This window comes from Theobroma cacao, chromosome 3 (genome assembly GCF_053813885.1).
Source record: "Theobroma cacao isolate CCN51 chromosome 3, ASM5381388v1, whole genome shotgun sequence".
Classification (NCBI taxonomy): domain Eukaryota; kingdom Viridiplantae; phylum Streptophyta; class Magnoliopsida; order Malvales; family Malvaceae; genus Theobroma; species Theobroma cacao.
The window spans coordinates 37,753,173-37,893,114 of record NC_142641.1 but is presented as its reverse complement, the minus strand read 5'-3'; the positions used below and the strand labels follow the sequence as shown (position 1 = coordinate 37,893,114).

The window sequence follows — 139,942 nt, the reverse complement described above, 5'->3', positions numbered from 1 at the left end:
TTGACGTGGAGGTACATAAGCTAACACACAAATGTTATTGTGATCTAATTACAATAACTTGGAGGCAAAGCAAACATTTTTCAAAACAATATATAATCCTGGTAAGTCGTGAAAGCATATTCTTCCAATTTATTTTTTTTTTCAGTTTATTTAATGTATCTGGTATTTCTTGATGAATACAGATTTTAGTTATCAAAAGACACTCTGTTTGGACAAAAGAAATCTTGACAATGGCACATGCACCCATCAAACGTACTAAGTCGGGTGTTGAGGAATCGCATGAGCAGATTCATAGGATAAAGATCACCCTTACTACGAAGAATGTGAAAAGTCTGGAAAGGTATTGCCATATCTGTTTACAAACATTATATATATATTGATTTTTTTATAATTAGTAACTGTCTAATTTTTGTTATCATTATAATTTATGTGAAATTATAGTTTGTAATGATCTGATCCGAGGAGCTAAAAGTCGAGAACTTAGGATTAAGGGACTGATGAGCATGAAAACCAAAGTTCTTCACGTACACAGCTAGGAAGTCTCCTTGTGGTGACGGTATTGTCGTAACGTGCGGGTCCGGGAACCCGACCGCCAGACGTGAATGTGAAAACTCACTAAAAAAAAATTTAACTAGGAGTCGCCACCAATCTTTTTTTTACTACTAGGTGCGATTGGCCACCTATTGGCTCGATTCTAATCGACGCAAACTTAAATTAATTTTAAGCCCACCGAAATGAACCTTAAACCGGTCTACAATTTTCTGGATCTAGGTTCGGGAGTACGGTTACGCCCGGGGAAGGATTAGCACCCCTCGGACACCCGTTCCATGAACGGTACCATTTTTAGATTATCCTATTGGGCTTTAATTTTTAATTTCACTATATTCCCTTAATTATTATTTTTATTTTTATCTCCTATTTAACCTAAAATGGAATGCAAATGAGTGGCGAGATGGAATGCATGGCGTGAGATAAACAATGCCGGACAAATAACCTTTTATCGAGGATATTTTCCGACTCCGCCCATCATACTGGTGGGACTCGGAATATTCTCTCACCTAGGGAATTATCCGAGAAACTCGCCTTCGCAAATTCGACGAATAATTCCCGTCTTCGGGGTCATCGTACGTTCTCTTTTTAAAATAATATTTTGTGCATAATGAACCTAATTCGAGCAAAAGCCTTTTATTAAAGATGATTCTCGAGCCCTCCCATCACACTGGTGGGACCCGAGGACATCTTTTCACCTAAGGAACTTTTCGAGAAATACCCGCCTTCGCAGGATCCCCGAAAGGTCCCATCATCGGGGCTTAAGCTCGAAAACCAAAAATATTGATATGCAATGATATGTATGATGCAATATGTATATGTTATGCTGATACAATTATTTATTTTTTTATCATTTATTATTTTTATTTTTATTATATATTTTATTTTCCTATTTCCTATTCTTATTTCTTATTATTATTATTATTATTTTTATACTTTACATTTTTTTGTCCTAAGTTCTTTGTTTTTCATTTATATTTAGACAAATTGTTTATAATTCTATGTTATTTTAATGAATAAAAATTATATATTTTTTTATCGTACTATTTTATATATATTTTTATATTTTTATTATTATTATATTTTTCATAAGCGATTTTTATTCAAACCTAATGCCTAAGGTCTTTATTTATTATTTTCGCATTTCTTTATGCCATTTAATATTCGATGCTTACTTTTAAATTAGTTATTATTTTTTTTATTATTATTATTAATTTATTTACTTATTTAATGTCATATATATTGTATTTTCACGAATTAATTATTATATATATTTGGATCGTTATCATTTTATCATTATTTTATTACTTATTATTTATTTTTTTTTATCAATTAATTTCATCAAGTAATAATTTTCGTTGTCTAATCAAGCTCTTTATTTATTAAGGATTTCGAAATCTTAAAAACGAGACCCTCCCATCGTACTGGTGGGGCCTTGATTTGGATTCCGAGCCTAGGGAACATAAGCTCGGGATTGCGACTTCTCGCATCCCGATCGATTATCCCATCATCGGCATGTTATACTTATAGCTAACATTATAGTCTTTTGTATTTATCTTATTATTCGTTATCTTTTTTTTTTATTTGAAGAGTTAATTATTTTTTTAGATTGATTCCCATATCTATTTTATCATAATTATTTTGATACTTAACATAATATATTTATTTATATTTATTTACATTTATTCATCTATCTCTATTCACTATATATATATATATATTTTAATGTACATAAATATTTCACATGCTCTTTTATATATTATATTTAAGAATACCTCACTAATAGCCTAATAATTTTCAATTTCACTTACTTATTCTATATGTAGCTCTTTAACTTACTATTTATTTCATTCACTTATATATATTTATTTAGCAATCTATTTTTATGTTTTGCATATTTACTTCTCTCACCCTTGCTAAACATTCTCCTACCTTTAAAATTTTTTATTAGCTATATGTATATATTTTTATTTTTATATTGTATTTTTATATATAGATTTATATCTCTCTATGTATATTATCTTCTTTGTCCTAAAAATAGTATCTAAAAGATTTTTGAACCTTATGCTAAAGTAAACCAATCCTAATCTTGAAAGACATTCTTCAAAAATTTCTAGGGGATTGTATTAAAATATTTTCAGATTAATCATATGAAGCTTAAATTGAATTTTATAGATTAAATCCAAACAAATCAAACCATAATACCCTAAGCTATTAAATCATTATGAATCAATTAGGCAAAGGAGTGAAGCTTTCCTTACCTGATCCCACTAAATTAGTTCAATCTGGAGCACCAAACGACGTCGTACGGCTTAGGGGAGACGGACTCCCTTTTCTTATTTTTCTGCTCCTTGCTTTTCAACTTTCTTTCTTCTCTCTATGCCGGCGGTACCTTCTCTTTTTCTTTAAAGATGCTGTCTTTCTCTTCTCTTCTCAAATCATTACCCACCGGCGGCTAACACTCCAGCTACTACTCCTCTCACCGGCGGCAAACCTCCAAGCTGTTGCTCCTCCTACCGGCGGCAAACCAGCCCAGATTTCTCTCCTCCTACCGGCAGCAAAACTCCAAGCTGTTGCTCCTCCTACCGGCGGCAAAACAGCCCAGATTTCTCTCCTCCTACCGGCAGCAAACACTCCTCCCTTCTTTCTCTATTTTTTCTTCTGCCCAGCTCTCCTTGCCGGCAGCAGAACGACTCTCCCTCCTTCTCTATTTTTCTGCTCCTTGGTTGCTCTCCATTGCTTAGAAAAGCTCTTTCTTTGCTGCAGGTTCTCCCCCTCCCATTTATACCCGATTTCTGGGCTTTGGAGGGGGCGCTCCACTACTGCCTTGTCCCTGGGCACCCAGGGGCAAGTTCCACTAACCTGCCAGACGCGAATTTTTCGCGTCTGGCAGGTGAGAGAGGTGCCTGGCAGGGTGCGTCCGCACCCTGCCAGTCGTACCTCTCTCCCTTTCTTTCCATCATTTTTTGTTCATTGTATTTTTAGTCTAGTGTCTACAGCTGCCCCTCTTTGAGCTTTTCGAAAATTCGAAATAGTGCAAAGACGTAGACACTGTATTTGACTAAATTCTTTAATTCTCTTATCAAATTTTATTATATATATATTTATTATTATCATTATTATATTTATATTCATATATATATATATTTTTAATAAATTCCTTAAAACTGAGGTCACAAGACTTTTAAGATGAACTCCTCAAAACTGAGGCAATGAAAATTTTTTTAAAAGTGAACTCCTCAAAACTGAGGCATCGAAACTTTAAAATGAACTCCTCAAAACTGAGGTAATGAGACTTTTAAAGTGAACCCCTCAAAATTGAGGCACTAAAACTTCAAAATGAACTCCTCAAAACTGAGGCAACGAGATTTTAAAAATGAGCTCCTCAAAACTGAGGCAACGAGAACTTTTAAAAGTGAGCTCCTCAAAGCTGAGGCAACGTACCTTTAAAAAATAAATTCTTCAAACTTAAGGCAACGAAACCTTTTTCCTTTTTGAAAATGGTGAAAAATAATCAATTCCTCATCTGAAATTCATATAATTTTAAAGATGAATTTCCCTCTTTTTCAATTACTTTAAAATTTTGAACATGTCAATTCATCTTCATCAGTTTCCCTTTTTCTTTTTTTTTTCTTCTTTTTTTTTAGTGTTTTTAGAGCCTTTTCTTTGATCAATGGGGGATGAATCGATCACATTTCCGATCTCTCGTCTTCCTCAATTTATTGCTCATAACTGTTTTCTTCTTCTATCATATGCATGGTCCAATCACTCTTCACATTTTTACTGTGCTCCATTCTATTGCTAATCCCATTCCTTTCTTTCCCTTCTTAGACCCCATTTCATTCCCTGTCGATTACGATCCTTTTTCAAAATATTGCAAACATTTCTTACTTTATCATGCTCTTTATTAAGTATCATTCCAATTTTATGACAAATGTAATGCAATGTACTCATATCTCCTCTTTTGGCATAATGGAAATGAGGGCATTGTTGGGAGCAAAAGGCTGCTTTTCATTAGAAAAAAGTGAAGTTTCTACAATCAAGTATAATGACAAGGAACAGGGGAAAATTGATTAATACAAAGGGGATACAGTCCTTTCTTAATGACTGTTTCGATAGATATTAACAGTAGTCTCAAAATTTTATCCCGAAATAGGCACATTTGTCAGCTCCCTTGTCTTTTGTATGAACATCTCGAATCATGATCTTTACCCTTTCTGTGTTAAGCTTTTGTAGTACTTGGACCTCTTTCGTGTCTAGACCGCCCTTTCGGGTTTTCGCCCTAAACACATCTCCCAGATTCAAGCCGCCTTTTTAGGTTTTCAACTTGAAAATTTTCTTTTTCTTCTTTCTTCTCTTTTTTTTTTTTTTTATGTAAAATATTTCTTGACAGCATCGGCATTTACCGGGTTGGAAAACTCCCTTCCATCCATCTCCGCCAAAATTAGTGCTCCTCCTGAAAAAGCTTTCTTCACCACGAATGGTCCTTCCCAATTCGGTGTCCATTTCCCGCGAGGATCATGCTGGTTCGGGAGAATTCTTTTCAATACTAATTCTCCTTCTCGGAACTGTCGAGAGTGTGCCTTCTTGTCATATGCCCTCATCATTCTCTTTTGATATAACTGCCCATGGCAAAGTGCTGTCAACCTTTTTTCTTCTATGAGATTCAATTGCTCATAACGAGCATTAACCCATTCGGCTTCTTCCAACTGTACTTCTTTAAGGACCCGAAGGGAAGGGATTTCCACTTCAATTGGCAAAACTGCTTCTATCCCATATACCAAAGAGAACGGTGTAGCTCCCGTGGAAGTTCGGACTGTTGTGCGATAAGCATGCAAAGCAAAAGGTAACTTCTCATGCCAATCTTTGTATATATCTGTCATCTTTTCAATTATCCTTTTGATGTTCTTGTTGGCTGCTTCCACTGCTCCATTCATCTTTGGGCGATAAGGTGTTGAATTGTGATGCTTGATCTTGAACTTGGCACAAACCTCTTTCATCATCGAACCATTAAGGTTACTAGCGTTATCCGTGATGATCCTTTCTGGGAGACCATAGCGGCATATTATTTCTTTTTGGACGAACTTACATACCACTTTCTGGGTCACATTGGCATAAGATGATGCTTCTACCCACTTAGTGAAGTAGTCAATTGCCACCAGAATAAATCGATGCCCATTTGATGCCTTCGGAGTTATCAACCCAATCACATCCATGCCCCACATTGAGAATGGCCATGGTGATGTCAATACATGCAGTGAATTAGCAGGGGTGTGGATTCTGTCCGCATATATCTGACACTTGTGACACTTTCGAGCGAAGTCTATACAATCCTTTTCCAACGTGAGCCAGTAATACCCTGCCCTCATGACCTGTCTCGCCAACTTATGTCCACTTGCATGTGCTCCACAAACTCCTTCGTGAACTTCTTCGACTATTCTCCGAGCTTCGGTTGAATCCACGCATCTCAAAAGCGTTTGATCCCTACTTCTTTTGTATAAGATGTTCCCATCCAAGAAGAAATTCATTGCCAACCTTCTAATGGTTTTCTTATCATTTTCTGAGCTTTGATCCGGGTACTGCTGAAATTTGAGATAATGCACAATATCGTGGTACCACGGTTTCCCGTCTATTTCTTCTTCTACACTAGAGCAGTGCGCGGGACACTCTCGAAGATTAATCATGATGGGTTGGATCTTGACATTGGTACCAACTTTGAACATTGCCGCCAGCGTGGCTAATGCATCGGCCATTTGGTTCTCCTCTCGGGGCAAATGATTGAAGCAAATTTCATCAAAATTTTCAATCAGCTTTGATACATACTTGTGATACCGAACTAACTTTGAGTCACGTGTCTCCCATTCTCCTCGCAACTGATAAATAACCAAAGCAGAGTCCCCATACACTTCCAAAATGTGAATTTTCCTCTCGATTGCTGCTTGAATGCTCATGACACAAGCTTCATATTCAGCTACATTATTGGTGCAATAGAAGTTGAGTTTAGCTATAACGGGATAATGATCTCCTTCTGGTGATACTAACACGACCCCTATGCCATGCCCCAAGGCATTCGAAGCTCCGTCGAAAAACATCTTCCAATTCTCTTTCTCTGATTCCTCCCCACTTGTTTGACATATTGACATCAAGTCTTCATCTGGAAACTCAAACTCCATTGGTTCATAATCTTCTTCCACCCTTTCTGCAAGAAAATCTGCGATTGCACCTCCTTTGATAGCTTTCTGGGACACATATACAATATCATATTCAGACAATAACACTTGCCATCTTGCCACTCTACCTGATAAGGAAGGTTTCTCAAAGATGTATTTAATCGGGTCCAACTTTGCAATGAGCCAAGTGGTATGATATAGCATGTACTGCCTGAGTCGATGCGCCGTCCATGCTAAAGCACAACACATCTTTTCCAACGAGGAATACTTGGACTCGTATTCAGTGAACTTCTTGCTCAAGTAGTAAACTGCCCTTTCTTTCTTACCAGTTTCATCATGTTGCCCTAACACACATCCCATGGATCCTTCATTTACTGTTAAGTATAAGAGGAGGGGTCTCCCGACCACAGGTGGTGCCAATACTGGCGGACTCAACAAATATTCTTTAACTTTGTTAAAAGCAACTTGGCACTCCTCATTCCACGCCCCCGGATTGTGTTTGCGAAGGAGTTTGAAGATCGGGTCACATTTGAGTGTGAGTTGTGATATGAACCGGGCTATATAATTTAATCTCCCCAAAAATCCTCTAACTTCTTTTTGCGTCTTGGGAGGGGGCAAATCACGGATTGCTTGAACCTTATCTGGGTCAACTTCTATTCCTCTTTCACTGACGATGAAACCTAGTAGCTTTCCTGAAGTGACTCCAAAAGTGCACTTTGCCGGGTTTAATCTGAGCTGAAATTTTCGTAACCTCCTAAATAATCTTTCAAGATTAGTCGCATGGTCCTCTGTTTTGCGAGCTTTTACAATCATATCATCCACATACACATCGACCTCTTTGTGCATCATATCATGGAAGAGAGTCACCATAGCTCGCTGATAAGTTGCCCCGGCATTCTTCAAACCAAATGGCATTACCTTATAACAAAAGGTCCCCCACATAGTTATGAAGGTAGTTTTCTCTCTATCCTCTGGTGCCATCTTAATTTGGTTATACCCTGAAAAGCCATCCATAAAGGAAAACATGGAGTGGCGGGCAGTATTGTCAACAAGGGTGTCAATGTGGGGAAGAGGAAAATTATCTTTTGGGCTAGCTCTATTCAAATCTCGATAATCCACACACATTCTCACCTTCCCGTCTTTCTTAGGAACTGGGACAATATTTGCAACCCATTCAGGGTACTTAGCTACTTCCAAGAATCCTGCATCGAACTGTTTTTTTACTTCTTCTTTAATTTTCAACAACATTTCAGGTTTCATTCTTCTCAACTTTTGCTTAATCGGTTTGCATTCAGGTTTCAAAGGCAGTTTATGGGCTACAATGTCTGTGTTGAGTCCTGGCATATCTTGGTAAGACCATGCGAACACATCTATATATTCATGAAGTAGCTTTATCAGTTTTTCTTTTTCCATTGACACCAACGTCACACCGATTCTAACTTCTTTCTTATTTCCTTCATCTCCCAAATTAATTGTTTCGAGTGTCTCTTGATGTGGGACAATTTGTCTCCCCTCCTATTCTACTAGTCTTAACAAGTCTGGAGTTAAATCATAATCCTTCACGTTTTCTGTATTGTCAAGTTCACTGACACTTGTTCCTTTTTCAAAATCAACTTCAAAACCACTGTCATTATCATCTCTGCATTCATTATTTGGAATCCTGGAAGGTAAAGGGAATTGAAATATGTAGAGCTATTGTATAGGTAAATAGTTAAAATAAAGGGATGAAATGATACTAATGGAAATGAGTAATTATGAGAAAAGATATGAGAAATGCACTACGCATGTCAATTTATTAAAATGGTAAATGATAAAAAGCCCGATACATAAAATTCCAATGCTTTTGGGCATAAGCATGGATGTTTAGTTTGCATTACTTTGAAATTGAATCACAAGTGACTGGTAAACTCATGGTGGTCCAGTGGCTCAGCTTTAGATTCGGTGGCCCAAGGTATGTAGTAGGAATCTCATCCACGTTTCCTGACTGTTCTTCACCTTCCTCCGTTGCACATATTGATAAATCAGAAAAAGTCCCTCCTAAAGCTGACACTGATTCTTGGTTCCCAACGGTGAGTGATTCAGGAAAGATGCAACCTCCAGATCGGAATGTCTTGTAAAGATGAGGGTATGTCGTTCCTTGGATTTCCAACTCATGCCCCTTAAAGCGAGCCAACCTTTCTTTTCTTCTTTCGGCTATCATTTCTTCTCTTTCCTTCTTAGTTGGCTTGTACCCCAGGCCAAACCTTTCTTCATTTTTGGTAGTGCGTATGGGACTTCTATTACCTTGCAGTTCTTTTCCCAATCCTGCCCCCGCTCGGTATCCTTTTCCTAATATCTGACTGACAATCATCTTGGTGGTTTTGGAAAGCCTCGGAATAGGCGGTGTGGTTCCTTCTCCCACATACGTGGTGTTAACAAACTCGAAGGATCGAAAGGAACATTCAGGCACTTCTTCCGCCGCTTCCACGTAAGGCGTATCTGCTGGCTTGCTTATGAGTAAGTCCTCTTCCCCGTTAACACAGACAATCTTCCCTTCCACGATGAACTTGACATTCTGATGAAGAGATGAAGGTATGGCCCCAGCCATGTGTATCCAAGGTCTTCCCAACAAATAATTGTATGAAGGAGCAATATCCATAACCTGGAATTCAATGGTAAAGGTACATGGGCCAATTTCTACTGGTATCTCAATGTCCCATACTACTTCTCTCCTTGTTCCATCGAAAGCTCTTACGATCATCTGACTCTTTCGCATGTAGGACATGTTGATGGGTAAACGGGCCAAGGTCCTCATGGGCATCACATTTAAGGACGATCCGTTGTCAAGCAGTACCTTTGCGACGGTACAACCTTTACACTTGGTGGTGATGTGCAAGGCTTTGTAATTTCCTCTACCTCCAGAAGGGATTTCTTCATCGCTAAAGGATATTATGTTACCCACTGAAATGTTCCCAACAATGTAGTCCAAATTTTCAACTGAGATATCATGATCCACATATGCTTGGTTCAGAATCTTCATCAGAGAGTTCCTATGTGGTTCTGAGCTGAGGAGCAAAGATAGTAGTGAAATACGAGCGGGCATCCGGTTCAATTGCTCGACTACATTGTACTCACTATGTTTGATGAACTTGAGGAACTCTGCAGCTTCTTTTTCTGTCACCGATCTTTTTGAGCCATCTGTCGATTCCGGAGGTTGTACCTCTTCTCCTCTAGGATTTTGCTCTTTTTCCTTTCCCTTTTCATTCTTGAGATTCTCGAATGCTTCCGGTGAATAGCAGCGTCCGCTGCGGGTAATCCCTCCAACGCCAGTTATATTGGCAGCATCATCTTGAGATTTAGCTATCCATTTCTTCGATTCTGACACTTGTACATTGCAGTTGTAGTTCCATGGGACAGCTTTGTTGTCTTTGTAAGGGAAGGGTTTAGGGACTTCGATGATCATCTTGGCACGGTTTTTGTCCTCCACAAATTCTCCTTTTGGTTCGTAGAAAATGGTCAAAGGTTTTATCTTCATTGGGTGAGTGGACTCCTTGGATATCATGTTTACTGCTGATTCTGAAGCTTCCGTATAAAACTCGATCTTTGATTCGTCCATCATTCTTTGCACTTCCTTCTGGAAAGAACTACAATCCTGGATTGAATGTCCCACACATCCTTTGTGATACAAGCAACATAGCCTTTGGATATCTCGTGAGTCATTCACATTAGGACATTTAGGCCACACCTCGAGCATATCGGCTTTTACCAAGGCTTCAAATATTTTCTCCATGGAGGTTTCCACTTCCCGAATGTTCCTTTTGACATACACCTCCCTTTCGATCGCATTTACCCCCGCCCCAGCATGATTTGGCAGTGGGTTGTTGTTAACATTCTGTTCTGGCTTTTTTTCAAAGTTCAGGATTCCTGCCTTGATCAACCCTTGCACCTTATGCTTAAATGCCGTGCAATTCTCAATCGAGTGACCTTCGATTCCGTAATGATAATCACAATGGGCGGACGTGTCATACCATCTTGGGAATGGAGGTTTTAATGGCTCTATGTATAAGGGAGCTACTAGATGGTTTGCAACCAACTGAGTGAAGAGTTCAGCATAAGGGATTGGGATAGGGTCAAACTGCACTTTCTCTTGCTTGTTTCGCCATCCTCTTGATTCACCGGTAGTATGGTTGTTTGAAGGTGTTGCTTGTTGTGTGGTTGAAGCTGTAACAGGTGTGGAAGCAGGTGGGTAAGGTGTCCGTTGGATGGGATTATATGGGTACGGGTTAGGGAAGGCATTTGGCATAGGCGGGTATGGGTATGGGCTTTGTGAAGTGTTGTGCACAGCTGGGTAATAGGGGTATGGTAGGTATGGCTGGTAAGGGTTGTATGTTCCTCCTTGGTGTTGTCCTGAAGTAATGGCTTGGGCTTCTCCTTCTTTCCTCTTGAAAGTTCCCCCTTTCTTTGTGTTTGCCATATCACCTCCTTCTATCTTCCCTTGCTTAATGGCAGTTTCTATCATTTCTCCCGAAATCACCATATCAGCAAAGTTCTTTGTGGCACTACCAACCAATCGTTCATAGTAAGGGGCTCGCAAGGTGTTAACAAACATTACAGTGGTTTCTTTCTCAGTCAATGGTGGCTGAACTTGAGAGGCCACATTCCTCCATCTTTGAGCGTATTCTTTGAAGCTTTCAGTGGTTTTCTTCTCCATGTTTTGTAAAGAAAGGCGATCCGGAGCCATATCTGTAACGTGTTTATACTGAGCTACAAACGCCCGAGCAAGGTCTTTCCACGTGTGGATTCGATTGCGGTCCAGTTGGACGTACCATTTTGCTGCAGCACCAGTAAGGCTATCTTGGAAGCAATGTATTAAGAGTTTGTCATCATGAGCATATGCGGCCATTCTTCTACAATACATGGTGACATGTGTGACCGGGCACTTGGTTCCATCATACTTCTCAAAGTCTGGAACTTTGAACTTTGGGGGTATAACCACATCTGGAACCAGACAAAGCTCAATTGCATCCATAGAACAATACATTCCCATTCCTTCTACCATGCGCAGTCTTTCCTCAAAAAGGTCAAATTTTTGATGAGTATCGGGATTATCTTTCGATTCAACGGATCCACATTTGAGCTTCTCTTGTTCCTTTGGATCATCCAAATCAGGCACAGAGATGGGATCTGAAGGACTTGCCCCTCCAATTGGCCTTTGTTGAGCATAAGTCGGTGGTGGTCCTATTGGCATCCCAAAAAATGGATATTGACCCATGGATGGCATGGGAATAGAAGCATTCCTTGCAGGTGGAGGTGTAAATCCTGGTGGATACACGGGGTCTGTATTGGTTTCTGTCTGTTGAACGGCTTCTGGTGTACCAGAACTCCCTGCCACTTTCTTTCCTTTATCTGTAGATATTAACTCCAAAATTTTTGATAACTGACCCATGATTTCTTCTTGCTTCTTCTCAATCTTATCCATCCTCTCTGAATGCTCGTCCCCCATGATCTTAGAACGGGCTCTTGTATTGTATCTGTGGAGAATTTGTTTTTCTGGAATTTTGTTCTATTAGTTCAAGGAATAAGTTAGAATTTTATATTGAGTGCATTATTATTTATTATTTTTATCTGAATCATGCATTATGATGCAAATGAAATGTATTTGAATAGGAAAAATATTGGCCATCCAACATTTACCATAAGAAAATCCGCATCCATAAAACTTAAATATCCAATTACATCATTGTCTAAAACCATATATAACTATCAAAAAGAAAAACCAACTTTGTCATATTGGTCCCTAACCATCTTGAGGTGACTGATCAACCGCTCACTCAATTCATCCTTGGGAAGGATCTCTCGCCTGAGCTCTTCAGTCTTGTCTGCCATTACTCGAGCTCTAAATGCCACTTCTCTCATCTGCCTCAGTATCCATTGCATTTCAGCTTCTTTCCTTTGAAGGCTTTGTGCGCATGAATTGTTTCTTTCCCTCATTTGGAAATATTCTTGCCTTACTGCTTCATACTGTGCCTTATAGCCCTCCATGGCAGTTTCCAACATGTCGCAGTCATTTTTCAACTCTTGGATGGTTTGTTCTTTCCTTTGTACCTCGTGCTGCAAAGCGTTGTTGGCACTTTGGAGTTCTTGTATTCGGGCTAACAGAGAAGAATTTGCCACGCTCACTTCCTCAAACTTGCTTTGCCACTCATCCCGCTCTTTCAAAGCCACCCGTACCTTTCTTGCAGTTTCTTTCTTCACTTCTTCTAGCTCATCCTCATGCCTACGCTTCATATTCATCATCTCCTTTTCAAGTCTTTTCCTCGTTAACTCACTCTCCAACAGGACGTCTTGAGGTTCTGGGTTTACGGGATGTTTGGATGGGTTCTTCGGGGGATGTATGACATTTTTCACCCTTTGGTCATGCCAAGTATGATATCCTGTGGTGACTTCATCAGTAACCCTTCCCTGATCTACTCGGCAAGTTTTCTTCCAGTCTTGAGCAATTTCCTCAATTCTCTTTAGCGTTTCTGGCTCTCCATATGTAAACTCTAACTGGTCGAGCTGGTGAGTCATGGGCACGAATTGCTCAGATCCGAACTGTCTCCGCACCATTATTGGGGCATAGCTGATGGCTCCCCAAGGTCCCATCAGTGGTACCCACGGCTTATCCCCACATTTATACATTACTTGCATTCGTGGCATCCATGGAGCTCTCCAAGTCACTTCAATACTCATTAACCTCCGGAGCCTTGTGACCCACTCTTCTTTCCTTTTGTAGTCGGGCCATTCACTTTCGCAGAACTCAAGGATAGGACAACTCGCAGACAGATAAAGCTTTCGAAATTTGCTCTCTTTGCATTCAAAATGGCTTTTGATCCATATGGTTAGGAGTTGAGCACATCCGATGAATCGTCCCTCACCTTTGCGTCGACAAAAATTCAAGGATCTGAAGGTTTCAGCTAAGATGGACGGGGCCGGGTTGATGCTCCTTGTCACCTGATCAAAGAAGTCTATGACTGACACCTCCACATGACCTAGAACCTTCGGGAAGACCACTAAGCCGTAAATCGCCATCGCAAAAGCCAAGAGACCTTGTTCATCCTCCATGTGTTTTTTAATATATCCGTTCAAGAAACTCCACGGAAGGCATTCTGTGTCTCCTTTCTTCTTCAAATGCTGATCCACTTCCACCGTAGTCATTCCTAATAACTTGGCCAACTTTCGTCGGTGTCCCGTCTTCTGGGCCCTCCAATAGATCTTGTCAGGCTGCATATGGTCTATCTGGAGCAGAGAGGAGTATTCTTCTATGGTAGGGGTCATGTCCACCTTGTTAAAGACAAAGCAACGATATGAGGGATCCCAAAACTGGACAATGGCTCGGAGCATCTGGTCATCGACTGGTACATATAGGAGCCATGCAATGTGTCCATACTTGTTCTGAAAATTATCTCGATGAGCACGTCTCCATTGTTCCCAAATCCCTACCATCTCTGTAAGGTCATTCTGCTGAAGATCCAAGTGAACTCTCTCGGGTAAATTTGAGATATGTCCTTGGGTCAAACAGTCTCCTTTTTCCTGTTGAATCTGCCTCATCTGTAACTTTATCTCATAGTCATTTCTGTATATGTTGAGCGGGCCGGCTGATGATGATGCCATGGATATAACTGGGATCTCTTAGGTTGAATGTTGTGTAGCCAATATTCCTCCTATATGCAATTACGATGTATGCAAATGAACATGTAACATGCGCATGACAAGAAAAATAAACTTAAGTTAGTATGGTAAAAAGAAATAATGGAATGTTAAAAATAATGAGAGAATAACAAACAATATCATGGGTATTATTGTCTACTCCACGATACTTTATTATCTCGGGGCATAATTTAGAATAGAGGGAGTGGAAGAAATTCCTTCATGTGTACCTACTTATAAGGTATATTCTCACGGGTATGGCCCTTTCTAAGGTTACGCTGCTCTCGGTACTCTATATGCTGAGCGGGGTTTATGAACAGAGCTAAGGTTCCCAAATCGTTCCTCACTGTCGTCCACGCGGACTAGTAAGGCACCCCGGTCCTCACCCATTACAGGCTTCAAACGGACTAGGTTCGATTTGAGTGGGAGTCTTCACTAGCCCGTGCGGAGGTTATCACCTCACGAGAGCGTAGCTACTAAACTCCCTCCTAAAAAGGACATAACCCGGGTGGAGGGTTTATGCATGAATGTAAAATGTGCTGTGTGTGTGAAGGAAATCATGAGTTCAAAGTAACAATCTCACACCCCTTTACCCTAAATCCCCACAAGTATTAGAAACAATAAAGTAATAAATGCGAAATAAACTAATGTACCAAACAAAATATGCAGTACAAATCATTAATATTAAGGAAACAGTGGATTATTTAAAGCCTTGGATAACCTATTATTATTTTTTAATGTCTCGACTCTCGGCAGGTCCCCAGTGGAGTCGCCAGCTGTCGTAACGTGCGGGTCCGGGAACCCGACCGCCAGACGTGAATGTGAAAACTCACTAAAAAAAAATTTAACTAGGAGTCGCCACCAATCTTTTTTTTACTACTAGGTGCGATTGGCCACCTATTGACTCGATTCTAATCGACGCAAACTTAAATTAATTTTAAGCCCACCGAAAAGAACCTTAAACCGGTCTACAATTTTCTGGATCTAGGTTCGGGAGTACGGTTACGCCCGGGGAAGGATTAGCACCCCTCGGACGCCCGTTCCATGAACGGTACCATTTTTAGATTATCCTATTAGGCTTTAATTTTTAATTTCACTATATTCCCTTAATTATTATTTTTATTTTTATCTCCTATTTAACCTAAAATGGAATGCAAATGAGTGGCGAGATGGAATGCATGGCGTGAGATAAACAATGCCGGACAAATAACCTTTTATCGAGGATATTTTTCGACTCCGCCCATCATACTGGTGGGACTCGGAATATTCTCTCACCTAGGGAATTATCCGAGAAACTCGCCTTCGCAAATTCGACGAATAATTCCCGTCTTCGGGGTCATCGTACGTTCTCTTTTTAAAATAATATTTTGTGCATAATGAACCTAATTCGAGCAAAAGCCTTTTATTAAAGATGATTCTCGAGCCCTCCCATCACACTGGTGGGACCCGAGGACATCTTTTCACCTAAGGAACTTTTCGAGAAATACCCGCCTTCGCAGGATCCCCGAAAGGTCCCATCATCGGGGCTTAAGCTCGAAAACCAAAAATATTGATATGCAATGATATGTATGATGCAATATGTATATGTTATGCTGATACAATTATTTATTTTTTTATCATTTATTATTTTTATTTTTATTATATATTTTATTTTCCTATTTCCTATTCTTATTTCTTATTATTATTATTATTATTTTTATACTTTACATTTTTTTGTCCTAAGTTCTTTGTTTTTCATTTATATTTAGACAAATTGTTTATAATTCTATGTTATTTTAATGAATAAAAATTATATATTTTTTTATCGTACTATTTTATATATATTTTTATATTTTTATTATTATTATATTTTTCATAAGCGATTTTTATTCAAACCTAATGCCTAAGGTCTTTATTTATTATTTTCGCATTTCTTTATGCCATTTAATATTCGATGCTTACTTTTAAATTAGTTATTATTATTTTTTTATTATTATTAATTTATTTACTTATTTAATGTCATATATATTGTATTTTCACGAATTAATTATTATATATATTTGGATCGTTATCATTTTATCATTATTTTATTACTTATTATTTTTTTTTTATCAATTAATTTCATCAAGTAATAATTTTCGTTGTATAATCAAGCTCTTTATTTATTAAGGATTTCGAAATCTTAAAAACGAGACCCTCCCATCGTACTGGTGGGGCCTTGATTTGGATTCCGAGCCTAGGGAACATAAGCTCGGGATTGCGACTTCTCGCATCCCGATCGATTATCCCATCATCGGCATGTTATACTTATAGCTAACATTATAGTATTTTGTATTTATCTTATTATTCGTTATCTTTTTTTTTTTATTTGAAGAGTTAATTATTTTTTTAGATTGATTCCCATATCTATTTTATCATAATTATTTTGATACTTAACATAATATATTTATTTATATTTATTTACATTTATTCATCTATCTCTATTCACTATATATATATATATATTTTAATGTACATAAATATTTCACATGCTCTTTTATATATTATATTTAAGAATACCTCACTAATAGCCTAATAATTTTCAATTTCACTTACTTATTCTATATGTAGCTCTTTAACTTACTATTTATTTCATTCACTTATATATATTTATTTAGCAATCTATTTTTATGTTTTGCATATTTACTTCTCTCACCCTTGCTAAACATTCTCCTACCTTTAAAATTTTTTATTAGCTATATGTATATATTTTTATTTTTATATTGTATTTTTATATATAGATTTATATCTCTCTATGTATATTATCTTCTTTGTCCTAAAAATAGTATCTAAAAGATTTTTGAACCTTATGCTAAAGTAAACCAATCCTAATCTTGAAAGACATTCTTCAAAAATTTCTAGGGGATTGTATTAAAATATTTTCAGATTAATCATATGAAGCTTAAATTGAATTTTATAGATTAAATCCAAACAAATCAAACCATAATACCCTAAGCTATTAAATCATTATGAATCAATTAGGCAAAGGAGTGAAGCTTTCCTTACCTGATCCCACTAAATTAGTTCAATCTGGAGCACCAAACGACGTCGTACGGCTTAGGGGAGACGGACTCCCTTTTCTTATTTTTCTGCTCCTTGCTTTTCAACTTTCTTTCTTCTCTCTATGCCGGCGGTACCTTCTCTTTTTCTTTAAAGATGCTGTCTTTCTCTTCTCTTCTCAAATCATTACCCACCGGCGGCTAACACTCCAGCTACTACTCCTCTCACCGGCGGCAAACCTCCAAGCTGTTGCTCCTCCTACCGGCGGCAAACCAGCCCAGATTTCTCTCCTCCTACCGGCAGCAAAACTCCAAGCTGTTGCTCCTCCTACCGGCGGCAAAACAGCCCAGATTTCTCTCCTCCTACCGGCAGCAAACACTCCTCCCTTCTTTCTCTATTTTTTCTTCTGCCCAGCTCTCCTTGCCGGCAGCAGAACGACTCTCCCTCCTTCTCTATTTTTCTGCTCCTTGGTTGCTCTCCATTGCTTAGAAAAGCTCTTTCTTTGCTGCAGGTTCTCCCCCTCCCATTTATACCCGATTTCTGGGCTTTGGAGGGGGCGCTCCACTACTGCCTTGTCCCTGGGCACCCAGGGGCAAGTTCCACTAACCTGCCAGACGCGAATTTTTCGCGTCTGGCAGGTGAGAGAGGTGCCTGGCAGGGTGCGTCCGCACCCTGCCAGTCGTACCTCTCTCCCTTTCTTTCCATCATTTTTTGTTCATTGTATTTTTAGTCTAGTGTCTACAGGTATCCCATATGACAACTCGATTTTATCATATCTCCTTTTATGGTTTGTTGGTTTTGCTTTTGTTTTTCTATCTAATAGGAACCAACACATGGGACAGATTTGAGTTGCGCATACACAAACGACTAATTGATTTGTATAGCAATTACAGTGGAGCCCGGTGTGGAAGTTGGAAGTCACTATTGCAGATATTTGATTACTGCACTTGTCAGGACTTTCAGATTAGTGAATTTCTATATATCTTTGAACTCAACAATGCTGTTTTTTATGGAGGCAAGTAGTAACCTGGCTTTATATAAGAATTTAGAACAGTCAGTATTGTGGAAATTCTGAATGCATCTTCATAAATCATGGTTCTCAACCCAAACATAACTAGCAGGTTTTAGAGCCGCTGGCCCAAGCCTAAGTCTTCAGAATGTTAAAAACTGTCGATATTCTTTCACCCTCCCATCCAGCTCGAAAGCTAAAGCCGATTGACAAACAACTCTGACGTAAAACCGAAGGTGTAAGACCTGGCCCATACCATCGCCATTTTTCGGGATGATACAAATCTACTTCTCATAAAAGAATTAGACTCGCTCGTCCTGGGCCCAACACACAAAACCACAAGTTGTTTGGGCTTGAGCTAGGTTTAACATACGAATATTATTTTGATAAAATAATTTTTCTTTTTAAAAGATATACTTGCAAAGGGATGTTGAAAGAAAACAGAAAACTCATGACAGTTAGTGAAGACATTAAAAGCCGGGCCATGCCTGGAGGAGCAACAAATGGTATTTGATTTAACAACAGAGTACTATTCAGCATTTATGTGATTGATCTAGCTTTGAGGGCATGAGCCAGCATGGGCATTGGGTAAGGTAAGAGTTAGGATCCCCATTGAAAATGAATGCCCTCTGCCAGTGCCAGGAAAGGATTAAATTTCTGTTATGTTTAGAGGATCCGTTCCCCTGTCATTCACCAACCCTTCATCCATCCATCCATCCATCCTCAGCTCCTGTCTGCGGATTTAAACATGGTAACTTGAAAGACTGAGTTTGGATACCTCGTCACAATTTTGCATTTAATGAAAAAAAAAACAGTAAAAGTGAATACATTCAATTTCTGAACGTTGCAGTCATGTATTATTAGCAAATTTGCCGTTTGGCAAATTGATTTAAACCTACATTTACAAGGGAAACAAAAAGAGAAGAGAATTGAAGCTCTAAATTAAATGAGAAATTGACCAAAGTAGGCAAAGCTTAAAGTATTACATAAAGTAAAGTGAAATGAATAGTGCAAAACCTAACTGGGACCACCTTATGCACTTAAATATATAGCCTTATGCCTGAACGATCGTAGGCTCGACAAGCCTATATTCTGCTTTTACCTTGTAGAAATTTTCAATGTTTCCAATAATGTATCTGATTACCGCCCTGGGGCCCGAATTCTGATTGACCAAATGTTGTAGAAATAAACAAAAAAAAAAAAAAAAAAATTGACCGAAGGGAAATACTGTGCTGTGTCACATCCTGCTGCCTCTGTTTTCCTTGGCTATCCTGCTGATTATTTACGTCCATATCGATTGATGAAGTTCATCAATATTTTCTCTTGACCAATTGTTTTTAAGGATCAAATTTTCAGTTATTTGTCAGCATTTGTAGTTGGTTACACGCAGAGAAGAACGTAGTTCATTATATAATAGCGAATTTTTGTATGTATATGGTGCATCTTACTCCAAAGAAAGATTAGGTATATATGCACTATTCAGTTTATTAGATCATTTCCATAATTTCAGATACACAAATATGTATGAAATTCTTGGACTTCTTGCAGAGCCAATGAATTGTATATAATTTGGAAGGCAGAGCTAGTAAACAAATCAATTTCCATGTGTGAATTACATGAATTCCGGTTAAGTATCTTAGCTAAAAATCCCATGATGGAAAAATAAGGCCAAATATGATCGACAAGTCTAGTCAAATGCCCATGAATCAAACAAAGAAAACAGTTTCCTGATGAGCATCATTTCCAATCCACATTTACAACATCATTTTCACAAAGTAGTGTTGATTTTATTTCTTGTAATCAATTCGTGTCAAGTTAATAATGTCACTCCCCCCAAAACTTTTGTTCTTTTTCTATATGTAAAATCTTGATTTGTGGATTCTTTCGGTTCTTTTTCATTCACAATGATTATTTCCTCCATTTCGCGTCAACAAGCATCATTTTTCGGGGAAGCTTTTTGTTAAATCATGGTACAACCAATTAAGCTTTTTCTTTTTTTTTCCCCTCAACGTGATTTCCAAAAAAGAAAACTAGATACACAATTGTCGTGACAAAATATCTCATGAAGCATTATTTGGCTTCAAAAGGAAGCAAAAGGTTAAAAAGGCGTGAAAAACAGCGAAATTGCTTAGCTGAATTATCCATACACTTTTAACTCTTTGTGAAAGCGAGGAATTCCCATAATCAGTGGGTTTCATCAATAGGAAATCAGCTGAAAATCACTGAGCTATGAACGTGGTTGTGCATAAGCTATGGACATGGCTAGAATTGACTAATTCACCCGCTATGAAAATTCAACCCCTTTTTCCCCTCTACTCCTTGCCTTGTTCAATTATTTGTCTGCCTTACCTAGTGAAGCTGTACACAATGAATTCCCAAGTGCAACTTCATAATTCATAGCACTTCATAATTACAAAAATTTTCAACTCCCAATTTAAAGCTTACATTTATAAATGGACTGACTTATTCATAAAACTTAAAGGTTTCCATAATTTCATTGTAATTTGTTTTCCCTGGAAAATGTTGTGAGTGAGATCTAGCTATAATAATTTTTACCGATAAATTTCTGTCTAATTACAAACTTTTCATAGCAATGTCAAACATTACATGCATATGAGTAAAACCAAATAGCAGCAGACACTAAAATCTAGAGATAATGTATTGTTAATTAAATATCAGGAGATATGTATACTGTATATTCACGGCCTTACAAAATAATTAAATACATGGATAAAACGTCTTTCGTTTGAAATATTGAAGTTTAGGCTACCATCACCATCACACTGCCTTCTCCCAAAAAAAACTCTTGGAAATGACTTTCCATCAATTTAGAACATTGAACCAGAACCTGATAAAGACATAATTTAACAATGGTCAAATTTCCCCCATGTCAATAGACAAGCAATTTATGCTGCAAGAGTCAACCAAGTTGATGGGTTTTTTCTTTTTTCTCTGAAATTTTAATATGGGAATAGAAGACCAACCAATTTCCACCAGAAAGCTCATGGAAATAAAGCTGAAAACTACAGCCAACAAATCAGCATGTACATACTGGAGTTTTTAATCTTCACACTGGACCAGTTTCAAAGTTACATATAGCTGTAAAAAAAAATAGAAATATATATATTCGAACTCTCTCTCGGGTCTCTCTCAGAACCCTTCAACTCTTTTATGTAGATGACAGCTTAAAGGGAAACCTCCATAGATTTCTCCCACCTACTACATAGACATTTCCCTCTCTGCCAACAGTACTTCGCTTGTTGATTTAAAGATTCTCTACGTGAAAAAAGAAATGGAGCCTCCGAGGATACTGGTCATGTCTATAATTCTCATTTAATGTGGTTTGATGAATACCGTGGTGGAGACGAGTCAATTCCCATAATCATTTATGAATACAGTAATAAAAGTTTTTGTTGATGGAGCCATTCTCGGAGGCATGCAGCTCATGAAAACAATTGTTCTTGATTTCAAACCAGCTGGAATTGGCTACAATTCATTTTCCTTTTTTTCACTCGAATTTTTCTCTTATAACTAGTTAGTTATATTCAAAAATCATGATTAAGATTTGGGATTTGTTATATAAGTCTAAACAAGCCCTTTTTTACCTAAACTTGCAAAATGTATCCTTATGAACGACTATTAATAGCATGTACTTCCATTATAGGGACATGCATGCTTGAAGAAATTGAAATTTGATTAATCTTTGATTTAAGTAGCCTATTTGTCCTAAACGACTAATGATATAATCAAACTAGAACCATGAAATTTAGAAACTTCGTCTACAAATTGAAATACTTGTACAAAGTACTTTTTGTGGCTAGCCAGAAAATGACTGAAAAAGTGATAGCTGGCAGATAGGAATAGCTTAACAAGTTCTCACAAAAGGGTTTTTGTATATCATTATCTCCATTAAAATGCGACAGAGTTATAGAGGAGTTAACATCAAAATATGAACTGTCCATGAAAATGAAGCAAGCAGCAGCAACTTATATGTATCAAATAAAACACACAATTGAGCCTCACAATCCTCACAAGAAATGAAGATATGAAACTTTGGGCGTGCTTCACACGCTCTACACCCCAACGTATGACAGTCACCATTGCAGAGCATGTAGCCCCAAGCACCCGCATACACCCCAAAGTTTCCGCGGCGCTGCCTCGGTCGCAGCCGATGCGTTATACACGCGCGTGAGAGATGTCAGTCGAGTGCACGCGTGGAAAGGGCAAAGGTGACATCACATTCAAGGAAGCGGGGTCCACACAGTATTTTGATTGGATCAGTTGTTAAAATTGTGGGGTCCAGACCAGAAAAAAGAACGTCGCTCTCAATCTGAGCTGGGCGATTGCTACTGGCTGCTCTTCTTGTCCATCTGTCATGATTAGTAGCCGCGCAAATTACTCCGTGATTAAGCAGCATGCAGCATCAGGCATCCATCCCCTATCCTCCTCCGCTTGCTGCCAGTGCCACTGCCACTTGTCTCTTGACACCATCATTTCTACCCCCTTTCGGAGGCAAATCCCATTGTCTTTGCGCTGCACTACACTCCACCAAAGAGTTTCAGTTCATTGACAATGTGGGTACAAAGAAAATAGTACAGTATATCAAAATTAAGCTAAAAGAACTCTTGTCCAGTTTCATATTGCAAGCTCACTTAAACTTGAAGTTTAGGCAATTGTTTGTACTTAGTTAAAAGCTTAAAAAGCCATTGAGAAATCCACTCCTTTTAACTCTTGAACATAACCTTCTCAATAGTGTAATCCAACCGTGCAAATCTAATAAAAGAAAAAAAAACACCACTCAAATTTTGCGAAACCCATCATCTCCATCGATGGGTTTAGATTGTAAAACCTTAACCAGTTTGCATTGACATCATTTGGTCTTTGATTACTTTCTCATATTTTTTTCTTGTAGAACAAGACATAGAGGGGTCCGGATTGTAAAAAAGCTGCAGCCATGAGACAACATAGACTTGATAGGCTGATAGCGATGTAGAAAATATTATAGTAATAAGGTGTCCATGGCGCTTCTTTCTTTTTTTTTTCCCCATGGTTTTTTTTTTTATTTAAGCCGTGAAAATTCAAGAATACCCTTCGTGTTAAGGATTGTCCTGCAATATGAAGACACAAGAAAGGGGTCCCAGTCGTCACAATTTGTACAGCGCAAAAGCCGAAAGAGGGGACAGTATCGTAAATTAGAACGAAGAGTGTTGAAGGACTGATATGGACTGAAATGTCAGGGTGCTACGCTCTGCTACGCTGGCCGCTTGGAGCCATCGAGTTCACATTTTGCCTTTTAAGTATAAAAGGATAATGCCCTTGCTTTCTTTGCGTGGCACAAAACTTTTTTAAAAAGGAAAAAATTGGTTTCCTTCGTAATTAATAGTAGTTGTTAGAGTATATGGTAGATGATGAAATTAACAAATGCTTGAACATTTGAAAGCTTGAGGGAGAAGGGTTGTATTATCTCATCAACTAATAATTACAAATGAAAAAAATAAAAGAAAGCAATGAAATAAGACGTGATGTATGCTCTGAAAGCATACAAAAAACCCCTCATACGCATGGAGTTAAATGAGACTGTTTGGTCATAAATTGCATTCCCAACAAACTACAAGTAGTCAGTCATGAAGATTTATGGTTAACACATATTAGCTGTTGGAAGGATATCAGCTTCGAATACAGAAATAGATCCCTTTCCTTGTTTTCTTCTTTCTTATTGACGAAAAGGATGATATAGTTTTATAGGGCTTCCCAATTTACTTCTTTCAATTTTATTTTCAAAAGTAACGGCATCACAGGTATAGATCAATGTAGGCAGTAAGCATTTTCATGTACTCAACTGAATTTAATATCGTGAAGAGTGAAGACGAATTGGAATTACAAAATTAAAAATTCATCAAAAGAGTCAATAATGCAAATAACAATGTCTCTGCTTTTGATACGGGGAACAAGTATGTTTGTTTGGTCTTGGGAAAATATACTCTTTTGTTTTAATCTTTTCAAGTTATGTTCATTTTTCTTTAATACCCAATCGATAAAATTTCATATAAATGATCCGTACAACTCGACGATTTAAAAAGAAATTAAGAAAGCAAAATACCATCATGAATATGAGATAAAACAGTGAATAATATAAACATAAGCCTAAAGAAAGATAATCTAAAGGAAGGTAGATTTCACTCATCAAGTTACTGGAACAATATCATAAATGTAATAATGATTGTCATGCAATGTTAACATGTGTATGGTAGTAGCCAAATACCATTAAATTTCCGATACAAAAATAATTTTAAACTAAAGATGTAATAATGATTATAATGCCGTTTTTTTCTTAATTTCTTTTTCTATAGGCTCAACTTTGGCAGTGGCACATAGGCAACAGGAAAATATATATGGCTTTATGGGACTGTGACTTGAAGGTCCCTCGTGGACAGAGCTGCACAGAGACGAGCAGCAGCTGCCGATAAACTGAATTTGTAAACACCACACCACCTGACTCTGGTCTGATCCATTTTAACCAGGTGGCCAATGTATAGACGAAGATACATTTGTGGTTGGTAGGTCGATAAAACACAGTGTCCATCCCCAGAGGAAACCCCTCGTGGTCCCTCGGATATCCAAACAAGCCATAAAAACTACATGTTAGTCCCCAGACTACCCTCCTCCGCCATATTTTCCCGCGTATTAGTAACATAAAGTTAATCAGATCAGATCAGATGACGACGACCACGACCACCGGCATGATGAACATCATACCCCACTCTGACCTGGTAGGCCCCACTTTTGCCTCCCCACCCCTTCCCTTAGCGCCTCCTCTCTTCAGTCTTCGGTCTTCACTTTAAAGAATCTATCTGTCCTCCATTACCCGCAAATCAATGCCCATAAAAATTCTAAAAAACTTTTATATTTCTCCTTTTTTCGATATACCCTCAAGCCCCAAAGAGTAAAATTCAAAATATTATATTGTATTAACTTTTTCAAAATTAAATTTCTAAATTCCCTCTCTCTATATATATACACCCCTAACCACCATCGCAAACACTGGAGTACTAAGCCTTCCAAATATTTTCCGCTCTCTGCAAATACACTCGCCAAAAATGCACCGAGTTCCGGTGCTTCTCAGCCTCATTGCAGCTGCTACACTGCTGATAGTAACTCCGGTCATCGGATATCGTCCATGGCCCCACCTAAAACCCAACAGCTCTGATTTAATGTTCGGAGGTTCCAAGAAATTTGAGGGCTCATCAGAGTTCGTCCACATGAGATACCACATGGGCCCAGTCCTCACCGCCAACATCACCATCCACACAATCTGGTACGGCCGGTGGCAAAAATCTCAAAAGAAAATCATCCGCGAGTTCATCAACTCTATCTCGGCGGTTAATGCCAAGCACCCTTCGGTTACCGGGTGGTGGAAGACCGTACAGCTTTACACGGACCAAACGGGAGCCAACATCTCCCGTACGGTGCATTTAGGGAAAGAGAAAAACGATCGGTTTTACTCGCACGGCAAGTCGCTCACGCGCTTATCGATACAGTCCGTGATAAAAAGCGCGGTAACAGCGAGGACGAAGCCATTGCCGATAAATCCCAAGAGTGGGCTCTACCTCTTGCTCACATCCGATGACGTGAACGTCCAGGATTTTTGCGGCCAAGTTTGTGGGTTCCACTACTTCACTTTCCCATCCATCGTGGGGTACACGCTCCCATACGCATGGGTGGGGAACTCCGCGAAGCTTTGCCCGGGAATATGCGCGTACCCCTTCGCCGTTCCGGAGTACATGCCCGGGTTGAAGCCGTTAAAGTCACCCAACAATGACGTGGGAGTAGACGGGATGATAAGCGTGATCGGGCACGAGGTTGCTGAGCTGGCAACCAACCCGTTGGTAAACGCATGGTACGCCGGACAAGACCCCGTGGCTCCGGTGGAAATAGCGGATTTATGCGAGGGTATTTACGGAACTGGAGGTGGAGGGTCCTACACAGGGCAGCTATTAAACGATAAAGACGGTGCCACGTATAACATGAATGGGATCAGACGGAGGTACTTGGTTCAGTGGGTTTGGAACCACATTGTGAGTTACTGTACTGGGCCTAATGCGCTTGATCAGTGATTTTTATTTTTATATTTTTTGTCAAAAAAAATTTTGGGTTTCTGTTTTTGGTTTTTGGCACTTTGTTTTGTCTTTGTTCATCTTTTTTATGTTCTTTGGGGCTCTGGGTGTTGTGGTGGCTGTTGATGCGTAATTAGTTAAGGTAGTTAAGTTTGTTAAATATGTACTTTTTTTGTAATAATTATTCCTAATACTGTTTTTGTATACCACTTCAATTCCCGTCTTCTTTTCAAATTGCCCCCTTGGATCAATGTTTCCTACATTTCTCCGAGAAAAGCTCAGTTATACCAATTAGAACCCAGCATTTTTTATTGTTCCAACAACAACAATATCAAACTTTTTATTCTTTTTACCTTCGTTTTTGTCCAGCATTACATGCACTGCCCGATGATTATATGTCTGTTTAATTTCAATGTACTTTTCCTCAAGCAAAGCAAAGGAAAGAAAAGATTATTAAGATTTCAATTAGCTCTGTTCCAAACATAAAACTTTTATCATTGGTAAGGAAAATGAAAAAGATTTTGATTGGGTGATGATAGTAAAATGTTGGGCAAGTGGTCTGATAATCAAGTTTTGAGAGGCAGGTGTTAAGCACAATTTATAAGCATTGTCACAGGGACTTTGCTGTTTCTCCAGAATCTCTGCTCGGTGCAACTGTCTTAAAAATCAACCAACTTGAGGGATCAGGACCCACCATTGTTATCTCTTTTCGCTTTTTCTAAGGAACTTTTTTGGTGTTTGCGCCGTGAGGCTTAGGATGATGTACTCTTTATATTTTTGTTTTTTTAAAGGTTTTTTGCGGTATTATGATGAAGAATTTTGAACGCCCTTTTTCAGTTTACGGTCTTCCTCTCACAAAAGTAGTTCTTTTTTTTTGGTAACGTACGGTTACTTGCATTAAGTTACCGGGGGATTTCTTCGTTTTTTAGATAACGTTTAGTACAAAGGAAGTGAAAATATATTTTTTGTAATGTATTAACGTGTTTAATTAAATTATATTATAATATTTATTTTATAATAAATTATTACAATATAAAATTACATTACAATTAAGGATATAATATGATTGTAGTCTAAAATCAATACAATCACATAACATTACATTCTATAATATGCTTAAAGATATTTTTACCTTTCAACTTTATTATTTGTTAAAAATATTTTGTAACGTTATAATTAAAATTAAAAAATTTAAATAAATATAAAATATTTATATAAAAAAAATATAACAAATTAAAATTTATATAATATAGGTAAAAAAATTAATATATAATATATAATATAAAAAATTATATTAAAAAATAAAATATATAAAATTATAATAAAAATTAAAAATAAAATATATAACATTAAAAATATATTTAAGAGATGATATTATATAAAAATTAATAATAAAAAATATAAATATATTAAACTTACATTTTAATAAATATAGATAATTTTAAAAATTAACATTATATTCTCAACAAAGTACTTGTAAACTAAACGCTGTAATATTATCTTTCATATATTTTAATTATTATTTTGCTTGTATATCAAACACTGTAATGTTATTTTTTCTGCAATCATATTATTTACAATCACATTACTTACAATCATATTACCTGTAATCATATTGTATTGTAAAATACCAAACTTCACCTTACTATATTTCGCTTTGAAATGATTAATTGTTCTTATTCCAGGTGCAATGGTTGGGTTTTCAGGTTGAAACGTGTTGGACAAAATTGAAAACCATAGCCAATCGATCAATTCATCAGACGTTTCCATCGAAAACTATCTTTTTTTTTTTAAATACCCATTTTAAAGTGCAACATCGAAAGCCTACCCATGGAAGTCCAAGGTGGGTTGACGTTCTCTTTTAATTTGAAAGGGGCCCCTTCTGCATCACTACTAGTGTATTTTCAAGATTGAAACAAAGATATTTTAGGTAAAAACCAGCTGGATCTCATATCGAGTGATGCATCAAGTTTCAGTTTGAGAAGAAAGAAGACAAGAATTTTACGTACATTTCTTGAAATTTTGGAATCACTCAAGAGAGTAGGTGAAGAGTGGCTGAAAGTGGAAAAGTGGAGGATGGGGCAGCGGCGCGTGAAAGCTTGAATCTTTTGACCTACAACAAACCCCTTATGGCAAATAAAAATATGACCCATGCCGATATGGTCTACAACCTTGTCTTCCTCTTCCTTAAACCTGTTTTGATTAGGGGGGAAAAAAAACAGATGAGAAATGAAGATTCTTTTTGGGTCCCATTAATCTTCTTTATTAGGATTAGGAGCTTGACTTTATCACTAAGCATGCAACTAAATCGCTATATAATCACATTCAACATATTTCATGTACATAAAAGGGAAAAAAAAAAACAAAAAAGAAAGAAGTATCTTCCAAATGACATCAACATAGTTAAAAAGAGTCACATGTTATAAACTCACAACTATCTAATTTTGTACTATGTATGCGTGACATGCAACATGTTAAAGATGACGTTTGTATATATTTAATATTTTGAATATGAAGGATCAAATCAAGTGCCACGATCTTTCATCATTTCCCTTCAAGTGGTTGAATGAAACTAGTTTAAACAAGCATGTGTGAAAACCGATTCGTAAGCAAAGACAAAGTTACTCCTGAAAAATACTAGCTTGCATTGCATCCTTTTTTTTACTTTACGGTCAATAACATGTTCTACTACTTGATTTCTTCTCCTTCTGTGGTGTGGCCTTTGGAGGATGCCGCGGACTGCTTTGGCTTTTTATTCATTTACCCTTTTGAAAATTAAACTCTAAATACCGAAAAGAAGGAAGAAAAGAGAATGAAAAAGATTGATAAAGGAGTTGGTGCAAATTGATTAGCATTAAAAGAGGAAGAGGAGCAATTATTAGAGTATGGGGACCTCCAAGGTCTCAATGTCATCCCATTTTTCACACAACTTTGGCGAAGTGACGCAGTTAGCCTAACACTGAATCGGTTTGGAGCAACTGAAACCAACCGGTACGCGCTGATCTAATGATTTGGTGGTCCAAAAAACAGATGATCTTGAGATGCTCTTTGTGGGACAAACAACAAGCAGCATGACCTTTTGGGAATTCAGATAGTTTGAATGACAAGTTACCTGATCTGATCTCCGGCCGGTCTCTGGGGTGAAGGAACAACACTTGTTACTAGTTTCTGCAATACATTTCAATTTCATCATACCTAGCCAAATACACATATATCATATCATAACATTATGTAGCTTTATTTAGTAGCATGCAGAATGATTCTAAATCATATGTAATCACATCCTTTGCATTCACAATCTGATAAAGTAATACTTCAAAGCATCAGCTATCCATTTAAGAGGTTCATCACCCACCTCGCAACCGTCTTACCAAACTTAGTGGAGACATTGATCTTTTATTGTGCGTCTCTGTTGCTTGTAGAGTCATCCATCCTTTAATGCTCCATATGCATTCCATCTGACCAAATTTTCTCCCGTCAGTTTTGGTTGATGCATTTTCTCACCCCTGACAAAATGCACCTGCACAAACACAAGTCATTACGTACAACTGAGCCCACATCCATTTCTCCACCATTTTTGACTGTATAAAAGGACACTTGCAAATTGAGAAGCTAAAATCTATCGATGATAAGGTAGAAAAGTACCAGCACTTCAATGATTTTCTTCTTCCCCTTTTTCTTGGTTGGGGTATTTAAATGTATGGCTATGAAGAAGGCCATATACGGACATAAAATACATCCATGTACCTATAAACACTTATTATAGCCATTGGCCTTCTACCCTGTTCCCTCACTACTATGCCCGCAACTCTTGCTATAGCATTTCTTCCTGGTAGAGAACATATAAAGAAGCTTTTAACATCTGGTTGTATAGCTAACTCAATGTTTGTTGTGAACCATTGCTTTAGATAAGCCTCAATGCAACAATATATGGAACTTCCTAATATCGAAACCATCCATTCCAAAGCATGGAAAATCAATGGTGGAAGTTCTTTTTTCTTTTTTTAGGTGAAGCAATGGTGAAAGTTCTTTACTCAATTGTGTCCCCATGATACTAAAGAGAGGCTATTATGTAATATTGCTCATTATATGCTGGAGAAAGTTTTCCTTGTCTATTTCAGCTAGATCACTGACTAGCAAAAATCAAGGAGCATGTTTGTAAGAGTAATTCTAGTCAGAAAGAGCATAAACAGATAAAAGAGTATGAGGCAACAGTTCAGAGAGATAATACATCAATAAAAGAGCAGGGGCTGCTCATTAACCAATATTAATATCTTACCAGAACAAAGAAAATGATCATAAATTTTGCTTCTAATATACAACCGCTCCATCATGTGTCATGGCTGATGATTATCACTGAGCAAAGTCCACCAAGACAAAAGGTAGGCAGGCTCAATCAATTGAATGACTTATGCTACAGTTTAGCCCATATATTTTATTATTTCCAGAGCTTTACAACAACTTTGTAGATATTAGGAGGTTGATGAGCATCTTCATAGCTGCAGGACAATTGCACAAAGGAGGTAGAGACTCCATGCTAGGATAAAAATAACGGCCATGCCTGTTTAGTAAAATATCCATTTTGCTTTTTGATTATTATGTGCTATTTACAGATTGTAATTGATAAAGAAAACAGTGATTGTTCAACATCATTAAGGAGTAGCTGAAGCTTTGTGCTAGGATCAACAAAACAGATGAAGGATAAAAAAAGAGGGGCAGTCAATATTAATAGAAGAGAAAAAAAGAAAACTTATAGAAAGAGTTAGGAAACTAATGCTCCAATTGATGAAGGAATTAGGATAGAAAGTGAAAGTCAAAATAAGCAACAGAGGAATCAGAACATCCTTCTTATGCAGCCAGGACCAAATGGGACTTAAAATATATCCACTAAATTTGAGTTTTGCACCAGCATGTGGAGTTCAATCATGATGAGACCTAATCAAACAACTGGTAGACAGTCCATAAATTAACTCCTCAAGAACAATGAGTAATTTTAATGATTCCGGCTTTTAAGTGGTACACTAGAAGAGAAGAGGGGCATTTGCATATTCAAGAATGGATGTCTGTCAGAACAGATATAATACAGAGTATTAAAACTCTTCCACCCTAGGGCTTCACTTTTTTGGTTCAACTGTAATAAGTTTTACAATCATAACCTTTGCTTTCTTAAAGGAATCTAAGATATTAGAACAGAAAATAAATAAATATATCTCATGGACTCCAGCTTTGTATATTAATGCAATTACCTCCTATTTAGTTAGCCTCTCTGTCTACCTTTAAAATTTCTGGTACAAAGTAAAACTACTTATTAGCTCATTTCCAAATTGAAGGCTAGCAATTCTATCATTTACTCATGTATTGCATTTGATGTGACCTACCAGGCTACCATCAGGAGATTTAGGCCTTTACCAGCAATAAGGCATAAGCTTTTATGTGATCAATCCAAGGTGACCTTTGTGCAATTAGACAATGCTGTAGTTGGAAGACAAATTAAAACTTATCAGTCACACATTATCGATAGTTACAATTACCCAAGAGAAGCAAATAGTGACTAAAGCCATAGTTAGATGAACAACAGAATTAATAAAATTGATGTTTTAAAATAACCATTAAAACTACTCTTACTAATTCATCGGCAAAATGAGGAAAAGAAATTTTCAGCAAAAAATTAGTCCACCACCAATTTTGATCCAATAGCTGCAACATGGCATAAATAAATAGCAACACTTCATTACACAAGCACAGAGAGAAAGAGATGTAGACATAGTTATCGGCTTATAGCTCCTTAAACAAATAAAGCAATCCTGGAGAGAAGATGGTCGTTGCTCATTGCAAAGTAAATTATACAAAGTCAAACAATGTAGAAATTATATTTATAAGAATTAACCAATCAGGGAAATACATGCTTCATGCAACATCATTGAAGTGACACGACCTTGTCAACCAAAAAATACAGTGATATGAATAGGCGAATTGTTGGTCCTTATTGATGTTAATGACAACAAAATTATATAAATTCCATAAAGCATGAGAAAAAATCAAGCACTGTGAAATTTACTGCTTTGCCTCAGATGAATAATTTCGAAACATTAAAAAAAGTGTACATAGTTCTAGATGATCGACAACTAAGCTGCTTGGTTTTTTGACGATATTGATGCACACGACCATTTTCATCCAATCTCTCTTTGGATTCAATACTCTTTTTCCTAAGACATAGTGGATCCAGCATAACTACAAGAACACTAAAGGCCCATATGGTTGCACAGGGCAGTGTGGTGGGGGGAGGTGGGGTTCCTCACTGCACTGACCTCCTGATTTTTCATGGGACCTACCAGTGCCCCATGTTACCAAACGGGCTCAAAATCTCAGGGGTTACATTGAAGAAAAGTAAAAACTAAAAAGTCTAACTTTCCATGTATCACATTCAGATGCTGAAAATACTGTAGCTTTATAATCTAGATGAGGTGGACACTTCTTCCAGGTTTTACAAGCCAGAGATCTCACATTCATCAACTGCACTGGCACTTATGTATACACCTGAAGACAATTGCTCTTTCATGGAAAGGAAAAAGAAAAACTATGGAACCAACAAATAGAATACCTTATGAACAACTCAGGCTAACCCTAGCGGTTGTTACCTTCCTTAGGAGTTTTGAGATCCAAGGATTGAATCTCCACTCCCCCTTTGTATTTCTCCCAAGTACCAAAAAAGAAGAAAAAAGAATACCTCATGATTGTAACTCTAACAAGCACGGCATATATAGCAAACTTCCATGCATCATTGCCAGCAAGTACATGTATAGGAACTCAACATCCCACTGAACTCCATTGGGTGAAACACTGAAAAAAATGGTCTTCAGAGTTTGAAGAGTCAGTACAGTACCATTGCTCCAAACAAAAGCAAGCAGTTATAAATCCTATTTGTCAAATTGTAATGTAAACATAAATTCCTTGTAAATTGTGTTTTGAGGTAAAAAAGGTAACAAATAACTCCGCTTCGCTTTCAAAGAATTCAGACATAACAGAATCAAAACAGTTCATATATTGAGATACACAATTTTGAGCTGCTGCTTCAGTGGCCAATCATAAAGCCGCTGATCACTGATAAGGATGGTTGACATCCCTTGCAGGAAAATTCCTTTGTTGTGCTCTTTAATACAATTCTCTTAACAAGGAAAGCACTAGAACTGAAAGTACAGCTTACGGAAATGTACAAATGCTCACTTGCTTTTCATGACAGCAGTCTGCTCTTACAATTTGGAAATATCAGATAATTGGAATGATATATTTAATTTTGGTCTTTAAGATTCTCATTTTGCAGATACTTCAGCACTCCATATGCAACAGTTCCAGCAAGAAACAAGAGAACAGTTGGGGTGAAAGATGGGTACAAGTACTTCACAAAGAACTTATCCCACTCTTCTGGTAGGAAGCCTGTAAATGTAAAACGGTAACAAGTTATTTGGGATCACAACTCATAGCTTCAAAATGTCAACATAAATCATTTTCATACTTTGACATGTCCAATTTCATAGAAATGAAATCATTTTGAAATCACGATACATTTATCAGAGCTGAAAAAGCCTAGAAAAGTAGCTCTGCAGGCCCCTATTTTCTAACACAGCATGGGATTACTATTAACAACCCTAATACAGGACAGCAAACAAAACATGATGAATCTTTACACACATCCTTCTGAAGAATGACGAACCTAAACATCCTTGTACGGTGTCAACACTTCAGCAGTCAGTAACCCAATTGGAACACAATCATGTCAGCAGAAAAAATTGTATCATTAACATTTCTGGTCCACCATGTAATAAGTAATAACATTGATGTGTTTTTTTCTGAATCAGATATGACCTAAGGCTTAATAAATCACGAACCTCATTATGGAATGCTATGCTTCTAATTATTAATTAACGAGGATTTTAAAAACTGTCATACTTGCCAGCCTTGCCCCTCACTGGACAAGACTAAATTTGACTCTTGGTCTCCAGAAACATGATATATAGCAGTCTCAAAGGTTTAATCCAATCCCAAATGTGCTTGATTTTACCACAATAATCTTTGCAATTGTTGTAACAATCCGACAAAATTACTAAATTTATCTTTCTTGATGTCCAAAACTTCTTAAACAGAAAGTATTCTTTCTCCTAAAATGTTCAACTTCAATCTCATTTTACCTAAAATCAGGTTGAAATGTCTAATCCAAATGTATACCAAAGTGAAATCACCCTCCACTACACAACTTTAACCGAACAGCATAAAGAACAACACTTAATTCTAGACATACCTGAAGCAGCAAGAACAATGCCTTGCACAAGTATGACCCCACCAAGCCCTAACCACGCCAGTAAAAAGGCACTCTCATTTTTTCTCTGTTCCTCAGCTTTAGCCTCTTCTTCTTTGCTCACAAACGCAGGTTTCTCAACGGGCGACCGCCTTATTATCGAAGCCCTCACTCTTTTTCCCTTCTGCTTCTTCTTGCCGCTGCTTATGCTTGACTTGCCGGAGGGTAGGGATGAAGAAGAGGAAGGAGAGGAGGAGCCAAACCCTTGGCCTGGCGCGGCGGGCTTCTTGGGCGTGGAGCTGGGCTCAGGAGAGGGCTCGGCGTCATCGGTAGGCTTCTGGGATTTGATCGAAAAAATAGGTTTTGGGAAGATGAAGTTGCGATGATAGAGTCCGTTAGTGAAAGAAGATGGAGTGTGGATTTGTAGCGCCATTTTCAGTTTAGTTGGTTAAACTGATGCCCTTCGGTTTTGCGCTTCAACTCCCGTCCGTCTGGATTTTTTGTTATATCTCTTATCTCTCCCCTCTTATTCTAGTATTTATGCTTCTGCCCCTTTTATTTTCTTTTTTTCTCCTGAAAAATTGAAATTGTTCGGGTAAGCACTTTCCTATTTCTATTCTACAGCACTCTTCACCGGCTATGCAATATTTAAAATTATTTTATTTTTCATTATTAAAATTAATATAAATAATTACTGATCTATTATCAATGAAAATTAGAAATTGTTACAATAAATACATATATTTTTTATTCAAAGAACTGATTTTGAATGTTTATTTTTTAAAATAAAAAATATTTTAATAATTCATTAAAATAAGAAAACTATTTGAATACTAGTAAATAAATCAAAATTTTACCTAAGTAACTCTGGAATAATTAATATTTTTTTCTAATTTCAAAAATTAATAATTTGATAATTAACAAATTTTAAATTTATAATATTATATAGAACTAATTATTTTCATAATAATACTATAAAAATATTTTCCTTACAATTTCTTTTACTGTAATTTTATAATTATTCAATTATAATAAAAATCATAAAACTAACATACCGATAAATAAATATGTCTAAAATAAGTTATGACAGTTTTTTCTGTAATTACAAAAAGAGTTAAAAATTAAAGTTCCCGCCTCGCCTCCTACGCACCAAAGGCGGAGAATGGAGCACGCGCCCTTTAGCAATAGAGGCAGTAAGTCAAGTTGTCCACTTTTCAGTTTTAGATTCTTTCTTAGACCAACTGTTTGACTCTTTCTGTTTTGTTCCCTTCACCTCCTCTCCACAAAATTCTCTCAAACATTTTTCCGCCACAACAATCTCCCCATGTTTCTTTTGAACCAATCCATGCCAAACCCTACCTCCTCCTCCTCATCCTAACCTCATCACTCTCTCTCTCTCTCTCTCCCCTTTTCCTCCTTTTCTTTCAATATCTCTGCTGACTTTCATGGACAGCATCGCCCTCACTCATCACTTCCGCTCATGGCTCTCCTTGCTTTCCCCCGCTCTCTCCCTCTCCCTTTCCCGCCTTTTTACTTCTTCTCTCCTCGCCCAACCCCGCGCCCTTCCTTCATTTGCTCGCTCTCTGCTGGAGCCGGACGGACCAAGAGCGGCTCCGCCATTCTCTGGTTCAAACACGATCTCCGCCTCGACGATCACCCCGCACTCGTCGCTGCTGCTGAAACGCACCGTTCTCTGCTCCCTCTCTACGTCTTCGATCACCGCATTCTCTCTCGTCAGTCCTTCCTTCACTCTTCAACTTTTAGCTGTTTTTAACTTCCTCGTAAATGTCGATTTTTTTCGAATTTTTTTAAATTCGAAATTATTTTGTCATTCAGGTTATTCTGATGAAATGCTGGAACTAGTTCTCTTCGCTTTGGAAGATTTGAGAAATTCTTTGAAGGAACAAGGCTCTAATTTGATGATTCGATTTGGGAGTGCTGAAAATGTCATTACAGAGCTTGTAAAAGAGGTTATTTTCTATGTCATATTTTTTCAATAGGAGACCGAAAAAAAAATTCTAGCCTTTTTTTGCTCATTTTTTGTTAAAATTTTCACTGCGAATTGGAACAGGTGAAAGCTACGGATGTGTTCGTTGAAGAGGAGGTAGAGTATGAAATGCGCCAGATTGTTGGAGTTGTCAAGGATACATTGGAAACGTCGTCGTCTTTAGATGGGAATCCGGACATTGTCATGTGGAGGACTCCATTCTATGATGTTAAGGTGGTCATGTTTTCTTATTCTGTTGTTTGAATTTTTCTTACAGAACGAGTTTTTTCTTTTGCTTTTTCTTTTTTTTGTGCTGTTCCTAACGTTTTCATTGTATACTATACTGTGCTGTGTAGAATCTGAAGGACTTGCCTGCATCATATAATGACTTTAAAAAACTGAAGTTACTACCAACCTCGCCTCTTCCTCCAGTAACATTACCTAATGTAGAAACCAAATTGGATTGGGGTAAGTTTCTGGTGGTAATGGGAAAATGCTATTTATGCTTAAAAGATTTTTTGTTTATATTGTGATTACTCCCATGGAGCCTCATAAGTTATAACTGAAATATGAATCAGGTCCTCTGCCTACGTTTAGTGATCTTAAGGAATTTATCAAAGAGAAACCAGGCAAAGGGAGTTGGAGTTTGATGAAGGAGATGCCAGCTGAAGCCATATTGAAGGAGAAATTATCAAAACCATCAGGAACCAACAGAAATAGTTTGAGTGTGGAAAGCATTGAACGAAGAAGACTAGATAAATCTGTTTTTGTTACTCGAAAAGGTGATGTTGTGGCAGGTGGGACAAACTCTTTGCTGAATGCATCGGCTGCATACTTGAGATATTTGGAGGGAACAGCTCGAGATGACTGGCAAGAGTATGTGGGGAATTTATACCACCTAATTCATTTAACTTGTGCTTAAAATATTTGTGAGGATGTTCAGGTTTGATTGTGTTGGTTTTGGCCATTTGGGTTGTTGCAAAATGAATTTGTCTTAACACCTTTGCTTTCCAAGTACACACTGTCAGTTTGTATTTTATCAGTATGACAAGGGAAGAATGTTATTTGAAGAATGATGCAGACAAGGTCATATTACCTATATGTTTTAATTAACTAAATGTTGTTTGAATTGATTTTGTTGTAGGGTACATGAAAGGCTACGCAATGCTGAAAGTAGGGACGGAGCCTCTTTTACTTCGCTTTTTGGCCCTGCTCTTTGTCTTGGCATCATATCTAGAAGGAGAGTGCATTATGAAGCTATCACTTATGAGAGAGAACGAAATGCTGGATTTCTATCTCCATTTGGATATTCTGCAGCCACTGTTGCTGCAGCAGCTGATGCTGTATGCTGCATGGAGGTAATTGCTACTTGACGTCAGTATTTGTACAAATAGAAATGCTTAGTTGGTGATTCTTCTGAATGATTTTGTTTTTTGTATGATGTTCATTGAGGGAATTTTTCTCCTTAGGTTTTGATAGACATTTTTTAGTGCAAGGCCTTCTAAATCATTACAGTTGATTTTGGTGGCAGTGGTTTTGGCTTTTGGCTCTAAAAAGTCAACTAAGTAATGAAGGACTATATTCTGTACGGATTTGGAGATGGCGTGGCCATCTGATTCAGGTTTGCTATTGACAACTGATTCATACATTTGATTTAAGCAGTGTAGTTTATTTTGTGATTATAACTTCTGTTGGGATAAGAGATTTTATGCATTCTTGATATACTTAAGTACTTTACTGTGTGTAGGTTATAGATTTCTGTTACTTATCATTAAGAACCAACCTATTTTCCAGTATACAGTGGTTGGCAATGAAGGTCCTGCAATTTTTCTTGTACATGGTTTTGGTGCTTTTCTTGAGCACTACCGTGACAATATAAATGGCATGGCTGAAAGTGGAAACCGTGTCTGGGCCATCACGATGTTAGGATTTGGCAAATCAGAAAAGCCCAATGTCATGTATACTGAACTGCTGTGGGCTGAACTGCTAAGAGATTTTATCATAGAAGTTGTGGGTGAGCCAGTGCACATAGTAGGGAACTCAATTGGTGGTATGTTATCACATTGTACCTTTCTTAAACTGCCCACTACAATCTCTTCCTCTCTAGCAGAAAGTAGCTTACCTGTTTGACTCCACAATTTGTTATTTCTTTTCATTAGTGATTTGCTTATTCAGTTATATTTCCAGGTTTTTTTGTTGCTATTGTTGCTAGTCTTTGGCCTACTTTGGTCAAGTCTATCATCCTTATCAACAGTGCTGGCGATGTTATTCCTGGATTTTCTTCTCAGCGGTTTTCTAATGTAAGTCCATCCAAATATTACACAAGTTTTCTGATCTTAATTTGTAGCTAACCAGTTTTTATGAATTATGACATTTGTGCTTTTTGTCTCTCGAAGCTACCTATTTTGTCAGTATTGCTGAGAAATAGTGCTCATCTACCTTCAACTTGATTATTATTTGGCAATTTTTGTTTGTCTCTCATGTTTATTCCTATGCTTACCTTGTTCAGTGAAAACTGAAAAAGGGTGTTAGAACCCATGTTTGGATTGACTCTTTCAGTTTTGAGAAATAGCCTAGTATCAAGCAATAGTCTAACTAACATCTCCAGCATTTGATATTCGATTAACTGTTATAGGAAAGGGGAACCTCAGGTGCTGCAAGGCTGGGTGCTCAACTTCTTTTATTCTATTTGAAGTTGAATATCAGGAACATAGTTAAAAATTTCTACCCCACTGTAAGGGTTTTTCCATTGCTGCTTGCTACTTTCTTATTTGCTTTTCTGTTTGCATGTTGCCTGACTTAGTTGAGTGGCCTTTGACCTTTTTGCAGAAAACTAAGCGAGCTGATGATTGGCTTATTAATGAAATGCTGAGAGCAGTATCCTCTTTGTTATTTGAAATGTATGAGCACGCACGCACACACATACACACAAACTTGTGCGCACACTCCAGAAACCACAAAATGTTGTTTAGTGGAACTATGATCAAATATCTTTGCCCCCTAAAAAAGACAGATCTTTAACATACCTAAGTCCTATGATCCTGGTGTGCTAGTGGTCCTGGAAAGTATTTTCAGCCTTGACCTCTCAATCCCTTTGAACTTCCTCTTGCAAGGATATGAGGAAAAGGTTCTAATTGTGCAGGTAAATTCCTTCTATACAGCAAAGAAGTTATTATTCTCTCTCTATGGCTTGTGGTCTGGTTGTGTATTAGATTTGGTTGCTTATGAGCATTTCAATTCTTGTTAGGGAATGAAAGACCCACTCTCAGACTCCAAGGCGAAACTAGCCATGCTTAAAGAGCATTGTGCCGGGCTTGTAATAAGGGAATTGGATGCTGGTAATAAGCTCTTTTTGTCCCCCCAAAATACTGTTGCCCACTCTCCCCTCCCCCATTCCCCCAAATTGTTAAGTCTTCCCTTTTGATTGTTCGCCATTTTTTTGACATTTCAGGTCATTGCCCCCATGATGAGCAGCCAGAAAAAGTGAATTCCATCATCTGTGAATGGATAGTAGCCGTTGAAAGAAAACTAACCGCAGAGAGTCATTTGTAGCACTCCACGTTTCTTCCGAAGCCTGGCCTAGGTCGTTAAATCTGGTTTGGGTTTATTGTCAGGCCTCGTTTAAATCTTACAAATGCCTTATTAAAATCGAATGTCTCCATAGGCTAACATCTTAACAATATTCAATTCCAAATCGACCTTAATACATAATCTTTGAAGGTAATTCATTATTGTAGAACCTTCTTTGTCCTTGTAAAGACTTTAATTGGGATGTCTCATACATGGCAATGAAATAAATAGCAGTAGACATACCATTCATCTATAACTAATTGCCATCACAAATTGCTTGCAGCGTTAAATAAAGAAAATCTACCCATAATTACGTTAAAACATTTCTTAAGTGAAAAATACAATAAAGTCCTTCAACCTACTTCCCAAATAAATCAAGGAATGTGTATCTAAAGCTACAACAATCACTTACGGGCACAGCTGCAGAATCAAACAGCTAACGCCTTGCAGCCCTATCATCCACAACCTCGTCAACCATGGCAAATTGTCATTCCGCAATTTCCTCACGTTTTGCTGCAATCCTTTAATCCTTTCCAAGTTTTCTCATGTCAATAAAGCCGCTCAAATGAAAAGATCTTTCACTGTAATCATGCCACGTGTTCTTTTACCGCTATACTCACCATTCTCCCTCGTATTTGTTATTTTTATTCTCTTCCTCCGTACATTTTGGTTTGATACTTAATATCCAGTCAGTTACAAAAACAAGCCCGCTTTCCTTCTGTCCAAGAGCTTCACTTCTTCCAAATAACTTGAGATGTCAGGAACTATCCCTCCATTACGGCATCTTATAATCCCATCCCCTACTAGATCAGTCAACAAATCGGTTGGTTCTTTGGCTCCTCCATGCTGCAAAAGTTTTGCTCTGAGCGCAGTGCCGGTTGCCAGTGATAGAGGATCCTCTTCGCATAGCTTCTTCCATATGGTTGCAGCAAAACACTTGGCATACAAGTAGCTGTAGTAACCTACCAAATTAAGCAAAAATTCATCAAACGAAAAGTGGTGCACACATTCCACTCCCACATCACAAGAAGCACACAGAAATTATAACTTAACAGCTGAGGAACATACCAAGCTTAGAAAAAGCAGCTAGGACACCTATGTCAATTTGTAAGAAGTTCTATTACATTTTCATTCATAATAGTAATAATAATCAAAGAAAGTAGTACACAGATTAGATGTATAATGTATATTATGTTGCTAAAGTTACAAACTATGACAAATTAGGTAATATTTAGTTAAGCAAATGTAACCAGCAATCCGTCAACTAGCAAGTGATCAAAGCCTAATCGCATTTTCAGGATATCAAGTGTTTTCACTTATCTCCAACACAGTTGGACAAAACATTGGAAAATTATTTGCATCATCCAGAGAGTAATAAATATCTTGAGCTTGAGTCATAGATGAGGTATGTCCGTCATTGAACAGCTTTTCAACATGAATATTCTAACATTTTCAAGGAACAAGATCAGATTGGTCCATGTTTATGTCACTCCAAATCACTGGTGTACAAATAATATTATCTTTTCTTAATATTGAAAATTACCAAGTTAATATGAAAATGATCCTTTCAAAAGAACCACCTGCATTGTGCCGTTTAGCCATGGCAGATGATATAAAATCATTATTTATTAATCATAGTTAGTGGCATAATGATAGTCATGACCTTGTAGCATTGTTTATGTTATGCCCTCTGAACCTTAAATCTGAGCAGTAGATCATGCATGTTTATAATGTATTTAAGGAGCAAGTTTAGATTGGTCCATGTTTAAATTGTTCTAGATCACTAGTCCATACTACTATGATTGGTCCATATTTATAATGTACTGAAGGAGCAGTATGAATATTCTCTTGATATTGACCGCTACCAAGTTACTTATTAATTAATAAGATCCATTAAGTAAATGATTTTGAAATACACATATTGTGCCCTTTAGACTAGGGATATGATATAAAGTAATTACAACTTTCTTCATTGATTTGTATGAATTATGCAGTGATGGTCACGACCTTGTACATTGTTTATTATGGCTGAAATATTTTAACCTCAAATTTCACTTTAAACACACAGCTCTAAACATAAGGAAAAAGGAAATGCAAAACGTACTACTTCATTACACGTCTATGAAAACACAAATTATGGTGCAACAGTCTTATCTGAGATTTATAAAAAAAGTTGCTGTCTTCAGCACCTTGAGCTAGTGTTAGAACATGCCATCAGCTCATTTTTATGATTTCATTGACAAAGGAAGATAAAACTATACTTAAAAAACTTATGCATTAAAAAAATTTATGATTATAAACATTACCAGCACCATAGGTGATAAAGTGACTGAACCGGATCTGCAAATGTGTAGCATCCACATGCTTCCCACTGCAGTGTTGTCTTTTCAAATGTGCAACAATAGAACTTGTATTACTTGGCACAGGTAACTGTTCCCCGAAGAGTGTTTGGTCAACCAAAGCAAAAAATATCTAATGAATGCCAAACCGGAAACCACAAAGCTTGGTCAATTTTTTATCCATACATCAAATGTGCTTTAAAACATTATATGCTGATATGTTCAGAGGACTAGATAAACCTGACGTTGCAATTCAGTTGCAGCAAACATGTCTCTTGCTCTGTTAAGTGACTTTACCAACTTCTCAGGTATCACTTCTCCAGTTGAATAATGTCTAGCAAATTTCCTCAGGACTCTGTAATCTCGAGCATAGTACCTAGAAGCATTATGAAAATAACAGTCAGGTGGTGATAAGGCACTGGACATGTGTTAAAAACATTAAAATGCACCATACACATGCACAAATACCGTCTCTCCCCCTCTCCAAAAATCAGGTTGGTAATAATAAGCACAAGACATCTCAAAACTTAAAATGGACCATATACATACATTCAACTTATGTCAAAATGGACCACACATACATCTCTCCTGTGGGAAAAGGAACATATACATTTTAACAGCATTCATGCACATCAGCTTTATTTCAACTTAGACATTCTCAAACTAGCTTAGTTTTGTTGGGTATGTAAGAAAGGACAAAGAGATTACTGCAGAAACTGCAGCATTCCACTCACTCAAATAGATGCGAAGGTGTCTCGGCAAAGTCGAGAGCCACCCTAGTGCCTGAGAAATGTTGATAATCCTACATGAATAACCAAAAAAGATTACAATGAAAACAATAAGGACTTATAGTTAGCTTTCTTGGTGGTAAAGTCTCAACAAATTACCGTTCTTGAGAGCAATGCATGAAGAGCATGTCCGAATTCATGAAATAGAGTTTCTAGTTCTGAATGATTAAGCCGCACAGTTGATGAATGATGAGACTTTGAAAAATTAAAAACAAGGGCCATAACCTGCATAAACACCAAGAAATTAATGATTAAATCACAAGAAGTTTCAGGATAAATGAATAAGGGCAGCACTAGAATTTTATTTAAGATACAGCTCAATTGCAAAGATTTGTTTAGATGGAAATATAACAAAGTTCTAGAAAGAGAAAAAAGAGCATGCAAACAAAGTTGACCAATGCTTATAACTCTATTTACATACAGGGAGTTGATATTCAGTGTCAGAAATTTTTCGTCCCCCTTTAATTGCAAAAGTGGCACAACCTGGATATTTGCCTTTCCTTGAGTACAAATCGAGGTACAGATACCCTAAGTCACCCTGAAGAAAATGCATAATACCACATTATAATGCTGTAATATATATGAAACAACAAGAAAAGTCAGCAGAAAAATATTCCAACATTTATAAACTTGTAATGAAAGCATCTGTGACTCTATGTTCAGCACCTTATTGTTAAAAAAAAGATGAATAAAGTAGGTGGTCTCCAAATGGGCAAAATTCAGAATTAGAAAGAAAGCAGATAAACATCAGGTCCCTCCATACAACAAATGCAAGTCCATTGCAGTGTCAGAAGTTAGCAGAAATGCAACTACCGAACTAATGTATTCAAGGCAAACATCATTATAGAAAACCAAAAGTTAAGAATTACTGCTATCAGGAAATTCAAAATATTAAACAGTTGAGGCAAGAAAAGCTGTGGAAAAAAAGAACTAAATATCTTTAAAAGGATTATCCTTATGGAGGCGAAATATTATGAGCTCAGAATAGATGCTAACTGTCTTGTCAGTATCCTTCATAATCTGAAGATACTTTTCCAAACTAATCTGCACAGTTCCACCATCCATGCACATACCTCTCCAGGATGATGAAGGCACATTTTAAGCACATCAGGGTGCCATGATTCACCAGGTGCCATGGGCACACTATCAAAGTTTGCACCAAATAGTGACTCCACTAGCAGTTTCAAGCCCTCAATACACTGTGGCAGAGAGAAATATGATGCCACAACCTGAAACAATATGGGGACCAAAAAGTCTTAAGAGAAACTAGAATATTAAAAAGAAAAAACTGGAACTCATGATCATAAGTTCAACACAACTTTGCTACTTATAAATTGTAAGCAAAACAGGTAGAAGTTTATAACCTACAGACGAGTTCAATCTGTAGGCAGACGACCTCATCATTGCTGTGTAGTATGCCTCATCCCATGGTTCTAGATCTACACATCTTTGACCACATATATCTCCCTTCAAATTTCTAATTGTCTTAAACTCCTGCAGGGAAAATGACAAATCAGAAGAGTATGGAAACAGCAACAAAATATACAGCCACCTATGGGGTCAACATCTTCAACACCTCACAAGTACTTATAAGAAACCTGTTATACCGTGTCAGCACTTGGTTTGACAATGTTGCTCATCTCAAGCAAAAAGGAGACCACCACTTCTGGCGATGAAGTCATGTTTAGTTTCATTACAAATTCAGCATAGGATTTACATCCCATTATCTGCATTATTCGAAAGGAGAAAATTAGTGGCTCATAAATCATAAGAATTCATTAAAAAATTTCAACTACTGCATGAATCAGAAAACTTATTCTAAACTGTGAAAATAATGTAAAAGCATTCTACTCACAACCAACTTCCTATTTGAACCATACCGATCATCTCAAGATATTCAAAGGAATTAAGATTATAGCATGTTATTTATTTCTAGCCATACAGCTGTGACCATTTAAAACCGAGCCCAGGCATATATCCTTCTCATCAAGAACTAAATTTCTACTTTGATCAATTACAATTATGATGTTAAAAGACTATGGCAAATTTCCACGAGGAGCTTAATTAATTGCTTGATAATGAAAGATTGGAATTTCAAGATGATATTGAGTTACTGAACAGAAGCCAGGCCAATGATGTTGGCTGCTACGATAAGAATATATGATCCTGGAACATGAACATTGACCAGACCATAGAAGTAGATCCTGAACTTGCTGGTCAAACACATTATCTTCCATCTGAGTTGCAAATATTATCTTCCTAAAACTAGCAAATTTTTCTCATTGACTTCATCCAACATAGAAAAACTAAACAAGTTTGAGATGCAATGTGAGGAAGACTTCTTCAGTTTTTAAAGTTAAGAAAAGCTATCAACTTAGATGTTTTTAGTAATACATCCAACGTGTGGGCCGCATTACATTGTCATGAAGTGATTTTTGCATCACACTATAATGAAATAAAATTTCATTGCTGCTTTTTTCTAGAGTCCGTACGTGATTATAAATTACCTGAGCAAGCTCATGTCTGGAAGCTATAAGTTTATCAAGAACTTCATGGTTTGCATGTGGGACAGAGTTACCTTTCAAATATGCCAGTTTCCTAACCTGAAAAAGTAAGTGAGGGGGCGGACTTGATTAGACCAGACTAAAATTGGCAAATAATTATAATCAAATGATGCCCCATTTAAAATGCAGATTCTCCACCACTCTCAAAAAGGGAAACTCAGTGTCGACTAAGTAAACTTATTAGAGAGAGCATATAATATCATAACTGAATAATGTTATTTGCCAAAATCTAGCACCTGAAACACTGATTTCGCCACCTGTGCAAGCCCCAACTTTATTTAAATGTAGAAAAGTGTTATTGATTTCTTCAATCCAAAAGATGAAAGCTACCTGATCATCTGCTGTCCATTGCAAAACAGAAGATAGAGTATGCGGCTCTGTTATGATCCGGAAGCCCTTTTCTTGTTCATCATCTAATGAGCCTAATGCCTCCTTTGACACTCCAGATTTCATACGATAGATAGGCTTAAGGAGATGTTGTATGGGTCTTGGGATACGTGATGCGGGAAATATATCCACATGACCTGGGTCAATAATAATATTTTCACCATACCTGGGAGCATGCAATAGCATACAAAATATAAATCAAAATCCAGTAGCCACCTGCACAAACAATATTATCATAATGCTACTGAGACGTAGACAGAACGCCAGAAAAAGGGTAATGGGCTTACTCCCTGCATAGCTGAAGAGCATGTAGATTTAGTTGATTCACTCGATCTAATTTTCCTGAAATAGGAAGTGGATGTTTACACTTTAGTTCCTAAAGGCAAAAAATTATGCTGTGATAAAACTGATTGTCAGTATCAAATGAATATTTACCAGAAGGGAGATGAATGCCACCCTTCTCAAAGTCAATACGGAAGTAGTGGGCAGCTCTACAAGCTTCCTCAGTAAGCAAATGACCATCTTGCTCTGCTTTTTTCACCGCATTATAAAGAGTATGATTTGTATTGAGAAACTGTAATGACAACAATAAAAATAGCTCATAAATTCTCAATGCACATGCAATGCAAAATTGATGCAAAATATGCTACTATAACCTGACTATTCTACATCAAAGTTTTCTTGTACGATGTAGTTTTCCCCCAAAGATATTATTGCCCATAAACTGTCATGGAAAAATGTCTGCCATTGTCTTAACAAATCACAAACATAAGGGAACTAGAACGTCTATGGTTAACATCATTGGTCACCTCACATGTAGATATTCATTAATTCTCATGGACGCTTTGGTAGCCTCCTCCACATATTCTCTGAAACAACAAAATTTACAATGTATATATTTAAAAGTAAAACAAAACAATAAACATCGCATTTCAAAATCAACATAAATTTAACTATATCATTCAAGTTTATAAATAAATAACCTGGCTGGATGAGTTTGTCTGCAGAATTCGGCGGAATCAACAACAGAACAGACCTACAAAATCAAACTTAGTGAAGGTATTTCTTAAAAATGATATTAACAAAGGAAACAATTATGAATATGGTTAAAAACCTACAGTGTCCGAAATCTCATCCATGGCACGAATTATTTCAGCCGAAGATGGCATACCAGATATATAATCTACCAGCTCCCCTGACCTAACAACAGAAAGGCATGAATTAATTAGAAGTTAAAGGAAAACCTAAACTTATAAAATAACTGATTGTTCAGATTGGCTACTAATAATTTGTAGCTCACAGAAGTGTTGAAGCTCCAAGCAGCCAAAGAAATGACAACATTTTGAAAAAGAAAATCAAAAACTTTGAGGTTATTGAAGAAACTCTTTTACCTTTCAATGGCCTCATCCACGAAGCGTTGGAAACCTTTAGGGGACTTCAAGTGATCGAAACCGTAAAGACCAGTCGGGGATCCGTTTTGTCGATCAACGGCGCGGGTTCTGAAGTGGCGGTGGTTAATGAACGGTTTGGATAGACATTGGAGATGGATATTGAGGTCGCGCCTCCCGATAAGGTTCCACATTTCTTTGCCCGTGCTTGCGGCGCTGCGCTGCGCCGCGACAGTTTTGTTTCTGCTGCTGTCAAAAGCTTTCAAACGGGATTTTCTTTGCAGGGAAGCTAGTGTTGAAAATGGATCAGGATGCGTGCGGATGATCGGGTCATCGGATGCAGCCTTCAAAAGAAAAGTAAATGAATATGGACTTAGGACTCGAGAAATATTCTACCTATCTTAAATGACAATGGTTCAAGAGGTCCACGGTCCAATTGTTGAGCTTGGACAATGATTTTTAAGGTCGAACTTAACCAAACCCAGCCCAATGTTAAATTAATTAACTAAATAATGTTTTATACATTTAATTTTTAAAAAATATTGGATAATATTTAAATATAAATATAATCTTTTTAGTAATTAAATTTAGGTCCATGGACAGGTCTAAACTCAATTCTCAAAATTTCAAGCTCAAAAATTTCTAATGATACAAATATTAATAAGTACATAATAATTTTTATAAATTAATACTCAATAAATTAATAATTTTGATTAAATAATATTTTTGATCAATCTCGACTTAGGAATAATGTGATAAATTAATAATTCGTTAAATTTATAATATAATAGATTTTTAAAAAATACATAAGTCCTACTTGATATATAAATTAATAATCTCCTTATACATCAAAATTATATATATATATATATATATATGTGTGTGTGTGTGTGTGTGTGTGTGTGATATTCAATTAGCAAGCTTTTGTAAAATATGATTCTAATATTACATGTGTCTTCCTAAAATTGATATCTCCTTAAACCTCATCTCTAACTTTTCTTAATACATTAAAAAGTTCTTGTATAATATTCTCATATTGTAAGAGAAAATTATGTAATGTAATTTTTGCTTTGAGTGTATATTTACACGAGACAAACTCTAATAAAGAATTATTACTTTTAATTTTATTTTTTTATCATTTTTCATGATGTTCTCAACAATTTGCTTGTCACCCATCAATTCTACAATTGCATCATTTCAACAATTTACTAGTCACTCAATAACCCTATAGTTGCCTCATTTTCTTCTTAATAATTTGTTTGTCACTCAATAAGTCTACAATTGTCTCATTTTCTCCTAAATAGTTTAAAAGATTTTCAACATTCATTGTATCACAATACTTCAACTCTTTAATTAAAATATGCAATTGTTGAATGCCTCCATCATCTAAGTGTTAATCCAAATTATCCGAAGTCATGTTATCCATAGACTTAATTTTACAATGTCAAAAACAATTTACAATTGTACTTAATTGAACATCTGTTGTCCAAGCCGAGATTGCAAAATTCATTAATTCTAAAACATTTATCTTCTCTATATTTAGAATCTCAATTTCATAACCCTCCAAAAAATTTCAATAAATTAATAAATTGTTATTTTAATAATATCTCAATTAATTGATAAGTTTTCATGGTCCCAAAAGCATTAATTTATAGAAATGTAATTGTATGTTCTTGGTATAAGATTCTAAACTATAAATAATTTCATATCCTTAAAATTTCATTGGATTGGTATTTTTTATTTTTTATTAAAAATGAATAAATATAAACAAACAATAAAAATTTAAATAAATTTTGATATATATAAAAATTCTGTACATATTATCTCTCATGTCAATATGGATCTTGAAGTCCTAGCAACTAGAGGTTTTCTATTTTCTTTTGTCTTTTTTCATAGTGTTTTATCATATGAAAAATTAAACAATGCTATTATTGTAAAATCTTTGTAATGTCTAAATTCCCACCAGCAATTCTACGAGAACGAAAGTAACCAGTTATAGGATAGAAATAGATTTGGTTGGAACTAATTCTAGCAACCTTGTTCTTTTCCTTTTCACATTTCAGTTGAACAATGCTACTTATCCAATCCTACTTGAACCAAATGGGATAACAATGATGGTAAAAATGAAGAGAGATATTAGCTTCATTAGTACCTAATAAGAGATTGCCACTATTATTGTGGATAATGTTTTAATAAAAACAAGATTTAAATAGTAATAATCGGTTTAATTTGGATCAAATTTTATTGTATTCGGTTAAGATATTAAATATATATACGTGTACATTTCTCGATGTATAAACTGAAAATTCAAAATGATCCAAATCAAAATGAATTGAATTTTTTAATTTTTTTTTATAAAATAAAAATATTTATTTTATTTTTAAAATTTTGTAAATAAATTAAAAAATAAAATTTTTGAAAATTTGAAAAACCGAATAACTAAATTGGTGGAATTTGATTTTAAAAAGTATTTCATTTGATTGCTAAGAATCAGAAGTTGATCAAAACTCTATCCAAAATTAAACTCATCAAATAGAATCTATGCATCCTTAAGCAATTTGATGATTTATGTGTAATAATAAGGTGTTCATATTTTTTTATAAGTTAATAGGGTGTTCAACTAAGTAAATAAAATCGTTAGTTTGAAAAAACAATGGATCTGAAATCTTGATTTATGTCAAAATTTTGTTCCCTAAGTCGATTTTTGATTTGAAAATTATATATTATTTTGTTAATTAAGTATAAATGAAATTAAGTCAATATGATTTGATTCGTGATATAAACTCAACAGTGGACTTTAATAATAACATAATTTAATCAATTGAATTGGTATCACTTATTTATGATATTGTTAGATGTACTTCTTAAACTCAAACTGATAAGTCCAATTTAAATTGAACTGAATTTTTATGAATGGTGTAACTGAAATGTAATAGCAATTTTTTTTTTCTAACCGAAAACTGAAAAAGTAAAATATCTCCACCTTACACGATAAAAAAACCAAAAAAAAAAGTGTAAATGCAAGATATTTACACTTCTCAAAAAAGCGCGGGCCGCTTTTGACTGATCTGTTAATGAGGCTCGCGAGTTCGCGGCATGCACGTTTTTGCAAAACTGATAAAAAAAATTAAATTAAAATAAGAAAACAACAACAATAATAATAATACAAGCGAAACCAACCTAATGCAAAAAACTGTTATCCTTCGTGTCAACCTTAAACGCACCATTCCCGCGAAACCTCACTCTCTTTTCATCCCAAAATAATTTCCCAGATTTTCTTCTCCTTCCTCGAATTTAGTTTTTAAAAAATGAATTAAATTAAAATTTTAAAAAATATCATCTCTTCTTTTTGTAATGGGACGATGATCATAAGTGTAATAGCACGCTCTTCATCGCAGCGCCGTAAATGAAAAACGACATGTCGTCGACGGATAGAAATCAAAATCCAACGGCCACACCGACGACGACATCGTCATCATCGTCAATGACGAAGCTCCGTAAGATCCCTCCGATCCCTATTCAGCGGTCCCAACGGAAACCAGCAGAGAAATCAGAAGGTAGCGGAAGCAGCAGCGACGATGCGGATGAAGTTGATGACAATGAAGTCATCTACGAAGAAGAAGAAGCAGAAGAAGAAGATTTTGGCTTCGGTAGTTACGATGAGAACGTATTAGTTAAACGAAACATGCGAGGCGACAATGATTCGACGATAATTTTAGCGTCTACTCTAGGATTAAACCACATTAGAACAAGATCCAATCCACTGCCGTCTCCTCTCAGGTTCTCTTCCTCCGCCGGAACGCCTTCCAATCTTGGACATGTAGATAGTAAGCTCGGAAGCGTCTCTAATAAGGAAAAGCTGATCTCTGGAATGGAAGCCTGCACTTCTCATTCCAACCATAGCCCCATTGATTATCAAGGTACCGATCACTTTCTTCTCGAAATATATGTATGTATGTATGTACGTATGAATAAAAATTGAATAACTTTTCTAATTTTAATTTTACCTTTTTGTTTTTGGGGGTGATTTTTATTATTATTCTTTTAAACTCTCTTGAACAAGGTGAAGTTTGAAATCTTGTGGAATATACGTACCCATGATGGAAGAAATCAAAGATAAGAAGTATGATTGAAGTATTTTTTGAAATGAATGAATAACTGATTTGGTTTTCTTGGTGATTGCTTGGGTGTTTATAGAGGAAAAAGTTGCATGGAGCACTCAATCAAAATCACTAAGGGTTCCATCACCACTCAATCCGGGGTTAGAGGTAAATTGATTAGAGGGTTTTTTTGATGAATTAGACATTTTAGATGGTACTATGTTACACAGGCTTTTCCTTTTTTGGTTTTATTCTATTTTTGTTTATGGTGGAGTAATCATGTTGCTTTTGCCAAGAAAATGCAGTCACCACGTTTCCAGGCTATAATGCGTGTTACCAGTGGGCGGAAGATGAAAGCTCCTGATGTCAAGAGCTTCTCTCATGAGCTTAATTCCAAAGGAGTACGGCCTTTTCCTCTTTGGCAGTCTCGTGCTCTCGGCCACATAGAGGTTACTTGTTTTTTTTTTTTTTTCATTGAAGCGGAACAAGAAAAAAGCAGTACAAATTATACCAGTTATTTAATGAGCAATTCTGGATTAAGTCCTCAACTAATTTGTACAAAGATCTTTGTTCCTCACAATGGCTTCAAACGCAATTTAAAAGCTTCTGTTTCGGTGCTTGTGAACTCTACTTTTAATTTTTTTTGGCAGTTTCTTGCTTTTGGTTTATCTTATTGTTGAGCTATCTTACGTTCAGAAATGTATTTAATGAATCCAATTTTCAGGAGGTTCAGGTGGCAATCAGGGTGAAGTTTGATAGATTGAAAGAGGAAGTGAACTCCGATTTGGCTGTTTTTGCTGGAGATTTGGTGGGGATGCTTGAAAAGACATCAGAGTCTCATCCTGAATGGAGAGAGAGTGTGGAGGATTTGCTCCTTGTAGCACGGCGTTGTGCAAAGATGCCGGCTTGTGAATTCTGGGTCAAATGTGAAGGCATTGTTCAGAATTTAGATGACAGACGACAAGAGCTACCAATGGGGATCCTCAAACAAGCACACACGCGGCTGCTTTTTATTCTTACCAGATGCACCCGGCTTGTGCAGTTCTATAAAGAGAGTGGTTATGTTGAAGATCACATTCTGGGGCTTCACAAACTTAGTGATCTTGGAGTTTATCCAGAACAGATGTGCGAATTTGCACAGCAGAATATTAGTGGTCAATTAAGTGGTGGGAAGGAAGTAAGTGAGAAACAGAGGAAGAAATCACAGAGGCAAGAGAAAAGCAGTTTGACGATGAGACAAGATCATGTTGATCAACATGTAAGTAATGCAAATGAAAGTGCAGAGGTTGACACTGCCACAAGTGGTGATTCAGCTGCAAGCAGCTATAGGATGTCATCCTGGAAGAAACTTCCATGTGCAGCTGCGAGAAATCGTAAAGGACATGACACTACTGATACAAATTCCAAAGATAGATCAGAACAATCTCAAGCTAAGGATGAAACTCCTAGAACTGAAACTCTTGAAACTCCATCAGTCTATCATCCATCTTCTAGAACAAAAAAAACTTCTTGGCCTTTTTGGGGTGATCATCACAGTGTAGCATATGAAAATTCGATGATTTGTCGTATTTGTGAGGTTGAAATACCAGTTGTACATGTGGAAGAGCACTCTCGAATATGTACCATTGCTGATAGATGTGACTTGAAAGGCTTGACTGTAAATGAACGGCTAGAAAGAGTTGCAGAAACCCTCGACAAAATTCTTGTATCATGGACGCCAAAAAGTACACCCAAAAGTACAGACACTCCACGTGAAAGTTTTGAGGCTACAAGAGTTTCTACATCAAGTACACATGAAGATATTGATGACTTGTCACCAAACCGTAGCAGTCATTCACGACGATGCTCCGAAGACATGCTTGATTGTGTTCCTGATGTTGATAATGCATTTGTTATGGATGACCTGAATGTTCTGCATCATGTATCATCTGAAGCGCATTTAAATCTAGCCACACCTGATCTAGGCACATCATCAGGAGGAAGCTTGACACCACGATCACCATTGTTAACTCCAAGAACTAGCCAGATTGAATTGCTGTTGAGTGGACAGAGAAGAATAACAGAGCTTGAGAATCACCAACAGGTCATCCTTGTCATAAGTTATATTTCTGTGTGCTTAAGCTTGTGTTGAATCAATATTCTGTTAATAAGTGTTCAGCATGCCCTTGCTAATTTTATTTCCAACATGAACCCTATTGTTTGCTTCCTTGCTTAATGTTGATTTATTTATCTATATGCAGTTTTGATTCTACATCATAATCACAATGGTCTGACTTACTGTTTAATTGTTTATTTGCTGTTGAGAAATGTCAGCTTTTCATTTTTGCTGTCTGCAATGACTACCATCAAGTTTTATTTTCCTTTTCAAATAACTAGTTACAGTGATATTCTGTTTTGCAACAATAAGCTTCTCAAACTAAGACATCCACATTCTTTACTATTATGTGATTTTGTATACAGAGACCTTATGACCATCACTTGCAATTGATTTGGGTGCTCAAGTTGCAAATTCTGATGTTGATTTTAGAATTTCTTTTGTTATAAATTTACAGATACACAAGTTGCTAGATACTGCTCGTTCTGTTGCAAATGCAAATGATTGTGATTACAGTACATTAGAGTATATGCTTGAACGACTGGACGAGCTAAAATATGCCATCCAAGATAGGAAGGCAGATGCCCTTGTTGTAGAAACTTTTGGAAGGCGTATAGAGAAACTATTACAGTAAGTTAACTTCTATTCCAAGATTTATAGTCATATATTTGTTTCTTTTTCAGTTTATTGATAGCTTCTAATCAGTAGAATTTATTGGCAAATCTAAAAGATGAACTTTTAGCCTATGTTTCCATTACCATTTCATTTGTTTAATAACATTTATATTGACTGCTTTTTATTCTATAACCACCCATACGTTCTCTGATCTATATGATTATTTTTTTAATTATAGGGAAAAATACGTGCATCTTTGTGGGCAGATAGAGGATGAAAAAATTGACTCATCAAATCGTATGGCTGATGAAGATAGCCCAGTAGATGATGATACAGTTCGTAGTCTACGTGCAAGTCCTATCAATCCATGTGGTAAGGATCGAACATCTATAGAAGATTTTGAAATAATGAAGCCAGTCAGCCGAGGAGCATTTGGGCGAGTTTTCCTTGCTAGAAAAAGGGCAACTGGAGACTTATTTGCTATAAAGGTCAGTGTGTATGTAAGCAGAAAATGGTTGATACTTACAGATGCATTTTTCATGTAATTGTTTGTAGTAACTAAATGTTATTTCTACTCATACAGGTTTTAAAGAAGGCAGACATGATTCGTAAAAATGCAGTTGAAAGTATTTTGGCTGAGCGTAACATCCTAATTTCTGTCCGCAACCCTTTTGTGGTGAGCTTCAATATTACAATTGTTTTAGTGTATGCAGTTTGTGTATATAACTTGCTGATATGAATACATCTGATCATTGAACAGGTCCGTTTCTTTTACTCCTTTACATGCAGAGAAAACCTTTACTTAGTCATGGAGTATTTAAATGGTGGAGATCTTTTCTCTTTGTTGCGAAATCTAGGCTGCTTAGATGAAGATATGGGGCGTGTATATATTGCAGAAGTTGTAAGGGCCACAATTATATCCTGCTTTTTATAAGATATGTGTATCGGCGTTGGCCTCAATAAAATTCTCACAATGGTACAAATAGTTTGTTTTATATTTCTCAGGTTCTTGCTTTGGAGTATTTGCATTCTTTAAATGTCATACATAGGGACCTGAAGCCAGACAACTTGTTGATTGGCCAAGATGGTCACGTCAAGGTCAATAGCTTTGATTTTATTTATCACAAAGACAAAATCATTGCAACATAAAGATAAACTAGGCAATATTTTATTTTGCTTGCATTGTTGGAACCTCTTCTAATTTTTTGATGCTGCCATATGAGAAAGTTACTCATCACTTCTCACAAAGCTCTATCCTTTCTGTTACAGTTGACAGATTTTGGGCTCTCAAAGGTTGGTCTTATCAACAGTACAGATGACTTATCAGGTCCATCACTTGGCAGTAGTGGATTTCTGGAAGATGATGAACCCGAAGAACAACCTTCACTAAAGAGAGAACAGCGTCAGAAGCATTCAGTTGTTGGCACCCCTGACTATTTAGCGCCGGAGATACTTCTTGGCATGGGACATGGTCAGCCGCTATCTGTAAATCAGATAACACATTTATTATGAAGTTCAAAATTTACTTCCTTTTTTCTTGGCTTGAGTATTTTTAGTTCTTACAGTGTTTTCTCTGTAGGTGTAGCTGCTGATTGGTGGTCTGTAGGGGTCATTCTTTTTGAACTACTTGTAGGTCTTCCTCCATTCAATGCTGAAACCCCACAGGTAGGACATCCAAAACTTAAAATGATTTTGGATAACAGTTATTTATATGAACGAATTGGTCTTCCTCTTTTTGATCAGAACATTGCTTTTTTCTTTTTCGAAAGGAGTATTGAGGCATTTTCACATAATTCAAACCAGATTTGTCTGGTTCATTATATATCAATTTTAAGATGGATTGTTCCCTCCCCTCCCACCTTTTTTTTTATACGGTGCTCAGAAATATTTTCTCTGGCTTAGTTTTTCACTGCTCACTAGCTTCTATAAGTACAAATTCATTCATGTAACCTGAGCACTTGATGGGCATTGTTCATTCAGATAATAAACTAGCATTGGAAGCAAAGATACATAAAATGGATAATTGAGCACACTGGCATGTTGAGATAAAAAATAGCTGGTGTGGCAACAATATTCTTGCTTTTAGCCTTGATTAAACAAACACTTAAAACATATTTAAAACACTAAATAAAATTTTCAAAAAGAAAATGAGTGACAGAGGATTTTGAAGCCATGCTTTCATTGCCTCACTTCTGTTTGAAAGTTTTGAAGTTGTGATAGGTCTAAATTTGAGTTTATTTGTTTTCTCATAAGGCTCATAGTATGAGGATGCTAAAATATCATCGTACAATGTAAAACACTACTCCCGGACTCCAGACTATAGATCCTCAAATTTGCATAGATTTTTTTCGCTCGATCAATGAAAATTTTTTATTTAAGTATCAAAAGCTGATACAAACACTTGGCAAGGCAAGAGACATGAGGAGGTAGAAGCCCAAACAGGGGTTCACCTTCCTAAAGCACGCCCAAGGAAAAAGACATCAGCTTATAAATATCACCTGAAAACAAATTCGCATAGATACCTCTGATAAGTAAGAAGATGAGGAAACCCTGCCGATCATTTTCCAATGAATGGTTCTTTAAATAATTTTAAAACCCACCTTTAGACATTACATCCTCATAATTATAGTATCCTGCAAAATTGAATTTCTATGTTATCTTATCTGCCCTATAACCCTTGGATGTGATCGCAAGGATTTACTCCTAAGTTCAATATGTGGATATCCTTCAATTTAAATAGAATCCCCTGAACTTAGGATATTTTTCCATTTTTAATGTTCTATCATTGATAAAGTGGTCATGGATTGACATTATTACTACTTTGTCTTGCTGATTACAGCTAATTTTTGACAACATAATGAATAGATATATACCCTGGCCCAAGGTACCAGAGGAGATGTCGTATGAAGCATATGATCTGATTGACAAGTAAGATTTACAAACAAATGTTTCTGCAATTTATGGATGTTGACCTTGGAGTAATGTTCATGATATCTGTTATCTATCATGAAGATTGTTACGATGTCTTTTGCTGGAAAGAGAAAAGGGAATTCCGTCATTGTCCTATTGACAGTATGTACGGTCAAAATTCTGAGTGCATTAATTCCTCGAAGTAGGTTCAGTGTTACTAAAATCTTCGTTGCATGATGGTGACAAAATAAGTGTTGCACTAGTACAGAAAACTTCAATGTATGAGCATCTTCCGAAGAGCATGACCATAAACTAAGTGGAACGCACCTAGATGGCCGTGCCTAGTTGGTGACTAAACTTTAGTTAAATGTATGACTGAATCCATATATAGCTATTTTCTTGGCAGTTTTTACTGTCCTTAAACTTTCTCTTAGCGTTCCATCTTGCATCACATCTGATGATATTCAACTAAATAGAAATGCAAGAAAGGCTTCATCCTTTCTTCAAAAGAAAATTAAAAAAAGAAAAAGAAGAAAGAAAGAAAGGCTTCTCCTTATATGGCAGTATTATTTAATGACAACAGTATATGGCATCCATTAAAACAGTATTGACACCAATGTTAGTTATAGTGTTGATTTGGTTATAGAGGCCCTTCAACCCTGCTGTGGTTTGAGGAATTGTGTAAAAGATTTCCTTATGCTTAAAACCTTTTGTTTTACTCCCTTTCAGATTGTTAACAGAAAATCCAAGTGAAAGACTAGGATCTGCAGGAGCCAAAGAGGTAATCACTTAATAGCCACTAGCAAAGGCTTCTATGTATAGAATTCACAATAATATTAAAGCTCATTGAATATTTCTGACAGGTGAAGCAACATTCTTTCTTCAAGGATATTAACTGGGACACACTTGCAAGACAAAAGGTCTCCTATTTTAATTTCATCATCCTTTAAAACAGTAACTGAGTTGGACCAAAAGTAAAAACGATTTGAGATTTACATATTTGCAGCACTTAGTGAGGTTCTTTACTGGGATGCAGGCTATGTTCATACCATCAACTGAAGCACATGATACAAGTTACTTTATGAGCCGGTATATATGGAGCCCAGAAGATGAACAAGTTCAAGGAAGTAGTGACTTTGATGACATGACTGACACTTGTAGCAGCGGTTCACTCAGCAACATGCAGGATGAAGATGTATGTGTAAATTTAAGATTTTTTTAGTATCTGTTTATATCTTTTCCACAAGGAGCTACACTGGATGGCACCATGATTTGATGATGTCTGTGCTACATAGAGCAAATCAAGGATGCAATTTCTATGTTCCATATATTTGGTTATAAAAGGGTTTAGTTTCAATAGTTGCTAGGACATAGTTGGTTGAAGAGATTTCAATAATGATCCTTTTTATGTGGAAAAAAATGCTCCTATCCATAAACAGTTACATGGACTAAATAACATTATTTGTGTTTAAAAGAGAGAAGACTGAATAAGTTTGAAGAGTTATGATTGCCATATCCATCATCTTAAGAATTGCCCAGATATGCTTATTTAATTGGAAACAATCACCTATGTGACCGTTATCTTTTTTCATTGTGAGAATTCTAACGCTCATGAAACAGGGGGATGAATGTGGCAGTTTGGCGGACTTCAGTGCCCCAACCCTTGCTGTGAAGTACTCATTTAGTAATTTCTCATTCAAGGTGAGAATGACTACTACTGCTATTTATCTATTTCCCTTATAACTTGGCAGATGGAAATGAAAAATTGGATGTCATTTTAGATGATCCCTGCACATTAAAAAATGGGTTTATAAGACTTTGTACTTTTATCTTCAAGCATTATCGTATTGGTGCACGGAGTAATTCTATTTGATCCCTAGGGATGGAGGGAGAACAGTTGTCTTTGTGAAAAAGAAAATAGAAATTGTATATTACTAATGCTGCAGTGTTTGTAGAATTCACTGGAGTTTTTATTTTCACAGAATTTGTCTCAGCTGGCTTCTATCAATTATGATCTGGTCGTAAAGAGCGCCAAAGAATCAGCAGAAGCCCCCAAACCGTCTGTGCCATGACCGTGAGTTGGCAAATGTGTATATCTGATTACATTATTTGTTCATCTGTTCCCTCATGTGTCAGTTTCACCTTTGACACAATCGCTTTCATCTATGAATCCTTGAGGAAGAAATTATTCTGACCTGACAAGTTCAAGACGAGGTTCATCCGGGGCTCCAACCGGAAACGGAGCTGATATCTTATTTTCAACTAAGAGGTCCAAGACGAGGTTCAATGTGGGCTCCAACCGGAAATGGAGCAGTTGATTTTTCTAATCAGCATACAGTACAAATGAATTGCCGAAGCCTGTGATATTACATCAATTCTGCACTCTCTCCCTCCCCACCTTTTTGGTTTCCCTAATGTTATGATCACCTTTTTTTTTTTTTTATGTATATAATTTCTATGCTTTTTATTAGATAATTAATGAAACCTTCTTCACGAGCTTATATGCTGCTATTTCATTGTTATCTCCTCTGCATATCTTGTGGTTCTCTAACTTGACAGGTGGCAGGCAGTAAGAACATAACTCTTCACCAACATTAGAGGTCAGGTCAAGCAGCGAGGAGCTGCATGCAGCAAAAGAGGGGTTCAAAGTAAGTAGTCTTTGTCGCTCAAATTACACATCGTGAAGCACTAATAAGTAAGTGAGCATTCATCACTTAACTTTAAGGGACATGACAACCAATTAAACACCAAAACCAGCGCAGCAATGTGACTGATCAGCATTCCACTTGCCCTTTTGACTTTTTGGGCTTCGTTTTTTGGGGAGCTTCCACCCCCACAGGCCAGAATTTATGGTGAACGGGGTGTGATCTTCCCAAAATCCTCCCCATTGTATCTTCAAAAACCCACTAACCCCACTTCCTGGTTCAAATCGTCCCTTTCACCCCCGTTGACTTGTAACTCTGTTAGTTTAGCGGTTGTTTGTTTCATACCCCACCACCACGTCATCCAGAACATGCCACGTTATCGGATCTGCCCGACCCGTTTCTAAGCAGGCTAAAGCCCATCTAATTTGGGCTATCAGCTCCCTTGAGCTACATGTCCTACCCATACTTAATGTGTTCATTTAATTTTTATTTATATGCATATTTAAATTTATAAAAATTATAAAATAGTAATTAAAGATTAATAATATAATTAAAACTAAATTATTAATTAAATGAATTGAATAATTATAAATAGAAGTATTTTTGAAAATCCCTTAAAATGAAATTTTTAAGAAAGTCCTACATGGTTATTTTCTTAAAGTTTTTTTAAAGTGTCTTTCAAAAAAAAAGTTTTAAAGTGAAAATAATTATTTGCACAAGGTGGATTGATTCTAAGTAAATTGAGCATTAAAAAAAAGAAAAATATAATAAAAATAAAAAATTAATTTAGTAAATCAAATAATAAGATAAAATTATTTTAAAAAACCCCCAAATTGAAATATTTTAAAAATAAAATTACAAGCCACAATTCTCTTAAAATATTGTTACATAACTACGAACGTAAAAGGATTATGCCGTAATTAAAATTGTGAATAATTTGTATGAGACATGAACATATTTATTTGTTTGCATCACATATTTTTAATTTTAACAATAATAGTATGTAAAAATCTAACCGATGATAGAACTTCACGAAAATTGTGTATTTGAAAATTAAAACCTCCGTGTGTAGCTCCAAATGCGTCTCATATCTTTATTGTTGGTTTAATTAAATTATAAACTTAAACAGAAAAAAAAAAAAAAAGTGGAAAGAAAGGCTGAGGTTTTTGTCAAAAAAGGTTATCCACCTGGCACTTACGGATGATGTGGAGGTCCTAAAAAACGTAACGGTTAGATTAACAGAGCTAAAGGTCAAGGGGTGAAGGGGTATTTTGAAACAAAGAGAGAGTAAATGGGGGCGTTTTTGGAATAAAAACATTGAGAATCAAAAGGAAATATGCAGAAAGAAATGCCAAATAAAGAAACTGAAGTGGCAAATAACGGCTACACTATCTCATAGGTTTTGTTATTATTATTATTGTTATATGATTTTATACTCAGCTTTGTTTTCTCTATCATTTCTTTTTTGAGGTGGATCCATTTGCTATTAATGTATAGTAAATTACTCATTAGTTTACCTTTGAGAGGTTTCTGTCAAGCAGTTGTGTGTCAAGATTTAGAGGGACCATATTTGTACATTCCGTTGATGGCTTTTTGGATCTTCAATCTTCATATTCCCCTTTGTTTTGTTTTTATGTTGTAATAAAGCCAAAAGACACACGTTCGTTTTGGTACAATATTCAGTACAAGGCAAATGGCTCAATCTCTCTGTTCAATTACCCATATAAACTACTTCATACTAAAGGAGGGCCCTGGGGCAACGTAATTTTTATTTTTTATCAAACCATAATCAGATTCAGATATATCTTGATTATAATCTTATAATTATTGATATACTCAACTGTTTACTTATTGATTGATACATGATCATCTTATCTTAAAAATAGAATTCAAATTTCTTCTTTCTTAAATATAAAAAAAAAAAAAAAACTTTGTGATTCTTGATGTCGCCATAAACCAAGCACACAGTTTATATTCCTCTTTCCTAGTATTTCACTGTACAACTTGCCTATATTTGGTCTATTGCACTAATGAAAAATCAAGTCAGCAAAAGACTTTGTTCTTCATATTAGGTGTTATAAATCAAACTTGCTTGTTTACTTTATTACATATATATATATATATATCCAAGTCTATTAGATCCAGGAAACCAATTAATTATAAAAAATTACTAGTTTTCCTCCACAAAGGTCAATGAGCATTTGTAGCTTGTGACACTACAACTAATATTTTGTTTATACTTTTAGGTAGTACTGCTTAAGAGTGATGTGAGCTGTTGCTGGTTTATATGTTAAAAATCACCTTGAATTTCTTAGGTCTAGAGTGCTGGTATCCAACATCCCCAAATAGATATTACTTAACAACTAGGCCAATAGGCTTCTTGGATTGAGACATGCCAAGATTGTGATTTGTAATTTATTAATCATGATTTTCTTGAACTAAGAATCATTGGGTAATAGAGTTCTCTTTTACATTTTCTTTTTGTCTTGGCCAACTTCCCCTTTATATACTGAAAGAAGCAACTACCCAAAACAAGTGGAATAATGGGTCTAAATATTAATATCTATCTACTTCAAGCTAGCTTGGCAATGATGATGATGGAGGCTTAGTTTGGTAGTGTACACATGGTCGACTTTATTATTATTATTATTATTATTATTATCAATGTATGTCATTATTGGAAGGTTGAAACCACATTGATTAATGACATCATTGATGATTTTCTAAGTAAAAGTCCCGTTAATTTGTAAGTAAGATTCAATGCCATCGTTAATTTCAGGATGAAGAATTTCTTAAATTATGATGGTGATGTTGATGATTTGTCCCATGGTGATTACAGCTTCATGATATTGATGAATATGTTTTCTATATATATATTTACTGAGAAAACTTTTAAACTAACTATGTATATATAAAGTCAAAGCAAGTAATATTAACAAAGTTTAGATAATTAATTTTCCCCAGTTTGTGTTTTTTGTCATTTGTCTTTAAATTAGTGGCTTTAAGTTTGAATTAAACCCAAATGATATTCAATGAATTAGACTATTATGTCAGTATGGCAGGCAGAGATGAGAGTGCTAACTCAAGGAACTATTTGGACAAGATAGTGGGAAAATGTATTGATTTTCTTTGTTTGGACGCTAATACGTAGGTATCAGTCGCCCAAAGGTAGTCAAGAGACAATGTCAAATGTGGGACACTCTTTTGACCGTGATCAATATAGGCCAAGCTCAGGCATGGACAACCAGTGAAGTCTCCAACCAATTTTTGCTCTTGAAGATGAAGGAAAATTTCGAGTCATCAACATCATTTAGGTCAAGCAATTGCAGCCACCCCACCTAACAAGTTTTAGCCTTTTCTTCTCAACTCCTTAATACATCCTCTTATTAAAGAGAAAAAACCAAGGGAAACACTTAGCTTCATTATGTAAAAGAAAAAGGGAATACACTATTTATAGACGTTTTATTTTCCAACAACCAAAAAGATGTATACATAGCAGATAGCAGCACTATAAAGTTTCTTTACAGCAGATGCTATACATATATATATATATATATATATATATATACGTACGTGCCCTCATCATGCTTCAACCACACAGCTCCAGGGGGGGAGTGGGGTGGCCATTTGGTAGCACATCTCTTTCTATTCTCTAATGCAAATTTGAAATCCCCATAAGCCCAATTGAGAGGGCACGTCATCAAACATCCCTGGAAAAAAACAAGGGTTGAGATTACAGATTATCCTTACTTTTTTTTGGCAAAGTGACAGCTCACCCACTTAGTCTGGATCGCAATTATCTTTTCCATCAAGGCAGTGCCCGACTGAAAAAGTTACCTATTTGGATCTTAAGAACATGGAAAAAAAAAAGAAGGAAAATTGAGAGTACCATTTACTTGCATAAACTTCTTGAGCATCATGACTTTTTTTTCCTTTTTTTTCCCTTGTTCTTCTAAGATCCTAACTGGAGATAAATAATTTAACTGGAAATTAAGCTTAAAGAGTTCATTCACAAGACCTAATGGCCCCTTTTTGTTTTAGCTTTTTTTTTTTACATGAGTGCACAGAAGCACTCCTATTAGATGCATGCTAGTACTTGCCACCCATGTCAAGGCAATTCATGTCAATTTCACTGAAGCCACCAATTCCAAAGCTCTGATGAAGATCATCTCCAATGTTTGGGTAGTCCAACAACCATGACAAAGAGTTTTCCTCCGATGATGAAGAAAACCCAAGTTCACTGTATTCTTCCCTGGAATCTGGGCCAGGGAAATTCCATGACAAGTCATTGAGAAATGACTCCGACCATATCAAGTTCATCAAGGGGTCATCATCACTGCCAGACTCTGATGATGACCTCGATTCATCGGTCGAGGAATTCTCGGTTGGAGTGCAAAATTCATCAGTAGAAGGAGAGACATGGCCAGAATTTTTCGGCAACTCTAGTTGATTAGGATCAAGATTTGGCTGGTCATTTTCTTGGCAAGTTGCATCTTGTGCGGTGGCTGCAGGCTTCTGCAGAGGCTCATGCGTAACAGGATCAATTCCCATCTTAAGAAGCTTTTTCTTGATATGTGTGTTCCAGTGATTCTTGATCTCGTTATCAGTTCTTCCGGGCAATCTTGCAGCAATTTTGGACCATCTAAAGAAAATGAAAACGTAAACATCATGTTAACAATAAAATATGGCAGTTCCATTCCAAACTCTATACTTCTAAGACATAAGCATTATTTATGTGAATTCTTTTTAATACATTTCCTTGTACCCATTATACAATTTCTTATGATTTTTCTTTCTATAACTACTAAGAATAGAACTGCATTATTTTCAACCAAGATACCCAGAGAAATTAAAATAGCAGTGAAAATGAATTACAAAGTCAACTCTTACAGTTCTATCACAATTCCTACAAGTATCTTCAACTAGACCTTTGATTCGGTTTCATTTGAGTTAAATTGGATGATATCAAGTTATCAGCCACTTCTATTTTGAAACGTTTCTTATCATTCCAGTAGAGGGGGAAGAACAGGACCATACAGAGGAAGAAAATGGAAAGCTTTTTCTCAGAAATGAAGTTTTTATTTTATTTAAGTTATTTCCTCTGCATGCATTTCTTTGCCACATTTCAGTAGAGGCTGCAGTGCTAAAATCCAATCATTAGATATAAGACCCCACTAAAAATTAGTATTGCTAATAGGAAGTCAAGGTTGAAATAACTCAACCAAATTAGTAAAGCTATGTAAATGTAAAGTTGATGTCTTCAAGAATTATCAAAACCAATATGGAAAAAAAATAGTAAATGATGCAGATGAACATACAACTAACTAGTATATAGTAATGATCACTAGAAAAATGTTAAAGGGCAAATTTTTTGTAACCTATTGCCAAGACGGGCATGCAGATCAATAACAAGCTGCTCTTCATCTTCATTGAGGAGGCCTCTCTTCAAGTCCGGCCGAAGGTAATTCGTCCAGCGGAGTCGACAACTCTTGCCGCAGCGGCGGAGGCCGGCGAGCTTGGGGACGGCACGCCAGCAACATTGGCCGTGAGTGAGAATAAAATTGACCAATTTTTTGTCCTCCTCGGCTGTCCAAGGCCCCTTCTTCACGCCCAGCTTGTCACAACAAGGCTGCCTACCCATCACTTTGAGCTTAGTACTAGTAGCAGTTGTTACACCAATTTAAACTCCGACAATGCCAAAAGCCCCACTCACCCACCTATATATAGGAGTGATTTCACTTTCTTTTGGGTAAATCATATGTTAATTCCGGAGGTGTCAGCAGCCCTCACGTTTTTCTTGTGCGCGTGTGGGGCACTCCCCTACGATTCGTTGGCAATCAAAGCCTAATAAATCACCCCATGGCAACCTTTCTTCGGATTTTGGCAAATGATAATATTGATTCCTTTTGGTAGGTCCTCTAGGAAAGTCAGAAACAATAGGTTAACAACAACATTATGATCATTTCCTTTCTTTATCTGTCTATTTTTTGCATTGAACTGAAAAACTTCTTACAAGTCTTAAAATCTAATTGAAATTCTAAACTTTTTAAAGTAATTAATAGAAATAGGGATAAGCACATCATGTTTGATCTATATTCCCAAGTGTCTTGCTTTAGATTTTCTTGTGGAAAATGGGGATCCATGGAGGAGCAAGATGGGGCAGGAAAGCTCATAGTAAAAGTAAAAAAAAAAAAGTGAGTTAGGCCGCTTCATTTACTTGTTTGCTTTAAACAAATAATATGTTGATCATTAGTTTTAAGAATATTTTAATAACTATGTGAATCAATGGTCAAAAATTCTTTGTTCCAATTTTTTTATTGTCCATATCTTAATGGATTGATTAAAAGTTATCCTCTTAAGTATTAGTTTAAGTTTATAATATTTTTCTCCTACATGGTAATAAAAGAAAATCAAACTACTTCTATCAATAATTTTGCAATAAAGATCATTAATATTAACTAATAACCATAACAAAAACAACATGTGTACAATACAATAAATCCCAAGAACAAAATCATGCTACTTGCATTGTGATTACAACAAAAAAATGAGGGTTCCCATCTCTTTCTTTCTACTATGATGTACCATTTAAATGTTCATTTTGATTATTAATTTATGATAAGTTAATTTTTTTTAAAAAAATTAAAATAAAAAAGGAAGAATCCCCAATGAATAGAAGCAATAGCTTAGAGCGTGGACTCACGCGCGTAATCGGTGGGAATTGTGTGGGAAGGATTGTAGTATATTTGGACCCACCATGAGTTAATGAAAGAAGCCTTGGACCTAAACATGATATGTTCCCGTGTGTTTGGCTCCACTTGATGTGTGGGCCCCGGGATTGTATGCTGCCCATTTTATTATTTATTAGTGACCCAACGTTTACAATATTTACAACTAAGCATTATCAGTTTTCCTTTTTTTTTTTATATATTACTATCATTTTTCCCTGCAACAGTCCAAACTCTTCTATTTTCTCCCTTATCTCTCTTACTTCAGCATATCATCACCTATTTCGTCAGCACTGCTCCTCCTTTCAAACCTTTGCCAAAAGATTTTCCATTTTTCTTTTTTTAACAAGCAAAATTTACATACTTTATTGACTTTATACACTTCTATACCTATAAATGAAAATTGTCCGTAGACAGACGTGGCAATATATCCATATATTATATTATATTTTAAAATAAAAACTAATTATACAATTGATCTTTATACTTTGTTAAAATAATAAATATAATCTATATAATAATTTGTAAAAAATAAATTTTTATATTTTTTGAAATTATAAGGTCAATCTAATCATTGTATTATTTTTAAATGTTGCATTACTAAATTCAATGTTACGTTATCATATTAAATACCACGTCAATATAGTCAACAACTATGTCTAGATAACAAAAAATTTTTAACATTGTTAATTATTAATTGACATTGTCAATTTTAAAAAATATAAAAACTTAATTTTTTATAAATTCTTGTATAGGAATTAAATTCACCACTTTAATAGAATATATGAAACTAATTATATAATTTGATCAAAATAAAATTACAATGCTTTTTTTATTCTCATTTTCTTGGCTTTCTTTTTTTTTTGTTTTTACTCAATTTCCCCTGTTTTTTTCCTACTTTCTCGTTGAATTTATTTTCATGTTTTTAGGAGTTCAAAATAAAGATATAATATTGCAGATTCATGATTTGATTGATTATAATCACTCATGTTTATATTAGTTGACATATGCATGCACTATAAAGTGGATTAACCTTGAGGTTAATGGTACGGTTTTGCATAATATAGATATTAGTTAGACATCATTGTTGACATATTAATGCAAGCTCAATTAAAGGGTTTTTTTTTTATAATTTTAATTTTTTTTAATTCATTCCTTTTTACGTGTGATATCATCTCATACATTTTGTGATATCCAAAGCGTTAAAAATCAATACTATAATAATCTTATGGCACACCTTATTCTTCAATCATTATATATAATTGACATAATATAAAAAAAAAATTCATAAACTATTCAGAAAAATTATAATAGTTCCTCAAACTTTTATTACGTTCAATCAAGTTTTTATATTTTTATTTTGAATCAAATAAAACTTTATGACTAATGATTGACTTAGTCAAAATATCATTTATTATTTTATACTGCGTGATATATTAACATATCATAATTGATAAAGATATAATATATTTACATATCATAATTATGATGACATGATATATTAACTTGATATAATAATATGATTATATGATATTTATCAATATCATGTTAATACAATATGAATATAAAATAATAAATAATATTTTAACTAATGATAATTAGTCAATAATTAGTTATAAATGTTTATTTGAATCAAAATAAAAATATAAAAATTTAATTAAATATAACAAAAAATAAAAATTTGTTTAATTTTTTAAATAATTTAAGATTTTTTTAAGTATTATACATATATAATTCTATTGACTATTTAACTCCACTTCTAGAGCTTGTAAACCTGCCTTGCATATCCTTATACGAATCGACAAAATTTCTTTCCGTGCTTTCTCTATTTATACTCTTTGGTATTCAATTACTAGTTTACTATGATCTCGACTTCAACCCTCAAGTACCAATACTACTTTGTATAATTACTTTCCCTCAAGCCAAGTACTGCTCTCGATATTTTGACCTTATTTTCCAAATAACAAATATTACTAATAAATTTTATAAATATTACTAGTTTAAGGACTTTTTCAAACATTATATCATAATTTTTTTATTTCAAATTCTCTCCCTTCACCTCTATGTTTTCGTGTCATCATAAACTATGCTTAGAAATTATGGCACACAATTAAACATATGTTTCTAATTTTTTCTAAAGTTTTCTATTGGAATCCTTTAACTCATGTGCATGCTAATTTTACCAATTTCCTTTTCATTTCTCTTTCATCAACTAACTTATTAATCTATGTGTACCTAAAATTTAATTCGATGACAAGTGGGGTATTCCTTAATATGAAGAGAGCTGAATTGTAATACCATTTTCTTCAAATTATACTTTGATAAAAAAAATAATTAATTGGTCTAATTAAAAGGTAATAATCATACTCTTTGACTACGTACACAATTAGGAGGAATCATTAGATCATTGGTGACGTCATTTATTGCTGGGTTTCAGGGTGAGAGATTATTTTTCTGGTGGTTGTTGTAGTTGACTCCCAATCTGGTGGTTTTTATGTATTGAGTTTTTGAAAGCTTAGACGCATGATAGATGTCATTGTGAGTTTTTTGTCTGTCTCATTTATGAGACTCTATCGAACGTTTGTACCGTCATTGTGAATCAATATATATATATAAACTTGGGGCTTGTGTTACTAGTTTGAAATTTTAACCAAGTTCTGTGCGACGCTGTAATTTTATGTTCATAAAATTACGCAAGTCTAAATGAGGTTTATTGACGATCGGCACAGAAACCTAAAGTAAGTGAATATGAAAAAAGAGATTGAGGAGAATAAATAAATATTATTGTTCCAATGAAGGAAAAACAAAGCACCTAAGATCTAAGCACAAAGTAAATTGTTTGATTTGATAAACTTGATTTGATTGCTTTACAATAACTCCTAAAAGTGGTATTTATAATAACTTACTTGACTTAAACTTGGTGTACAAGTAAAAGTAAATATGAAAATTTCTAATCTAGAGTCCATACGGGCTGGACTAGTCACGGATCTGCGGATCGTGACATTCTCCCTTGATTTAGGCAACGTCCTCATTGCCTTGTGGTTTCTTTCCACCACAAGTTTTCATCAGGTTCCCCGCAAGCGTCGTGGGTGTGTTTGAGGCAGTTTTTCTCTAACTGTCTCGAGAATACTTTCAAGTTGGGATGTATTTTGTCGTGTGGATTATTGGCTCGCTGTTTGCTAGTGTCATCCTAGTATACAACTCCTATGTGTGCAGTGTCTCCGTTTACGACACACATAGAATTTAAGCTTGATATGTAAGTAGTGTCAAAACTCAGTGAATCAAATCTCCTTTACCCCATAAAGAAGTCATGGAACACATCTTCCCAGTACTTGTTTGCCATCAATTCATCTAGCGCCACATTATGGTGAATTAACGAATCCATTATGTTGTGCCATCCATTGAGAAGCTCATCATTATTGGACCCCAACTGCTCGACGCTATCTTCGACTTGTTCGAAGTTGCTCCACACCTCATGATTAATAACCGTATCACGACGAGATATGCAGTTATCTAGTACTTGCAAGATGTCCTCAGACTCGTAACGCTTCGCAACATATGTGTGCGTAGTTTTCCTATTTGCAATGCTTGTACTATCTTGAGCCAAGGCGTTCATGCGATATGTGGTCTGGTCACCAATTGATGTCATTCTCTCTCTTAATCTTCAAACCATGTGATACCTAGCTCTGGAAAGCATGACTCTGATACCGACTGTCATGGACTCGAAACTTTAGTCAAGTTCCGTGCAGCGCTGTAGTCTCATGTTCGTAAGATTATGCAAGCTTAAACGAGGTTTATTAATGATCGAAGCAGAAACATAAAGTAAATGAAAATGAAGAAAGAAATTGAGGAAAATAAATAAGTATTATTGTTCCAATACAAGAAAAACAAAGTACTTAAGATCTAAGCACAAAATATATTGCTTGATTCTGAAAACTTGATCTGATTACCTTACAATGACTCATAAAGGGTGCTATTTATAATAATTTACTTGACTTAAACTTGGTGTGTAAGTAAAAGTAAATATGAATGTATCTAATTTAGACTTTTTTTGAGTACAAAAAAAGTAAAGTCCTAAAAACATACATCTTTGATGAGCAAGTAATCAATAAAGAAGACTTTATTTTTGAAAAGTATTCTAATTGTCTTAGAATACTTTACTTAATTGTCAAGAGGACAGTTGATGGATATCTGCATGTGGATTGATTCGACAATCCATACGAATTGAACTAATCATGGATTTACGAACCGTGACACTTGTCCTTTGATGCACCCCTTCCCTTGTAAGAGGTGGCAGTCCTAAAGCCAGGTGATTAAAGCAACTAGAGTAATGCGAATATTAATAATGGTAACAGGCCACAATTAAAGCAAAAAAGTTATTAATTACGCAAAAATTGAAATAAGAGATCCAACACAATTGGTTGAATGGTCCACCTGAAAGGATTTGATTGAATACATTCTCGCTTTCAGCTTATGTTTTGTCTGTTGAGGACTTTTGAGTTTTGCCCTCGTGGTGATTTGAAGATACTGACCTCACCTCACCAAACCAAGGCATAACACTTTAACATTGAGGCAGCTATACCTAGGTAGAAAATAATGTATATAATCCAAAATTTCCAACAACGTCTGCAAAACATGCATACTACCATGCATATGGACAAACGTATCCACAATCAATCAATTTTTTTTTGACTTGTATCCACGAGAGAACTCTCTCAGCTTATTCTCGTTTCAAATGAGTTTTTTCTCCCCCTAAATCGAATCAAAACTATTTTTAACCCTATATATTAATTTATTTCAAAAGATATAAAAGATTATGAATTTAAAAAAAATTATTCAATACATCGATGGTAAAGTTTTTAAATTTCACGAATGGAAATAGAAAAATGGTCTCACATCCCGTTAGAGTATATTTTAAATAATTAAAAAAATTAATATGATAAATGAAAAATTAAGTGGTAATATTCTAATTTCGTTTATAAAATTTAAAAGGTTCACTAATAATGTACACAATAATAATTTATAAATTTAATAATACGGAATTTCATGATATTATGTTTGTTTGGTAGACAGAGCAATTGCATTTTAACTCTAGCAAAATAGTAAATAATACTTTGAACTATAGCCATGGAAATATATTTGTACTACGGATGAATAAAACAAACGTAACTTCAACCGAACCCCAACCCCCATCCCTTCATAGAAAGACAAAAAAAAGAATCTATCTACAAATAGTTTGGTTGACTATGTCTTGCTCTTCTTTTTATCACCTTTTTTTTTCCTTTCTCTTTACTTTCTAACCAATGGACTGTTCTTGACATGTGCCTAATACCAAACAACTTAAAACAACAAATTATGCTTATTTAATTAATTAATGATGTCATGTCTGAGTAGTGGGATCGTCATATTATTATTATTATTATATAAATTAAACCTAATGACCAACCCTAATTAAGCACTTCAAGTCATAACAACTTCTTTGGGGAGAGAAAAGATTAATAATTAATCTAAAAGCAGGTTAAATTGAAAAGAGCATATAATTAAATGCCGTCGGTCTATCAGTGGTGGGGGGAGGTTTTGAGTTAGTCCACCTTTGACACAACCTTTAAGCGTTGAGGCAGCAAAGCATGTTTGCCATCTAATGAGCAGCCGGGCGCCCCTTTGCATGGCACAGTACACAGCGATCGAACAAGCTAGCTAGGTGCAGTTGGGGCTGCCTTTGGCCCTCGGTCGACAGTTTTTGCGATTGTAAATCAACCCCCAGAAACAAAAACGCGTATATAACAGATTCATAATGGATTTTTTTGGCTGTGGTTTGATTGATGGTGAATGATTAAACCATAAACTTCCTTTCATTTCCTTGACTTTTGGTTTTGGGCATGATTAGATGCTAAAATGAAGTAAACAGGAGCTTTTGGGTGGAGCGGTTGACACATATGTCGACTGGACACCCCCTTTTCCGACGATCAGGTCAGGGCAAAGTTAATTCATAAGATCAACCATGAAGTAATGACAATTAGTATAATGATATTTATCATTTTTAAGTTAAAGCATTTAAATGTCTTCAAATACTCAAGTTTGATGTTCTAATCTCAAATATTAAATAATTAACTATTAAGGTTGAACAAGTTTTAAATTTAATTATTGTTTTTTATTCCAATTCCCCTAATTTGCTTTTAAGTTTAAAATATATATTGACATAATACTTGAAAAATTTCTTAAATTATTTAAGAAAATTTAAATAAATTTTTATTTTTTGTTACATTTAATCAATACTTTGTACTTTTATTTAAAAAAATTTAAATATAAAATGACAAGTGAAATTTTGATTAATAGTTAATCAATTTTTAATTATAAAAAAATTATTTGATTTAAAATAAAAATATAAAAATTTTATTAAACATAACAAAAGAATAAATATTTATATAAAATTTTAAAAATAATTAAAATTTTTTTTAGATATTATGTCATATATATTTGAAATGTTAAATTTTAAGTTCATATCAGCTGCAATTTAATCATTACAATTACGAGATATTGCTTGTTTATCAACATGGGATACAAAGCATAATAACCCTATTTTTATAATCATGGAATTAATCTTAATATATGTCGGCAGTGTGAACCTTATTCCAAGTTAATCTTAGTATTAAAGCTAGTTTTAGGTTTAGAATGTTGTCTTGTTACACTTTATAACTGTTTGAATTTTACCAAAATTTTTGTACATATTATATTGAGATGGACAGTGTCAGACTTGTTAACTTGTACGCAACGCTAAAAGGTACAAGTAGAGAGATGTTCCTGTTAGGGGATTTTACAGGCGAGGATTTGTCAATGGTCTAATCCAATACTTGTCAACTTGAGATTGGTAACAACATGTTCATTTTAATGCATTTAATTAAATTTTCTCCCACTTCCAAAATGAGCAATTTATCACATGCTTTTGTCCAATACTTTGTTCTAGCTAATTGTCAGTCAAAGGTGAAATCAGAATTTTAATTTTGGCAATCGAGGTAAAAATAATATATACTTATTTATAATTCAAATAAAAGTACAATAGATAGTAATTAATTGCATAAAAAGTATAAAAAAAATATAAATATGAAACATTATAAATCATGTGCTGCATATGAAAGAATTGAATATAAGTAAAAGTCATAAGAATATATAGTTTTTCTTAAAAATAGAATACAACAAATAGTAATAAAGTTTACCGTATCAATCACAAAATTTGACAAGGGAGTGGCCTTCTTATAAATTTTATAGGTGCCAAAATCAAAATTTTCCATTTTTGCTTGAGAAAACTTTTGTGTTCATCAATATTTTCTGGAGCAGCCCCTAGCCATGTCCCTGTTTCTGGATTAGACCTGGATTTTAGAGTTAGGCCACACTAAAACTTGGGTCTCAGTCCCCTGATAATGCCCCAACCTAAGCCTAGAGGACAAAAGACAAAAATTGGACCCCTCTAGTCCCAAGGACTGACGTTAAAACCAATCATGGACCTGCCTGGCCCAATTCATTAATACAAAGGAGGATTCCCTCTGTTTTTATTCCATCCTCTTCTTCGTCCCTCAACCCATATTTTTCTTTTCTTATTATAATGATTAAATTTCTCTATTGTGATGAATAGGTTTTGAAACGTTGGTTTCGTGATTAAGATGGTTGTGTTGTACAGATTGCTCACTCCAGAATCCATCAAGAGCCGTAGTATTTTATATTGATGATGTGTGCTTTTTGCATGAATGAATATTTCAATTGAGAAAATAAAAGGATTTACAATCAATACCCAAAAACGTGAGCCTCACACATAGGACACGTTGATGACTGGTCATCAAATTCTGATGCTAATTCTTAGCATGCCAGCTGGAAATATTTCGTCAGAGTAATATAGTAATCTTAAATTTCCTAATTTCTCTTTTTAGCTATAAATGGTAGAAGAATCATTAAACCTCTTTAAGTTTGATATTGGAAAGTGATTTGAGCTTTAAAATGTAATAATTTCAAAAAACCTATTAATGAATATCAATTTTCGTAAACCTATTAATATTTAATATAGTAATCTAAAATCCTTTTGACGTTAAAAAAAAAAAAAGGGTACAACGCATCGTGAAGGGAAGAGAAGTTGATTGGGACCCACAGCAGCACAGCTGACGTCACTACTGTTACGGGTCAGCATCCTTGCATCCTCTACTTACGGACAGAACACATGGGAGCGACTTACTTGTTCGACGTAATGTCTCACTCATAACGGAAACCAAGCCATCCTCGCCAGATTTCCCATAGGAACAGGACAGATTTTTGAGACGAGACTGATAGTATTGAGAGGAGGAGCTAAAGAATAGAGAAGTCTGAGAGAGATGTGGAGGCGCGTGGCTTCGCTTTCTTCCTTGATCTCATCTTCGAATTCGTCCTTTCATGGCCAGGTTCCTGTCTGTCTCTCTTCCTCCTCTACTCCCGTTTCAATTTTTCTTTTAAAAAAAAATCAGTTTTGATTCGGTATATGTTGTTGTTTTTCTTCTACAGTTTGATTATTCATGACTTTTGACAGTCGGTTTTTTTTTTTTATATAGGCCGCATGCAGGTTGACCATATGGGAATCATTAACGACAGGGATCGCCCAACAGGTATTGTTTAAATTGTCAAAGTGATGATCATGTCTTGTTGCATTGGAGCTCGTGTTGCATAGGTTGAAACTTGAGACTGATTTCGTGGTAAAATGTTCATTTTCTACTTATCTACTTTGATTGGATTATTATAGTATGAAGAAGTTGAATAAAAGTTAGAAAAAGCCCATTTATTTAGGTGTTAACGGATTCATATGTTTGTTTTTTTGTCATTTTCTTGATAAATGGTTCTGCTTATAAGATAAATTGATAGGTGCTGCTTTTTGAGGCTAAGTTTTTCGGACCACTCTTAATTATGTGTTTCCAACTGTTATGCTTGGGATACATTTAAGTATCTTGCAACTCTGAGTGAAATATTCCATTTCCTTTTCCTTTTTGCTGTGGGTTTGGTCGCTCGGAGGAGGGGCAATTTAGATTTTTTATAGTTTGCAACTCACTTTAAGAGGCCTTCTTTGAGTTGAACGAATTGGGCAGAAATGTGATAGATGGCTCCGTAAGCATTTAAAATGTTTGCTGTCATTAGTCATGTATCAATCTGATTAGTTTTTGTATGACATGAGTAGTTTAAACCTGACTTCTTCTGAGTTTTGGGATCAAGTGTAAATAACAAGAATTTAGCAATTATTTGGCTTACCAATCTTTTCTCTCCCAGAATTTGAAATTGTTCAGTTATTTCCACGTGAATCCATGTTGCTAGTGTAGATTGTTTGTTTGGTGAATTTTGACTTTTTTTTTTTAATGTTAGTTCCTTTTCTTAGTTTTACAATAAATTCCACTTGCTTTAAACAAAAGTATATTTTCCATGAAATATTCATAAGAATGATTTCTTCTTGCTGGTTCATTATCTGAATGCAGGCAAAAGGTGTATCCAAAGAGAAAACTCCATTCATAACATTTGTCCTAGGTAACACTTGTGCATTGCTAGAATGGCTAAATACATCCTGTGCTTACTTTGTATCCTCTCATGCAAATTCACTTTTATGCCCTGTGATTCATGTTGTGGTTTTAGAACTCTTATTCTTTGAGCTTGGGAAGTTCTGCACAAAGTTAAACCTCATGTTTCCTTAAGGTGTTTCTCTTTTACATATTTTATTGTATTTATTATTAAATTCTTTTTTGGAGAGCAAGGCAGAATTAAGCTGCCTACTACACATCTGGTATACGTCATTCTTTGCTGAACAAAAGGATAGGTTGCACTCTGACCTAGCTTGTACCTTTTGGCTTTTTAAGTGGCATAAAACATAATAGGTTACATGATCCATATAACAAAATCGTAATATGAATAGGTTAACAATTTTATATGTCACTTGACCTTTTATTGTATGGTTAATATGCAAAATGTTCTTGAGGTTATCCAATGATATACTAGTAGGCATACTAGCTATATACCTTTTCATATATCAAACATTTTATCCTTTATTACAATCCAAACATGGTATTGAACATTAAACGAAATAGCAATGTGGAAACCTAGATTCTTTATGCTTGTTTGGATGGCTTTTTGCACCCTACCTTCATATTGAAGCAACTTATGACCCCAATATGCTTTGATGAACTATGTGTGATGCTGCTTTTTTGAAGTGTTTAAGTAAACATTGTTTTGGCTTGTACTTGTGAAGCTTACATTTAATCAGATCTGTTTCCTGTGCCTTTCAATTTACAGGTGGTCCTGGTAGTGGGAAAGGTACGCAATGTATAAAGATTGTGGAGACCTTTGGGTTCACACATTTGAGTGCAGGAGATTTATTAAGGCAGGAAATAACTTCTAACAGTGCGGATGGGTAATAATTTCCCTTCATTGTTGACAAATCATATTATTGCTCTATCAAAAACAGATCATATCATTATTAAGTGAACTATTGTAATGCATGTCCTCTGATGATATAACTTTGATTTCAGTGCCATGATTCTTAACACGATTAAAGAAGGAAGAATTGTCCCTTCGGAAGTGACAGTCAAACTGATACAGAAGGAGATGGAATCAAATGACAATCACAAGTTTCTCATTGATGGTTTCCCACGAAGTGAGGAGAACCGAATAGCATTTGAACGAATTGTGAGCCTCTTGGTTTTTGTCATTTTTTAAGCAGTTTCTTATGTGATAACTGGAAAAAAATTGACTGTTTGCCTGCCAAACTTTGTCGTTAGTTATGTGTGACCTAAATTTGTTGGGCTTGTATGGTTGAAGAAACTCATTAGCGAAGAGTTTTGAGATAGGTGGAAATATTAGAAGGAAAAAGGCTATTTATTTGAAGCAATATTTATATTATTGTTAACTTAACTTTCTTTATGGAACTTGCAGATTGGAGCAGAGCCCAATATTGTACTTTTCTTTGATTGTCCAGAAGAAGAGATGGTGAAACGGGTGCTGAATCGTAATCAGGTAAATATTGATAATTTTCTGCCATAAGTTGAATCTTGTGAAAACCATTATTGAAAACTTGGAATTTTCCTTTCACAGGGCCGAGTTGATGACAACATAGATACAGTTAGAAAACGCCTTAAAGTTTTTGAGGCATTAAATCTTCCAGTCATTAACTACTACTCTCAGAGAGGAAAACTTTATACGGTATATCTAACTGTTGTCTCTTTCTGGGGCTTTATGTTATCCCTTTCTAATCAATGGTTGCTTACATAGCATACAGATCCAAACTTCTATATTGGTTGTAGTAACTGAAGCAAATGCATGCAGATAAATGCTGTAGGAACAGTGGATGAAATTTTTGAACAAGTCCTCCCAGTGTTTACTGCCTCTGAGGTATGTTCTGTGAGCACAATCATCCTCTATATCTAGCAGTGCTGAATTGTTGATTACATTTTTGAATCATGCTCATTTTAGTAAGTGATTGTTTTAGTTAGACTTTATGCTAAACCTTTTTGGTATCTTTCTTATATGTTTCTTGCCTAGAACTAGTAAGGTTATTCTTCTTGTGACTTTTTTGAATATGTTTTCACTTGTAAGAAAATGAGACTTCATCCTTTTCAATACCCAGTTGGACATCTTTGCCCCACTAATTTTACATGAGCTTAAGAAGCGAAAGTACTGGTGAAAAAAATCAGTGTCCTGCCATTGTAATGTCCATACTGTGTACCAATATAATAATAGTAGGTATGACTTTTATAGTGATTTTTTCTTTTCTTGCAGCAGGTTACTGAATAATAAGTTTTATGAAACAATAATATCACAAATATAGGACAATCCCTTTTATCTTTCCATGTTTTGACTAAAGATGGCTGGAGGTCAGCTGACCTTCAAAATTTCTAGTAGGATCAGGAAGTCTCAGCAAAAGAATTGAGGAAATCTAGTTGGGGAAAAGCTAATCGGAGTTGAGATTAGTTCTTCATTTTCCTAATCCTGTTTACTGCCTTTTGGACTCGATGCTGCATGTACATAGGTCACCTCACCTGCGGGAAAATTGTGCAATGTTGTAGCTCAACTGTCTATTTACAATGCGAGGAGAATAATTTGATTAAATTTGGCACCATTATATGTAGAACAGTAAGGAAGACAGATGCTTTTTATTTTCCAATTGCCTGCTAGGGAAAAGGAAATACTCTGATAGTTATGAGAACTTTATTTCGAATAAGGACTGTGCTATCGGAAAGCTCCTAATCCCGTTAATACAGTTTATTTCTTAAAGCTTTTATTCATTCTGAAATCAAGTGGCTTGAGCACTTAAATAACATGAAAATATATGAGATTCAGCCGTTCAAGTGCATAATCTCCCACTCTTCTATATGTTTTCTTGTGATAGTCTTGGAAAATGCATCGTACTTGGTCTCAAAGATGTCCTTTGATTGCTGGGTTGAATGTTGAGTTCCTAAAGTTCAAAATGGTTAAAGCCTTGTCAGTCCTTGAGAATTTTAACATAAATGGAAATTTCGGGTTCATATTTTTTTTTGAAGTCTAATGGGCTCATCTAGTTTAGTTCTTCGAACTTCCTATAAAGCCCATTAAATATTATTCAAACTTCCTGATCAGTTCCTCCATTTTTGTCCGCTCTTCTTTCTCTAACAATGGTTGCCCTCTTGCAACCACCGAGCTTCCACTTTGTTTCATGGACTCTCAGCTGCTCTTCCAAAAGCAAGAAAAGCGAAAAACAGAAACAGCTAAAACGAAAACAGATTCACCAGAGCAAAAGTACTGCCCTCCCGTTCCGAAAATCATCCCCAACCCCACTTTTAATCAACCACAAACCCTTCACCCAAACCAAACTCCAGGCCCTGGACGCTGTCGTTAAAGACCTCGAAGCCTCAGTCAAAAACGGCATGAACATCACTTCCGAAATATTCTCTTCCCTGTTAGAAACATGTTACCAGTTGAAATCCATTGACCAGGGCATTAAAATCCACAATCTTGTACCCAAAACCCTATTACGTAAAAACACAGGCATTTCTTCGAAACTTCTGAGGTTGTACGCATCCTGTGGACACATCGAAAGTGCCCACCAAGTGTTCGATGAGATGTCTAAACGTAACGAATCGGCTTTTCCATGGAATTCTCTTATCTCAGGATACGCGGAATTAGGACAATATGAAGATGCCTTGGCACTTTACTTTCAAATGGAGGAAGAGGGTGTTGAACCTGATCGGTACACGTTCCCTCGCGCGTTGAAGGCTTGCGCGGGAATTGGGTTGATTCAAATTGGGGAAGCGGTTCACCGTGATGTGGTGCGTAAGGGTTTCGGGAATGATGGGTTTGTGCTCAATGCTCTTATTGATATGTATGCAAAATGTGGTGACATTGTTAAGGCTAGGCGGGTTTTTGATAACATTGCTTGTAAGGATACCGTCTCGTGGAATTCTATGTTGACGGGTTATATTCGTCACGGGTTATTAGTTGAGGCATTGGAGGTTTTCCGTGGGATGATTCGAGAGGGATATGAGCCTGACCCTGTTGCTCTGTCGACAATTCTGTCTGGTGTTTGGTCATTGAAGATTGCGCTGCAGATTCACGGGTGGATTCTTAGGCGAGGAAATGAGTGGAACTTGTCTGTTGTCAATGCTTTAATTGTTGTATATTCTAATCATGGGAAGTTAGATCGAGCAAGTTGGTTGTTTCACCGGATGCCTGAGCCGGATGTTGTGTCGTGGAATTCAATAATCTCTGGTCATTCTAAACGCCCAGAAGCTCTGGTGTACTTCGAACAAATGGTGAGTGGTGGTACTCTGCCTGATAGTATCACGTTTGTGGCAATACTATCTGCTTGTGCTCACTTAGGTTTTGTTAGGGATGGGGAGCAGTTGTTTTCGTTAATGAGAAAGAAGTATGCCATAAATCCGATAATGGAGCACTATGCTTGTATGGTAAATCTTTACGGGAGAGCAGGGCTGATCGATGAGGCTTTTACCTTGATAGTGGAGAGGATGGAGTTTGAGGCCGGGCCAACCGTGTGGGGAGCATTGCTTCATGCCTGTTCTGTTCATGGACATATAGATGTAGGAGAGATTGCTGCTCAAAATCTTTTTGAGCTAGAGCCAGATAATGAGCATAATTTTGAGCTCTTGAAGAAGATTTATAGCAATGCAGGTAGGTTGGAGGATGTGGAAAGGGTAAGAAAAATGATGTTGGACAGAGGATTGTAGACTTTTTCGCCATTACAAAGTTGTGTCTGATACTGATAAATCAAGCTGAAGTTTACGTCAAGAAGTCGATTGGTAAAGCTTTTAGGAGATGGCTTTAGTTTTTGACGCTGCCATCTGCACATGAATTTAATTTAAAATTCAAGCAAATCATGTCGTATGGATGAGATTACAGAGAGCTTGCAGCTATCTACCTCTGACTTCTGCAATGCTGGGGAGGACTCCGTCCAGAGCACCAACATATATAAGAGGAACCAGAAAGCTCTAGGCAAGTCAGGGAGGATGTGGTTTTACAAAGAAACTTCAGTTATGTTACCTTAGAGTGTTAATATTCAAAACGATATGTAAGTATGTACTTAAAAATAACTTTATGGTAAAAAAAAGAAAAGAAAAGGAAAATAAGTACTTTTTTTAAAGTTACTATCTTTTTTTGCAAAAACTTTTTATATGTTTCATAAAAAAACACCCTATTATGTGAGAAAAATTAAAATTATAAAAAGTGTAAGTGAAGTTTAATTTTTTTTGTATTTGGCAATCGAGATCTCAATCACCATTTTAATGGATCTTTAAAATATGACATTCATCTGTAATTTGAGTAAAGATGAGCAATTATTTTTTATTTTAATATAATTTGTCTGCAGTTACGCCTGCCTTGACTTAAGCAGCCATGTCTGAAAACAGATCTTTTCGATATTCATCATGTCTTTGTCTTATTTGATCTTTTGAAAACTACAAGTCAGCTTGCATCAAACACTTATCTTTTATTTCATTCGTTGAAGCAGACGTCTTCCCCTTACGTGAATTCTTGAACGTGCCTCATTTATTTAGACCATATATTTAGTTTGTTTTGACCATTCAAGCTGACAAGTTAGTGAATTATGCATGGACAACATGTCGGAATTAGCTGTTATTTGTCCTTGCTTGATAGGGAAGCTGTCGCCTTGAGCATACAGAATTTTTCTTCCCCTTATTCTAGATACCTTTTTTATTTGGCATGTTTTTATTAATTAGTAGAGACTTATCTCAAGTCATGCAACTTGATTATAGTTTGATAATATAGTAAAATTATCTATGTAGAACTCGAATTGAGATAACTCAAATTCTAAATAAGTCGAAAGTAAAGTAATTTAATATTCAATTTAACACGATTTAAAATAATTTAAATTCGAAATAATTTAATCAAAATTCAATTTAATATGAATTAAGTATGAAATGCAAACAATTGGAATAAAAAATATTCAAACATGTTTATATGTACAAAACATTTAATAAGTAAAATTAAATATCATTGTTCAACGTGAACAATGATAATAATGTTGCCAAACTAAATATGCAAAGATAACTACTAAAATATCTTAATAGTATAAATAAAAGGCTAAAAAGCCTAAAACTACATTGTTTTGTCTCTTTTATATAGGTACTTAATATTATAAAAAAATTTCTAAAAGAAATTATCTATTTTTATTTATTAATTAGACACAAAGTTTTATATCCTTTATTATTGTGAAAAATAAAAAAATCCTTATATATAAGATTTTTCAATTAAAAATACAATTTTTATTTTTAATATCATTAGTATCTAGAGGTATTAATCTTAAACAATATATGAAAAAAATTTATTTAATCCATATGATATATTAGCTATGCACGGTTTACATTTTTTTAAAAAAAGTTAATATAATGTTATGAAAAAGTGAGATTGATATAATTAATCACGTTTATAAGTTAAATTTATTAGAAAACAAAAAGAGCATGCCAATTTTAAATTTTTTAAATCTAAATCATCTAAACCCGATTCAAAATTTAGAGTAATCCGAATTTAAAATGATCTTATTTGTATATAACTTAATTCATATCGATCGGAATATTAAAATAACTAGACACATGTATATTAACTAGAACCCGATCTAATTTGATTTTAAAAAGATCACAAAATTCAAAGGCAGGTGATTTAAAAGAACCAAAATTGAGTTGGCCCCACCCAGATTGCTAATATTCTTTGTCCATCAAGATTCGCATCCATGCATAACTGTGTATCTAAACTAATTAAAACATATGCTTTTGAGCCATTTGCAAAAATTTAGATTTACTCCGAAACCGTCTCTCCTTTGTCCTTTGATTTTAATGAAGTTTTTCTTGCGTGTGTACGTGTATAACAGCGTAACGTCATCCTGGACGGGTCCGCTAGCTCTGTCACAAAATAAATGTCCACTCCACGTGAATGGCGCTCCAATCTCCGTCCTAATGGCCCGCGGTGGTACTGCTGCCAGTGAAATTATCAGGCTTCCAGAAAAAGAAAAGAAAAGCAAGACTAAAGCCAAATATGCGTTGCATTTCCTATTCTTGCCAACAAACTCTGCACCTCCTTTTCTGATCACTTCAGCTCTTCATGCCTAATTAGCCTTTTCATACTGATTTTCGGCTTTTCGCAAAGTTTACTTTTGGCTTTCACACTTCTTTATTGACTGCCTTTTGTTTGGCCTATGTACGTTTCACTCTCCTTTTATGATTTTCAAAACCCAGTTTTCTTTTCAATCAACAGTCATCGTTGCTGGTAAATAGATGCTTGGTAGGGGTTACCTCTACCAAATCTATCAAACTACGACGTTTCCAAGTCAAATTTTTGATGAATAAAATCAACGTCCTAGGCCCTGGAGCCTGTGTGTGAGTGTGACAATGCTAATACCGAAAATGAAGGGGGAGGGAAGGGATCAAAAAAATTGCTGAAGCTTGTAGTTGAAATTCTGAATTAATTACTTTGAATTTGCCGAAAACATATTCATGTGCCACATGGTTGGCATCACAAGTTGTAGAGTATTTAGGCCCCACTTTAGGGACATATCCTTATATCAGAAACCCCACCCATTCACCAATCACCATATCTTTTTTTTTATTATTTTCTGAAATTCGCAACGTTAAAACAAAATGTACGGTATTTATTTAAGCCAAGTCGGTAGCTATAGGTGTAGAACCTGCCTGTATTTAATTCTTATTTAATGCAATGTGAAGATGAAGAGTAGAGCTTAGATCTTACGGACAATAATACCTCACGAACTTTATTACACGCTTAATAAGGTTGCCCCTATTGGCTATTGGCAAAGTTGAAAATCCAACACCGATTACACGCGTTAGACCACAAGCAAAGTGTCCTTTGACATCATAGATTAATGTCAAGTTTATATCAAACCCTCTATAAATATAGAACCATGTCAGAATTTTTTTATCCAAGCTGCTCTTACTCACAAGTTCTCAAGTTTCCACGTTTTTAGCTCTGCTAAAGAAAAAAAAAAAATGGCAAGAACCTCCCTTGTTTTCCTCTTGCTTTCCCTTCTGTACATGGCTTGTCAGGCCACATCTCCAGCGGCTGCAAGCTCTCGTGCCTCAAATTTCATCAAGGCCTCATGCAGTGCCACCAAATATCCAGCACTCTGCGTGCAGTCTCTTGCAGCATTTGCCCCTTCAATCCAGCAGAGCCCACGGCAGTTGGCTCAGACGGCCCTGAATGTGAGCCTAGCCAGGGCTCAGTCCACCGAGGCATTCGTGTCCAAGATGAAGAAATTCAAGGGACTTGAGAAGAGGGAATACGAGGCAATCAAAGATTGCATTGAGGAGATGAGCGATAGCGTGGACAGGCTCAGCAAATCAGTGCAAGAGCTCAAGCACATGGGTCAAGCCAAGGGTCAAGACTTCTTGTGGCACGTTAGCAATGTGGAGACCTGGGTGAGTGCCGCACTAACCGACGAGAGCACCTGCGTTGATGGGTTCGCAAGCCAGGGCTTGGATGGTAAGGTCAAGGCCTCCATTAGAGCCCGTGTCATGAATGTCGCTCAGGTCACCAGCAATGCTTTGTCGTTGGTTAACCAATTTGCCTCAAAGCAGTGATCAACCAATTGTGTTGCGGTTGCAGAAAAGTCAAACAAGTGGTCGACTGGTCGTGGTTTTCTTTGGAGGCTAGCTTTTTGTCAGTTTAATCATCTGGTTTGGTTCTGAATCCTTTTTGATGTACATGAAAGCTTTTCTTAGCAAGTGGAATGCAAACAGATCGTGTCCTCCTTACTTTATTGGATGCTGCTTAGACTTTGAGCTACTTTCTCTTTCTTTTTTTCTTCTGGTACACATGCTAAATAACTACTCTTACTCTCTGTAGCCTTGAATCAAGGGATTTTTCACGCTAATCACCGTGATTTACGGACAGATTGAAGGACCATAAACGTCAAGAAAAGTGTCTGTCCACATTATCTATGTAAATAACTACTAAGACCATATTACATATATAGGTCTTAATTAAGATACTTCCTAACATCCATTCACCATTTTTATTACAACTTTTTGCATTTCCTAACCTCACATGTAATTATTATCTAATATATTCAATATTGAGTGTACCCATTCACATTACATCGTTTAGATGATTAGCATTTCTCGTACATATAGTAGTGAGCATTTTCTTCGCTGGGAATTAAGATGTTTGTTAGAGAATGACTTACGAGCATTAATTAAGGTTACAATACAATTAATCTAAAAACTTATGTAATCATTACATTCACAATTAAAAGTTTGTTTTTTGTTTTAGTTTAAAAACTGTTATGAAGTTCTTATGAAAAATAATAATTTTTAAAATTAAATTAAACTTGTTTGATACGCTGTTTAGTAAAATAAATTATTTAAGTTTTAATTTTGATTAAAATTATTTATCTTCAATCACCTAATAAATTAAAACAGAATAAATCTGTTTCGAGTTTATATATGATTTCAGTTGTTAAAATCAAATAAATTCATAAAAAAACAGAATAACTTTCAAACTTAGATAGTAGTAATAATATTATATTTTTGTTGATATAACAAGCAATCAGATCATAATGCTTCAATTTTTCAAGAAAGAATAGCAAAAATGAAACGATATATTTGACATTAGAATGTGAAGAATGGACAAAACTTTCAAATAGTATCTACATGCAGCTTTAAATTTTAAATCTTCTTTTCTTTTAATCTTTGTAAGAACAAAAAAATTTTAAATTTTTCTAGTTTGTTGTTGAGTCTTTTGTTCATTTCTTAGTAATTTTTTTCAGAGAGAGGTAGAGAAAAGGAGATTGCAATTTGCTTTGGAAGGATGATTTGGAGAGAGAGAGAGAGAGAGAGAGAGAGAGAGAGAGAGAGAGGGAGGTTGATTGAGAGAATGAAGAATTTTTTGAAAAATTGACTTTTTTTTTTAAAAAGAAAGTTATTTTTTGGAGTTTTTCTATGCCTGTTTGGCCTGACTTTTTTCTAACTTAAAAACTATTATAAAGCTCTTATGAAAAATAATAGTTTTTAAAATTAAACTAAAGTTGTTTGGTAAATTTTTTTTTATAAATTTTTTTTATAAGTTATAATTTTTGTTAAAATTATTATAGAAGGTATTTTTTTTTGAAAAGGTAATATTGTAATTATTTTTAATAAATAAGGATATTTTTGAAACAAAAATAAAAATTCTCTTATATTTTTAAAAGAAGAGAAGAAAAAGCTCTTCCTTGGAGCTTTTTTTTAAAGTTTTTTTTTTAAAATTTTGTTCTTAAAAAAAAAGTTATTTTTTTTTAAAGCTTCTCACAAAATCATGTTTGACCTGACTTTTACTTTTAAGAAGTAGATAAGCTGAAAAAAAGCTAAACCAAACATGCACTTAAGCTTTTTTTTTTTTAATTTTGTACTTTTTAAAAATGTTGTTTTTAGTAAGAGCTTTTCAAAAATCTTTTGGTTTAACTTCTGCTTTTAAAAAGTAAATAAATTAAAAAAAAATCAACCAAACAAACACTAAGTTCTATATTTAATTTGAAATATTTTTAATAATAACACATTAAAAGGGTGCTATTAAGTTATCTGATAAGATTTACCTTTTTAGTTATGACAAAATCATTTCACAAGAGTTAATCCTATATCCTTTTTTGAGTACCCTGGACTCTAATAAAATCACGTGATTACTAGGAAACCGGGTAATGGTTTGTAGAATTTCTCTCTTCTGAAGAGAAAGTTCAAACTGATCAGTATATGTTGCGGGAAAAAAAATCAACTAAGTTTGCCAAGCTAGGACCAAATTTTCTGTAGGTGGATTCTTAAGCGCTTTGGGTAAGTTTTTTCTTTCTAATGCAAGCAATTCAGAAAACCACGGCAGCAATTCGTCACCCAAAGCATTGAATGCTCCCAATTAAGTCTGGACCATGAGGACCGACACTATTGTTTATTACCCCACACGATTTAAACTAGAATTGAAATATTTTCCAGAGAGACTATATTCTCAACATGGTGGTAGCTTCTTTATTAGCATCTTTTAATTTTATACTTTTCAACTTTGAAAAGCTTAGCAGTTTATTTAGCATCAGCCTTTTTTGGTATTTGTGTTGGTTTGTGCTGATACTCTTTTGCACCACGGATGAAAGGGTGCTTACGCTTTGCTTCTATACCTTTGTAGTAGTTTACTTGTGTCTGCCTTGAGCAGGTCTTTAATGAAAGAGATTATATTTGATTAAAAAAAATTGAAACATTTTCTTGTGTTAGAAGTTAATTAGTACAACTTAAACAATTGATGCTTCTTTTGCTCTTTATATATACGGCTAACTTTATTGAGTGAAAAAGAAAACTTGTTAATTTCGTTTTTTTTCCTGAAAATTAATAACAGTTGTAGTTTTAAAGATGTTGGACAAAAATGGGAAGGCTGAAAAAGGATTGGTAAAGAGCAGCAGACGACCGGTCTGGATGGGGAAGGCTGGCTGGCAAATGGGGCCCCTCATCATACGTCGGACATGTGAGTTGTTCAGCTTTTTGCTAAATTTCCCAAACTTAGGCAAAAGTTAAAGCCAAGGTAGGAACTAAGAATTAAAAAGAATTTATTCTGCTGTTCTTTGCTCTCCATCCCTACCAAAGTCCAAAGGATGGGCACCCATCATCATTGTACACATGACAATCATGTGACGAAAAAAATTCAGTAAGTAAAAACATGAATGCTTACAATTTTCTATGCATTCACCTATTAATATTATGGGTTCTCGGACCGGCACGTTACGATAATGTCGACAACTAATCTTGTAACATAATGCTTGTTGCTGTTTTTCATGGTTTTCCTCCCATTCCTCATTTGCCAATTTTTTCTTAATAAAATCTCAATTATTTTGCTAATTTCTTAAATAAAATATTTAAGGCACATTACTTTCTACACTCGTAGAGAGAGGAATTGCTGACAAAGAAACTTTATTAAATGGTTGTTTTTATCGGTATATATCACATATGTTGTTTAATAAATAAAATTTTTTATAATTATATGACATGACTTGAATCGAGAGATATATAAGATTTGCATGGCTTAATTAGAATTTTTATAAAAAAATGTTGTTCAAGTAAAACTGTTTTAAAAATATGGTAAAGAAAAATTAAGATAACATTTAGTAATTTATAATAGAAGTGCTATACAATGTAGACAGTTATTTAACAGTATTTTTTGTTTAATTAAATAAACAAAAGAATAAAAGACTCAATTTTTATTAAACTAAATCATAAGTTATTGAGTGAAAAAAAATAAAACAAAGAGATCATATTTTTGTTCATTAGGCAAAAAAATGAAATCGATAGAAAAATTAGACCTCATTAAAAGGATGAATTTAAAATAACACAAATCTTCTTATTATTTTTTGAATTATTGAAGAGTACAATGAACATATTAAAAAATTTTATTAAATATTTGTTAGGACTCTTCTCATAAGCTAAATATTTTAAAATTTTAAGAGTCAAATACTTTATGCATGCTTTTACAATAAAAAAAATAAAGTTGTTCCTTAAATCAAACGCCCAACACCCACGTTTTGATGTGAGAAATTGTTTCTTTTCGGAATTGCTTGCTTTGTTAAAAAAAGATGGCTTAAGTTTTCCTCCTCTCCCATTACATTGAATGCATTGGATACGTTTAAATGTGGCCTATTTATCATGGAATAAACAGATAAAATAGGAATAAAATAAACCCTTCTTATTAGGTTTACTTTTCGCAAAGAAACAAATAATTAACTAATATACAAGAATGCGTAGGATAGGAATAAATTTATATGAAATGAATCCTGCATTTTTTCTCGTCGATCCATAAAATATTAATTAAATATCAAGCAATGCAGTGATACCCACAGCACATTTTTAATATATATATTTGAATAAGACAATGACGTGCTCAATTTCACATGCGAGAGTTCTTTCTTCAATCTAATACTTACACACATGAAATGTGGAATTAGTTAAACCAAGTCACCAACCTTTTAATATTCTTGAGTTTTCTGTACAGCGTATGTACTAGAGGAGGGGAGCACATGCCACATGGTGCAAGATTATTGTACTAATTATAATTTGTTATTTTGTTGAGATTGTGATTAATTATGTAATTAACTTGTAATTATTTTAATTATTGGCACATCGGAGAATTTTACATTTTAAGTCGGACAAAACTGATTTAATATTATTGAAATTTACTAAAGTTAATCTTAAAATTCTTAAATCAAATATATATAACAAGTATAAGAGCATATGCAACAAGATATACAATTTTACATCATTATTGTATCTAATAGATTAGAGATAAATATAATTTCAGGTACATATTGCACCCTTCGAATAGAATTAACTTGCACCATATACATCTGTATTAAGCCTTTCAAGAAAAAAAAATATACATCTGTATTAAACAATAAAATAAAGATGCTAATTAATGATAACACTTCAGTAATCCAGTAAATTGAGAAGAGCCAAACAATTGCTAGTCATTTTGGTAAGATACATCACGCTCTTCTTCATTGTGTTCTTCACAGTTTTGCTTACTTTCTGGCCTTCAAATTCATCCGTGCATGTGTACTCATTCGTCAGGGCGGCGCTAACCCAAGTCCTTACGTTACCCATTTCGGTCCTACGTTCCGAGCCTTGCGCCCTGGCCATCGCCTTCAAGGAGTCCGTGAGCTCGTCAATGGCATCACCTACAGTTTCAGAACAATCACGGATGATTTCGGTTTCGGAAGGACTTAACCCCTTCATTTTTGACAGTGATTCTATTGATGAAGACGTATTGCATGTGGCATTTAGCGTTAAGGACAAGGCAGTGTCGCAAAGCTTCTGGGGATCGGTTTTAATGGTGGATGCATAGGGGGAGAGAGCTTTGTTGCACTCTTTGGGGTACCTGGTTGTGTTGCAGGCTGTTTTGATGAAATTTTTGTAAGTTCCGGTAGAATTGGCCTTAGTAGTCGCAGCGGCTGAGATTTTCTGCATGTTTGACATGAGAAGAAGAATGGAGAACGGATATAATAAGACTTGGAGCAAATGCAAAGAAGAGCTTGACATTGTCAAACTTTTAGCTTCCATTTCCTCCTGTGTGTTCCTATGTTGTTTTTTGCTGGGTGTGTGTATAAGATAATAGGATCACAATTTATAGGCAAAAACTGTCAGGTGAGTAATGTTTTAATTTTTGGGGAAAATCAATGGAGTTTGATACGACATGTTAAATGAGGTGGCAGAAGACGAGTCGTGATTAAAATAATTCATCAGGAGATTTTCTTAGATGCTAAGCTGGCAACATATCATGCATGCAATCTAGGGGCAGACTATTTTTATCTTTGAGAAAATTACGAGAAGTAACTCTCCTCGTAAGTTTAATTTCAAAATATTTTTTATTATAATTTTAATTATTTTAAGTCAATTTTTTATATGATTTGATAATAATACTCTTTAAATAATTTCAGATAAATTAAAATAATTTCGATTTTTTCTATCTTGCTATCCAGATAAAAATTTTAAAATTAAGAAATTAAAATTGATTAAATATATTTGTAAATTAGAATAGTGTATGACTTTGACAACTTAAACTTAAGTATTGCATTATTAGTTTTTAGGCATTGTGTCATTGGTTTTTAAATATTACGAGACTAGTTTTTAGGTATTACGTGATTTAATCATTGCGTCTTTGATTTTTAAGCATTACGTGACTAGTTTTTAGGTATTGCGTAACTAATTTTTAGACAATGCTTAAGTCACATAATGCCTAAAAATTAGTCATGCAATGTCTAACTAATCAATCACGCAATGTCTACAATAAGTCACACAATATCTAAAAATTAGTCATGTAATGTTTAAAAATTAGTAATATAATACCTAAAAACTAGTCACGTAATACCCAAAAATTGATTACGCAATGCCAAAAACCACCAAAATCACTAAATTTCATTTAAGAAAATCAACAACTTCAAACAATACACCATATTCCATTTAACAATATAATCAAAGAATATGCCTATTTGACGAAGAATGCTCAAAATACTCAAAAGTTTTTTACATGTGTCAAAAACTATTCCAAAATGCTTAAAGGTTTTTTTTTTTTATAGGAAATACTCTAGAGATTAATGGTGTAGCGAGAAAAACTCAAAAGATATGAGTCGATTTGAAACGTAGACCTAAACATAAATGTCGATTTCATTAAGGATAATTTTATTTAAAATTAATTTTTTTGATTAAAAATAATTAAAATTATAGAGAATGTTATTTTCAAACACCTTACGGGGTTTTTTTGAAATGAACTCTTTTTCTTTTGATTCTTTAGCTATGTTATGCAAGATATCGAGCACGTGATTAATACTATGAGATTGTAATAAATAAGATAGCTAATTAGTTATGATTCTACACATGTAAACGCTCATTTTTACCATATATAGTTATATTATCCAAATCTAAGTTTCAATCTTTAATTGAGAATGCATTACTAATAAAATTTTATATGTTAAATTGGGGTTTTAAATCTTATTAATTCTTAATTGTATGCAAATAGCGACAGGCTGTTTGAACGTATACATGCACCTACGCACTTAATGGAGGGCACACCAATCCCTCATGCCGTTATCGCAATCCAGTAATCATAAACATGCTAAATATCGTGCATGTGTTTCTTTAGAATATAGAATAAAATAAGATATGAATTGAAAGAAATTTCAGTAAGATGCATCACACTCAGCTTCTTGTAACCATTGGGAGTTCTTACCTGTAAAATTTTGTAAATCTGACGTGGTATTGACTTATTTTTTATTTTATTTTCACTGTTTTTTATTAATTTTTATAAAGATGAAAAAAATGAATATTAATGTCGTTTATATTAAAATTTATTTATTTTTATGAAATTGATGTTTCATGGTTTTAATATTAAAAAGTTAAATTATATATAAAAGTAAGAGTATTAATTGTTAAAAATTAAAAGAGAAAGACATTGTAATGGAACATTTCCAAAAAAAAAAAGAACTAAAGGATTTGGATCGAGAGAGTACTTTATTTGTGATATTTAGTTGTTTTTAACATAAATATAAATATTTGTTTTCTATTTTTTTTCTTTTTGCATTCCTATATGAGTTTCCAACTTTGCTATATATGTAGTATAAGAGAAATATATTTAAAAGAACAATGCAAGGACATAATGGCTTTGCTCCTTTTTTTCCCTCTTTCCTTAGTTAAATAAACATGGTCTAGCACATAAACATATTCTTCGAGTAAACTATAATCATGTGGTATAGGAGTAGTATCTAATAATAATGTGATACAATATCAATATGTTTGCTATAAATTTTGTACACAATGAATTATATTGTTGATGATCGCCACCTTATCAATAACATTAAATAGTAAATATTTTTTGAACAATTTTGATGAGCCATTTACAAGTTATGGTTCAATTAATAGTATGTAATATTAGACATTGAAAAAAACGACATGGATCTAGATTGTCTCTATCCGAATATTAACAGTAGATGGGCTTCCCCTATGTGGAAGAATATTTCTTCCCCGCTATCTCCCTCTAGTCCTCATTTCATCCATGTGGTACCCGACTTTGCTTTTGTTGTTGGAAATGGGGAAAGACTAAATTTTTAGCAAAATGAATGGATCGAAAGATTAAAGCTCAAGGACTCTTTCCCTCACATTTTTGCTCTTGCTGTTAAAAAAGTAGGGAAAATAAAATATTTCGGAATTTGGGAAGGCGAGAAATGGGTGTGGAAGGTTGAGCTTAGGAGACCTCCTTTCGGGTGGGAGATGGGGCAGCATAGTGAGTTTTTGAGAGTTATTGGGGAATTTCATCTTAACAAAGAAATGAAAGATGAACTATTGTGGAAAGGACATTCTAGTGGGACTTACTCTCCCAAAGCCTACTGTACAAAGATGATGAACTGTGTAAGACCAAGTAATGAGACTAATATGTGGAAATGGCTGTGGGGGGATAGTCCCTCACAAGGTGGAGGCATTTATGTGGCAACTTATGCATGGAATGATTGCAGTAAAAGCTGAGTTTCTGCGAAGAGGCCTTTAAGCGAAGAAAATGCCTTATGTAGCCTTTGTAAAAGCTGCATCGAAATGGTTGATCATTTTTTTGTTATGTGTGACAAAGTTTGGACCTTTTGGTACTCATGGCGTAGATGTTGGGGAGGTACTTGAGTCATGCCTAGAGGGATAAAAGAACTGGTGGTGATATGGAATTCTTCATGCTTCAATAATGGAGATAAAAGAATTTGAGCGTTGAACCCTTTCACCATCTCCTGGACCATATGGCTTTTTCGAAATGATGTTGTATTCATAATGCAAGCAGGGACAGCAAGCAGGCATGGGAACTAATTCACTTGCGAACGACAGCATGGGCAAATCCTAATTGGCCCTCTCAACATGGATCTATTTTGGATGTGTACAGACACCCAAGTTGTCCTACTACCCAGACCAATAGACCCAAGAAGAGAGTTGCCATTAATTGGAATAGACCACTTGGAAGGGCTCTTAAATTTAATGTCGACGGGGCGGCCAACGGCGACTCAGGGGATGTAGGAATTGGAGGACATTTTAAGGAGTGAAAATGGAGTGGTGTTGGCCAGATTCTCAAAAAATATCGGCACTGGGGACTCAAGTCTTGCAGAACTTCTTGCAATTCGTGAAGCTTTCGTTATCTTCGCCTTCTCGGTCTGGGTTAGAAATTTCTCACTTGTCATTGAGAGTGATTCTCTTAATATCGCGAAGTAGATCAAAAGTCCAAATAACGCTCCGTGGAGACTTAGAAAATGGATCTTACACATTGAGAGCTTGAAGAAGACAGTTGGTGATTGGGAAATCTGTCACACGCTAAGGGAAGGAAATAGAGCGGCCGACAATTTGGCTAAGGGGGCAATTTGAAGGGCCCCCGATCTGTTGGAGACCGTGATGATATCGAACATGGGTTGGCAATTGATACAGAGTAAGCTTTTCTAAATTAATTTCTTTGGTTGCATTTTCAGTTCCTGTTTTATACGTTTGTGGAACTTTTACCATTGTTTATCTAGGTTATAGTCCTTTTTGTGGTCCCAAAATGTATATTGTGGTGGGGCTTTTGTTGCTGGATGTTCTTCATTAGTTGCTATGGCATTACTCCAAATTGGGTTTGATCTCATAGGCAGCCAGTGGCTTGCCTCCTGATTCTTTCCTTTTCTGCAGCCTACTGGATTTTTGTAAGCAGTAAGGAGCTGCCTCACTACCTTATGTGGCAGTCTTTAGTAAATCTTTTGTGAAATGAACTTTATTCTGCCTTAAAAAAAAAAATGAACTCATATATACTTCAGCGCTACGTTTGGAACACTGTCTGCCAGGATTCTCCGTACTATTTTTCAGTATTATCGAGATTGGGCATTGGGGAGTATGTGTAATTTAAGTTTAGAAATCTGGAACCATTATATTTATTAATTAGCAAATGGAATCTTAGTGTACTCGCAACAGACTGATCCTTCTTGTTCTTGAAGAAGAAAAATGTTATTGGCACATGGGAGCTAAAGGAGAGGGCGGTGATCGTATTTGAAAAATAATGGTGAAAACCAGGTTCACGTGATGAAGCCTAGTACCCGTCATTAATGAATAGACTTGGAAACTCTTTCTTCTGTTTAGTCATTCGGCAATACATTTCATCTTGTATCAAAATCAAACCGCAAGTTTCTGCATGATCGATGAGGTGTAATCTGTTTTGCAAGTGCGTAGGATGCTGGTGCTTCAACTTGGGCGAAGGGGTTAATGATTTATAGGATGCTATAGGTTGTCATTTTTGCTGAAATGTACAGAGAAGTGGGATCCAGTTGTAGGGGGATGATGCTATCATGCTCCTTGGAGTGTTTTTTTGGTCTTGATAGGGAGCTTGTTAATATTTCGGTAGGTAGCTTGATCCCCTATGCAACCTGATCAGTTTTTCTTTGCTTTCTCTTTTCTCACGCAGGACAAGCCATGACAGGGAGCTTCATGTCCTGTATGTGCTGTCTGCTCTACTATACCACAAAATGGTAGTTTTTTGTGAACTATTATCAGCAATGAAATCACTAATTGTCTTTCAAAATAAAAAAAAAAAAATCGAACTGCAAGAAAATGTTGGATAGGCTGACTGCCAGGAAAGAGTAACGGTATGACTTTTTATTCACAATATTGATGCATGTAACCAAAGTAGAGATAAAATTAATTTCAAACGACTGTTCGAACGCTTAGTGCAAAAGTTACTCATTGGCATAATACTTCAGCTAGTAATTGACAGCATCGACAAGAGCCAAACAATTGCTGGTCATCCTGGCCAGATTTAACACGGTCTTCTTGATATTCTTATTCACTGCATTGCTCACTGTCTGGCCATCAAACTGATCTGTGCATGTGCTTTGATCTGTTAACGCAGCGCTAACCCAGCTCCTTACATTTTCCATTTCAGACCTACGATCTGAGCTGCTTCGCAAATTGGTCATCACCGTCAAGGATTGCTTGAGCTCGTCGATGGCATCGCTTACGGTTTCAGCGCAATCACGGATGATCCCTCGTTCAGTAGGAGTCAAGTCCTTGAGTCTCCACAACGATGATATGGAGGAGGAAGTTTCACGAGCAGCTCTTATAGTGATGTATAATGTAACCTTGTAGAGTTTCTCTGGATCGGTTTTAATGGTGGATGCGTACGGGGAGAGTGATTTATAGCAATCTTTCTGATATGTGGCCGATTTGCAGGCTGTTTTGATGTAACTTTTGTAGGTTTTGATACAAGAACTGTTGCTGGTTTTGGCTGAGATGGTTGGAATGCTTGACATGAGAAAGAGAATGGCAAACGAAAATATGAAGATATGGAAAAAATGTAAAGAACAACTTCTCAAACTCTTAGCAGCTTCCATTTTCTTCTTCCTTCTTCTTTGTTTTTGTTGTACTTACGAGGTTGCAGTTATATAGGATCGCTAATTCAAGCTTTACAGTCAACGCTCAGATGGGTAATTGTTTTTTTTTTCTTTCAATTATTATTGTTTTAAATCGAAATGATGATCAATGATCCAGTATTAATTTGCAAATTAGAGATCTTGCAGAGCACACTTACAGGCTAAGTCAGCTGAGCTTGGTTCGAAACACTATTCGATCTGTCCAATGCAAATAATCAAACAGCATTCAGCTACCTGCACGCAGTTCATTAACATATTCTACACATGTTCAGCAGAAGAAGGAAAAAAAAAAAAAAGGCAAAAGAATATGTTCTCCCTTTTTTTTGAAAGATAAATATGTTCTCACTTAGGATGTGTCCATGGTAACACGAGGCTTGTGCACATTGGATAAAATTCAAAAAGGTTTTTCAAAACATTTTAAAAGGATATTTTGTCTTGTTTGTTTCAAAATAATGTTTTCGATCCTTTGACTATTAATACCGTTAATCAACTGTTAAAAAGAATTAGAGCTAATGCTACAAAAATATTTTAAAACAAAAATATCCTCTTAAAAAATCTGTTCATATTCTTTCCAAAACTTAATAAAATTCATAAATTTGTTCATTCATAAATCCTGTTTTAGAATTTTATTAAGTTTTAAGTTTTTTTTCTTTTTTATCAAATATTGAATTTTATTAAATATTAAAGTGAATTTTATTAAGTTTTGGAAAGAAATATAAGCAAATTTTTTTTAAGAGGACATTTGTGTCTTAAAATATTTATATAGTATTGGATATAATTTTTTTTAACTATTGACAATCAAGGAATCAAAACATTATTTTTAAAATTAGAGTGACCAAAGTGTCATTTTAAAGTGTTTTGAAAGACTTTAAGATTTTTTCTCTTTATACTCCTTACCTAACAAATATAAATTTTTATCCTAATGGTAACATGGTATTTTAAAATATTTGTAAATCGATGAAGTTTTTATTAAAAGATTATCATTAGTCAAAAGGTTTTGTTAAGATCTATATTTTACACATTATTAATAACTAATTAACATCTCCTTAAACTAGACGTGGATTAATTTTGCATGTCTAACGCGTAGGCAAGCCATGTGCCCGAACCATATGAAATTGAAGGACGTCGTTACGTTGGACGATCAGAGTCAGACCCTTAACAAAGTCAAGCTCCTTGAATATCGTACGGAGATTTCACATGTCCTTGGATTAAAGGATGCGTGAAAAGGTGCAGAACCACTGGCGTATTTGGTGGAAGATACAAGTGAGGGGAGGTCATGCCCCAAGCAATACAAATTCCTTCATTGTTTGATGAAGCTAATCAGTTGTTTTACGCCACTTTTGAAGGTTAATGCCGACATGGAAGATTGAGAGAGAAATTAGAGAGCAATGGTAGCTTAAGTTGATGGACAACAAAGCTTGAGATGACAGAAAGTATATGTGATTAAGAATAAATTGGCTGATGGCCTCATATTACAAAGATGAAGACGTGTCTGCTAAGCTTTTTGTGATTTTCAAGTCACTCCCCCATCAATTTATTAATTTTGATCATCTATCTGTCGCAAAATCAAGGAGAATCAATTTCTCAAACCTAATTCCCTGCAAAATTAAACTATTGAAAATTTTGGGCCACACAATAAAACGGTTGAAAAGTTGGATTAGACCCTTCATATCTTTTCTATTTTTATTAATGTGACAGACTAACAACACTTCCCTCTTACACATGTTTATTTTTCTTTAAGGTAATTTTTTTGTCTCAAACTTCATATATCATTTCAAATCTCTTACTAATTATAATAAATAGACTTTCATGACACGTTATCGTGACCAGGGCATTTGAAAGTAAAGATCTTACAAAAGGATCGCGCCAAAATCATTAGCGGCGAAAAGACACCCATGTTTATTAATGGTTAAGATCTATTCTAAAGAATCCAGGGTTGGTTTCTTGACACTTGGGGTTATTTCCTTGGATAAAGATCTTGTCTATTCAAATAAGAAAGCAGGGAAGGCTCTGTCACAGAATCAACGAAACAGAGCAGCCGACAAGAAAAAAATCTATACTTTTTTGCATAAGCCAATACAGCAGCTAAATGAAAAGGCTGCTTAACTGACTGAAAAGTGAAAACTGTAGGCTCCATTATATAAGTCAAGAATAAATTTAAGCTTTGCAAATATATTTCTGAACTGCCAACACACATTTGAAGTCCATTATACATGTGCTTATGCGTAGAGCAAGAATGTGAACAGTCATCCGTCAAGCAACGTCAAGTTCATAGAATTCCTATTTCAATGATAATATTAATACTAACATGGCACAAACATATTTAATCATGAAAATTAAATGACATGGATCATTATAAACAACTTACTTCCTTGAGAAAGATATATTTACAAATTGATATAGAATTTTTGAAATAAATATTATATATTAATAATTTCAATTTACATGACTAGTAATTTTGATGAAATGAATTTTTTTTTAATTTAAACGGAAATAATATTGGTACACACTTTCTTTCACGTAACACACGTATACACGTACACTTGTTTTTCCCTTAGTTTGGAGTCTAATTCCATGAAAGAAAAGAAAAAGGACGCTAATAAGATTCTATTCCTAATAAGAGAGTTCATTGATGAAGGCCAATGCATTGCTGGTTAATTGGGCGACTCTGGCAATATTACTCCAAATAGTGTCTTTGATTTTGTCATTCATTGCTTTCCCTCCAATCCCATCCATGCAAGTATCCTCATTGATCAAAGCAGCACTAACCCAAGTCTGTATATTCCTCATTTTCATCTCAAAGTCAGGGCCCTGTAGATCCTTCATTGCTGCATTTGATTGGTGGAGCTCATCTACAGAGTCTCTCATGGTTTCCACACAATCCGCAACGGCAATAGCTTCTCCAGGCTCTTTGGACAACTTTAAAGCCAGGTTTGAAGTTTATTGCGCACCGTTCAGGCTCACGGACAAAGCAGCATTGGCAAGTTCCCTCGGGCTAGTCTGGATGGTGCTAGCATAAGCTAAGAGGGTCTTGTAACATATCTCCGGGTACATTGTTACCTTAGAGGAAGTTTTAACAAAATCAACATTGGATCTCGATTGGGGTTCTAGCCTAGTAGCCGTGGAAGGATATGTAATGCAGATGAATGTGAGGGTGATAGTGGATGTAACTGTAAGGGCATGGAATTGGAAATAATCAAAAGATCCCTTCAGCTCCTATACTCTTTAATTTTGTTCAATTTAATCTTTAAACTCAAAATTGAAGTAATTTAGTTTCTTAATTTTGAAAATTACGTCAATTTAATTCTTCCCCCTAACGATATCTAATTTTGCCATTAAAGAATAATATCAACACTGATGTTAGCGATGACATGTCACATTTTGATGATATTGCGTTGAAACGATGATGTAGCACGCCACATGGCACCAAGTGATGATGTGGCACTGACATGCTGACATGTCAGTGCCAAGTGGCAAATTAAAAAAATTTCAAAAAAATTTTATCACGTCATAGGAATTAAATTGAATAAAAATATATAATACATGGACTAAATTGAACAAAATTGAGATGTTGAGGGACTAAATTAAAATTTTTTTGAAAAGTACAAATCTTTAAGTAGATTGTTAATATGCTTATTAATAAACCAAATATCTAAGTGTAAAAGATTTATAGTGTTAAAAAATATATATATATAAATATTTTTTACTTGATTATTTGATTTCAGAATATGTAAATTAATTTATCTTTTTTACAAAAATTAAGTTTGAATTCTCCTTCTATAAAAAAATTTAGAAAAAATCTCATACCTAAAGTCAAATTTAGATAAATAACTTGCATTATGTTAAAATAAAATAATATAAAATGACTAAATATGTTGATTTAGTTACAACTTTCACATTCTTTTAAAATTATTCAACTCTTACCCAATTTACCTTTTATTTAAATTTACTCAAATTAGCAAAATATGTTGATTTAGTTACAATTTTCAAAATTTACAAATACATATTCTTTTACAATTATTCAACTCTTACCTAGTTTACCTTTTATTTAAATTTACTCAAATTTCTTATAAAGCGAAATTATTTAAATTCAAATACCACAATCAAATTCTGCTAAATTTAAAGTTAAATTATTAATTTGAATTTACAAAAAATTTGTTAATAAAATAAAATGGTATAAATATTTACAGTTATATTTAACTTTATCAACCATAAATGCAATCTTTAATATAAGAAATTTTAACTTAAAAAATATAACTTGAAATATTAAACAAAATAAAAACATAAAAAATAAATAAAAAAATTGAAAGGGCAGAGCTTAGATTTTATGTTTGTAATAAGAGGTTTGTCATATTTAAATTAAACAAGTCAAAATAAAGAATTATTTTTATAATTATCTCTAACTTCATATCTCTGTTCTTCATTTTTTTTAAAAGAACAAACTAAATCAACATATTTTGCTAATTTAACTTTAGCTCAAGTAAAGTTAAAAACTAAGTTAAATAAATTTCAAATTTTTATACTATTATAAATAGAAGAAAAGAGAATTTATTTAGTCATTTTATATTATTTTATGTTAATGTAATATAAATTATTCATCTAAATTTAACTCCAGGTATGAAAGTTTTTTCAAAATTTTGTTTATAGAAGGAGTATTCAAACTTAATTTTTGTAAAAAATATAAATTAATTTACATATTTTAAAATCAAATAATCAAGTAAGAAAATATTTATATATATTTTAACATCATAAATCTTTTACACTTAAATATTTAACTTCTTAATAAGCATATCAATAATTTATTTAAAGATTTATATTTTTTAAATAATTTTTTCAATTTAGTATCTTAACATCTCAATTTAATTTAATTTAATTCTTGTACTATATATTTTTGTTCAATTTAATCCCTATGACGTGATAGAAATTTTTTTGTAAATTTTTTTAATCTATCACATGGCACTGACACATCAACATTACCACGTCATCGTATAATACCATATGACATTGTCACGTCATCGCTCGCATGCCATGTGATATGTCACGTCATCAAAATGTGACATGTCAATACTAATGTCATCGTTGATGTTAGCGTTAATATCATCTTTTTACGGTAAAATTAAATATCTTTAGGAGAAATGACTAAATTGATATAATTTCTAAACTTAATAGATTAAATTGTTTTGATTTTGAGTATATGGACTAAATTGAATAAAATTAAAAAATATAAAAATTGAAAAATTTTCTTGACCAATTGGAAATAGGATAGCTTAAAAAAAATTAAAAATTCCATTGAAATATAAAAGCTCAATTCCTTCAATCGATGTGGATAGAATGGAGAGACAGTGGTCCTAATATCGAGGAGTTAAGTGCAGAAAACCGGCTGCAATCGGGAGGGGCAAACAGGGGCGACCTCCGTCAATTATTGAATTGCAAAAATGAAATCCACTCTTCGAGGAAATAAAGAGAGAGGATAGGACCATAGGGGTGATTCACATGTATTGAAATACGGAAGATATGATAAAAAAATGTTTTTCCGAGAAAGAAAAAGACTCGTGCACTGGAAGAGCTGGCCGTTAACCATCCCCTGCGGTCCCTGAACTGTATAATAAGTTCTTATCTAAACTGCTATAAAGAAAAAGTCATACTATACACTTAAATAAGCCACTTTTGCACGTGAGGTGAGATTCATCAAGAGAGAGTGACTATCTCCAATGCAAGTATTTGTATGGAAAATAGAGAATAATGATTCATGGCAACTAATATAAAGAAATGATCAAGCAAAGAAGAAATGGGTAAAGCAACACAAGCAAAAGAAAGAGGATGGTATTATTTGAAGCCAGGGCACAATGAATGACCCTCTTATAAATCAAGGATCTGCTTGACTCTTGGGTTGCCTGCAATTTGTAAATTAACACAGCTGCAAAATTACATCCACTCTCCTGAGAGGATATATGCAAAAAGAAGGACGTCCATGATTAAGGAAATTAAGAAGAAAAACTTTGTAACTTAGACATCCACATCTAGCTAGACTTCAATCTTCTTTAAAGTACAATAATATCCTTGTTTAGTTTAATGAGCCCACCACGCATGACTTGCACAATTAAATATTCAAGCTAAGATGATAATAGTGAATGTGAAGGAAATAATGTTTGGCAAGCTTTGCAGTGGGCCTTTCTCCGGAAAAATATCTGCTACTACATTTGTACACACCACTTAAGTTTTCTTTTTACCACAATGTTTATTACTTATTTCTAATTTCAACTCAAACAGTAGAATGTCCCAGCCTTTTTGGCGGGCCATATTGTCTGTCAAACCCGTGATGCTAAGTCGCTATTGAAATTACGAAAAGCTGGTGATGCTTTGAGGACGTTTTTCACATGTTATCTTCATGCTCTGTTTTAGTTCATACTATGGGATGGTTTGATATCATATCATAAGAAGCATTCGATGTAAAATTAACTAATAATACATGAACAGTTTAAAATTTTTTTACGAAATGGAAAGAAGTTTTTTTTTTTTATGGAATATCTGTAACGTTCAAAATCAAGCCATACAGAAAATGACCTTTAATGGTGGAAGGTAGACTCAGTATTTTCTACAACAACAAATGTTCTTGAATGACCGTCTAGATTTAACTTTCAATCAACGTCCGATTTCTAAATCTAACCCTGCTCCGTAATTGTCGAGTAGACAAAGATTTTCTAATTCAAACAATCCAAGAAAACTGGGAAATCCTTTTGACCAAGGTGATGCTAATCTTGAAAACTAGTAAACTGCAACGGAAAGAGAAAGCTAAACCAATCAGACTGCCATGATAATGGTCTTGATAACTATGGGCAACAGCTTTTCTAATTCTCTCTGCATGTAGCCGACTTGCAGGTGTCGCACAAGGATAACGATAGGCGACTCATCTGACCAAATGGCGGAATGGGTGCGTGTGAACCCGGCGGCTGAAGCCTTGAAGCCTCTTTCGTTCGTTTTTAAGGCCCCACACAAATGCATTGAAGGTAAGCTCTTTTGATCCTTCGACTCCAAATACTCTGATTCAGACTTTTTCTCACCATTTTATTTTGGTTTGCTTGTGACCACACGTTGTCATTTGCTCCCACTTGATTTGCCATTTGACAAGGAAAATTGGGCCACATACAATTATGCTAGAAACATTCAAGTTGGTGGTGCTAACAACGTACTTTGTGCATATTTTTTTCTGAGGTCTGCAAAATAATATCTTCAACAGTTAGGATTGAGAAGAGTCAAGACTCAACAATTGCAAAACCGTGCAAACAGTAACTTTTTTTTTTTATGTTTAGCTACAAGACAGTAAAGGGTCATATCAGATCACTGGTGAAACATATTTTAATTGTAATAAAATTTGGATACTTTTAGTGGTTGAGCACAAATTTGCCTCCAATTCTCTCTAATCACGGATTATAAGCCATATTATTTGGTTCCGGAAATGTCCCTTATGGACCCCTATCGATTTACTCCGCCAATTATATCAGGAATGCAAGACTAACCCACATTGGTATCTTTTTTCCCCTATAAATTGGAGGCGTCTCCCTTCCCATTTACTCCACCAATTATACCAGGAATGCAAGACTAACCCACATGGGTATCTTTTTTCCCCTATAAATTGGAGGCGTCTCCCTTCCCATTTTCATCATATTCCAATAGCTCTTCTTAGTCTTTAGGAAAGAAAAAACATTAGAGATATGGAAGGCACCTTCTGTAGTCATTCTTTTAAATTCCTTCTCATTCTTCTTGCCATTAATTCTTACATAAATTTTAGTTCAGCTGGTAGGCAAATTGCCCCACAGTCCAGCGCTGAGTTCATCAGAACCTCTTGTAGTTCAACGACTTACCCAAAACTTTGTTTTGAGACTCTCTCAACCCACGCTAGCTTGATCCAAACAAGCCCTCAGCTCTTGGCCCATGCAGCCCTCAATGTGTCCCTTTCAACCACCGAATCAACCTCCGCCATGATGGTAACGCTTTCCAAAAGCCATGGATTGAAGCCAAGAGAGGCGGAAGCCATGCAAGACTGTGTGGAGGAACTGAGCGACAGCATAGATGAGCTCAGAAAGTCAATAAGCGAGATGGGTCAGGTCAAAGGCTCCAATTTTGGACTGATGATAAACGATGTACAGACTTGGGTTAGCGCTGCTCTGACAGACGAGAGCACCTGCAGCGATGGGTTTCAAGGGAATAACATGAACGGGAATGTGAAGACGGCTGTGAGAACCAAGATTCTGAGAATCGCTCATTTGACAAGCAATGCCTTAGCTTTGATCAACAACTATGCTTCTCTTCATGGTTAGCTAGCCTTAACCAAGAACAGGGGTAGGCATGTATACTATATTAATTGAATTTAGAAACTACGTGTGCCATGATTAAATGTAATGTATGCAAGCCTAGATGTGGCTCTGAGGTAGGGCATGGCCTGTTGTTATACGGATATATGTGATCATGTTGTCACATGGTAAAATTTATGTGGCGCCTCTTTAAGATACTAGTGTCGGAGTCTTTGAGATTTATACTGTGCCGTCTTTACAGATTGTTTTACTTACATTGCTTTGTGTAGAATCATATTGTATCCTCGTCGAAGATTAATTACAATTGATGAAGCCTCTCTTGTAGTAGAGGTTTTGGTTGGAATATTGATTTGAAGCGATTCCTCTGTTTTGTGTATTTCTTTTCTTATTTTGTCCAATTTCCAAAAGCATTCTACTAACTTAATAAATTATGATTTACAAGTTAAGATTAAATATTCAAATTTTCATAATCATTGCGAACATTAGCAATATTAGTATATTAGGGTATAAGCTAAATACTGTATTTTTTTCAAAAATTTGGGAATTGTTACTCGTGTATATTTAGGAATGTCTATGGTTACTTTATAATCAAGTACCTTGCATCACTCAAACAGATTAAGATTAGGATACTCCATAATCAAACTCAAGTAGTAAAATTATTATTAATCACGGGTTTGGATAGGATTTAGATAATGGTTTTAGAGTACTCAATATACGAATTTGATTATATTAATATTAAATTTTAAATATATATTATTTTTTATTTATAAATTTCTTATAATTATGTAATATTTGCTAAAGTTCATTAATTGTTTTAAATATGAATTTAAACTGTAATTTTTTTATGAACTAATTATAATTTATTAATTTAATTTTTATTAATAATATACATAAAAATTGATTTTAAATTTATTTTAATCATATATTTAATGAATAGTATTTAAGATATTCAATTACATGTTCGAATGACAATTTCAAAATTTAATAGATTATTTATAAAGTTCGAATACCTTATCAAATTATCAAGTTTGGATTCGAGTATTTAAAAAATAACGAGTACCTTATACATTAAAATTTATATATATATATATAGACACTAATTGAGATGATATTTAAAAAAATTTATAATTAAAGAATTATCTCTTCTTAATTTTAATTAATTTTATTAAATACTTATAAACATTTACTAACCCAATCCAAAAACAATATGTATGGAAAAGAAAGGGCAGAACAAGAATAAGAAAGAGAGGGAAAGAAGGTAACTGTTAAGAAATTTCCGTCAACACATGCCTATTCCTGATTGACAAGACAAAACAGTTGGATAAAAAAGAAACGCTGAAGTGGTGCATGTGTCGATTAAGTGGGGAGCTTTTTACGTTCTATGTTTCGTTTAAATCCACTGAGGGAAAAAGTAGTCTAATGTTGTTAACGGCTATAACGTTTATTACTGTACACGTGGACGTGGTTTTTACTCATTGTGTTTCCGGAGGACTTTGTTTCGGTCTTATCCTGATTGTATGCTATACATTTTGTCGGACAACTACTCATTCCACTTCCTAGTCTGGGCCCTAGCCGTTGTTGGCCAACTCCGCCATCGTACCTAACTGGGTCCAGCGGATAGCGACTTTTTTTTTTGTTTCTTTTGAGAAAAAAAATTCAATATTTTTTTTTCATGGCCTATCTAAATCAACCCTTAGCCCAGCACAAATCCATGCCCAGGAAAAGGCCGTCCTTAGTGGGCTCTAATTGTAAATCCTGGGCCGGGCAGGCAACCTGGAAAGTGTACAACAAATGTCTTTTTATGAAACATGGAGATTAACCACTAATAAACAATGGTCAAAAAGCCTATTTCGTCTCTTAACTTTTTAATTTTATCCAATTTAATTTTTATATTTAAACTTAAAATAGTTTAGTCTTTTTATTATAAATTTTTTTTCAATTTAGTCCCTCTTGTAATGATATCCAATTTTATCTTTAAAAATAATGACGTGAGCATTGACATGACACATTTTGATGATATGGTATTAAGATGATGACGTGACATGTCACGTGACACCGAATGATGATGAAGTAATGCCACGTGGCACTAAAATGATGATGTGGCAATGTTGATAGGTACTGACATGCTGACATGTTAGTGCCACATGACATATCAGAAAAATTTTCAAAATAAAAATTTTTATCACGTCATATGAAATAAATTGAACAAAAACATATAATACAAGGATTAAATTAAACAAAATTGAGATATTGAAGGACTAAATTGAAATTTTTTTTTTAAAAATATAAATATTTAAGTAGATTATTGATATACTTATTAATAAGTCAAATATTTAAATGTAAAAGATTTTTAGTGTTAAAAAATATATATAACTATTTTCTTATTTAATTATTTGATTCTAAAATACGTACATTAATTTATCCTTTTTACAAAAATTAAGTTTGAATTCTCTTTTTATAAAAAAAAATTTGAAAAAATTTCATACTTAAAGTCAAATTTAGATGAATAACTTGCATTACATTATAATAAAACATTATAAAATACTAAATAAATTCTTTTTTCTTCTATTTATAATAGTATAAAAATTTAAAATTTATTTAACTTAGTTTTTAGCTTAAAGTGAACTTAAATTAGCAAAATAGGTTAATTTAGTTTTTTCTTTTAAAAAAATGAAGAATGAAGATATGGAATTCGCAATCATTATAAAAATAATTCCTCGTTCTAACTTACTGAATTTGGACATGGCAAATCTCTTATTACAACCATAGAACCTGAGCTTCACTTTTTAATTTTTTATTTATTTTTTATGTTTTTATTTTGTTTAATATCTCAAGTTATATTTTTTAAGATGAAAGTTTATAGATTAAAAACTGCATTTATAGTTGATAAAGTTAAATATAACTATAAATATTTTTACCATTTTATTTTATTAATAAATTTTTTTTAGATTCAAATTAATAATTTAAATTTAAATTTAGAAAAATTTGATTGTGGCATTTGAATTTAAATAAAATTGTTTTATAAGAAACTTTGAGTAAATTTAAATAATAGGTAAACTGGATAAGAGTTGAATAATTTCAAAAGAATGAGTATTTATAAATTGTTAAAGTTGTAACTAAATCAACCTATTTTACTAATTTGAGTTCAGCTTAAGTTAAAAACTAAGTTAAATAAATTTTAATTTTTTATATTATTATAAATAGAAGAAAAAAGAATTTATTTAGTCATTTTATATTATTTCATTATAACATAACGCAAGTTATTCATCTAAATTTAATTTTAAATATGAAATTTTTTTGAATTTTTTTATAGAAGGAGAATTCAAACTTAATTTTTATAAAAAAGATAAATTAATATACATATTATAGAATCAAATAATCAAGAAAATATTTATATATATTTTTTAACACCATAAATCTTTTACACTTAAATATTTTATTTATTAATAAGTAAATCAATAATTTAATTAAATATTTATATTTATTTATTTTTTTCAATTTAATCTTTGAAAATCTCAATTTTGTTCAATTGTCACATGTTAATGCCATAACAGCATTATTATGTCATCATTTTAATGCTACGTGGAATTGTTACATCATCAAAATGTGTTACGTCAGCGCTAACGTCATCTTCTTTACTAACAAAATTAGATGCCGTTAAAAAGAGAGACTAAATTAAAAAAAAAATTTAAAATTAAATAATTAAATTGCTTCGATTTTAAATATAAGAATTATATTGGATAAAATTGAAAATTGAATAAGTCTTTTGACCAATAAACAATAAACTAGCTCATGTTTTATTGAAAATAATAAAGCTCTAAGTGATGGGAATGCTTTCAAGTGGGCCAGGACCCTAACAAGAGATGCATAATCACGTGGTTGGCTCCGTTATCTTCAGTCTTTTTATGCAAACTATAAAACTATATAGCTTGGGGGTTTGGAAATGCTTTGAAATAGGCCAGGACCCCAACAAAAGGCGCATTAATGTAGGTAGTTGGCTCTGATTGTGGAGCATTCATCCGGTTATCAGGAAACTGATCCTTCTCATCTGGTCCTCCAACGATAGCTCCTGTAAGCAAGTTAGGATTTGGATTTTTGGTTTGGAAGTAAGGGGTTCCATCCTTGCATTTGATGTGCTCTGGATGATTACCAATGGATGGTAGAGAAGCAGCCCGATGATGTATTCTCTGAGGAAACTTCTGGCCAAATCCCACCATGTATGACATACTCAGTGGGTTCTTTCCCAGTATATAATCCACCTGCATCAGTTAATTGTAAGCTTCCACCATATTGGACTAAACCAACATTCTAATGCTTAATTGGAGGGGCAGCATCCTGTTCAGACTTCAGACTTCATATCTGAGACCTATTTTTACAATAAAGCCTACTCATATATAGATGTCTTTGAGCAAATTTGAAGAGTCCGGCTGTCAGACTAACATAAATAAACTGACATTCATGGGAATGATGGAACTGTTTTTTGGATTTAAATGAGAAGTATAAATATGTAGAATTCTAAAGAACCTAAGATTCATGTGAACATACCTGGCCTTTTGCAATTTGCTCGAGCCTAGATGGTTCCGCATTAACATTACCACAAGGAACTGCTCCATTGTGTTTTTTCAGATATTGAGCGTAAACAACCAGAAGAAAGGACAAAGATGTGGCATGCTGCATGTTGCTTCCACCAGGTTTGAACAAAAGCCCACCTACCATTTCTCATTTGGAAGTCATCACCCATTAGCCAGGTATCAGTAAGGCCAAAACTAAATTCTAAACCGACAATTAATATTGAAACAAAATAAAAGAAAGGCTGCTCAACACCAGCATTAGAAATTAGTGTTAGTCTAGAACCAGACTGCAATTTGTTGAAAAGAATTTGAGGATCAGTAAAAAGTTTCTAGGAAATATGATCGTAATATGTAGGTAGTCTGGTTTATAAAAATGGATTCAAACTTCAACGTCAGCCTCCTTTTCTTCCAAATCAACATAAGAGCCTATAGGTTTTGTAAGTTCAATAAGTTATTAGTTACAGCCAGCAAGATTTGGTGATGTAAATTATAAGCCCATGGCAGGCTACCTGGAGAGTATGAAACAGATTTGGAAGGCGATTCTGGCAACAGAGTGCACACAAATTTCCCCGCTTGGAGAACATAGGGATTTGAATTGTTGGAGTTCATTACCAACTGCAAAAACAATCAAAACAAAAGTCTAGATTGTGGTATAGGAAGAATGGTTTTTTAAAAATCAAAATGAAAGGAAAATTAGATTATTACCCCGGAAACAAGAACATTTATACCGGCGTACTTTGCATCCCATCCAAATTCAGCAAAGCTAGCACTAGCTTGTAACTGACCATCTACAAGCGTCGTGACTTTCTTCGGCAGACGTGGAATGTTCCTTTGAAGATAGTCCCAGTACTTCTGTTCGTTTGTCACCTTAAACAACCATGCTGCTCCCCATATCAGTTCGTCCTGTAAAGAGAATAGTTGGTATTAGAAGCGAGAATGAATCTCCCGATGAACCTTTCTTAAATTTCTCGATTGCCTTCGTACCACATAGCCATCGTAATCACAATAGAATGGACACACTCCTTGGCCAACACTGTCTTTATAGTTCCCCCGAAACATATCCGCGAAGTCAAAGACCTAACCCGCACATAACAAAGCAGTAAAGTTATTGACCAAAAAAGGTTGAAAAGAATAAAAGAACGAAAGAAGAAAATATTCAGCCTCATGATTTTACCTGCTTTGCCCTATTGACAAGTACTATAGAGTATTTCTTGTCAGCGGACTCGAAGACCAAGGAAGATGCCGCAAGTGCAGCTGCAGTCTCGGCTGATACTTCAGAGCCAGGGTGGGTTTGATTAACCACGTAACTGGTTCTTGGAGTGTCCATGTCTTCGGGCCTTTGCCAGCAATTATGATCAGCGTTAGGATCACCAACGGCGGCCGTGACTTTGCCAGGGAACTTCGTGGCCTCGAGCAAGTAGTCTGTGCCCCAACGAATGGAATCCAGTGCATATTGCAGGTCTGAGCCCATAAATTGGCCAAATTCGATTACGCTCCATGCTAGCATTGTTGTTGAGAATGCCATTGGAAAATTAAATTTCACGTTGTCACCGGCATCGTAATAGCCACCTACTAGATTCATCTGAAAATCAAATCACATTTTTAATTTCGTTCAATATCAAAATAAAAAATATCATAAAAGTATGAATTAGTTTTATTGTAGAATTTTATTTAACATTCATGAATCCTAAAAGATTAGTCCATACAGAACTTGTTTTCAATTCATTTTTTCAAAAGCACATTACAAATTCAAAAAATTTAATTTGTACCTATTCCACGCAATTGGTATACTTTTCTTTATGCATCACATAGGTTTGTGCATACTTTTTAAGGTTCTTGTACCAGATTGCATTATATGCTATGCTAAATCAGAATCCACCAATAGCTATACAATAAATAATGGCGTAGAAATTAGAGACTTACACCAATGTCAAAACCATCACGAAGAGCAGAGTCCTTTCTCCAATTCATTCTTTGGTTAGGTGGAAGCTTTCCTGACCTCTGCCCTTCGAAGAATAAAATGCACTTGGACAATGCATCGCCATAGTTCTGTGAAGCAACTCTGTCAAGCATCGCCATCCCTAATAACAATAACAACGTTAGTAGAGTGATCATACTGTTACGTTCGCCGCTGGCCATTGCTCTATTCTCTCTGAAATCAGTCTGAACCCAATTCTTTGACTCTCTATGCGATATTCTGATCAAGCAATAAATTGAACTTCTACTGAACTATATAGTCCTAGAAAGACCTAGAAAAAATTTGACTGCACAACACATCAAATGACGGTTTTGATCCCCAATTATAAAATGAATTGTCTGATACCTCAAGCATTAATTGTCTGATTTATTGGTTTTGGGATGGAAATTAAGGAAATTAACGTCCACAATAATTACTTTTCTTGCGTTATACTTTCAAAATAAACATAGGCTAAATGCCTTAGTGCATGCTCTTAATTTTTTTACTTTGACAAAGTTTATCTTTATAAATTTGCTAGCTGGATACCATTAATGTACCCTGGTTATGCATAGTTAGCAAAATAGTATTAAATAGTATAATAATTAGATGAGTTAAGAGCAAATACAGGAGAGATAAAAGATAATGATTTGCAATTAGAACGTATAACCACAGCAAGGCAAGGTATTAGAGAAATTAATTAATCTATAGAAAATGTACAGCTCATCCATGACCCTTTGGATATGTGTGTTGTCATTTTTCCATATTTTCTTTTTTTTTTTTTTTACATTTTTAATTGGTTCTCTTCTAAAAAGCTATCTTTTGCTGTATGGTCAGACAGTAATTATTCCATGATGTGTTGGCATTAATATATGGGGGAATCAAGTTTGAGATGCTCTTGTTTCTTTCTTTTCTGTTGTATCATGTTGTCATGTTTGCATGAATGAAGCTTGTAATATAGTCACTGTACAAGTATAACTGCTTTCAATCCAGCATGCAATTAAATGGGTTTTGGAAAGTTTTTCCAGCCATTAATTTGCTTTCTACCTCTTTTTGGTCTGAGTAAATTTGTTCTTTATTCTCGTTAAATTTGCTGCAGCTTTGTCAAGTTTTTTTTTTTTTTTATATAATTGAGGGAAGGAGAATTCGAATTTTACTCTTTAGACAAGGAGATAATACACCAACTTTGCCAAGTTTATTCCATTTTTTGTTCAAAAAAGACACATAAATTCAGCTGAAAAAGGCAGTACAATTTAATTTCATTAAATAAACTTTAACCTTTTATAGAATCAAACATTAAATTGCAGACCTGTATATAAAAATTGACAATCGTTTATATTCCCTGGTAATTAATTCATTCCATATATATAAACTGGGATTGACAGCTACTTGCTACACATTTCCACCTCTAAATCTAGTAAATTTACATGTTTCCATAAATCAAAACCAGTTGCTAGAAATTCTATAAGAGCTGAATGCTAATGTGATTTGAAGTAAGCCAAGAGGCCGACGAGAGGTGCATTGATGTATGTGGTTGGCTCCGAGTGTTTAAAATCGGCTCTGGAATCATCATAAGAATCCTTAACATCAGGTCCTCCGACAACAGCTCCTGTTAGCAAATTGGGGTTAGAATTGTCGCTAGAAAAATAGGTTCCTCCGCCTCCACAGTCAATGTGTTGAGGATGTTGACTAATCGAAGGCAAAGACGAGCCCCGATGATGTATCATTTCCGGGAACTTCTTGCCATATCCCACCATGTATGACATGTTCAATGGATTACTTCCTAATATGTAATCCACCTGCACCAAATTCCGAAAAACATTTGGACTGATATGGTTTTTGATTGGTGTTTATTTCATGAAGTTGGGCTTAGGTATTGATTTCATATATACCTGGCTTCTTGCAACTTGAACAAGCCTGGCAGGCGTGGCAACAATATCATCGCCACAATAGATCACTCGATTGGCTTTACTTAGAGGGCGACTGTACACAAGCAGAAGGAAGGATAAGGCAGTTACACGCTGCATATTGCTTCCTCCGGGTTTAATAATGAGTCCACCTGATGAGATATATATTATGTATTTTCCAATAAAAACAATTAAGGACTAACAATTACTATTGTTGAATTTTGGAAATTATTAAATTGCACCCAAATTAAGCCATAGGTAAATATACACTTCAAAATAAGCCAGAATTGAACATTATTTAAAAAAAACAAGTAATTTCAAATGCTGTCAGTCTAAGAAAGAATTAAGAATCTAGGATTAAATTCTGCCTTCACTAAAATATGAAGGTTTATAGAAAAGGTAGTTACCCTTTCTTTTATATATTTATATTCCAGTCATTGGTCTCCAAAAAAATAAAGTAAACACAAGAAAGTCTTGGATTAGTTGATATACTTCCTCTTTGACTTTTTAAGGTCAAATATTTTAATTTTTGACATATTTATTAGTTAAACTTTTTGCAAAAAAAAATAAGCCTTTAAAATTTTAAAATAATAGGTTTTTTTATTTTTTATTTTAAAATTTTAAAATTTTAAAATTTTAAAATTTTAAAATACTATCTTGAACCATCACTATCAAGTATAAAGAATTTGGATTTGTTCTACCCTTTGTTTTTTTTTGTTTATTTAAAAAGAAATCCCTTCTGTTATGCATCTTTAGTAGAAGTTCCTAATTAAGGCCACTTGGTGCGTTCAAAGAAAAACTTTAAATTCCAATGCCTAATACTATTGGCTTTGGTAAGAGAAAATTAATAATTTACCTGGTGTGTAGGAGACTGATGCAGTCGGTGAATTAGGTAACAGAGAGCACACAAACTTGTCGGCATTGATAACAGAAGGAGTTTGACTCTTAATCAACTGCCAGTGGAGAAAAGAACGAATATTAGATTGAGTTGAAAAGTTTCCGAGACTTTCTTTCAAGAAGAAAAATTCAGTAAATTTATATATATACTTGCCTTGGAAACAAGTATGTTGATCCCAGCGTGCTTGGCATCCCATCCAAATTCCGCATAGCTACTACTCTTCTCCAAGTTGTTAATGTTGTCCAAAACATAATTCCAATAATAGGGAGCCTTAGTTGCCCTGAATAACCATGTGGCTCCCCAGAGTAATTCATCCTGTAATGCATTTCCAGTTCCACTCAGGCGTTAAGTTCGAGATTTGTGACTGAAGGTGAGTAATTGTACTGGAGAATTTGAACGTTTATCGTTTCCCCAGAGAGGGCACTAACCTCATATCCACTGTAATCGCAGTAAAATGGGCACACCCATGGTCCAAGGCTATCATTGTATGATCCCCTGTACGTATCTGCAAATTCGAAAACCTATAATCCGAGCACAATTGTTACTCATTGAACATGTTCCCAGCTATAATTGAAAATACTGTAGAAATTAGTACTACCACTTACCATTCTTGCTCTTTTGAGGAGCCTAGCGGAATATTCACGATTAATAGATCTAAACACCATTGAAGAGGCTGCAAGCGCAGCAGCTATCTCAGCCGAAACTTCTGACCCTGGAAACTTTTTACTGACTGCATATGGGGTTCTAGGGGTGTCCATGTCTTCGGGCCTCTCCCAGCAGTTGTGATCACCATTAGGATCGCCAACTTGAGCAAAGACAAAGCCAGGGATGCTTGTGGCTTTAAGGAAGTACTCGGTTCCCCACTGAATTGCCTCCAATGCATGTTGCAGATCTGAGCCCATGGATTGGCCAAACTCTAGTACACTCCAAGCTAGCATAGTTATGGAGAAAGCCATTGGAAAATTGAATTTAACGTTATCACCAGCATCATAGTAACCTCCCACCAAATCAACCTGAGAATGAAAAAAGCACATATAAAAAGTGCAGAAATTATTTTAATTCTACATTTTTTAAAAGTTTATTTTACGTAAATATAAAGATTTGGGAATAAGAAATATATCAAATCTTGCTATTATCACAGTCTAAAGTTATTATTAATTTTTTTTAAAAAAAAGAAAGAAATTCTCTTATACTTATATCAAGCACGAATGTCATGACATAAAAGAACTTGACACACGCATATGATGGCACATAAATATTTAACACTTACAGTTAGTCCAACATAACTCATCCAAAGATCTTTATTAGCACATGGTTGCTTGAATCAAACATGTGCAAATTACAAAACAAATAGCAATTGCTCTTTACGTCACTGCTCATTTCATCATTTTGCTTGACGCTTTAAAACTCTTGATAATGTAAATCATCATCGTTAGAGTTGGGAGCTAATTTGATTAGTGTTCACATGCATAAACTATCTGCTCTTATCATGCACTTCTTTGGACAAATTGCCTTGGGAAATTCCAAGCTTTGCCTGAGAGGGAAACAAAGAAAGACTTACACCAATCTCAAAGCCATCGCGAAGGGCAGAATCCTTCCTCCAGGTCATCCTTTGAGTAAGGGGTAACTTTCCGGACCTCTGGCCTTCAAAGAACAAGATACTCTTTGTTAATGCGTCACCATAATCATGCGAAGCTACCCTTGCCACCAATCCCACCGCCATTGCCACCACTCCAAACACTAATAGCCTTTGTAATAGACTCATGATTAAGCGTTTCCGTTGTCTTAAAGAGTTTCAGTTAATCCCTTTAATCTCTTTCTCTCTACTTCTTTCTGTCCATGGAAGAAATGCATATATACACGTTTTTGCCTTAGTGCTTCAATTTCAAATTAAGATGAATGTTTCTATATATGGACTATGAAATAAAGAAAGACTAAAGATCACCAATCACTTTGTAGTGAAGCTTGCAATTCTTTAGTCCTTGAAAGAGAGATTTCTTTTCAAACAGAAAGACTTATAGCAGGAAGGCACGAGCGGAGGCTGCGTGTACGGTGGTGAGCGCTAGTTTCAGTGTATATATATCGAATTTTGGTTACGTTTTGCCTTTGTCTATCAGACTCATAATAATAATACTTCTGTTATATGTTAAAGTACAATCATTAATCAATTAATTGAAATCCCTTCCTTTTTATTAGTCAATTTGCATACAGTAAAATGTATTTCATCATATTAATATAAGGTTTTTATTTTTCCAAGCTCGTATAAATCAAATTTCTATTTTTTGAAAGATAGGCACTTTGTATTAAATTTCAAGATATGTACAATTACAACGAGAGTGACCAACATATTGGTATATGAGAAGTAAATTACTGGTGGATAAACTTTACCTTGGTATTTAGATTTTCTCGCATTAAATTAACTATATCCAGGGATTTGGTCACCAACATATATATTGGTAATTGGATTTAATTAACAATCTTTTATAACTAGGAAAGCAACGCCGCCTTTCGGTTTAAATATCTGGGGCCAAACCCTCTGTGGCGGGCTCCTATCGCAACTTACCTGTAAGTTACTTTTATACCAAAAAATTTTTGCCCTTCTTTTTTCTTTATTCGATCCTAGTCTCTTCCAAGTTTCAATTCCCCTTGCTGGCCGGCTTCCATAGCATAGATTCAGGTGCACTCCGTAGCCCAATGACCATTGACATTCGAAGTCCAAGTCAGGGGAAAAGATTTAGGCCAAAGTAACTTGGGCTCCAAAAACATGTCCAAGAAGATGTGGGCTCACCTTACATGGTATGCTACTATTAGAACAAGGTGAGGCCCTTTAAGTAAGCCCAATACAGAAAAGATTGATCTAAGCCCATTCGATAACAAATGGTGCCCAACCCACCACACAGGAGTTGCTACTTTTATTATTATAAAATTCAAACAGATGAATTATTATGAAATTACTTCAATGGATATAACATACTTGAAAGAGGTTATGTAAGGATAAATCTAATGTGTCAATGCTATAAGAAGGGGCTCGCTCTTCTTCTTTTTTTAATTAGTTAGGAAAAAACAAATTTTCACTTAAATTAGAATTGTTTTTGAAATATAACATCGAAATAGACTAAAATTATTTTAGGTCTCAAATAATACTAAAGAGTATATGAAGTGTAAGTCTTTTAAGAAGAATTAAAATTTAGTAGTAAATGAGACAAATTCAAGAGACATTTCAAAAACCAAAGATGATGTGGTTGTACCTACCAAGTACCAAATATATGATTGAAGAACCCTTTGGAGTAGTAGTGGTAGTAGTATGTTCAAACAAGTAACAATCACATGCCGCATCATGACTTATGGAGGGATGGTTAAAAGGGGATGCTAATGGTCGTTTGCTTTCCCTTTTTAATTCTAAAAGGATGATGGTCTTTGGCGATCATGTTCCCCTGAAATCTATTCAACATCTTGGAGGCATTGCTCTTGCTCAAAGCAAATTGATAGCCTTTGCGCATAGCACAAGGGGCATTGTTCCCTCTCCAACAAGAATTCAATCTACAACTTTTGAATAGAAATATACCGAGAGTCAAGTCAAACAGGGCAAATTTTAAGCAAGCTTTTCCCCATTGCTTCAGTACTTGTTTCCATTGCTGAAGATCAAAATTATTTGTCAGACTTTGAATTTTTGACATCCCTTGCAGATGGATATTTTAATACTCGAACAATTACTTATTCAAATTAGAAGTAATTGTAACATACTTGTATATCCTTCCAGCGATCGATTTCTTTGAAATTTCATTTGATTGAATTGTAAAGTGAACAGTTTGCTTAAACTGCAATTTACAAAGCACATGGTGCCGCCAGCTTTTATGGTCGTGTGGACACGAGCGATGGAAGAATAATGGTTGCTTCCTTTCAAGGAACTGTTTGCTTCCAATTTACATGAGCTCAACATACTCAAACAAGTACACATAAAAATAATAATAATAATAACTAATTCGTACCTCTTTGTGTAAGGAACATGTTCTGAATATCTGAAGTCCACTCAACCATTTGCTTAAACAGCTATGATTTGCAGTTTGCAGCTTAATTAACAGTAGCCATTCATTCGTTGGCAAGGAAACTAAAAATTGATCAACATTTTGCCATGTCAGAGTAGCAGAAAAGAGAACAACCGGGAATAAAGAGCAAGATACTGGAAATGGTCCTTAAGTTGACATTAAGCAAATTAATGAATTCAAGCAATCTCATATATGACATTGTCACAAGTCAAAGTGTTTCTATCATATTAGTTAATTATCACCGGCCTGAAAATAATTTGACATGGCAAACTCAAATGTCCATTCAACTCGTTTTTCTCCTGACAATCCAAGGTTCTTTTTTTTTTCCCAAAAAAGTTTTTAAGTCTCTGGTTTCCTTGATCGATAATACTAATGTGCTATTTCCTGTTTACGTAAAGAATGATAGCATAATGTTATTTAATAGTAATACTACATAGTTAGCAAGCAAAGAAAACTTTTTAGTGCATCTTCTTTGTATCTTGCATTTGCATTTATTATGTCATTCCCTGTTTTGCAAACAATCTCGTCAATCAGTTCACATCCTTTTCTCCTACTACTTAAAGATATCCCTTACTAAGATATGAACTTTAAAACTCAATCACCATATAAAAGAAAGCAAAAAGGGATCACCATTGGCCATGGAGGTCAAGATATTGTTAATCTTTTTAATATCATTCTCTTCAATTTTCTCCACTGCGCTCGCCAGGGGTAGTCGAAGCAATATAACATGGTGGTGTAGCAAAACGCCTCACCCTGAACCATGCAAATATTTCATGCGCCACGGCTCCCACCGTTTTGCACCCGAACATATGACTGAATTTCGGAAGATGATAGTCCGAGTAGCCTTGGATCGAGCCGTCGTGGCCGAAAAGAATGTCTTGGAGTTTGGACAGAGTTGTGAGAGTCGACACCAGAAGGCGGCATGGCGGGATTGTCTCAAACTTTTCGATAATACCATTCTTCAACTCAACCTTACTCTACAAGGCCTAGAGACCGGGAGGAGGATTAGCTGCAGTGATTTTGATGCACAAACTTGGCTTAGCACAGCCTTGACCAATATCCAAACATGCGAAGCGGGGTTCATGGATTTCAATGTTTCAGACTTCTCTACGCCTATAACATCCAACAACATATCCCAGCTTATTAGTAATAGTTTAGCCGTTAATGGGGTTTTCTTGCATATGAAAAACCATACAGAAGTTTCTCCTGGTTGGCTTTCGAGGCACGACAGGTGGCTACTAGCATCCGCATCGACAAAAGTAAAGGCACATCTTGTGGTAGCAAAAGATGGTTCAGGAAATTTTAAGACCGTTCAAGCTGCTCTGGATGCTGCAGCAAAGAGGAGAAGGACCAGCAGGTTTATCATATATGTGAAAAAAGGTGTTTATAGGGAGAATATTGAGGTTGTCAATACTAACTCTAACATTATGCTGATTGGTGATGGCATGAAACGCACAATAATCACCAGCAGCAGGAGTGTTAAAACAGGTTACACAACCTACAGCTCTGCTACTGCCGGTAGGAATTTTTCTTTCCTCCATCTCTTTTGTTATTTGAGTAGTACTACTATTTTATAATGCATTGAACTTTTCAAGGGTGATTTTCAACCTGAGACTTTTCAGGGTCTCAAGCTGTTCTTTGCATGATCTCCTTTTATGACTAAACTTTAAGTATCTGACTGTAGGCATTGATGGCCCTGGATTCATTGCTCGGGACATTACATTCAGCAACACAGCCGGTCCAACAAAAGGTCAAGCAGTTGCCCTCCGTTCAGCATCGGATCTCTCGGTCTTCTACAGATGTGCCATACAGGGATATCAGGACACCCTCATGGTACATTCACAGCGACAATTCTACAGAGAGTGTTACATCTATGGCACTATAGACATCATATTTGGCAATGCAGCAGTAGTCTTACAAAACTGCTCAATCTTTGCCAGAAAACCCTTAAAGGGCCAGGCAAACATAATCACAGCACAAGGCCGTGGTGACCCTTACCAGAACACCGGGATCGCAATCCATAATTCAAGAATTTTAGCAGCAAATGATCTTAAGCCAGTGGTTCGTTCATTTAAAACCTACTTAGGGAGGCCATGGCAGAAGTATTCTCGAACAGTTGTCCTAAAAACTTACCTCGGCAGCTTAGTTAGTCCTGCAGGATGGTCGAAATGGGGCGATTCTAACTTTGCCCTTGACACATTGTATTACGGAGAGTACAAGAATAATGGCCCAGCTTCTTCTACTAGATATAGGGTCAAATGGCGAGGTTTTCATGTAATAACTAGCCCAAATGTGGCGTCACGTTTCACTGTTAATAGCCTTATTGCTGGCGGGTCATGGCTCCCGGCAACTGGTGTGCCATTCACTGCAGGCCTCTGAAAATGTCCTCCTATATGTGTACAGGGCAGAATTATCATTATTCATTATATTTTTTTACTTGATTTTTCTGTTCATTGTGAATACATTCTTAAGTTAATTATGAATAATAAGCATTTGAAATTATTTTTCTTTGATACTATAATATATATTAATATGTGGATGTAGGAAATTAAATGATTAATACTGAATTTATAACTTTCTAATCAATAGAATCTGGGCCTGGCCTACCGATTTCTTATCTATCAGGGTCAAGAATTGTGTATGCACTGAATTGGGTGAAAAAACTTGAGTAAAAGGGCGGGAAGGAGCCGAAGATGAGCTGAAAGCCTATAGCCCGCGGGCAAGTTAACAGACAGAGAAAGAGCCCAAGAAAACCCAGAAAACCAGGCCCAAAGCCCAACTGTTAATCAGCTGAAAGGGCCCATAAAATAAGAAGGGGTTTTGTCCAGGACATAGAAAGACAAATCCAAGCATGCGCAATGGCAACACTCACAGCCTTACATTATAATTTGTGATGATAATTAGAGTACAACAGCTACGCATTTGACCGGTTCTGGTTTAGCATTATTATTTAGAAAAATTGGTTGTTCATGGAACCATCTTGAATTCTTCATCTTATCCCTCCGTACTACAATGAAAGCCCAATATACATAATATATATATATATATATATATATAGAGAGAGAGAGAGAGAGCAGTTGGAAGAATATTATTTACAGATAAAAATTATTTAATTAAAAGAAGTTCTTCTGGAAGTATCTATAGTGACCATTCATTGCCATCATTTAATTATACATGAACCAAACTTTGAATGGACTAATAGTAATTATAGTTTAGGCCACGCAACCACCACCATTGCCTTGCACATGCATATACAAATTAATTGTTGCCTTAGGAAGATTAAAAACAAAATTAAATTGCCCCATGATAATGCTTTTATTCCCCTAAACGAAACAAATTTCATAGAATTATATTGTTTGAAAGCATCCTAGTCTATTTGTATGAGAAATTAGAATAAGTGATAACCATTTCTAATACTCTAATCATTTGTCCATAAAGAAAACATCCAGACAACCGATGAAAGCATATCCTAGTCTATTTGAATGAGATTGACATGGGTAACAATTGCTTCCAGCTAATCCTAAAGCTGTACTTTATTTTGTTTGATTTTCAAAGCTATTGGACAAACTGTTGAGATTGTAAAATGATATATAGAAACAATGCTTTGAGTTTTTCTACTCTGTGTGAGACCAGAGAGTCACGTTTGCTTGCTTAATCAAAATTCTCAGATAGCTTCCACCCCTTTAGAAATGATAAACCATAGAGGGAATGGTTGATCAATAATGATCTCTTAATATGTCAACTTTCCATCGAGATCTTTGAATATAATTTTACAAATGGGAAAACCAAGCCCCCCAATTATTGACAGAATCAAAGTTCTTTGTTCGTGATTAATAAACCGCTAGATCACTAACGCGTTTTTGTCCCTGCCATTGGACAATTCAAAGTCAACAACATAAGAAAAGTCAAAATATCCAATGCTAAATCGCAAATTGCATACATCTATGAAGGAGGAGAGAGTACGGACAGGACAGCTTAATCTTTGGGCAGCAAGGGAAGATTGATGCTGCTAACGTCAAACACCAGCCTAAAGGATTACTCTAACGATTCAAGATTCAACTAGGAAGGAGGTGGAAAGCTGAACACTACTAACATCCATATTATATTATATATACTTTATTTTTCTTCTATAGATTATACTAGCTTACCAAATAGAAAGATTACAAATAAGAAAATTAATGACCATTGGTTAATTTTATGTCTTCTAGAAATGCTCCTAGCTATCTAGGATTGTACAAGTAATCGGACGGGATAAGAATGCTCTAACGAAAAACTGATATAGTAATCAGAGCTATTTTGCATCAAATTGTCAATGCTTAATCCAGCAAAGAATAAAAGAAAAGAAAGACGTGTGTGTTCCTAAAAAATTTAAGGCGTAGAAAATCTTTGCAACTTTCAGCCAACAGGTTCCTTGGGTAAGCATAATTAATTAACACACCCCCATAGATTACAATAAATTAATGAAGTGTACTTGCACAACATAACAACAAATGTTGAATTAACTAATTAGAAAACAAGATATCATTTATTAACAATAGGAGAACAGTTTACATTGTTTGAATCATTATTTTATTAAACTTGGTATGCTATATTTGGTTACTGTCATTTTCCAATGTTCAAACTTTTGCCACCCTGTCAACGTGCACAGGCAGTCTTCTTTCTCCTATATAACGAACCATTTTGCAAAATCATGACATGTTGCAACCTGTAGAAACAAATTGAGTTCGAAAATAATCCAATCAATGGCGACTAAGCTTGCTTTGTTTGTGATTTTCATGTCCTTTTCATTGGTTCCGCCAACCCTGTCTTCTGTAGTCACCAATGGGATAGACTATTGGTGCGACAGAACCCCAAACCCTCAGCCTTGTAAGTATTTCATGCGCCAGAAAGGCAAAAGCTACGTGCCTAAGCAAAAATCTGAGTTCCGCAAAATGGCAGTCCAAATAGCCCTCGACCGTGCGCTCAATGCTCAGAGTCACAACAAGGGGCTCGGGAAGAAATGTAGAAATGACAAGGAGAAGGCTGCATGGGCTGATTGCTTGAAACTCTACGAAGAAACCATTCTTCAACTCAACCAAACCTTAGACTCCACCAAATGCACCGATTTCGACGTGCAAACCTGGCTAAGTACTGCGCTGACCAACCTTGAAACCTGTCGGGCAGGCTTCGTGGAGCTAGGAGTTTCTGATTACATATTGCCCCTTATGTCCAATAATGTCTCAAAGCTAATAAGCAATACTTTGGCTTTGAACAATAATGCTTCATTTGTGCCGCAGACTTATAAACACGGCTTTCCTAGGTGGCTCAAGGCTGGCGACAGAAAGCTCTTGCAGTCGTCTTCGCCAACACCAAATCTTGTGGTGGCTCAAGACGGGTCCGGGAACCATAGGACCATTAAGGAAGCGCTTGACGCCGCTGCAAAAAGGAGTGGAAGTGGGAGATTTGTGATACATGTGAAGCGTGGGGTTTACAAGGAAAATCTTGAGATTGGCAACAAACTGAAGAATATCATGTTGGTTGGAGATAGTTTGAGGTACACAATTATCACTGGCAGCAGGAGTGTTGGAGGTGGTTCCACCACTTTCAACTCTGCAACTGTTGGTAAGGAATTCAATTTAATTCACTGCTACTGCCTCTAATTACATATGCATTTTTGTTGTCTCACAGGAGCTGATTTTTCTGATTGAAACATATTACAACCAGAGAGATGTTGTTTGGTTCGACATGGTTTATATATGTTTTTTATTCCTTAGAAAAATCTCTTTCTTGGTGAAAACTGTTACTCATCTGCATGTCTACCCTCCTTTCCCCTTTACTATCTAGTTGTTATCATTATACTGTAATAGACTTTGATCATATACAGGCCTACCAAGATTCATTGAGAACAAATCATGTTAACATAAAATGCTAATTAAAAAGCAAAGGAAAAACTAAATTTACATTGATTATTCTTCTTAATGTTTTAATCAGCTAATAAGGTTTTAACTAATTCTTGGAATTGATTTATGGATTTCAGCGGTGACTGGTGAAGGGTTCATTGCCCGTGGCATAACATTTCGCAACACCGCAGGTCCGCAGAACCACCAAGCAGTGGCCCTCAGATCAGGCTCTGATCTTTCGGTCTTCTACCGCTGCGGCTTCGAGGGATATCAAGACACGCTCTACGTCCATTCCCAGCGACAGTTCTACAAGGAATGCTACATATATGGCACAGTAGACTTCATCTTCGGAAATGCAGCTGTGGTGTTGCAAAACTGCATGATTTATGCAAGGAGGCCAATGGATAAGCAAAAGAACATCGTCACTGCCCAAGGCAGGACCGACCCTAACCAAAATACTGGCATTTCAATCCACAATTCACGAGTAATGGCAGCCAATGACCTTACCCCGGTGCTTTCTTCATTCAAAACGTTCCTAGGACGGCCATGGAAAGAGTACTCACGAACTGTTTTCATGCAAACTTATCTTGATTCTTTGGTGGATCCAGCAGGCTGGTTCGAGTGGGATGGTGACTTTGCTCTAAACACTCTGTATTATGGAGAGTACAAAAATATTGGCCCAGCAGCTCCGACGAGCAGAAGGGTGACATGGAAGGGTTATCGAGTTATAACCAGCGCTACTGAAGCATCAAAGTTCACAGTAACTAACTTCATTGCTGGAAGATCATGGTTGCCGGACACTGGGATACCTTTCACCTCTGGCCTTTGAGTTTATCACAGTGCATCACTCTTTTCAATTTGTTTCTTAAAATATATTGTTTTGTTCTTTCATTGCTGCGGTGTCTTTGTGAATTTACTTAATCCTTGCGACAATGTCAAGGAATTCTTCGTTGATCATACATAATTATATAATGTGATTTTTCAGCAAGTCTCTGGAAAATTCCCTTTTTTTCAAGGCAAGCAAGACACAGAAATAATTTCACTTCTTTAAAAGTTTAATTTGAGTTACTACTGACAACATATCATCCAAGTCAATTCAGTATCTATCTGTCTTTCAAACTGGGAAAGGGGGATAAATTACACATATATGATGACAAGAAGGCATGCACCAGTAATCAACAAAAATTCTTGCTAAGCACAAAAGGCATCCTTCACTATTTATGCATAAGATCAGCCTCAAATTTGCAAGGAAGATTCATCTATTATACACAAAGTATAACAGTGGTCTCATAGCTAAATCCCTTCTTCAGTCAAAAGAAAACCCTGTAAAAGTAGTATGACTAGCCAATGCATAGCACTTGTCTTCAGCAGTCTTTCGCATCATAACCATCTATGCTGACATCCACCTGCAATATGTTAAAAATCTGCACCGTTGCAGAGTGCGAAGTCTGGTGAATCTCATCAGAAGTTCACAACAGCCAGAACTCCGCATCATATTGTTTGCCAGCAACAAAAAACACTTGTGGTTCTTCATGGCCAGTAAAATGGCTGTTCTTACATCCTTCATTTTATATCAGCTTCTACTTTAAGGTTAGCCACATCATCAGTTGTAACAATTGGAAACTTTGAGGATATGCCACTTTTACCTTGCCATCAGCAGAAGTTTCAAAAAATTAAGTATTTTAGACAAGAGAAAAAATCCTTATGCAATATACGTTTTAAATAAAATATTCATGTTGGATTTCCAGTAAGTTCTACAGAAACAGGAACCTGAAGAATCTAGACAAATCACAATTACATTGTACATACTGTCATGTCTGATTAAATTTAAACTTTCTCCCTTGATCTCATGGCTGCAAACGCCCAAAAGAAACGAGAGAGAAAGACTATTTCTATAAGCATTTGAAAACATAAAAGAAAATATAAAAGCAATAAGGAAAACACGGTTATTTACCTTGAGCAACATTCCATCCTCTTGTATGAACTAACACCTTTTAACGTGTCTTCAATGGTACTAGACCAGCACAGAAGCTTTCAATCTTTAGCCACAGAAAAAGAAAATAGAGTCAGAGCTATAAGTAATAATGAAACCTTGAATAAAATATTCACAAGCCTTTGCTTTGACTGCTATTCAACAATAAAGTTTTTCATCATGTGCTCAGAACTAAGCATCCTATTTGAAAAAGCATGTCATTAAGGACTAACACATAGAATCATAGCTATTCCTTCCAAAAATGGCTTTGTTAAAGAGGCCAAGGCATTACCACATGCAGCTAGATCAAATTAACATGAGCTAACCTAAGGACTTAGCCTTTTCAAAGATGTTACTGTTAACATGCAAGAACTCCAAGTTTTGAATGATTACTTATAAATTTCTTTTTATCTGAAAATTTTTGTCCAAGTTGCAGAAAGCAAAAAGTACCTGGTTGCTGTCACAGCAAACTAGCATCTTTGTTCCAGCAGCCAGCTGAAGAGATGGATTAATATCCATCATTCCCAGAGCCTGAAGTTCATTTAGCTACATTTCAAATAAAAGAACTGAAAAACAATGGTGACAGTGTAAAAGAAAAGTAAGAATTTACGCAACAACATTTACTTACCAATTATGTAAATTACACAGGGGTTATATCTTGAATCATGAAACCAAAGTCACATTCTCCTTGTTTCCTTAATGTCTCAGCCAGGAGCCTTTCTGTTGATTTTAAAGGGTATTTGCCCCTTTGAATCATTGTATCAAATACTATATAAGCTTCCCGCAATTTCTTTTGTTCACATAAAATACAAAGCAACCAGTTATAACTATATGGTCGAGGCACAACATTAGAAGCAAGCATTTCTTCAAATATCTTGAATGCAGGGATGCACAAATAACTAGCACAAAAATGTGCAAGTAAATTTTCATAAGTGGCCTTCCTAGGAATGAGCCCCCTCTTGTGCATCGCATGCAAAAGTGACAATGCTTCAAGTAGTCTACCAGCCTGGCAAAGGCCTTTTATTAAAGTGTTGTACGCAATTTTATCTGGAGTGCAATCATCTGCATTCATTTTATTAAATAAGTCTATGGCATGATCAATTTCACCAGCTTTAATATGTCCACCCATAAGTATAGTTAAAGTCACTTGATTAGGACGGACACCTTCTTTTTGCATCAATTCAAAATGATCATATGCATCCTGCATCCTATCTGCCCAACAAAATCCAGATATTATACCATTGTAGAGGTACAAATTTGGCATAAACCTTGTTTCTTTAACCTTCTGCATGAGCTTCAATGCAAAGCATTTCATTGCTTCAGGAGAACTATCAGAAACTCTTAACTTCTTTTCTCGTGGCAGGAGACATCTATAATGGAGCAAACGGAACAACATTTCTCTTGCTCTTTCAGAACTTCTCTTTATAGAGCACCATCTTTTCCTGCTGGTAATGTTTCTGCAAACACCACTGACCAGTGCAATATAAGTAATCAGGTCATGCTCAATCTGGTTTCTGTCCATCAAATCAACTAATCTAAATGCAAATTCAAACTCTCCCTTCCGCAAGAAATTATTGATGAGAGAGGTATACAGTACAACATTTGGCACAAGACCATCACCCAACATTCTATCAAGATACATACATCCCTTATCAGTCATGTCTTTCTTCACTAGCCCACTAATCAGAGCCGTGTAAGAATGAGAAGTTGGCCTAATAGCATCCTCTATCATTTTCTCAAATAGTTGACGGGCTTCAATGAGTCTTCCATTCTTTGCGTAGCCATTAATCATTGTCATATAAACAATCTCATCGGGATCCTCCCCAGACTCAAGCATCCTTATGAACATATCTTCAGCTTCAAACAACCTTTTCTGTCGGCATAGAGAACCTATTATGCAGTCATAAATAGCAACACCAGGTTTCATTCCCCTGTCCTCCATTTGGTCCAGGATATCAAAAGCTGATGCTAGATCCCCATGTTTACAGTGTTCATTTACCATTATCAAATAAGTAGCTTGGTCTGGAAAAATACCTCGATCTTGCATGAGATCAACTAGGGATTTAGCATCCTCAAAAAGACCCTCCTGAGAAAGACACTTCACCAAGGAGTTGTAAGTAAAAAGCAGAGGCATGCATCCTAGATTCATCAATTTATCCATGAAATGCACAGCGGTATCCAATTTTCGTCCCTCAGACAATGCACTGATAAGTATAGTGAATGCAACATTGGCTAAACTCAAGTTGGTTTTCTCAATCTTGCCAATCAAAAGCTCAATTTTTTGCTCCAAGTCTTCAGAATCAGAAACTGCAAGTAATAAAGGATCAAACCCACACCCATTAACGGCTATTGCCTGCACAATCATAAGAGCAAGGTGAAGCTCATACCCCTTAGGATACATCTTCATAAGTGTGAAGAACAGAACATGGTCTGGAACAATCCCACCAGTCAGCATGCTTTTATAAAGTTCACCTGCTTCCATTAGCCTATTCTCCTTGTAAAAGGAAGTGATTAAAACTGTGTAACAGTGTACACTAGGAGCTAAATTGTTGCTGACCATGCTGTTCAGAAGCATAGAAGCACAATTGACCTTCCCTTCCCTGCAATAATTACTAATCATAACATGATACGTTATCACATCAGGCTGCAGTCCCTTCTCCATCATCTGGTTGTATAACACCCAACCCTGATCAAACAAACCCATCTTGACAAACCCATGAATCAACGTGTTATAAGTATAACTATCTGGCTCACAACCTGTCTTGAGCATTCTCAAGTAAATTCTCATCGCCATTTTCATCTTCCTATCCTTACAATACTCCTTTATCAATGAAGTGTACATCGTCCTATCTACATAGAAACCCTGCGACTCTATTTCTCCTATAAAAAATTCTGCCTCAAGGACCCACCCATGTTTGCAAAGACCATAAAACAAAGACTTATACAAATGAAGTGTAGGCGACAACCCTGCTGTTTCACGCATTAAATCAAACATTTGAATTGCTTCTTCTAAGTTCCCTTTTTGACAGAGCCCATCAATCAACCCATTATAATACCAGCAACCCAGATTAACACCAATATCACTCATCGCAACAAAGTAATCAAACACATCCAGAAACCTTTCTTGTGCAAAAAGCTCCCTAACAAGAGCATTAAAGGCAGGTTTTTCACTTGAATTATTCATTAAAAGCCTATCAAAAAGAGTGCTAGCTTCCTCTAACTTCCCTAACTTACACAAACATATAACCATACTATTGACAATGAAGGGGTCAGGATTGATACCTCTACGAATAATGTTATCAGAGTACAGAGAATAGGCCAATTGAGGATACCCTGATCGCACAAGCTTCTTAATAAGAGCCCCGAATGTGGATAAATCAAGGTCCAAGCCACGAGCAGTGACGAAATCAACGGCTGTTATTGCATCAGAGACTGACGAAGACTGAGAAATAATGCGTTGAATCAGTTGCTGAGCAGAGGACAGTAAGCCGCGTTTAATGAGTTGCTCCGTTAAGGAGAGGCAAAAGGATTTATGGTCGGTGCAGATGGATGAAACGGCGGCAAATGACGGGTCCAGTGGAAGAGTTGAGGTTGTAATTGCTCTTCTGGTTTTGAAGAAGAGGTGACACGAAAGAAGTCTCTTCTTTATCATGTTTAGAAACTGTGGATGGATTATGAAAATTTGCTTCAAGTATTAGTAAGAAGGAAAAGTAGGCATTATTGAGATTGACCCAGTTGAAAAAATTGACAACTTTCATAGGCTTCGAAGCCAGAAACTCGAAGCATACAGAAAACGAAAACTCCCAGGTGAACTGAAAAGATTGACAAAATCTCGAGTGTCGTTGCCAAAGAGGTTGTAGAGATACAAAGGCGGAGAAGAAGAAGGAGGAGGAGGAGAAACAAGGATTTTTATTTTGTTTTTGAGGTTTTGCCCCCTCCTGAAAGCGTGGCAGGCCGATAACGGAGCAAAACACAAACGTCTTCCGCTGCTTTTGTTTAAAACCCTCACACACGGCGGTGCCACAGTGGCTGGGTTTTACGGTTCAAACAGGTTATTTCCTTACAAATTACATAAAAAAAAAAAAAAAAAAACTTTTGTTACTTGATCAACTGAACACGACAAAGTTGGGCTTCATGTCGGATTTAAGTTGATTTATAAATGGGCTGCAGAACCTTATAGTTCAATCCAATAGCATGCTTTTTGGGCTTAAAATGTGAACTCGGACAACCCTTATAATTGACTTTCACATCTAAGCTTAATTGACTTTCCAATAGCATGCCTTTCACATCTTTTGATTATTTAAACATATAACATATAAGCTTATACTATACAAATTCCTAGCTTAAAATATACTCACATATAAAAAATTTATGCTTAAAATATTCAATTATGATTTAGGCTTAATCGTATGGTATCAAGGAAATCTCAAAATATAAATGATTTTTCATTTTGACATGTGAGTAGATTGAGTAAAAAAAATCAAGACATAACAAGTATTTATTTCGTAACAATTCAAGATATCAAAATAAAATTTCACTTAAAAGATTCACTAAGCAAGTTACATTGCCAAAGGCATATAATAAATTTAATGTGAATTACGCATTGTTAATCTAGTTACAAAGCAGCTAATAATCCAAAAAGAAAAAGGAAACTGCTTGAATTTAGAGGTCAGCACTGAGAAGCAAGTTGCAGATAGCAAAACTTGCACTTTGGCAGTAATTATAGATCACATAATGCATTAGGCAATACTATAAATACTCTTATAATCTTCTAAGAATGATCCTAATCATTCTGCATCCACTTATGTATATTTACCCCTTTAATTAAATATTGCTCTCGTTTCCTTTTCATCTTATCATAGTAATAATCGTTCAGCATCCACTTATATATATATTTATCCCTTTAATTAAATATTGTTCTCGTTTCCTTTTCATCTTATTATAGTAGTAATCTGCATTATTATTTTGAGGGTGACATATAAACCAAAATGCAATCATATATATATATTCTCTCCCTGTTGTGGTTACTATTTAATTTTAGGTAAAGACTTAACCATATTTTTCTATTATTTAACAAAATAAATGTGAATAACAGAAGTAGTATCAGATGCTATGAAAGCCAAACACATATTAAGAAACAATTAGACGGCCATGAGAAGGCAATTATTAGATAGTAATTTAGTATCAGAAATCACTTAGTTAAAGTCAATTCTTTGAGATTTGCGACGTCGGCCCATATCTAGGCAAAAAGCGAAAAGAATGATTCATAACTGTTGTCGAAAGAAAATGTGTTAGCATCGTTTGATATCTAAATTTGTAAGTGTTCTGGAAGCCCTTTTGCAATATTCTCTCTTTGTTTTTTTTTTTTTAATTTTTTCTGTCTTTATAAAGAAATGGTGACAAATTGTACGTGGAATAATGTGTACTATAAAATGTTGCCAAGTGTATGTAATATTTGCGTAATAATAGTCATTTTGTGGCATATTTTGAACCGACATTGGTCATCATATTCATTATTTGTTTGAGGATTATGATTGAATTCTCACTAAGCCATTGTTATTCCAACTCTTTTTTACCAGAAACAAAAGAATAATTGTTATTCAAACAAATGTACAGTTTGTCCAACAGTTTAAGAATTTTAAGATTCAGTTTCAACCATGTTTCCCTGTGCGACCGCGAGTCATTGTATAAACATGGACCTAACCGCTGCAGTCGAGCTTTCTCATGTGTGAAAGGGAAAACCAAGGGATGGACATAAAAAATGTGGATTGCACTCAAATTTGGCATTAATAGAACGAATCATAGCCTATCAGGTGACCCCTAGGGCTAGTCCATGATGATTATAGAGCACCAAAATGCACCACCGTCCCGTTTGTGAAAGGGCCCCCTGGCTTGCCCTGCCCATGCAATGGTGGGGAAATTGGAGTTTAATTTTTCACTGCTTACCAAGCCTCCACTTCCAACTTCCCAATAATTGATTTCAGGCAGCACAATTTAGTTATCAAATTTCAACGCAAAATTCTCTTCTGAGTCAGCTTCATCAGTAGAATGGAAATTGTACTATAACAAAAGTGTCTTTGTGAAATGAATCCAGGCACATAAGCTTTAATATAAGTTGAATATTAACTGTCATACTGTTTTATTGAGTAAGTTGCAGATAAAATAAAATAAATCCGTAAATTTATTTGATGCATAAATCATTTTCATTGTAATCTTATTTTTCATATATGTGTGTAACCAAAATGTTTGAATCTCATTTTACATCATCTTAAGTCTTAACTACATAAAAATATTTATATATACAATAATATATAAATAATCAACCGAAAATAATATTATTTTATTTACACATAATATTAAGAAAAAATTAATGAAGACAGATTTATCAATATTTTTCATCCTTAATTTCTATTCATAATGAGACTCATTAATAGCACCCTCTAAATGCTTTATTTTTGCAACTTATAACTGACAAATGTATACTAATGAAACCATATCTTTCTCGCCGCTACATATAGTTTGTCTAGCTTGCCTTACACACGACTAGAGCTCGCAACAGATAAATTTAGAGCAAAACTTTAGAATTCTGACCTCAATTTACAAACAAGCCGCTTTTTTATAAATTCTAATTAGCAGAATTAGGGCAGTCCATCATTATATATAACCCAAATTAATTAACTCTGCTCTCCGGTTACTTATACTAAGTTACAGGGCCGAAAAAAAAATCCCGTAAAATATCCAATACTCCAATTTGAATATATAGTTCAAAACAAACTTTAAGGGCCTTTAACAAAACTAACAAACGCTTTACATTGAAAATATCTAAGCTCTTTATATAGAAGCACCACATACACAAAAGGTATATCGATTTCTTCTATGGACCATTCAACTGAACATGGGACCATAGTCAAGTTTAGGATGGGGAATTGGCCTTTACATGGCACGAAAAGGTTCGGTTTTGACACTTTCGGAGGGCGTTTGCTTGCCATGAAACCTTTAGGGCCGGTCTCTTAGTTTCTTCTTCTCTATGTTTCATTTTAAAATTGAAGGGTTTAATTTTCAAAGCTGGTAGAGGGTCCTCTCTCCTACAATTCTCTACACAAAATGATTGATTATGCACAATATCTCTATCACATTTGGCCAAATCTGTATTCATACTCTGAGTTTGAGTATGACATACTCCTGGCAGGTACATTATACATTTTAGATATTTCTACTAGTTCCCATTCCTAAACTGCCCCGCAGCTTCAAGGACAATGATTATGTGAGTTGTTTTGCCCAAAAACATTTGAAAAACGTTGTGGAGATGATTACATAAATTTTTCCAAAAACATTTGACAAACGTTTTGGAGATGATTACATAAATTTTTCCAAAAATACAATTAAGTTTGTATAAATCTATTATAAAGTTTAAAACAGAAGTGTTACAAATTAAAATACAACCCCATAAATACAATATCTCATTCGCGCACAGTATGAGTGCTGCTTTCTGTGATAGGAATAGTAATATATTTTGTCTTTTATTGTTCGAAACTAAGAACGCAATGGAACATCAATGAAGGACAAAGACTCACTATAGGAAATGGTCAAAAATTAACTATTCCGCATTGTTCATATGGTGATGAAGTCAAGGACACTTTGGTCATTTAGAAAACAAGATGAGATTGATTACCAATACAGACTGCCCACGTGGACCCCATCTAAAGACTGAGAAAAAGGTATACAATCCTCCGCGTCTGCAGGGGATTAGAAGCAAACCCAGCAAGAATTGGCCATGATGGCAAAAAAATTTTGTGACATCTAAGTGGGACCCAAGGTGTATTAGAGAAGCCGCATCCCCATTGGTTGCGGCCAAGTTCTGCCATCCAAACGGTGCCACGTCAGCACCTAACCGAACTGTAAAACGAATGATGCCTCACGGCCGTCATGATTGAAGTTTAGGACCCCACTTGATTGAATCACAGGCCCCACATCATAAAGTCCAAGTGTTGGACTTTTGCAATTTTTATATACATATCTCATTATTAATTTTTAGTTGCACAAGGACAAGATTGTTTGTCTGATTAGGTGCTCCGCGACATTATTGGGGCCAATGTTTTTTTACCACACGTGTTTGGCAAAATAAGATGAGCTTAAAAATAAGACAAGAAATGTGAGATGATGTAATATTATATGGTTGTGATGTGATATTTTAGTGATAAAATCATCATCATTGAAATTTTAGCTTCTACTATTACAGCAAATTTAAAACATGTTGATTTATTCCATCTTCTTTTCTATGTTATTTAAAACTATATCTCTTGTATTTTCATTATTGAAATAAGATAAATACAATAGTGACTAACTTGCAATACTATCATCCAAAATTATCCATTTCATTTATCAAAAATTAAAGTTTAATTTCTTTTTACCTATCAAAGTTTGTAATAAACGAAATTAATTATCAGCTATTACATTTGGATTTAGTAAATACACAAAGAAAATAAATACATGTAAGTTTTATCTTTATGACTATTAGTTCAAAATTAAAAATACATATAGAAGAAATAAAAGAAATTGAAATATTTATTTTAAGAAAACCATATTTGGATGGGGAAATAGTGTGAGTAAAAAGGATTATTTCACCATTTATATTAAGTGATGTAGATTGACATAAGACGAGCAAGGCTTCTTAAAATAAACCAACCAAAGTGTCTGCATTGATATTGGTTTGTTTAGTTCAGTATTACAATTTAAATTGCAATTTAAAACAATTACAGTCGTAATTAAAAGTTTATATTTGTTATTATAATTGTACATGAATTCATTATAATTTTTAATTATGATTTTTTCTTTTAATTAAAATACCGTTTGTAATCAAATTTGATAATTGTAATTAAAGGCAACTCCAATAACGAAGCTCAACTACCCTAAAAGCAAATTATAAAACCAAATCTTTATATTAATCATCCAGCGGTTGAGAGAGCATTCACACCGTTGAGATGGTGCCTATACGTATGTAGCAATTAGTAGAAGCCTAGAAGGTTTGGTAATCAATGCTAGCAGCTTTGCTCAATTTCACGTGGCACTGAAATTTGGGATAAAAGGACAGGACGTGGGGTCGCCCTACGGGACCCACCTTAACAATGGGGTTAGGACCTACTTAAGACAATCGAGTAGGACCCACAAAAAGGGCCCACATGTAGGGCCCACAGCCGGGCGCAACGCAGCGCAAAACACCACCCTTCAACTTGCGAGCTTAATGATAGTGGCTAGCCCACGCCGGACCGCAAGCCGCCACGTACAGAGACCCAGGGGCCATCATTCCCTTCCCCTCTCGCGGGACCCACTATCCACCACACCAGCCGTGCCTCTTCAAGTCCTCCTGCATTAGCAAGACCTAGCTCGGCTCAGCTCGGGCTCAAGTCTCTTAGCCGGCTTTTGTAATTTTATTTGGAGGACTGTCACTATCTGGATAATTCGTCGGTTAGTCGGACCCAATTTTTCACGAAAGCCATTCAAAACGGAGACCAGGATGAATCTTAATAACAGACCAACACAACGGAGCCACGTTCGGTGCCGTACCGTTGTTTGGTGAACGCTATTTGCTTGTTTATTTCCCAAAATAACTACCATCGAGGTCACTTAGACACAGGATGGGACGGCGATAGAAACTGTGAGCTGTTGAAACGGGGCCGGGCTTGAGCTCCGTAACAATGGTGTAAGCTGATGAAAAAGGGCGTGTATTTAATAAAGACTGCGTCATCATGACAGTGAGGTGGAGCAGAAACTTATCAGTCACGAGCAGAAACCTGTAAAAGTCGAATAATCTAGCTAATTAATATGATGATAGGAATTAATTATAGTGTTATGAGCTATAAGGTAATTAATTTGGAACAAAATTTAAGTTAATGCGACCTGCTAACTTCACTGCCTGTGCCACGGGCTTTCTCATAAACAGATGGCCTGCCAACAATCATCCTCTGTTTTTCATGATATAGAGGAATAGTCCATTGTATATAATTCAATTGAGTAAATGTTTTATGTTATTTCCACTTGCTTATTGCTATACGGGCAATTACACTCATTATGGACATGTGTCTACTCAATGCACTTGTCTTACGTGGATAGTCTAGTTTTTTAACTTATAAAAGTTTTGATAATCATCAAGTGTTCTGTAATTAATAATTTTGATTTGATTTAAATTAAAAAATATTTTAAAATATCAGTCATACTTATTTTCTTTAAAATATTTTTTGATAACGGTAATAGTATAATTTTTGGGTTTTATATTATTATCCTTTTACTTAATTATACCACCATGGTTAGACATGGTTAGAAAATAAGGGCATCAAAATATTTGATTGAATCCACTTTAGAAAATAATTGAAGTCCAAATACTATTTAGACGTAATAAAATATGGAATTTCAGTTAAATAAAAATTAATATTTTTTCCCTGTTTGGCATCAACATGTTTGATCACTAGCAATAAATTTTGAAAGAGAAATTAACGACCAAATGATAGCTAACCTAATAAGACTACATGCTTCATAATTACAAAAAAAACATCAAACCTAGCTAATAAATACCTCTTTTCTCTCTTCAAGGAAAAAAAAATTAAGGAAAAGTCCAAAAGGTAGAGCTCATATTTATTTCCAATGATTTATTTCTCCAAAAAAAAAATTGTCTCTAAAAAAGTTGAGTCCAAAACTAAAAAAGTAGCCAGCAAACATTATTGAAAAATTAATTAAATCATAAAATAAATTTTTATTTTCATTTCCATATTGATTTTTTCTTAGAATCTAAGTTGTCTTAAAATAGTTCAATGATTTCCTTAAATTAGGTGAATCAAATTCTACTTTTGATTGAAAATGCACTAATCTAATTTTTTTGAAAATTAAATAACAAATAATTAACAAAATATCTAATTGATTAAATAACTTCTTTCCATTATATTTTTATGAATTCCAATTAATTATTAATAATACAATCCCAATGTTTATACATGCAATTAGAGATAACAAAAACAACATGAACCCGAATACCCGAAAAACTACTTCATTTCTATCCCAAAGCTTATACTCCATATATGCAAGTTTTTTTTTTTTTTGAAAAGTAAAGTTTTCATTGATTATATGAATGTGAGATTACATGAATGCCGTGTCAAATCTATAATCAACCTAAGACTTGATGCTGCATTAGTTACCAACCTACACTCAACGATACCCTGTTAGGCCACTGATTGATCCAGACACATATACTAACCATATTCACTCCTCAATAAACTACAAGACCTGCCCTTTTGTCTCAGCTGCTACACCTGCTGGAACTGGACTCCTTTGTATCACAAAAACCTTGAGAACTTGACTAATATGGACTGCGACTCTGCCTATACTGTAGACCATCTACCAAACCCGATAGGTACTTGACTTGCACCATCTGACCATTATAACCAGTGCCATATCGCACTCTGTTCTACCTTAAGAGCATGAGCTCATTGAAGTGTGGTAGACCTGGTTCCTTCTGAAGAACTCTTGCGTCAGGCTGACCGTGTATTAAAGTAGGTTGTAACTTGACAGAAATGCTTTGGACGTTTAGTTATTTATTCATCACTTTTTAAACCTTTGAAGTGTATTAAAGAAAGCTCTATTTTGTATTGCATTGCATAATACACATGTACTGCCTAAATTTATGACAATAATGAAGGTAAAGGCAGCAACTTTTGCAACCATGTTCATTGATATAAAGCCAAATGAAGATCGTGGAGTCCATGAGGGATAAATATGGTAGGGTTAGCTAAGCGGACCAAAAAAAAAAAAGTGATGGAACATGGATGAGACCACGGGGGAGTAGGGGAGGGGTGACTCCAACATCATCATTCTGATTTTATTACAGTTAAGACTTGAAAGAAAGGGAGGAAATGGGAAGGGACTAGGAATGGAGTTGGGGCTAGCAGAGGGGCCACCATGCCACATTCAGACACAGAGCGGACCTTTTGGGGGGATTTTCTTGGCTGGTGGCTGTTCCATTACGTCACCCCACCAATATATTTTTATTTTTCTTTTATCATCTCTGTTTTTCCAGCAATTTTTCTGATTGGTCTGTTCCGTTACTTCCTCTAACTTCACAGTCCCCTTTCTCTGTCCTTTATTTCTCATATCTCTCTCTTTCCCCTGGTATACAAGACCTAAAGCTTTGCACACCTATGAAACAGAAAAACACTATCTCTCTCTCTCTTGTGGGTCTTTATCAGTTGCGGGTGAAGGTGGCAGTAGAGTGAGGATTTCTCTCTCTCTCTCTCTCTCTCTCTCTTTTGTCTCAGCCAATCTTGCGCCACCTTTTTTCCCGCCCTAAGCTTTTGCACCAATCTAGCTCCAAACCGACAGTGAGAGACAATGAAAGCTTATGATAATGAAAAACATTAGCTTACTAAGATAGATCATATAACAATTCTTGATCATTAGGGTTTCTCTCTCTTGATCGCTTTCTTTTACTATTGCTTCCTATTTAACCCTACTCGTTCTCCATTCTTCCATTCCTCCAAGCCGTTCCCTTTTTGGCCCTTTTTTTTCTCTCTTCTTCCTCGGGATTCGACCCGACAACTTGATCCCAACCCTTTCAGGCGGACGCCTTGTCGGAGAGAACGACAACATAGTTGGGTTCAATTCCCGAGGCCATAAAAATATCTACCGTGGTACTTTCGCACTTGTTTCTTTGTTTGTCTTTGTCTTCTTGTCCAAATTTGGAGTCTCCTTCGATACTTTAAAGTTGAGAATCCTGTCGACATATTTTGGGAGAAAAAAACAAAAGGTTTTCTCGATTCTTGCTGGAAGATTCAATCAACCCAGATCTGTGGGTTACAAAGAGCTAGAGATCTTGGTTGCTTGATCCGTGAGCGCTCTCTCTCCCTCCTCTTTCGACAATTCCATATTTTTCTCTTGAATGTTTAGCTGGATTATGTGTGTGTTTGGTTTAACGTTAAGGGAAGAATTTGGGTCCAAAAGCTTCTTTAAGCAGATCTACAAGTTTTTCTTTGCTAACCAAATATGGACCTCTGATCCATTTCATATCATGTCTGCATATAGCCTTTTTTGAATAATTAAAATTTGCATTAATCCCATGATTAACATATTTCATTCAGCGAAAAAAAGTCTGCTTCCTCCCCTATACTTCTTTCTCTCCCCTTAATATGTTTTACCTTTAGTAGACTGTAAAAGGCAGGCACGTTCCATTAAGTTTCATCATCCCAAACTACAATATCTCGGGGAGAGAACCACAATGAACACCTCTTAATTCTTACATGACTTTCGTTTTTCATGTGAGTTCAGCAATATCAAGACTTTACACCAGCAATGACCATACACTTTTCCATCACATGCATCATCATGACATAAAGAATTTATGCATGCCATGACAAATCCGCATTCACATTATGCTGTGTAAATTCAACTTCACTGCATGTCTCCCTGCATCGTCATTCATCTATATTCAATCTTGTTCTGTTTGTCCAACATATTTCCGTAGTAACAAGGGAAGAATGAGAAAACTGCTAGATGATTTTCTTTTTCTTATTCTTTTTTCCAAAGGAAGCTGAAAAAAGAAAAAATAAAGTTAACAAAATGTTCTTGCTTTTAAGCTTCAACTACTTGAATCTATCATGATTACATGCAACTTTTTCATTATTACGTTGACAATTGATGACTTTCCTCACATTTAGTTAAATGAACTTTTGAAAGAGTACCGATGAGACAACTATCTTTTGCTTAAACGATATTTTGCCCTCACTCTTTGGCTTAAGCATGTGAAGTTTCTGATCAGACTACAGAGAAATGTTTTGCTTTGATACGCTGAGTGCATCTAATTTAAAGATTTTATTCTCATCTTACCTAAACTATTTCACACCCCTCCTCCTACAGAAAGTCTGAGATACACTCTTTTGGCCTTGAGAAAAAGGAATATGTATTCATCATGTTTGTTTTTGTTTTTAAGGGATAACAAAACAAAGCACAGTTATATAATCTAAGGAACATGATTTTGTTCACTTGTCTTCATTATGTGAGTGATATT

At 35.2% G+C, this 139,942-nt stretch overlaps 18 protein-coding genes and 1 pseudogene across 31 annotated transcripts in view; 10 read left to right on the top strand and 9 right to left on the bottom strand.

The window, feature by feature from the left end:
- Positions 1-25,338: 25,338 nt before the first annotated feature.
- On the top strand, positions 25,339-26,688 carry EXL3 (EXORDIUM like 3). The gene has a single exon (XM_007038370.3). The coding sequence runs from the start codon at positions 25,512-25,514 to the stop codon at positions 26,526-26,528; it is 1,017 nt and encodes a 338-aa protein (XP_007038432.3). The 5' UTR covers positions 25,339-25,511; the 3' UTR covers positions 26,529-26,688.
- A 6,859-nt stretch (positions 26,689-33,547) lies between these two features.
- Positions 33,548-35,340, bottom strand: LPA2 (low psii accumulation2). Its single transcript, XM_007038368.3, has 2 exons — positions 34,825-35,340; positions 33,548-33,962 (listed from the first exon to the last, which is right to left on the bottom strand). Exons 1-2 carry the CDS (start codon positions 35,252-35,254, stop codon positions 33,817-33,819), a joined length of 576 nt encoding a protein of 191 aa, XP_007038430.3. The 5' UTR covers positions 35,255-35,340; the 3' UTR covers positions 33,548-33,816.
- Positions 35,341-36,115: 775 nt separating this feature from the next.
- On the top strand, positions 36,116-40,634 carry LOC18605386 (DNA photolyase). Its single transcript, XM_007038366.3, has 14 exons — positions 36,116-36,554; positions 36,658-36,791; positions 36,893-37,042; positions 37,165-37,276; positions 37,387-37,684; positions 37,953-38,166; positions 38,340-38,429; positions 38,603-38,858; positions 38,996-39,108; positions 39,444-39,542; positions 39,638-39,685; positions 39,840-39,950; positions 40,056-40,146; positions 40,260-40,634. Exons 1-14 carry the CDS (start codon positions 36,302-36,304, stop codon positions 40,358-40,360), a joined length of 2,070 nt encoding a protein of 689 aa, XP_007038428.3. The 5' UTR covers positions 36,116-36,301; the 3' UTR covers positions 40,361-40,634.
- Positions 40,635-40,916: 282 nt separating this feature from the next.
- On the bottom strand, positions 40,917-48,200 carry LOC18605385 (Zincin-like metalloproteases family protein). Of its 3 annotated transcripts, none has more exons than XM_018117418.2 (17): positions 47,848-48,200; positions 47,575-47,656; positions 47,440-47,492; positions 47,271-47,325; positions 46,892-47,030; positions 46,744-46,798; positions 46,400-46,622; positions 46,013-46,108; positions 45,113-45,232; positions 44,874-44,999; positions 44,579-44,734; positions 43,927-44,043; positions 43,605-43,730; positions 43,452-43,519; positions 42,958-43,093; positions 42,685-42,850; positions 40,917-41,340 (listed from the first exon to the last, which is right to left on the bottom strand). In XM_018117418.2, exons 1-17 carry the CDS (start codon positions 48,036-48,038, stop codon positions 41,072-41,074), a joined length of 2,178 nt encoding a protein of 725 aa, XP_017972907.2. In that variant the 5' UTR covers positions 48,039-48,200; the 3' UTR covers positions 40,917-41,071. The 3 variants fall into 3 exon arrangements, 2 of the variants coding, with proteins under 2 accessions (XP_017972907.2, XP_017972908.2); XM_018117419.2 differs by having other exon boundaries at positions 42,685-42,808; XR_016025295.1 differs by having other exon boundaries at positions 41,200-41,340; positions 42,685-42,808; positions 42,963-43,093.
- Positions 48,201-51,199: 2,999 nt separating this feature from the next.
- IRE (AGC (cAMP-dependent, cGMP-dependent and protein kinase C) kinase family protein) lies at positions 51,200-60,016 on the top strand. Of its 4 annotated transcripts, XM_088804347.1 has the most exons (18): positions 51,200-51,433; positions 51,509-51,764; positions 52,042-52,114; positions 52,219-52,393; positions 52,669-54,027; positions 54,497-54,669; positions 54,893-55,142; positions 55,238-55,330; positions 55,415-55,555; positions 55,660-55,752; positions 55,924-56,125; positions 56,234-56,319; positions 57,494-57,582; positions 58,294-58,345; positions 58,428-58,484; positions 58,601-58,759; positions 59,185-59,265; positions 59,547-60,016. In XM_088804347.1, exons 1-18 carry the CDS (start codon positions 51,251-51,253, stop codon positions 59,634-59,636), a joined length of 3,612 nt encoding a protein of 1,203 aa, XP_088660473.1. In that variant the 5' UTR covers positions 51,200-51,250; the 3' UTR covers positions 59,637-60,016. The 4 variants fall into 4 exon arrangements, with proteins under 4 accessions (XP_088660473.1, XP_088660471.1, XP_017972872.2 ...); XM_088804345.1 differs by having other exon boundaries at positions 51,200-51,764; positions 52,042-52,111; positions 52,216-52,393; XM_018117383.2 differs by having other exon boundaries at positions 51,200-51,764; positions 52,042-52,112; positions 52,250-52,393.
- A 3,615-nt stretch (positions 60,017-63,631) lies between these two features.
- On the bottom strand, positions 63,632-65,912 carry LOC18605383 (MYB-like transcription factor ODO1). 2 transcript variants are annotated; one of them, XR_016025208.1, is made up of 3 exons: positions 65,588-65,912; positions 64,099-64,851; positions 63,632-63,919 (listed from the first exon to the last, which is right to left on the bottom strand). XR_016025208.1 is itself a non-coding variant. In XM_007038363.3 (2 exons), exons 1-2 carry the CDS (start codon positions 65,848-65,850, stop codon positions 64,299-64,301), a joined length of 816 nt encoding a protein of 271 aa, XP_007038425.3. In that variant the 5' UTR covers positions 65,851-65,912; the 3' UTR covers positions 64,089-64,298. The 2 variants fall into 2 exon arrangements, 1 of the variants encoding a protein (XP_007038425.3); XM_007038363.3 differs by lacking the exon at positions 63,632-63,919 and having other exon boundaries at positions 64,089-64,851.
- Positions 65,913-75,045: 9,133 nt separating this feature from the next.
- On the top strand, positions 75,046-80,213 carry LOC108660430 (P-loop containing nucleoside triphosphate hydrolases superfamily protein). 6 transcript variants are annotated; one of them, XM_018117553.2, is made up of 9 exons: positions 75,046-75,366; positions 75,508-75,561; positions 76,417-76,465; positions 77,225-77,342; positions 77,461-77,617; positions 77,864-77,944; positions 78,023-78,130; positions 78,254-78,319; positions 80,075-80,213. In XM_018117553.2, exons 1-9 carry the CDS (start codon positions 75,295-75,297, stop codon positions 80,087-80,089), a joined length of 720 nt encoding a protein of 239 aa, XP_017973042.2. In that variant the 5' UTR covers positions 75,046-75,294; the 3' UTR covers positions 80,090-80,213. The 6 variants fall into 6 exon arrangements, with proteins under 6 accessions (XP_017973042.2, XP_017973043.2, XP_017973044.2 ...); XM_018117554.2 differs by lacking the exon at positions 80,075-80,213 and adding an exon at positions 78,710-78,862; XM_018117555.2 differs by lacking the exon at positions 80,075-80,213 and adding an exon at positions 78,827-79,220 and having other exon boundaries at positions 75,047-75,366.
- Positions 79,360-81,560, top strand: OTP70 (Tetratricopeptide repeat (TPR)-like superfamily protein). Its single transcript, XM_018117471.2, has one exon. The coding sequence runs from the start codon at positions 79,579-79,581 to the stop codon at positions 81,145-81,147; it is 1,569 nt and encodes a 522-aa protein (XP_017972960.2). The 5' UTR covers positions 79,360-79,578; the 3' UTR covers positions 81,148-81,560.
- Positions 81,561-84,350: 2,790 nt separating this feature from the next.
- Positions 84,351-85,205, top strand: LOC18605381 (21 kDa protein-like). Its single transcript, XM_018117576.2, has one exon. The coding sequence runs from the start codon at positions 84,436-84,438 to the stop codon at positions 85,024-85,026; it is 591 nt and encodes a 196-aa protein (XP_017973065.2). The 5' UTR covers positions 84,351-84,435; the 3' UTR covers positions 85,027-85,205.
- Positions 85,206-89,766: 4,561 nt separating this feature from the next.
- Positions 89,767-90,526, bottom strand: LOC18605380 (pectinesterase inhibitor 4-like). The gene has a single exon (XM_007038360.3). The coding sequence runs from the start codon at positions 90,502-90,504 to the stop codon at positions 89,872-89,874; it is 633 nt and encodes a 210-aa protein (XP_007038422.3). The 5' UTR covers positions 90,505-90,526; the 3' UTR covers positions 89,767-89,871.
- Positions 90,527-95,548: 5,022 nt separating this feature from the next.
- LOC18605379 (pectinesterase inhibitor 4-like) lies at positions 95,549-96,732 on the bottom strand. Its single transcript, XM_018117570.2, has one exon. The coding sequence runs from the start codon at positions 96,315-96,317 to the stop codon at positions 95,688-95,690; it is 630 nt and encodes a 209-aa protein (XP_017973059.2). The 5' UTR covers positions 96,318-96,732; the 3' UTR covers positions 95,549-95,687.
- Positions 96,733-98,969: 2,237 nt separating this feature from the next.
- On the bottom strand, positions 98,970-99,692 carry LOC18605378 (21 kDa protein pseudogene; annotated as a pseudogene).
- A 4,225-nt stretch (positions 99,693-103,917) lies between these two features.
- LOC18605376 (Plant invertase/pectin methylesterase inhibitor superfamily protein) lies at positions 103,918-105,011 on the top strand. The gene has a single exon (XM_007038356.3). It carries the CDS (start codon positions 104,069-104,071, stop codon positions 104,672-104,674), a length of 606 nt encoding a protein of 201 aa, XP_007038418.3. The 5' UTR covers positions 103,918-104,068; the 3' UTR covers positions 104,675-105,011.
- Positions 105,012-108,588: 3,577 nt separating this feature from the next.
- On the bottom strand, positions 108,589-111,378 carry LOC18605375 (endoglucanase 8-like). The gene is made up of 7 exons (XM_018117479.2): positions 111,163-111,378; positions 110,414-110,821; positions 110,224-110,316; positions 109,945-110,142; positions 109,749-109,854; positions 109,214-109,377; positions 108,589-108,927 (listed from the first exon to the last, which is right to left on the bottom strand). Exons 1-7 carry the CDS (start codon positions 111,376-111,378, stop codon positions 108,589-108,591), a joined length of 1,524 nt encoding a protein of 507 aa, XP_017972968.1.
- A 1,153-nt stretch (positions 111,379-112,531) lies between these two features.
- On the bottom strand, positions 112,532-115,763 carry LOC18605374 (endoglucanase 8-like). The gene is made up of 7 exons (XM_018117601.2): positions 115,560-115,763; positions 114,604-115,011; positions 114,427-114,519; positions 114,152-114,313; positions 113,957-114,053; positions 113,086-113,252; positions 112,532-112,992 (listed from the first exon to the last, which is right to left on the bottom strand). The coding sequence occupies exons 1-7, from the start codon at positions 115,761-115,763 to the stop codon at positions 112,672-112,674; spliced, it is 1,452 nt and encodes a 483-aa protein (XP_017973090.2). The 3' UTR covers positions 112,532-112,671.
- Positions 115,764-118,566: 2,803 nt separating this feature from the next.
- Positions 118,567-120,531, top strand: LOC18605373 (putative pectinesterase/pectinesterase inhibitor 33). Its single transcript, XM_007038352.3, has 2 exons — positions 118,567-119,562; positions 119,729-120,531. Exons 1-2 carry the CDS (start codon positions 118,683-118,685, stop codon positions 120,421-120,423), a joined length of 1,575 nt encoding a protein of 524 aa, XP_007038414.3. The 5' UTR covers positions 118,567-118,682; the 3' UTR covers positions 120,424-120,531.
- Positions 120,532-122,735: 2,204 nt separating this feature from the next.
- On the top strand, positions 122,736-124,911 carry LOC18605372 (pectinesterase 2-like). Its single transcript, XM_007038351.3, has 2 exons — positions 122,736-123,645; positions 124,061-124,911. Exons 1-2 carry the CDS (start codon positions 122,787-122,789, stop codon positions 124,750-124,752), a joined length of 1,551 nt encoding a protein of 516 aa, XP_007038413.3. The 5' UTR covers positions 122,736-122,786; the 3' UTR covers positions 124,753-124,911.
- Positions 124,912-125,071: 160 nt separating this feature from the next.
- LOC18605370 (Tetratricopeptide repeat (TPR)-like superfamily protein) lies at positions 125,072-129,969 on the bottom strand. Of its 3 annotated transcripts, XM_088804433.1 has the most exons (5): positions 129,178-129,280; positions 126,524-129,035; positions 126,346-126,441; positions 125,878-125,962; positions 125,072-125,569 (listed from the first exon to the last, which is right to left on the bottom strand). In XM_088804433.1, the coding sequence occupies exon 2, from the start codon at positions 128,981-128,983 to the stop codon at positions 126,536-126,538; it is 2,448 nt and encodes an 815-aa protein (XP_088660559.1). In that variant the 5' UTR covers positions 128,984-129,035; positions 129,178-129,280; the 3' UTR covers positions 125,072-125,569; positions 125,878-125,962; positions 126,346-126,441; positions 126,524-126,535. The 3 variants fall into 3 exon arrangements, with proteins under 3 accessions (XP_088660559.1, XP_007038410.3, XP_007038409.3); XM_007038348.3 differs by having other exon boundaries at positions 126,524-129,969; XM_007038347.3 differs by having other exon boundaries at positions 126,346-126,426; positions 126,524-129,969.
- Positions 129,970-138,346: 8,377 nt separating this feature from the next.
- The window catches only part of LOC18605369 (NAC domain-containing protein 7-like), a 4,837-nt gene continuing 3,241 nt past the window's right edge, over positions 138,347-139,942 (top strand). Inside the window, exon 1 of the mRNA XM_007038346.3 lies at positions 138,347-138,766. The gene's annotated coding sequence lies outside the window, so the exon portion shown is untranslated. The remainder of the gene's footprint in view (positions 138,767-139,942) is intronic.

What these genes read in the sequence shown, in the direction of transcription:
- LOC108660430 (XM_018117549.2), top strand. Translation starts at nt 75,295, where the DNA reads ATGTGGAGGCGCGTGGCTTCGCTTTCTTCCTTGATCTCATCTTCGAAT. An exon ending in CCTTTCATGGCCAGGTTCCT is followed by an intron (nt 75,367 to 75,507) that starts GTCTGTCTCTCT and finishes TTTTTTATATAG; the next exon opens with GCCGCATGCAGGTTGACCAT. An exon ending in GAATAGCATTTGAACGAATT is followed by an intron (nt 77,618 to 77,863) that starts GTGAGCCTCTTG and finishes TGGAACTTGCAG; the next exon opens with ATTGGAGCAGAGCCCAATAT.
- LOC18605385 (XM_018117418.2), bottom strand. Translation starts at nt 48,038, where the DNA reads ATGTGGAACCTTATCGGGAGGCGCGACCTCAATATCCATCTCCAATGT. An exon ending in GAATTAATGAATATCTACAT is followed by an intron (nt 47,031 to 47,270) that starts GTGAGGTGACCA and finishes TTGTCATTACAG; the next exon opens with TTTCTCAATACAAATCATAC. An exon ending in ACACTGAATATCAACTCCCT is followed by an intron (nt 43,731 to 43,926) that starts GTATGTAAATAG and finishes GTGTTTATGCAG; the next exon opens with GTTATGGCCCTTGTTTTTAA.
- LOC18605372 (XM_007038351.3), top strand. Translation starts at nt 122,787, where the DNA reads ATGGCGACTAAGCTTGCTTTGTTTGTGATTTTCATGTCCTTTTCATTG. An exon ending in TTTCAACTCTGCAACTGTTG is followed by an intron (nt 123,646 to 124,060) that starts GTAAGGAATTCA and finishes TATGGATTTCAG; the next exon opens with CGGTGACTGGTGAAGGGTTC.
- LOC18605380 (XM_007038360.3), bottom strand. Translation starts at nt 90,504, where the DNA reads ATGGAAGCTAAAAGTTTGACAATGTCAAGCTCTTCTTTGCATTTGCTC.
- LOC18605373 (XM_007038352.3), top strand. Translation starts at nt 118,683, where the DNA reads ATGGAGGTCAAGATATTGTTAATCTTTTTAATATCATTCTCTTCAATT. An exon ending in CTACAGCTCTGCTACTGCCG is followed by an intron (nt 119,563 to 119,728) that starts GTAGGAATTTTT and finishes ATCTGACTGTAG; the next exon opens with GCATTGATGGCCCTGGATTC.
- EXL3 (XM_007038370.3), top strand. Translation starts at nt 25,512, where the DNA reads ATGCACCGAGTTCCGGTGCTTCTCAGCCTCATTGCAGCTGCTACACTG.
- LPA2 (XM_007038368.3), bottom strand. Translation starts at nt 35,254, where the DNA reads ATGGCGCTACAAATCCACACTCCATCTTCTTTCACTAACGGACTCTAT. An exon ending in CATTGTTCTTGCTGCTTCAG is followed by an intron (nt 33,963 to 34,824) that starts GTATGTCTAGAA and finishes TTACATTTACAG; the next exon opens with GCTTCCTACCAGAAGAGTGG.
- LOC18605386 (XM_007038366.3), top strand. Translation starts at nt 36,302, where the DNA reads ATGGCTCTCCTTGCTTTCCCCCGCTCTCTCCCTCTCCCTTTCCCGCCT. An exon ending in GCTCGAGATGACTGGCAAGA is followed by an intron (nt 37,685 to 37,952) that starts GTATGTGGGGAA and finishes ATTTTGTTGTAG; the next exon opens with GGTACATGAAAGGCTACGCA. An exon ending in AAAAGGTTCTAATTGTGCAG is followed by an intron (nt 39,951 to 40,055) that starts GTAAATTCCTTC and finishes AATTCTTGTTAG; the next exon opens with GGAATGAAAGACCCACTCTC.
- LOC18605381 (XM_018117576.2), top strand. Translation starts at nt 84,436, where the DNA reads ATGGCAAGAACCTCCCTTGTTTTCCTCTTGCTTTCCCTTCTGTACATG.
- LOC18605374 (XM_018117601.2), bottom strand. Translation starts at nt 115,763, where the DNA reads ATGAGTCTATTACAAAGGCTATTAGTGTTTGGAGTGGTGGCAATGGCG. An exon ending in TCCTCAAAAGAGCAAGAATG is followed by an intron (nt 114,520 to 114,603) that starts GTAAGTGGTAGT and finishes CTCGGATTATAG; the next exon opens with GTTTTCGAATTTGCAGATAC. An exon ending in TTCAAGTTGCAAGAAGCCAG is followed by an intron (nt 112,993 to 113,085) that starts GTATATATGAAA and finishes AATTTGGTGCAG; the next exon opens with GTGGATTACATATTAGGAAG.
- LOC18605370 (XM_007038348.3), bottom strand. Translation starts at nt 129,547, where the DNA reads ATGATAAAGAAGAGACTTCTTTCGTGTCACCTCTTCTTCAAAACCAGA.
- LOC18605379 (XM_018117570.2), bottom strand. Translation starts at nt 96,317, where the DNA reads ATGGAAGCTGCTAAGAGTTTGAGAAGTTGTTCTTTACATTTTTTCCAT.
- LOC18605383 (XM_007038363.3), bottom strand. Translation starts at nt 65,850, where the DNA reads ATGGGTAGGCAGCCTTGTTGTGACAAGCTGGGCGTGAAGAAGGGGCCT. An exon ending in CATGCCCGTCTTGGCAATAG is followed by an intron (nt 64,852 to 65,587) that starts GTTACAAAAAAT and finishes CATTTTCTTTAG; the next exon opens with ATGGTCCAAAATTGCTGCAA.
- LOC18605376 (XM_007038356.3), top strand. Translation starts at nt 104,069, where the DNA reads ATGGAAGGCACCTTCTGTAGTCATTCTTTTAAATTCCTTCTCATTCTT.
- IRE (XM_088804345.1), top strand. Translation starts at nt 51,251, where the DNA reads ATGAAAAACGACATGTCGTCGACGGATAGAAATCAAAATCCAACGGCC. An exon ending in CCACTCAATCCGGGGTTAGA is followed by an intron (nt 52,112 to 52,215) that starts GGTAAATTGATT and finishes TTGTTTATGGTG; the next exon opens with GAGTAATCATGTTGCTTTTG. An exon ending in GTGCTCTCGGCCACATAGAG is followed by an intron (nt 52,394 to 52,668) that starts GTTACTTGTTTT and finishes TCCAATTTTCAG; the next exon opens with GAGGTTCAGGTGGCAATCAG.
- OTP70 (XM_018117471.2), top strand. Translation starts at nt 79,579, where the DNA reads ATGGTTGCCCTCTTGCAACCACCGAGCTTCCACTTTGTTTCATGGACT.
- LOC18605375 (XM_018117479.2), bottom strand. Translation starts at nt 111,378, where the DNA reads ATGGCCAGCGGCGAACGTAACAGTATGATCACTCTACTAACGTTGTTA. An exon ending in TTGTCAATAGGGCAAAGCAG is followed by an intron (nt 110,317 to 110,413) that starts GTAAAATCATGA and finishes TGTGCGGGTTAG; the next exon opens with GTCTTTGACTTCGCGGATAT. An exon ending in ATCTGTTTCATACTCTCCAG is followed by an intron (nt 109,378 to 109,748) that starts GTAGCCTGCCAT and finishes GAGAAATGGTAG; the next exon opens with GTGGGCTTTTGTTCAAACCT.